Here is a 131,059-nt window from a genome sequence, read left to right as displayed (position 1 = left end):
CAATATCCTCAGGCAGAAAGCTGACCTGACCCAGAATGCAGTAAGATTCCAGAAAAGCATGCCATGCCAGGTGGTGCAGAGGAGCACTAGGCCTGGGTGATATTTTCCCTTCATGGTTATTGTGAGCAGTCTACATCCCATTGGCTGTGTGACCTAGAGGAGGTGTCTTCACCTCTCTGGACTATGTTGAATAAATATGAAGGTGGATGTTGTGAGCAGGAGCTGTAACCCCAGCAAATAAGAAGGCTAAGGCGGGAAGATATCAAATTCCCACCCAATCTGAGCCACATAGAAAGACCCACACAAAGGGACAGGAAACCTGCTGAACTAGGGCTTGGTATGTGGTCAGTGCTGCGCAAACACGAACTGCGACTCTTATTTCAGAGAGCATGACAGCTGGGTCAGAGCCAATGGCCTAGGCTGGAATCCCAGATCTGCCACTGAAGGTCACACAGAGTTAGGCAAGGAGGAGGAGGAGGAGGAGGAGGAGGAGGAGGAGGAGGAGGAGGAAAAGGAAGAAGAAGAAGAAGAAGAAGAAGAAGAAGAAGAAGAAGAAGAAGAAGAAGAAGAAGAAGAAGAAGAAGAAGAAGAAAGCCTCTTAGAGCACATCCTCGGAACAGACTCACCCATAAATCAATACAGCCCAAGGGCACATTAAACACACAACCCAAAGCCCGCCCAAATCCACAGGCACTCAACCAGAGACTGCTGCCCCCATCCCACCCATCGTAGAGCCTCGCCTCTGCACCGGCATGGTCCATCACACAGGGTGACTCCCCGCATAATTAGCTGCAGGCTCACTCTGCCCCTCCCAGCTGCAGCCTGTTCCCAGCCGTGATGTCAGCTTAGGTCTTCTGGCATGATGAGCTCATTCTGTGTCTTATTGAGGCCACCCAGGTACTGGGGGGACAGTCAAGTTAGGATAGTGGGACCCTCTCTCTACCGGAACAAAAGCCAAGGGTCTCAGCCCACCCACTCAGTACAGATCTAAGATTCAAACAATTAGCTTTTCCACCAGGGTTCCTGGCACAGGACATCTGTGTGCACAGGCCACCAATTTCCTCATCTGCAAAATGGGTTGACACTACCTAACAAAGACGGCTGCGAACATTTCCTGCCATGCCTGCAGCTTGCCACAGTGAAAGACACACAGGAGCAATCCCTCTCAGTAATTGTTATTTTGAATAAAGTACCTCCTATGAGGACGGCTTTCTATCAAAATGGTTTCTCAACCTGGGACTCAAAGTCCCCGTAAAGAAAGCAGCATTGGGACTCCAATACTCTCAAAGGGAAAATGGCAAGTCCCAAGCTATCCATCTGCTGATGATTGGAACCCCAAACCCCAGGCACCTGTAAGTTAAAATATTCTGAATTCATTTTCCTAGCAAGATGGAGGAACAGAAGTTTCTAGAAATGGCTCTTCCTGGAGCTGGGCTTTCAAAATATCCCACCTGGAGAACAGTGCATCTAGATATTTGTTATTATTCAGAATAAAGATATAAACCCAGCCTGGTGCTGCTGGTCTGTCGTCCAGCCTGCACAGGAGGCTGAAACGGGGAACTCGAAAGTTCAAGGCCAGCCTAAGCTGAGAGTGAGATCAAGGTCAGTCTAGAAAGATTCATGAGGTGCTATTTGAAAATAAATACAGAAATAAAAGAGACTGTTTACTTGCTTACATAAACCCACTTAAACACACATCATTCATCACACACACACACACACTCACATCATACATACATCAACACATGTGTACAAACACACACACATCATACATATATCAACACATGTGTACAACACACACACACACACACACACACACACACAGACACAATTATAGATTAGGATTCCCCCCATGAGGAATAGCGTAGTTGGACAACATAGTACTATTTAGAAAGAACATCAAGGGAGGGCCATATTAGGTAATGAGGAAGGACAGAGCGTAGGCAACGGACACAAGTCATAAAAGACATTAGAAAACATCTTTTTCCTAGTTTCCATCCCATCACAGATTTTTGCTGTTTGGTTCTGTGTGGTGGATCTGTAAATAAAGATGTGATTGATAGTTAAAGTGTAAAGCGCATAGGAACGCTCCAACATGGCTGTTCTGTTGTACGGGGTTCACAAAGGGGGTGGGGCTCCAGGGTGCTGTTGTTCTGTGTATGGGGCTCACAAAGTGGGGGCTCCAGGGCGTGGCTGTTCTGTGTACAGGGGTTCGCAGAGCTAGACAGCATTTGGGACCGGGCAGGTGTTCGAGTTCAACCCACTGTGTGATGTTTTTATTTGTGAATCCATCACGTTAAATGCTTTTACAGAAGGAAGAGGATTAGAGGTGCAGCTAGCTCTGTGGTGAAAAGCTTTCCGGAATGTAAAAGGCAGTCAATGCAAAGAAAAAGTTGTCTGATGACTTCTGTTAACTCTCCTGCTGAATGAGACAGTCGTAGGGCTCACGGCTATCCGAACGCGGAGGGGCAGGGTTCCACCGGCTAATGTTTATGAAGCACTTAAGAGCAAACATGCAACCGATAAACTGAAAGTTGAAAGCTTGAAAGCACAGACTCCCCTGCGAAGTTTATAACGTCATGCATTCCTGATGACAGGTGCAGAGCAGGCTCCTCTCCTGCCCCATTCCATAGGTGGAAAACCGGCAGCTCAGGCATGCCTTGGAAACTCTCATAGAAACTCTCATAGAAACGGCAGGCATGCCGCTCATAGAAACGCTCCCCTTGACCAAACTTCAGGCAGACTCCTCCTCGGAGGCCCAGGGGTGCGTTCTCTTCACCCAGTTCTAACTAGAACAAGTCAGTTTAGCCACAGCCCCCATCATTCCATGTATGATCAACCCCTCCCATGCCTGTCGGCTGCTTGTCCTCCCATGGCTTTCAAAGCAAGGTCTGATCACCCCAGTCTATCCGTACAGGAATCCAGTTAGATCAGTTTATCTGGATTTCCCTCTGGTCCCTGGATCCCCCTCGGTCATTTCCCACCCGTTGACCCCCATTCTGCCTCCAGGCTGTAAATTCCCAGTGGCTCAGGCTGTACTGGGAGTTGTGCCCGACCTGTTTTCTTACCCCAAGTCCTACCTATCCCAATAGATTCTGCCTGGCAACGTCCCTCTCTTCATAACTTCAACTGCCATTTTTAACAAAATCATTCTCAGAAGTCTGAGGCTGTAAGATTTGGGCCCTACTGTAAGTGGGATTCCGTGTGCTTCTCAATCCAATGAGAGGCTTGTCTCTCTTCTGCGAGTCCCTACAGCGGGAGGCAAGACAGAACACGCTCTGAGGATGGTATTTCCAGAGTGTGACCTGAGCCCTCAGCCAGGCAGAGGGTTATTAATAGTCTGGCTTTAGTGCCCTGTGGGGCACTGGTGCCTGGAGTGGACTCTGCGGGAGGCAGAGGGAGGGCGGGGCGGAGCAGAGCAGGAGGAGGAGGAGGAGGAGGAGGAGGAGGAGGAGGAGGAGGAGGAGGAGTGCCTGACAGGCTGTCTGGATTCGGAGGCCACGGCCACTCCCAGCTCCCCACCCGCTCCCTGGGCCCAGTTGTTCTCTCAGAGGATTCTCAGGGGCGGGTTCATCACCTTCGAATACTCCGGTGACCAGAGGCACTCGCAAAACCCGCCCCCAGCCCCCAGCAGCAAATAAATAGAAGGCTCCCAGCCCAGAAGCCCGGAGAAGTTTCTAGGCGCGAGCCTCCCGAGCTTTATTAAACTCCTCGCTGCGCTCGCTCAAGACCTCAGCAGGCTTTGGCTGGGAGCCGCCCGGGGCAGCCTGGGAGGAGGGCAGCCAGTGGTTTGCCTGGTGAGGTGGGACTGAGAGAGGCCCTCCGGGATTCTGCTGGGCCCGCTTAGGGGAGTCACCCTTGGGAGCCAGGACCCACCTGACTGCCTCCAAGTGTGGTCTAAATGTCACAAATCTAACAACACCCCATTAATCTTTGCAGATCACAGCTCATATTATCCAGGAGATTTGTGTTTTCTGGAGAGAGATAATGACCACCAAGCCTGAGCATGGACAGTGATCTCTAGCCTGGTCTCTAGAGTCCTTCCTTGCATGGGAAGTTTATAGCTGTGAAGCCCTACATGACTGTATAGTTATAAATTTCACTTTTTCATGGAAAAGACAAATTTTTAGCCTGAATGTTAAGAATCCTAATTACAATCTCAAAATTAATCCAGAATTAGTTCTCCTGTGATCTGAATCTGGAGGCTCAGAGATACAAGTTTCTGACCTGGATCTTGGCATGGAGATTTTGAAGCATAGTTTCTGTGAATTCCAGAAGATTAAGACAAGGAGATCTCCGAGTTTAAGATCATTTGGAATTAAAGTCACAGTAGCACATGGCTTTAATCTGGGCCACGCCCCCTGCTGGAGACTGACAGCCTTTAATCTGGGCCACGCCCCCTACTGGAGACTGACAGCCTTTAATCTGGGCCACGCCCCCTGCTGGAGACTGACAGCCTTAAATCTAGTCCAAGCCCCCTGCTGGAGACTGACAGACTTTAATCTTGGCACTCCCTCTCCTGGAGACTGACAGCCTTAAATCTGGGCCACACCCTCTCCTGGAGACCTACATAAGGACATTGGAAGGAGGCAGACACTCTTTTCTGCCTGCTTGCATCATGGGACTGAGAAACTGCTAGATCCTTGGACGTCCATCTAGAGCTACTTCTGACCATGGTTGGGGAGTTGGACTGCAGACTGTGAGTGCTCAAGAAACTCCCTAAATATATAGAGACTCCCCATGTGTTCTGTGACTCAGAAAAACCCTGACTAATAAAAGCATTGTGATGGGACAGTGGGGCACTGTGATGGGACAGTGGGGCACTGTGATGGGACAGTGGGGCACTGTGATGGGACAGTGGGGCATTGTGATGGGACAGTGGGGCACTGTGATGGGACAGTGGGGTATTGTGATGGGAGAGTGGGGCATTGTGATGGGACAGTGGGGCACTGTGATGGGACAGTGGGGCACTGTGATGGGACAGTGGGGTATTGTGATGGGAGAGTGGGGCATTGTGATGGGACAGTGGGGCACTGTGATGGGACAGTGGGGCACTGTGATGGGACAGTGGGGCCCTTTGTGGTACAATGGGGCATTGTGATGGGACAATAGGACACTGTGATGGGACAACGGGGCATTGTGATGGGAGAGTGGGGCATTGTGATGGGACAATGGGGAATTGTGATGGACAAGTGAGACATCGTGATGGGACAATGGGGCATTATGATGTGACAATGTGTCATTGTGATGGGACAATGGGGCATTATGATGTGACAATGTGTCATTGTGATCGGACAGTGGGAAATTGTGATGGGACAGTGGGGCACTGTGATGGGACAGTGGGGCATTGTGATGGGATAGTGGGGCACTATGATCAGAGAGTGGGACATTGTGATGAGACAGTGGGGCACTGTGATTGGACAGTGGGACACTGTGATGGGACAGTGGAACATTGTGATAGGACAAAATAACAGTATGCCAACACGGAACACAACAAAAGTGTTTACAAATGTGTAATGTTTCCAAACTATGAAGACCCCTTGTGTATGGCTCTTGCCTTAATAGCCTTCTGTTTCTCTGCATTCACAGCTGTGGTACTCTGTGTCTTTGTCAAGCACCATGACATTCCTATTGTGAGGGCCAATAACAGAATCCTCAGCTCCATATTACTCATTTCCCTCATGTTCTGTTTTCTGTGCTCCTTTTCCTTCACTGGCCATCCTAAAAAAGCAACCTGTATCTTGGGGCAAATTACATTTGGAATTGTGTTCACGGTGGCTGTTTCCATAGTTCTGGCCAAAACAGTCACTGTGGTTCTGGCTTTCAAAGTCACAGACCCCGGAAGAAGGTTGAGAAAATTCCTTGTATCTGGAACATCCAACTACATTATTCCCATATGATCCCTATTCCAATGTATTCTGTGTGCAATAAGGCTAGCAGTTTCTCCTCCCTTTGTTGATATTGATGAACACTCTGAGCATGGCCACATCATCATTGTGTGCAACAAGGGCTCAGTTACTACATTCTACTGTGTCCTTGGATACTTGGCCTGCCTGGCACTTGGAAGCTTCACTGTTGCTTTCTTTGCAAGGAATCTGCCTGACACATTCAATGAAGCCAAGTACTTGACCTTCAGCCTGCTAGTGTTCTGCAGTGTCTGGGTCACCTTCCTCCCTGTCTACTATAGCACCAAAGGCAAGGTCATGGTTGCTGTGGAGATCTTCTCCATCTTAGCATCCAGTGCAGGGCTGCTTGGATGCATCTTTGTACTCAGGATCTACATCATTTTAATAAGACCAGACAGAAATTCTATCCAAAATGTCAGGGAGAAATCATATTTTTGAATAAATAATTCAGGAACTATTGGATTATAGTGCATGTATCTACTTTTGAAATCACTCTCACTGGCTCCTCTATTGATGACTAGAAGTATCATATCTGACAATCTTGTGTACATTCTCCATAAAATCTTTACCCCTTTACTTGCTTTGTTTACTCTGGAAGAAATAAAATTCTCAAATCCTTATTACAAATTTATTCATCATATTGCTTTTGCGGATATTTCCCCCCTTATAACTTCTAATAAAATTTGATAAGGCAGTTGAATCTATGCCCTTATATAGGAAGTGAGTTCCAGAACAGACATGTCTATAAGTAGAAACCATCTATCAAGTCAAATAAACAAATTAACTAAATAATTTACAAAGGTGAAATCAGATCACATTTTCTTACTTCCAGTAGGACCACATATATGATAGTGCACTGCCTATTTTTTCACCTAGTCTTCAATTTATTGGCCAGTAGTCTGAGGCAGAAAATTTCTTTTTCTTCTCACAAGTACAAAATATTATATTGAACAATGGATAGAAGCTGTGGAACCCAGTGGTTGAATTATGGAATAGCTGGAATAGGCTGACGAATAGGGTGACCCATAGGAAGACCAACAATCTCAAACACCCCAGATAGCCAAGATCTCTCTCACATTATACCACTAACCACGCAGCATAAACCAGCTGACATGAGGCCCTCACATATATGATATAGGATGGCCTGGTTTGGCCTCAGAAGGAGAAAACACATTGACCCCCTGAGAATTGTTAGGACCCAGGAATGGTTAAGGTCTGAGAGTTGTGAGTTGTGGATATCCTCTTGGAGATGGGAGAGGTGGTATGAGAAGAGGAAGTGTCAGGGGGTAAAACAAGGAGGGGGGATAACAACATAAGTTAAAATAATAAAGACTGAAGAATTAAAATATACAGAATGAAACAAAGAAGATTGTAGATATGTGAACATGCTATTATAATGTAAGTATGGAAGAGATTGTTAAAACTACTGATATAGGCATGTAGCTATTTTTTTTCTCAGAGCATGCCCTTGGTGTGCAGTTCTGACTGAGGTCCTTAACTCAGAAAATTCTGGGAGGATGGAATGGGAGCCACCTGCTCCCAAGACAGTGATATTCCCAAAAAGACAATTGAGTGTTTGTGATTGTATTAAATCCATAACGTTCATCAACTCTGTTCTCATAATGGGATGAAGAATGGATCTAAAATGCATCAACATTAACAAATATTATCACTTTTCTAAGTAAGTCTTCATGCAAATATGCAAATATGATCATTAACAATGTCCCTTTAAGACCCATTCTTCAGTAACATCCACATTGTATTCATTGAAAATTCACGGAAGATGTCACTTCAAAAAGAAATATATATATATATATATATATATATATATATTCAAACTGGAGTTTAAAGGAAGTCTACACAACTTTATTATAATAACTGATCTCCTCTGAAATTACATTTATATTCCAACCTTGAATTTTAATAACATTTACTTATTTTTTTCATATTTAATTTTGTGTCCCTAAATATTTTCTAGTCACCACATAAGTGCAGGAGATGGTGGAGAAGGGAAATTGGCAACAGGTCAACTGGACTGTAGTAGTTGGATGGTGGTATTCAAGATTCAATGTCTCTGTGTGATTAATGAAGAGGACAAATGATTACTTGTAACATTAAAAATAAACTGATAACGAAATGACTAAAGATTTTATTCATGAGCTAGATCCCACATTTTAAAAATTCACATGATTTTATATCTATGAAGTTGTGGATAATTTTTGACTCATGATTTATAGAATGTGAAGAATCTTATATTTTATATTTTAATACACATACAGTTGCTGCAATGTTATGAGGTAAAATGTTATTGCACAGTTAGTCAAAATTATTAAAATTATGTTGTCAACTACAGAACCAGTAGTACTCAAAAGATTATTTGTTTACAAAAATTGCTCCCTACATAAAAAAAGGGAGATTGGTAGATTTAGCTTGTAATCATTTACAAAGAAATCAATGTCTTTAAAGGACACCTGTGGCCAGCCATGGCTAAGCAGCTATATCCATTAACACTAAATATGATAAAGTGAACCCATCACCAGGATTATATAATAAGTGAGATTACATAACCCTAGGAGGTGTCTGCTGAAATCCATACATTTTCACATAATACTTGCTCAAAATTATTATGAAATGAATTATAAAATTATTTCTAATAAAATGAGTCATAATCAACCCATTTAGAACAATAAATTTAACAAAATTTCAACAAAATGTTTATATTATTTTACTTATGTGTATGTGTGTGCTATAGGTACACAGGTGCTTGTAAGTGCATACAAGTGTAGCTGCAAGTGAGAGGCATTCATTGACCCTTGAGTTAGACACAGAGACAGCTCTGAAAAACCTGACATGGATAGAGGAACAGAACTCAGATGTTCAGAATGGGCAGTACATTCTCTGCACAGTTGAACTGAATGCCCAGGCACATAAAAACATTAACCTATAATTGCTTTCCAAAAATGCATTTCATAGAGAAAAATAAACAACACGATGGAAGCACATCTTCACTCTCTGCACATATCCCAAGATTCAGTCCAATTGAAATAATGCTTCTCTTTTTTCCTGTTTTAATTTTCTTACTTTAATCCTTTGTTTTATAGGCCAGATTTTATTTCCCCTCGCGGCCTACCTTCTGACTGTTCCACATCCAATAACTTCTCCCCTTCTCCACAAGGTGGCGCCACCCCACCCACATCCCTCACCCTACCAAACCTCCCCACTTCCTGGGGCCTCCAGTCTCTTGAGGAATAGGTGTGCCTTCTCTGACTGAGTCAGACCTGTTAGTCCTCTGCTGTATATGTGTTGTGGGCCTCATATCAGCTGGCGTGTACTGCCTGGTTGATGTTCCAGTGTCTGAGAGATCTAGGCGTTCCAGTTTACTTGAGACTGCTGGTCCTGGAAAATAATACACATGAAATTAAAGACATATTAACGATTTCTAAATTAATTGATTGGTAAGTAGAAGTTTTCTGGTAAAATTGAATAGTTCCATGGAAAATATTTCTGATTAAATTAAAGAAATATATAGAAAAAAACTAAACTACACGGCAGTGGTAAGTAGAAATAATTTCAAATTGTCAATTTTAAAACATTTTCTCAGGATATTTCTTCAATTTTATCAGAATTATTTTACATGTACCTTTCATTTTATCAGAAAATGTGTGTCCTTCCTCCTTCAAATTATTTAGAAATGTGTTTTAAATAAACGAATTTTTCCCTATTATTATCCATGAAAATGGTCACTTTTAACACTTAAAAATACTTTCCCTGTTAACCTTCAATTTTTTCATATAATGATTTTTCTTTCTTTTTCAATTAATTTAGTAAAATATTTATGCCTACATTTTTATCAGTATAATTTTCCAAGAAAATTGACAATTTTAACAGGATTTTCTACATATTTCTTCCATTTTATCAGACACACTCTCCATGGAAATGTTGCATTTTGATATAAAATGTTTATTATTTCACTTTCAATCAATTTACTAATGCTTTTTGTCTACAATTTAATCTGCATAATTTTTCATGAAAATCTTTAAGTTTATCATAATTTTTTTCTTTTTTGAATTAATTTAGCAATGATTTTTATTTTTACCATTTTATATGTATACTTTTCCTTGAATTCAGAAATTTTAACGTGTTTTTGATATATTTCATCAAATTTATCTGAAATATTTTCCATGTAAATCTCTACCTGTGTCAGTAAATATTTATAATTCCACTTTCAATTAATTTAGAAATATTTTTATGCCTTTCATTTTATCTGTATAATTTTCTATGATATTCTTCTATTTTAACATGTTTTCCTATAAATGTCTTCAACTTATAAGTATTTTCTAGATAAATCTTCAATTGTATAATAAAGTGATTCTACTTCATTTATCAACTAATTTAGCAACGTTTTTTTTATGTATACCATTTTATCTGTATAATTTCCCGAGACAATAGTGTATTTTAATTTGTTTTTCGATGTATTTCATTTTTTTCTGATTTTATTTCCATCTAATTCTGTAATAGTGTCAGTAAATACTTATAAATCTACTTTCAATTAATTTAGAAATATTTTTATGCCTACCATTTTATCTGTATGATATTCCATGATAATCTTCAATTTTAATTTTTCCTGATATTTCTTCAATTTTTCTTCAGTTTTCATAAATATTTTTGATGTAACTTTTCTATTATTTTAGCCATGATTTTATGTATACCATTTTATCTGAATAATGTGCCATGAAAATCATCAGTTTTTCTGTGCATTTCTTCAATTTTATCTGAAATATTTTCCACTTAAATCATCCATTTTATCAAAAAATGTATATTTCCTCCTTCAGTTAATTTGGAAATATTTTCAATTCAACCAATATATCCATATTATTTTGCATAATAATCTTAATTTTATCAGAAAATGTTTATAATTCCACTTTCAATTAATTTAGAAATGTTTTTGATGTCAAACAATTTATTGATATTATTTTCCATGAAAATCGTCAAATTTAATACCTTTTTCTAGTTTACCAAGCATACTTTCTACATAAATAATCTATTTTTTCACAAAATATTTCTACTTCATTTCCAATTAATTTAGAAAAGTTTTTATGCCTACCATTTTATCTGAAAAAATTTCAATGAAAAACACCCATTTTAACATGTATTTCTATGTTTTTTCAATTTATTAAAAATATTATCTATGTATCTTTAGCTTTATGAGAAAACGCTTTACTTCCCCTTTCAATTATATAAGCAATGTTTTTATGTCTACCATTTATTTGCATAATTTTCCCTGAAAGTTGTGAAATTTAATGTATCTTTCTATATATTTCTTTAATTTTGTCAAAAATGTTTTCCACGTAAATCTCTAATTGTGTCAGGAAATACTTATAATTACACTTTTAGTTAATTTAGAAATATTTTATGAGTACAAATATAATTGTATAATTTTCTATGATAAGCTTCAATTTTTAACATGTTTTCCTGTGTTTTTCATCACTTTTATTTTTCATGTTTCTTCAAATCTATCAGAAAATATTTATACTTTCTTCCTCAATTATTGTCCAGATGTCAACCAATTGATCTATATTATTTTCCATTATAATCTTAAATTTCAATATTGTTCTCTATATTTCTTCAGTTTATCAGAAATGCTTCCCTTTACATTTTCAAGTTTATCAGAAAATGTTTACAATTTGCTATCAATTAACTTAGAATAGTTTATATCATCCAATTGATCTGTATTATTGTTCAAGAAAATTGCAAAACTTAACACTATTTCCTATATTTTCTTCAATTTTTTCCAGAATAATATCCATGTAAATCTTTAGTTTTGACACAAAATATTTCTAATTCCACTTTCAGTTAATTTAGTAATGTTTTATGTCTACAATTTTATGTGTATAATTTTTCATGAAAATCTTAGATTTAAATATGATTTAATATTAATTTCTTCAATTGTGTCAAATTTTCCATGTAAATCTTCTTTTTTTATCACAAAACATTCCTACTTCATTTTTCAGTTAATTTAGCCATATATTTTATGTCTACCAAATAATCTGTATAATTTTGCATGAAAATTGTCACTTTTAACATGTTTTTATATTTATTTTTTCACTTTTATCAAAAATATATGCCATGTAAATATTCAATTTTATCAAAAATGTTAATAATTCCTCTTCAAATTAATTTGGAAATGTTTCTATGCCTACCATTTTATTTGTATAGTTTTCTGTGAAAATTGTGATTTTTAATGTGATGTCTATATATTTCTTCTATTTGATCAGAACTATTTTCCATGTAAATCTCTAGTTGTGTCAGTAATATTTATAATTTGGCTCTTGATTGATTAAGAAATATTTATGTGCCTGCAATTTTATCTGTATAATTTTCCATTATTATCTTAAATTTAAAAAAATTCTATATACTTCTTCAATTTTGTCATATTTTCCATGTAAATCTTCTATTTTATTACAAAATATTTGTACTTAATTTGGCAATTAATTTAGAAATGATTTTAGGCCGACTATTTTATCTGTATAATTTTCAATGAAATTTCTCAATTTTAAAGTTTTAGAGTTTCATTAGGGGAGGGATGTGGACACTGACATGCTTCGTAGCAACAAAAGATTGGCTCATCCACTAGGATTTCTTATCTTATTTCCCAGTAAAGGGCAGAGTGGAAGTGTGGGTAAAAGTAGCAGGGGTTTGGGTTGTGGGGATCTGTGGGTTCTGCAGGTTACATCTACAAGAAAGGAACAATTTGACTTCAGAACTTAGGAACTGGCTACAAAGAGATGACAGGATATCAGGTCCAGGCAAGAACAAAACACTTCCTTTAAGCCACCATCATTTCAATCATCCTTTCCCACTCTAGGACACACGTGAGTTCCATGTCTACAGGAGTGAAACAGCCTAGGTCAGTTGTCAGATAGGATGTGGACATGGCCACTCCCTCTGCAACAGCAGCCTCTGGGGTTTGACAGTTCAGAGATGCTTGACTTAGAAGGGGCCTGGAACTCCACACACTCTGGTTGCTCAGATGAGATCTGCATACCTGGGTTCTGTAGGTGGGTAAATTATTTTGTTTTGTATTTGTTTGTATTATCTCTGTGTGTCCTTGGTTGTCCTGGCTGATTTTTCTCTAGAACCTTTTTTTAAAAAACAAAATCCCCTGGCAGGGATTGCAGCCATCATTTAAAGGGGCAGGAGCTTGCTTCCATGAAAATCCTTCTACTTGCTCATGAGAGTCCTGCCTACTTCTCTCTATGTTCTTGATGGATGACTTTCAAGATATTGCCTTGACTGTCAGAGGAGACTTTAGAACTTTGAACCTTGCAAGAGGTCCTAAAGACTGTTAGGATCACAGAAGACCGAATGCATTTTCACCACAGGATTAGCATGAATCTATCATGACCAGGGCCACAATGCAATTGATTGAAACAAAAAGCATCTAGATAGAATAATGTCTTTGAATGCTTGTATGTCCTGTCTGTCTTTCTTTGTGGAGTTCGTGGAAAGTCATGTATGAGAGACTTTGCCAGAAATAAATTAATAAATAAATAAAATAAATAAATAAGTAAATAACCCCCTTAAAGAAATGCAGGAGAACACAGGTAAACAGTGTCTGCTTTCAAAGACACCACGTGAAAAAGTTGCTCAGGTGAGGAAGGATGGAGAACTATTCTGCACATCAGGATGAGTTTTCCTTTTACTTTATAGATTGTTAGGTGCTTGATGTGGGAATGTTAGGGTGGTAGTAGCTGTGCTGGGAATGGTATCTGAGCTGCATCCCACAGGTCTGTATCTCTATGTGTAATGTGTATGTTTTGCCTGCATGAACTTATATTCACTACACACACAGGATTTCAGATGTGGGAATAGGACTGAATAAATGTTGAGTTCCACAGAGCTGGAAGGATAAGAGCCTACAGGTTGGTAGCAGGAATGAATCCTAGTGCTCTAAAAGCATAGCAAGGGCTCTAATCTGTTGGACAATCTCTATTGCCTCTAAGGTGTCCAATTTTGAGGTAGGATACACAACAGAAAGCACAGTACTCAATCGTATATGAATAGTAAATGAGTTTGCTCTATAGGCTGGCACCATCTGGACAACACAACCTAAAACACATTATGCATGTGCTTGTGTAACAAAACAGTCCTGAGGTGCTGAGTCAGAGCTACAATGCTGAGGAAACAGTTTTGACATGGAGCTGTATCCAGAGTCAATGAACCAGAAGATGCAGAATGAATTCCCTCCATAGAAGACTTCATTGCAAAAATCATGCCATTGTCTTTTTTTTTTTTTTTTTGGGTGGGGGATTTTGATTTTTTGAGACAGGGTTTCTCTCTGTTGCCCTGGATGTCCTGGAACTCACTCTGTAGACCAGGCTGGCCCCAAACTCAGAAATCCTCCTGCCTATGCCTCCCATGTGCTGGTATTAAAGGCATGCACCACCACTGCCCGGCCACGCCATTGTCTTAAAAAACACTAGTAGCCCCTTCTCCATTTTTGTCCCTGCAGTTCTTTTCTATAACTGGGGGGCTGGGGTGCAAGCCAAGGCTAGATTATAAATCAAGAAATAAAATAATATAATAATGATAATAACAACAACAATAATAGGACACTGTTAGCACATGGAGAACATCAATCCCCAGTGGGTTTGAGGCATAACAAACCTGCTTATCCTGTCTCTACCTTTCTGTGGGTGAAGTGACCTGGAAGACAGACGGCCCTCAGGAGATGGATAGAGTATGCATTCTACTTGTGTGAATAAGTTGTATTGTGGGACCACACTTTCACAGATAAAACTATTCAAATTATGGAAGAGCAAGAAGATAGACTATGGTCATAGTAAGTCTTATGATAGCCCATGTCTGGGAAAAATGATACTTTTAACAACTCCCCCACACCCCATTTCTAGAGTGTGTGTGACTTCAGGGTCTAGTGTAGGAATGACACTGAGTCCACAATCACATCATATCACATCACAAGGAAGGTTCTGGACAGATGTTGGTTTTCAAGAGCCACTCACAATTAGTTTGACAATTCTGCGTACATACCAAGGAGCCAAAGAGTGGGAAGCAAAGAGTAAAATACAATGTCTTAATTGACTTTAATGCTACCAATATGTCTTACATGATAATTTCTTTGATCATATATCATGATGTCATAGGATAATATGAACATAAACCTAAAACTGAGGTCAGTGACTCAGTAGCACATGAGAGGAGAACATTCATAAATTGGCCATATATTTACAACATGGGGAAGTCACTGGCGATTCTGTCCCGATGGGGGCACATTTAGAAACGCAGTACCGTCTTTCTGATTCTACAAGACACCTGATGTTATTATCTTATTCTTCATTTCAAGTGACCCTTGTGGTCTCCATACACAGAACACCATTTTGATTCCAATGGATTTGAAACCACAAAGTTCCGGAACCCCATGATGAACGTACTTCCTCAGATATCATGTCCTAGCATCTAGAATCAACCTCTTCTTTACCGCCAGCAACGGCAAAGTCTGGTCTTCATATCATAGATGCAGCGACTCCAACAATAACGGCAGGTTTCTGAAGCAAATGTGATTGTCTTGGGCTGCCTTCTGGCCCTGAGAATGTCCATGAGATTTTGACACAGTTGGGAAAATCTGTCCACTATAAGATAACCCTCGTGATCATAGCACTCTAGTGGGGCAGGGTACTGCTCAACAACCAGCTTGCTTTGATTGGCCATGCATTGCAGAAGGTCCTTTATTACAGCAGTGGAGAAGTCATTCTCATAGAAATTGACAGAGGTGAGCTGTGAGCACTGGCCCAGAGCAGGCAAAAGGATTTTGAGCTGAGAGTCATTCATCCTGCTGTTCTCTAACTGCAGGGTTTGCAGAGTTTCAGATTCATTCTCTAGGAGAATTCAGAGACTCTTGGAACAGGACTTGGGAAGCACTACATCATTGAAGTGCAGGTGTTTCAGTTGATAGAGCCTCTGACACACTGACGTGTGTTTCAAGTCTGACTTGGAGAGTTGGCAGACAGTCATAGACAAGGACTCCAAGGGACTCTTCAGGCATCTAGAGAAAGAACAAGAAAAATTTTCTGACTCATGGTGCTGGAGGACTCTAGTAAGATTGATACTGACACAGAGAATCCACATATGTAGAGTCAATCTATGCTTATGTTGAAGGTCTACCCTGGGGAAACAGCATGTTGGTGTCTCCTCATAGCATTGTTTACTGAAGCATATTACACTCAGGTAGGGTGGGATCAGACCGCATGTCTGCAACAACCCTTCCTCACTCTGTCAGAGAACTAGAGTTTGCACCATCATGCTAGGAGAGCACACCTAGAAAGAACTAGCACAGAAGGGTTCTGGCAATATCTTGGCCTATGTCCTGCAGACTTTATCCATGTCCCGGCAATCTCCACAGTCTTTATCCCTGATCACAGTGTTTCACCCTTGACACTGATGACCCCCACCACAGTGTCACAGATTTCCCGTCTACTTAGTCAAAACTTGTGTTCAAATCTTTATGGAGAAGTAGAGGCTGACTGACTCCAATAGAGGAACAAACGGATTCCTGTTCTCACAAATCTTTGTAGAGGGTAGTTGTGGAGCCTCCCCATATCTGTCCTGTTACCTTGAATCAGTTTTGCCTGGATCCCAAAGGGTAATATGGAAAGCACACTTACAGCATCTGACCCACACAATGGACATGCTTACAAGACAGCTTTCTCAATATTCCTTACCCCAGCCAATACTCTTCAACATAAGTGGGGACCGAATCAAGTGAGCTCCATTAAGAAGGAAACAGTCCACACATTGATAGTGTAATAAGTGCATCACTGTAACATCCTCTATGACCGTCACACCTGAGATGCCCACAAATGATTGAAGTAAAGGGAAAGGTTGTTGCTATAACAGAAACAGATCACTATCCTTCCTTACCTGAACAACAGTTTCATGTTGTCACTGGAAAAGTAGCCACCATTCATGGAGAGGTGTTGGAGATAGTTGAGTTTGGAGAACTGAGAAAGGAGTTTGGCAGCACAGTCCTTTACATCTGCAAAATGAAGCACACCACTAACTGAGATCCTCAATCTTATTTCCCTTAGATGGAATTTGTGAAGATTTCTCATCAGGCCAAAGCAAGGTGCAAAGCAACCTAGAAAGGATAGGTCCTGTTTTGTGTATATTTCCAATTCCTCAATATAGTTTGGCTGAAAAATGTTCAAGATCTCCCTGATAATCTCCACTGGGAAGTGACAAATCTTCATCTTCAGACAGCATAGCCTCAAAGAGTCTTTTCTCCGCTGGGCCCATTGTAGTAAGTATGTTTGATGTTGTTGCAGAGAGAAGTCAAGGCTCAGGTCAGTGACCACCTTCAAACGCTGCCTCAGTGCATATCTAGGAATGTGCTTTGCAACTTGTTTCTCATTCCCAGTCTTTGCTGAGCAGACTTCATCCTTTCTTCCAGCCCATACATCCCCAAAATCCTGGTGCACATCTCTGAAGTCCAGGACTTGAAGCTTCCTGCTTCTGTGAAAGATAAAGGCAAAGTTTCATAATGTAAAATGAACCAACATGGAGTTAGCCTGGATCCCACATGTCTAAGATCAGCTCCATCAAAGTACATTGCACCAAGCAGGCAAGGAGCTGCATCTGGAGACATGACCCACATCCCTTCATTCATTTGCTCTTGACTTGTGTCTATTCCATATCTAGTGCCTGTAGGAAAGGCACAGAAAGGCTCATCCTAACATGGTTCCTTGTACCCTGAGCTGTCCTGACCTATGACTATCATTTAGGTCAGTTTTCAAATTGAATAGTATTTCCACATATCCCCATGTCAATGGCATCATTATCCCCTGTGCTGTTTCCCCCATTCTTCCTGCCCTAATGTGTGTCTTACCACTATTCCCATGATTCCCCATTTAGCCTCCTTGGGCCTTGCTTACCTGGGACTAACATTCTGTGTCAGCACTATATCTATGCCATCCAGCACAGCTTGCAAGTCCTCCACATCAGGGGTTTTCATCAGCGCCCCCACAGGGAGGCAGGTAAAGGGCCAGGCTGCCACCATTGCCTTCAATATCTGTGTGTGTGTCTTCCATTGAAGGCCTCTAGGAAGAGTGGTGGGGAAAGCACAGTGGGCAGGTAGTCCAGATCAGAGGAGTTTATGGCATCTTTCCTCAGCAGCGCATCCAGTGCCAGCTACTGGAGTGTAGGAGGGTTGTAGGTGCTCATCCTGCTAGATATTCAGTCAGAAGCAACCTGGTGAAGCATTTAGGAGACATAATTTCAGGCTAAGTTTTCAGAAGTCCTATTTCTCACATATTGCATGAACCAGAAGTATAGAGCCCATGCTCTGGCAATAATGGAGAACACAGTCTGCCCAATTATACAATCCTTTGGTCTCCAAGCCACAAGTTCATCACCCTCAGCATGTGGATTCTCTTTTAAGTACCCACAGTAGAAAAAGTTATCCACTGTTGCATGGAATATCAACCCATGCTTCTCTTAATCTCATGTCTAGTATAAAGCAGAGGTTCAGACTGGACAAAGTCTTGTTTCAGGAAAAAGGACACTGAACATCTTTGCAGGCCCTGAAAAAAATATTCTGCTTATGTCGCAGATGCAACCAGGCTTATTGTCCTTGCAATAGATTGATCCCTCCAGGGAAGGGCTAAGGAGATCCTATGAGATGCCTGTATGTATGTATCACTTAACTCTTTGAAGGCCAGGGTGAGAAATCTGGGCTATATTATATTGTTTTGGGAAATGAGGTAAAATTCATAGCCACCTGGATATATAATCAGACCACATCTAAAATGTAAAACGTATGCCAGGTGGTTCTGGCACATGCCTTTAATCCCAGTACTTGGGAGGCAGAAGCAGGCAGATATCTGAGTTAGAGGCCAGCCAGGGCTACACAGAGAAACCCTGTCTCAAAAAACCAAAACAAATAAATATAAATTAATTAATTAATTAAAGAAGTAAATAAAAATAAATACATAAATACATAAAATGCAAAACCTAACTAAAACCTGCAACTTTCCCCAGAGATTTGAAAAGCCATGCTACTGAATGAGAGCGCCTGCTCATGTGAGTCTTAGAGGAGAAGCCAAGTTTACATAGGCTACAGGGAGGGGAGTTTCCCATGACAAGTTAGAGTTCAGACAAAGAAAGAGATGAGACATTATACCTATCAGTACTTCCAAATGTTTGTTTATACTTTAAAATATGTTATTGCCTAGAAAAGATGCTTCCGTTCAGTTGGCTCTCCTTCCAATCTTGAATGGAACTCATTATGTAGCCCAGGCTTACTGTCACACACTATGCTCCTGTGTGTGGTTAGCAGCCTTGGATTTTCTTTTTTTCCTCCACTATACATGCCTAGAGCCCTTTGCTTTTAGAACTCTGCGTAGATGCCAAACAAGCCTCTAAAACATAACTGAAGCCCTTTAGAGGAAGAGTTGGGAGAATTTCACACCAGTCTAATCTATAAAGTATATTTCATGCTAGTTCAGGTTCAGGAAAATCAAGTAAAGTAGGATTTTAGGGGCTGGAGAGATGGCTCAGTGGTTAAGAGCACTGCTCTTCTGGAGGTCATGAGTTCAAATCTCAGCAACCTTATGGTGGATCACAACCATCTGTAATGAGATCTGATGCCCTCTTTTGATGAGTCTGAAGACAGCTACAGAGTACTCACATATAATAAATAAATCTTTTAAAAAATAGTATTTTAAATGTCTTCATTGAAGTTATTCTGTAGTGGGGTCTGTTTCTACTACACAAATGCTCTTCCATTCAGCAAAAATTCCAGATAATCTACTTCTTTTTATTTTATTTCATGTAATGATGAGGTGTCTTCTTGTAGCCAAGTCTTGCCTGCATTGTGATATTTTGCACCCAGTACATTCATTTGGTTTTCAGGTGTGGTTGCTATATACATTTTTTTTTTACATTCCTGGATATTTACATACATACACACATACATATCTTACACAATGTCTAATCACCTGGACAACAATGAAGCAACCACATTTCCACAGCTTTAGATCCTGGGTGAGCTGTGGCTTCAGGGACACAAGCCAAAAGCCAGAATTTCCGGCTTATGTTCCTGAAACCTTCTCAAGTGTAATTTGTAAGGTCTACTTTAGAAGAAATTCTAGTTCATATACTTGCAAAACCATAATCTGTGAAACATAGTTTAAGAGACTACAGACGGATTAAATTATAAAGATGAACCTAACTGAAATTCCAGATAAAGTCTAGAAAACTGGATGAAACCAGAAGGACCAAGAGTTCCAGCCCTCCTATGGAGCTCTGAGGGATTAAACCACCAATCAAGAGCACACATGGAGGGACCCATGGCTCCAGCTGCATATACAGCAGAGGATGGCCTTGTTGGACATCAATGGGAGGAGAGGTGCTGGATCCTGTGAAGGCTCAGTGTCCCAGTGTGTGTGTGTGTGTGTGTGGGGGGGAATGACAGACCAGGGAAGCAGAAGTGAGTGGGTTGGCCAGCAGGGGGAGGGGAATGGATAGGGGACTTTCAGAGGAGAAAAGAGGAAAGGGAATAGCCTTTGAAATGTAAATAAACACCAGGCAGTGGAGGCACATGCCTTTAATCTCAGCACTTGGGAGGCAGAAGCAGTGGCAGAGGCAGGCAGATTTCTGAGTTCAAGGGCAGCCTGGTCTATAGAGTGAGCTCCAGGACAGCCAGGACTACACAGAGAAACCCTGTCTCGAAAAACCAAAATAAATTTTTAAAAAAGTAAATAAACAAAATATCTAAAATATCTTGTAATAAAAAAAGAGTTCAAGCCCAGATTCTTCAATGACATTCTATCTTTAAAACCTCAGCAATTCCCATGTAATCTGATTTCTCATTAAAACTGAAGTCTATCCTATTTAAACAATATACACTGGAAATGAAGTTATAGCTAGATCATGATAAGGCTAGGCCAGCTTGCAGGAAACCTCCTTATGGAGGTAAATTTTTTACCTGATATGGACACTGGCTCCAGGGTTCCTACTCCCAGCAGGACCAGGCAGTGATCCAAGCTTGAGGACACTGACATCTCTTTGCCTTCCTCTGAGCCTTTTATACAGTTTTCTTCTCTCACCTCCCCATAGCCCCACCTTCCTCACACAAGCTTCTTCTTTCTCATTGGTCCATTGAATCCCCACCCACTCAATCCTGTTAAAGAATTCCCCCATCCCCCACCCCAAGACAAGGTTTCCCCCTGTAGCCCTGGCTGTTCTGGAACTCACTTTGTAGACCAGGCTGGCCTCAAACTCAGAAATCTGCCTGCCTCTGCCTCACAAGTGCTGGGATTAAAGGGGTGTGCCACCACTGCCTGGCTTTTTTGTTTGTTTGTTTGTTTGTTTTTGTTAAGATTCACATTTCCTGCTGTTGGTTGATTGAATCAGAGTTTCTGATTCAGTCCTCCAAGGAGGATCTTCTTGTGTGAAATCAAAAACACAGAATTAAAAAGTCCAGATTCCACTGTCTGCTTGACTGACTTATGTTGTGTTAGTTCATATCTACACTTGTTTATATATGGATATAATTACTCTATGTGGTTTTAATGTCTCTGTTTGTGCATTTGTTTCAGTGTATTCATTACTGTGAACATGTACTTGACTGTGTAGGGAGTTGCATTTTAGCAAAAGTTTAAATACCGAGGTTTTCTCTCAAAACAACAAGACCACAACAATTAAAAGCCAAATACAAAACAAAGAAACGAAGAAACAAAACCCATATGCTCATGTTGATGATGTGAAAGTGTTGCAGTTGGTTGCATGAACCTGCAAGCCTTGCTACAGAGAAGTTTAGTTGGGATAATGTTTGGTCAAGGACTTTAGAACCATCATGATCAAGATGGGTACTTAGTTATAAGTGTGAAAACCAAGATCAAAGCATTATGAGATGGAAGTCAAAGAAATAATAAGGCTCTAACAACACAGCTGTGCAATCCCTGCACGTGGTACACACCATTGAACTCTAGCAGTAAAGGCAGGAACATGTCTATGAGTTTCAGGGCAGCCTGATCCAGACAGTGAGAACTAATTTCTTTAGCCATGGATAGAGGTACACCCCTTTAATCATAGCACTCAGAAGGCAAATGGAGGTAGATCTCTTTGAGTTCCTAGCCAGGATGCTCTAGAGAGAGAAATCAAGGACCCCCCAGAGCTGTACAAGGTGATACTATTTTAGGGATGACAGGGGCCTGGGGGCTGGCAGGCAAAGCTTTAATAAGCACCCATGCATTCTCAGTATTTGGTGCCTACCTTTGATTCTAGTAGTCCAAAAGCAAACACAGGAGGATCTCTGTGGGTTTCAGGCCAACTGGATCCACACAGTGAGAACTTGTCCAACAATATCAAATTCCAAACACAAAACAGTGGTACCTTTCTCGAAGAAAACTGTAGAAACCTCAGTTCATCAAATGGACCTTGAGAACCTATTTAACCAGTGACCCTAGACAGGTTTAGAGTTAAAAGTACTGGTTCCAAACTCGAAGACCACAGTTGTATTTCTAGATCCCAGGAAGATAACACATCTGAAAGGTTTTCTCCCACCTCCACACGTGCACCATGACAAATGGCCCAATCACCAGTAATTAGAAATCAAAACTTGCTGGGAATTTGGTACCTGCCTTTAATCCTAGAACTTGTGAGGCAGAGGCAGGCAAATCTCTATGAAATATGGATCCCCTGTGTATTATCTTGGGTTCTCTAGAGTCAGAGAATGTATGGGCAGACTCTATATAGTTAGAAAATTTGTCGATGACTTACAGTCTGTAATTCAACTCCCCCAAAATGGGCAGCAGCAGCTGTGGATGGAAGTCCAAGGATCTAGCAGTTGCTCAGTCCCACAAGGCAAGCAGGCAAGGAAGAGTGAGTAAATCTTCCTTCTTCCAATGTCCTTATATATCTGAAGTAGAGGGTATAGCCCGGATTAAAGGCTGTAGGTCTCCAACAGAGTGTGTGGACAAGATTAAAGGCATGTGGGTCTCCTGCAGACGGTGTGGCTTAGATTAAAGGCATGCACCTCTATGCCTTTAATCCCAGATGACCTTGAACTGGGAGATCTACTTGTCTTAATCTTCTGGAATTCATAGCCTGGACACCCCTTCATTGAAGGGGTTCTGCATCTGTAAACTGGCTCAAGACTGTAAATGGATTCACTGGCTGAGGTTGCCTTTTGCCATGATCCAATGCAGCCTTTCTATTATTTGAGGATTTTTCTGCTTATACAGATCAAACAGATATGCAGTAGGTTTCCTATGTATTTCATCCCTGAAAACACCATGATTGATTAGCCAGCACCAAAGGTTCAAACGACTTATATCATTATAAATTCCACCTCTCTGCCCATTACAGGGTATGTTATTATAAACATTGTTTTGTTTACGCTGTCCATTATAATAACTCCGATCACCTTGTCTCTGGCAATTCAATGCTGCCACCTGGCCCTTGTTCACTCGGGGCCAAATTAAACCCATTGAATTTAATTCATCTAATTGAGCAGCAGCATCTCCAACCCTAAGTTCTGGCACAAGGAAAAGGGCAAGAACAAAACTCTTTAAATGTGCTGGTGCCCCTCTCACCAGTTTGGGTCTTATAGGACTGGTGAAGGGCATATCTTCAGGACCTTCCCACTGTGGAGGATTGGGGTTTACACAACGTATCCACTCTAACATTGAAATTTCCCTAAGCCTTAAAATACCTTCATCAACACTAAGCCAAGGGATATCAGGCATCTCCAACTCCTTTTCAGTAGGCCATCAAACAAGCTTTTGACACCTTTTTTTTTAACTGTGCGAACTTCCATGTTAAAACTAGAATCTCCACTCAGAGGGCCCATGCCAATAAACTCAGCCTGCTCTACTTTTATGTTCCTTTCACCATTATTCCACACTCTTAAAATCCATCCCCATGCATATTACCCAGACTTCTGCTTGAATGAATTAGCAAACTCATTAAGCTCCTTTTTAGTATAGTGTATTTCCTCATGGACTACACTTTCTATCTCCCCTTTAGGGGCCTGCTTTGCCTTGAGTCTGGTTATAGGTCTAGAAGAAACTATTGGTGGGCCCTGAGAAACATCAGTATTTTCAGCAAAAGTCACTGCTAGTTTATCAGGCTCTGAGGGATTAATATCCTCAAGTGGAGAAGGCATTATTTCAAGGGGTGGGGCTGAGGGTACTACTTCTTCAGGTGGAGCAAATTCTTAAAAATCTGAAGATTCAAAGTTCTCAATTTCAACAGGGTCTTCCCACACATCCCCATCCCAAGTTATAGGATCCCATTCTTTGCCAATTAATGCCCTTACTTTAACTGCTGACACCTTCTGAGGTTGAGACTTAAATTTTCGCTGTAATTCAGCCAACCTTATAATGAGGACTTCAGTTTGATTTTCTGCTACTTGAGGTCTATGGCTGCTAGAGAGTAGATTCTTTTCAAGGGCACACTTAGCAACTTTTAGATTGTTTACTTGAGTCTGGAGTTCTTCAATTTTATCACACAACTCCTTCCTTTCCTTCATTGTTTTTTCCCCCCGAGATGCTAAGAGCAACCAGCCAGCAAAATCATTTTCTGATTTTTTTTCCCCAACTTGGAGAAAGTATTGTATATCACCAAATCACCTAATTCATCAAGATAATCAATGGCATTAGCTTCTTTAATCTTAAGATATAGTTTCATCCATGGGTCTTCAATATTCCCCGAGCTCCCAGGAGGGAGAGAATCTGGAGAAGTTTCAGTAGTTGAAGGTGATATTGGATCAACCAACCAACTCCAAAATTTTGAAACATTCATCCTTATACTTCTGCTTCTCTAGAACCACTCCCGGTACCAACTTAGTTTGGGTTCTCTAGAGTCACAGAACATATGGATAGTCTTTATATAGTTAGGGAATTTGTCAATGACTTACAGTCTATAGTCCAACTCCCCAACAATGATCAGCAGCAGCTGTGGATGGAAGTCCAAGGATCTAGCAGTTTCTCAGTCCCACGAGGCAAGCAGGTAAGGAAGAGTGAGAGAGAATCTTCTTTCTTCCAATGTCCTTATATATCTCCATCAGAGGGTGTAGTCCAGATTAAAGGCTGTAGGTCTCCAACAGAGAGTGTGGCCCAGATTATTAGCTTGTGGATCTCCAGCAGAGGGTGTGGCCCAGATTAAAGGCATGTGCATCCATACCTTTAATCCCAAATGATCTTGAACTCGGAGATCTCCTTGTCTTAGCCGCTATGCTTCAAGTTCTCCATGCCAAGATCCAGGTCAGAAACTTATATCTCTGAGCCTCCAAATTAGGTTCATAGGTGAGCCTTCCAATTCTAGTCTGTAGTTCATTCCAGATATAGTCAAGTTGACAACCAGGAATAGCCACTAAAATATCCAAGATTATTTTATAGTTTCTTATTCAACTGTACTGTAATTTAGTTAAAGGGTGGCATTGAGAGATAGAACTACGTATCAATTTACATGTATAGAAAAATTTTCATATCATATCTAGTGTCTTACATCTATGAATTCTTAAATTATATTTATCTCTAAAGATCCCTCATTAATTATGATTATTTCAAGACATTTATTTAGAAATTTAGTATGTCTCATAGTAAAAACTTTATTGCAATTGAAATTTTAAGTTTCAAATATCTCCCTTAATGATTATTATGCCTTGTTTTAGAATACCAGCAAGAAGTTATGAGCTTTTTCTGGTAATGATTTTTGCTACTGATGAGATCAACAAGAATCCTTATCTTTTACCCAATATGTCTTTGATGTTCTCCATCATTGTTGGTTTGTGCCAAGATACATTGGGAGTTCTGGATATATTATATTCACAACAAAACAATAGCATGGATTTTATTAATTATATCTGTTTAAAATATGAAATTTGTGATGTAGACATTAGAGGACCATCTTGGAAAACGCCCTTAAAACTTGCCGTTCATTCTAGGACACCAAAGGTAAGAATGTATGACACTGAATAAATCAACAACATTAAATTCCATTTAAATGTGCCAACAATAAAAATTTTAAAGCATGAATTTATGAGTGTTCTTCTACAAATACACACAGACAGACACAGACAGACACAATATATATCACTGTATAAACATATCACAATATAGATAGATAGATAGATAGATAGATAGACAGATAGTTATAAAGGAATTAAACAATCAGGTCATAAATGTACAGGACAAACAGTTGAAACTGTGTTCTAGAAAATTCAGACTTGTTAGGAACAGACTCGAATATAAATAGAATAATACATGCTATTTAGAATAAAATCATACTCTACTTGAGAGGAGTTTGGAAAGGTGTGCAACATTATTTGTATATAATTCCAAAGATTCTAATAATCATATTCCACATGCAGATATTTCATCTACTCTTTTACATCCTTTAGGTTTTCTTTGGACCATTTAATCCTAACTTAAGTGACCATGACCAGTTTCCTTATGTCCACCACGTAGCCTCCAAGGACACACATTTGTCCCTTGGCATGGTCACCTTGATGCTTCATTTTAGATGGACTTGGATAGGACTGGTCATCTCAGATGATGACCAGGGCATTCAGTTTCTCTCAGATTTAAGAGAAGAAATGCAAAGTCATGAACTCTGTTTAGCTTTTGTAAATGTGATTCCAGAAACCTTGCAGACATACCTGACAGAGTCTTTGATATATGATAAGCAAATTATGGCATCTTCAGCAAAGGTTGTTATCATTTATGGTGAAATGAACTCCACTTTAGAAGTCAGCTTTGGACGATGTGAATATTTAGGTGCTCAGAGAATCTGGATCACAACTTCACAATGGGATGTTATCACAAATAAAAAGGAATTCAGTCTTGATTTCTTCCATGGGACTGTCACTTTGGCACATCAAGGTAGTGAGATGACTAAATTTAGGAATTTTATGCAAACTGTGGATACTAACAAATACCCAATATACATTTCTGAGTCTATACTGTGTTGGAATTATTTCAATTGTTCAATCTCTAAAAACAGAAATAATATGGAACATTTCAAATTCAACAACACATTGGAATGGATAGCACTGCACAAATATGACATGGCCCTGAGTGAAGAAGGTTACAATTTATATAATGCTGTTTACACTGTGGCCCACACCTACCATGAACTAATTCTTCAACAAGTACAACACAAATACTATACAAATACAGATACCAGCAGAATACAAAGGAATATTTACTGACTGTCAGCAGGTTAAGTTTCTTATATTTCATTATGCATAGCTACGTCAATATGATCTTTAAAATGGACCCAGAGAAACACATGTACATTTGTTAGAGATTATTCTCTCAGCAGAAATATTTCTACACTACAAAACTCCCTAATTAATCTTTTACATGGATGAACATCATGCACAAGGAAAACATTTAATAGGAAACAATCTTATTTTAAGATATCAGAGAGTTCTGTGAAAACACATCTCAACATTTCATCAAATTTTTTCAAAAGTCAAAATAATACCCAAGGGTTATATAATAAAGACTTATGTGATGACTAGAGTAGAATATTTTTCTAAAGAGTGATTTCTCCAGAATCAGTACATGTGCTGTATCTAATAGTTACTCATTTAAATTAACAATGATTTACAAAGCCACAAATGATTAAGACTGTACACATTATTAAGTTTATTTTTATCTCATATTTGTTTATTGACTATACATGAAAGGTCAACAGACATTCTTTATTTTCACACATATTCAGAATTCCTGTTCATTTGCTCATTCATGGCTACATTTTTAAAAATGTATTTTTGACTAACATGGACACACACATGCACTCATACACATTCACTCACACCATGTTACTTGTTATATGGTAATCATTTTTCTAGACCATTTAAACATGGATTATTAATATGACGTATATGAATTTTCAGATATAAATGAGTTATTACTCCCGTATTTTACTACACGGGATCACTTCAATGCAGCTGTTTTTGTGAAAGTCATTAAGAAATTGGGGGAAATTCTCAATTTGGCTCTCCCTTTATTGATATGCATATGTAAACATCTAATGAAGGATTTCATTTAGGTGTCTTCCTTGCTGAAGACCAGGGTATTTGTTAACCCTGTTGGAGAATTGGTTAACATGAACCATAGGGAATATCAGTGTACAGAATATGACATTTTCATCATTTGGAATTTTCCACAAGGCTTTGGATTAAAAGTGAAAATAGGAAGCTATTATCCTTGCATCCCACAGATGCAACAACTTCATATATCTAAAGATGTGGAGTGGGCCACAGGAGAAACTTTGGTTGGTATTCTACAATTTTTAGCTTTTTTCAAGATATTTAATTTTTAAATATGAGGCAGTCAAGTAATATCTCTGTGGTTAAGACCAATTGCTACTCTTGCAAAAGAACATTCTCAGTTATAAGCATCAGAATGTGATTACTCCTAACTTCATGTAAATCTGGTGTTAGGGATCAAAGGCCTCTGGATTCCATGTTTATACCCAAATGCCAATTTACCCCTTGCCCGTCCACTGTCACTGCCCGGAGCACAGAGAGGGTTTGCACTCCATCCCCCTGCAAACTTTCCTGAGCGGTTAGCCCGTGTCTTGCCAGGCCTCTCCAAACTCACAGACTTCATCTGCGGAGACGACAAGAGGACAGAGTGGACTTACTCCAGCGCTCAAAAAAAAAAAAAAAACCAAACAACAACAACAAAAAAGCCCGCAGCATGGAGCACTATCTTCATCTGAATGCGCAAGTGAATGCGGTTCCATTCCACAATGCTCTGAGCCCGGGAAGCTCAGCAATCGCAGCAGTCGCTAAATGTGCGCACTCACCTCCTTCTCGCCTCTGCCAGACCTCTGACCAATGCGCACATTCAAACTCCCAGCCCACGTTCATTCACAAAAATTAAAGACAGGAAATGACAACAGTACAGGAGGCTGGATGCAGGGCGGGCGCTGTGGTGATGTCAGGGGTGGTGCCAGCAGTTGCTGGGTGACGGACAGGGATGCCAACATGGCGCCTGCCAGGGGCTGAGGTTCACAATCACGGGGTGGTGGCAGGGCTCGGTGGACGTCAGGGGGCATGGCCAGAGGTTGCTAGGTGACAGTCAGGGAATCCAACATGGCTGAAAAAAGCACATGAAACAAAATAAAAGAGCAAAAGGGAATGAGGGGATGAAAATATGTGTGGCCATTATGGACGAAGTATGGAGGTTCTTCATAACCTCAAAAAATAGGACTGTCCTATCCAGCTACATCAATCCTATGTATATACCCAAAAGAATCCAAAAACAGCATTACCACAAAAGGTACCTGCGCGCACAATACTTACTGCAATTCTATTCACTATTAAAGATACAAGTCAGCTTAAATGTCCATCAATAGATGAAGCCAAATAAAATGTAATTATGTTTACAAAATGGAATTTTATTCAGCTATAAAGGATACAGTGGCTTAAAGGGCAAAGTACTTGTCATACAAGACCAACAGCAATTTTAATAAGCAGAATCAACATGAAAGTGAAAGAAGAAAATCAACTTGACAAACTTGTTCTCTGACTTCTACAGGCACTCTGTAGTACAACTGTGCAAACACTTACCCATCATATGTTGAGTGAAATAAGCTAAACTAAGATAAATATTTAATGTTTTGTCTTATAAATCTCTCAAGACTTTATTATGCATGTATATGTGCACATAAGTATATTTGCATGTGTTTGTATATCATGAATATAGAAGGAATACTATTTGAGAAGTGGAAGGAAACAAGCAGTAGGGGAGAGGAAAGAGAACAATAGAAGTGGTCATAGTGCAAGTGCAAAAACCAAAACAACTTAACAATGAGCAAAGCCATAAAAAAAAGCACACATTAAGATTGTTTTCATGGGACTGGAGAGATGGCTCAGCAGTTAAGAGCATTGACTGCTCTTCCGAAGGTCCTGAGTTCAAATTCCAGCAACCACAAGGTGGTTCCCAACCATCTGTAATGAAATCTGATTCCCTCTCTTCTAGTGTGTATGAAGACAGCTATAGTGTACTTAGATATAATAAATAAATCTTTTTTTTTTAAAAAAAGATTGCTTTTATGTTAGCTCAGTGGGCTCATGCTAACTTACATAAAGGCAAAATACACATACACATAAATTTAAGCCAAAAAAAAAAAAAAAAAAACCCTCAGCTGGGAGGTAGTGATGCAAACCTCTATTTGCAGTACTTGGGAGGCAAAAACAGGCCTATATCTTGAGTTCCAGGCCAGCCTGGTCTACAGAGGGAGTACCAGGACAACCAGGGCTACACAGAGAAACGAACACTGTCTTGGGGGTAGGGGAAAGGAGATTGTTTCTATGCAAGAGAAAAGTGAAGGTGAAGATGATTTACACGTTTTCTGAAAACAAGTGGTAATTTGCGCCACAGATTTATAGACACAATCAATATGGACACTGCTGAGCACTGCATGAAGAACAGTTGTTCAGTATCTTCATAGTTCTAAAAGACAAAAGATAATTTGCAAAGCAAGCCATGAATTATTTGAGAATATTAAAAATTATACCTGGAGGCTAAGAGGATGGTTCCACACTTGACTTATAAGCACCAGAACCTAAGTTTGATCCCAGAACCCACAAAGAATTACCAGGGTTACAAAACGGCACATAGTTAGTTGTAATCCCAGTCTTGAAGAGGCCGAATCCCTGTGGCTCTCTGATCACCTATCTCAAAGGAAATAGAAAGTGTCCTGAAGACAACATGTAAGGTTGTTCTCTGGCCTTCACATGCACACATATGCACTGGTATGTTATGTGTACATACACATATACACTTTTTTTAAAATAAAAAAAAATATTTTTTGAGACAGGGTCTCTGGCTGGCCTTGAACTCAAGAGATCCACCAGCCTCTGCCTCTGAAATGTTGGGATTAAAAGGATATACCATCATCCCCAGCCTTAAGATATTTTTAAAATAATCCATAAGGGGGACTGGACAGATGGCACATTGGTCCTTGCTGCTCTTGCATAGTATACAGCACACACATGGAAGCTCACAATCACTTGTAACTCCAATTCAAGGGAACCCAATGCTCTTTTCTGGCTTTCTTAAGACACTAGACCTACACATGGTATGTATGTATACATATATACACACATACATGCAGGCAAACCCTCATTGTTAACAAATAATTCTTAATATGTAATTAACTTTTAGAAACCTACAGGTAAACACTGTAGCACAGAAAGACCTATAATTCCAGCAACTAGCAAGCCTGATGGAGAATACCTAGGCTTCAAATCCAATCTGGGCTACAGAGTGAATTCAAAGCCAGTTTTGGCGTTAGAAAAGAGGAGGAAGGAAGGAAGGAAGGAAGGAAGGAAGGAAGGAAGGAAGGAAGGAAGGAAGGAAGGAAGGAAGGAAGGAAGGAAGGAAGGAAGGAAAAGAAAAGAAAAGAGAGAGAGAGAAAGAAAGAAAGAAAGAAAGAAAGAAAGAAAGAAAGAAAGAAAGAAAGAAAGAAAGAAAGAAAGAAAGGAAGGAAGGAAGGAAGAAAGAAAGGAAGAAAGGGGAAAGACAGAATGCCCTTCTAGCTCTTGCAAACTTGCCTAGCATGTTTAAGGACATAAGTTCAACCCCTGGTACCACAAAGCAAACAAATCTACAAGAATATTTAAAGGTCAGTGATAAAGCAGTTTACACAGTTAGCACAACTGTAATAGACTTCCCAGCTAACTATAGAAAACAATTATTAAACATGAAAATATTTAAAAAATAAATTTGGGGAATCTGGAGAGATGGTTCAGCAGTTAAGAGCACTGACTGCTCTTCCAGAGGTCCTGAGTTCAATTCCCAGCAACCACAGGGTGGCTTACAATTATGTGTAATGGGATCTGATACCCTCTTCTGGTGTGTCTGAAGACAGCTACAATGTGCTCATATATTAATTAATTAGCTAATTAATTAATAAGTCTATCTTTTTTTTAAAAAGGTGAATTTGAAGTAGTGAGATGGCTCAGTAGACTGCCACCAAGTCTGATGATCTGAATTCAAGCCCTGAAACCATTACATGGTAGAAGGAAGAGTACCAATTTCCACAAGTTGTCCTCTAACCTCCACATGAGCACATTAAACACACAATAAACACATTGGGGTGGTTTAAACTAAAATGTCCCCAACAGGCTCACGTATTTGAATACTTGGTTACCAGCTGTTGTTGCCATTTTGAAGATGTTATGAAAACTTTATGAGATTTGACTTTGCTAAAAGAAGTCTATCACTAAGAGATAATTCCTATTTTGGCCATGTGCTGCTATGTTCCACAGCCCCACACCCTTGACATTATATTCTTCTGGAACCACAGTCAAAATAAATTCTTCTCTAAGTTGCATTTGGCCAAGGTATTTTATCACAGCGAAAGAAAACTAATACATGGATAAATATAACAAAAAAAATTTAAATGAATTTACAATCCCAACAAAAAATTTACAAAGTCTTCTAGTGGAAACACATGTGGAAATAAACATAGTCTAAGAATTTGAATAGGCCACCATAAACCAAGTTAGAGTAAGAAAGGAAAAAACTTGCACAACTTTTTTTAAAAAGCAAAGGACTTTCTGTGCCTCTATTCTCTTATGGGTGTAACCAAATTTCTTTGACAAACCAAACCCGTCCTCTAAGATTTTACTGTATCTCAATCCTATTCGTCCTCTACTGATCTGGACTCCTGACATTCTCACGTTGCCTCACAGTTTCTTCCATCATTAAACCCTTCCAAATTGGAGGGCAACTCTTCAAGACATGGAATGAGACAAAAGAAAGTGAAACCATAGGATTTAAGACAGGACATTTATAGAGAAGTTAAACATTGTATGCAGCAAGGACACTCCTTAAATTGTGGGAGTAAACTACTCAAAACACCTTCAAGAAGTCCTTGAAACTCATTAGATTCACTAGGCTCCTCTTTTCCCAAGCATATGCATAATGTAAAGACTGCTGAGAGTTACTCTCACACATTCTGAGTTACCTAGAAGAGGCAGACACCAGCTAAAATGAATGCCCCCAGGGGGAGGGGGACGACGACTAGAAAGGACACCCCCAAATTGCTGAACTGCTATCAGGTTATACAATGAAGCCCAGGTTTACAATTTTCATGAGCTGTCACCCGTCTGGGTGGCTTTACTGATATAGTGTCTTCTGAGTCATTTCTGCTTTATCACTGACTTTTAATTTAAATATTCTTGTAGGTTTGTTTGCTTTGTGGTCATTTTTGAGCCCCCCATAAAAAATTTTTTTTAAAGCTAGGGTGGTAGTTCATGCCTGTAATCTCAGCACTCAGGAGGCTAAGACAGAAAGATCTCCAAGCCAAAGCTGAGAGCTACAAATTAAGGTTTGGGCCAGCCTAAGCAAAGACTTTCTTTATATTTATGTGAATATATCTATGTGAGTTCCTCCTGTAGCTTCTATGGCACTTCTCCCTATGTAAAATGTTCTTTTTTTAAGATTTATTTATTTATTATATGTAAGTACACTGTAGCTGTCTTCAGAAGACACTCCAGAAGAGGGCATTGAATCCCATTACAGATGGTTGTGAACCACCATGTGGGTGCTGGTATTTGAACTCAGGGCCTCTGGAACAGCAGTCAGTGTTCTTAACCACTGAGCCATCTCACCAGTCCCAGAAAGGTTCATTTTAATCTCATTGATAAAGACATTGAAAGCAGAAATAACTTCACATGGATACAAACATTAAATTCCCCTAACTTGCAAGCCATTCTTTACAGAGTGAGGAAATCAAAGCCTCCATTAGAATAATGGTGGTTACTCTGGCTGTCCTGCTAAGAAACAAAGCTAGAGTATTACAATGCTGAGAAAACTTAGAAACACATTTTATAAATTAATTTTTAAATAAAAGTAAATAAATACATATTTTTAAGTAAACAAGTAAATTATAGGATACTCTTTCAACATATTTGGGTATCTATTAAAAGTACTTTAATACCTTGTGGGTATTGTTTAAAAGCCTTCCCTGAATTGAATGATTCAGTAAGCATGATAATGGTAAGTGTGCAGTGACCTAACAAATATTAACTAACAAAAGATACAACAATGTCTAAGATCCTGTTCTAAATTCATTGTCCTGTTCCCTGACCATAAGAGGTGCAGGTGAAAAAAACAGAAGCAAAGGAAGCTGACCTGTAAAACCTTTCTAAAGCAATCAAAACTTTTAAAGCCTATCTTCTTGACTTAGAAATGGCTATTCCTAGAAGAGAAATAACTGGAACATAAAATTATTTTCGCTGGAAAAATTCAATAATAATTCAAGTAATTTTAATTACAACTTTAAAAACTCAAAATGAAAGAAATATTATAGTACCAGGATATGAAAAAAAATTACATACCTATTTAGTATACTTTGAAAGAGTAGATGCTGGCATGAGAAAATTTAATTGTTTGAAGAATGAAATATGGCAAATATATCATCTATCTCTTTAAAAAACAGAAAGTGGGGTTGCAGAGATGGCTCAGTTGTCAAGATCACTTGCTGCTCTTGCAGAGAACCTGGGTTCAGTTCCCAGCATTGGCATAGTGGCTAACAATCATCTGTAACTTCAACTCCAGGTCATCTGACAGCCTCTTCTGACTTACTTGAACTCCAGGCACACAGGTGTACAGACATACATTCAGGCAAAGCATTCATGTATGCAAAATAACAAATCTTCAAAACATTTTAATAGCAAAACAAAAACTAAATTCTTCAAGTGTATACATATAAAAAAAAAAACCCTTTGACCTAATATTCTAGTCTATTATTCAAGAGTTCCAAAGTGCCAATATGAACCTAAGCCAATAAAAATTCTTAAATTTTTTTCAAAAACTACATAGTTTGCCCATGGTTCTGAAGGATGGAGACAGATGGAAGAACATGAACTGGTCAGCAAAGTGTAGGGAGCAAAATCCTCACAGAGGGGCTGAGGCGAAGGAGGAAGGCTAAATCTTCTGGGCAGAACCCCAGAGAGGCGCCAAGTCAGTGACCGATGAACGAGGAAGGTCAGTAGTGAGAAGTGGGACTGAAAACATCTGTCATAGCAAGAAGTCAAGAGAGAATGTCTAAAGTTGATAAACCAAAAACACAGACACTATAGACATATCATTTAGAAGCATGGAGTTAAATCCCCAGGAAATCTGAACCAAAAATATTTTATGAAAGCAGTTGTCCCTAGGGAGCAGCAACAACTCTTTAGTAGCAGTTTATTAGTAGAATTTTAGGTATTTAATTTTTAAGCTTTTATTATTTGTAATTTACATTTTATTCATTTTGTCTGAATATACAACCATAATTTTACTTATTAAGTCAGGGCTATAACTTATTTGACAGTGTTAGTCACCAACAAGATGTGGAATCAAACAAATCTACCGTAATTTGACCAGAATTACTTTCTCCTAACAGAAACAAAAAATAGTATTGTTAGTAAATGTATCGTTTCAGTTATAAACCATTTGCTTATATGTGTATACTAAAATGCTAGCCAAAATACCTTCCTGTTATTTTGTTTTGTTTATTTTATGAGACAGGGTGTCTGTGTGTATCTCTGGCTGTTCTAGAACTTGTTCTACAGACCAAGCTGACCTCAAATCCAGAGATCTGCCTATCTCTGCTTTCCCGAGTGCTGGGAAGACTTCCACTTCCACCTAGCCTACCTTACTGTTTCTATGATCAATTTAGCAGCCAGAGAAACCCCTATAAACCTAAATCGTGTTGCTGTTCATATGGAAGCTTAATCTCACTTGGTGAGGGCCTTAAAAAGTCCTTCAGAATTTACCAGTATCTCACTCCCACCTTCTGTCTCTGAGTTCAGCTACTCTATCATTTTCCTGCAACATTCTCATCTATATCCCCGTTGCAGATGCTGCACTTGTGGTACCCTTCACACATTCACATTCACTCCCTCACCAAGCATTCTTAAATGTCACCCTAACTTTAATTATGACTCCCATGTTCTTAGGAAATGTAAACTTTTCCTTTCCACTTAGTATTCTACTACATTTTATTGATTGTGTTTCACTCCTTTACTTCACCTAGAATGCTAGTTCTGAAGGAACATGAATTTTTGTTTATTAAAGCCCCAGGATCTATTATCTATGGCAATAAGTGTTTGACAAGCTAATGGTTGGTTAAAAACAAAACAAAACAAAACAAAACAAACAAACAAACAAACAAACCCCAGAAACATCACAGGAAGCAGTCACAATATTGATAATTAAGCAAAATAGTTTAGAATCCTTAAGAGATTCTGAGATGTATATTTGCACCTCAGGGGGAAGAAGACAGAGAGAAAATTAACACAAACTTGCTCATGAGAGGACCTGCTCCATTAACAAGTGAAATGGCCTTTTTTATTCAAAGTCAGAGTAATAATCTCACACATTAACAACAACTAGTCACAGTCCCATTGTCCACTACAGCCTTCAAGTCTGAATAAAGATCAGGAGCACATTGTTCACCATCTTCAGTTTCCCACCCAGAACAAACACAAAGAACAAATTGGTACTCTGGAGAAATTCTTACAAAAGAACTTTTCATTGTGGTACACATGAGTGATAGAGAATACATCAGTCATAACGTCAAAGAATTTCATCTATTCTGCATGGTAACTTACTCAATAAAAAATAACCTTTATAGACTTTTAATGACTATAAGTAAAAAGTAATTAATCATAAGTAAAAAGTAATTAATCATCCTTTATTGATACACAGAAACATACACAACAAACAGAATTCTACTATGTGCAAGCAGTTTATACATCTTCAGAAAGAATTATCATTGAGCTTTTACCAAATCTCAAGTCATTAACAAAACACAAAATCTGACACAAAGACTTAATCAAAATCATTTGTTTTTGTGTTCACAGAGAATAGATTTTGACATGGCTACTCTACAACTGTTTTGAACCCATCTTCTCAAAAACAACATAGCTTCACCTTTTGACATTACAAGTACTAAAAGCATTTGTAAATAGAAGGTAAATTGAAAATCCTGCTCACAGACATACATAACAAAACTGAATGAAGTGGTGAAGCCACTATCAAAATGAAACTAACAAACAAAACAAATCCACATTATAAGTAGTAGTCCTAATACTGAAGAGAACAAACTTAGTAAAGATTATCAAGAAAATAACATATCAGAACAGAACAAAGGAAGCATTTAGTAAATAATGAAATGGAGCCGGAAATGAAGATGGGCAATTATATAACTAATGCTTAAGAAAGAATCCCAAAAATTAAAGCATATAAGATATCTAAGAAATTTTCCTGAACCCACCAATCGAGATGGCTTACCACTAACAGGAAAAATGTAATAGAGAATCACACCAAGAGCGAGATAAAAAAGAGAGTCTAATAAAGTTACCGAACTTCAAGGATAAAGAAAGAAATCTGCCAATACTCAGGCAGAAGTAGGTCGCCTACAAAGGGAAAAAAAAAAGTCAGGCTGGTCCCAGACTTCCCTATAGTAACCCTATAGGCCAATAGATAGGGGAACAGTCTGTTGGGTTTTAAGGAAAAAGAAGTGTAGCTCCAATTCTGACTTTTAATTTAAATATTAAAATATTGTCAGACAAAACATCCTTTCACTTGAAAGCCATGAATAGTACTTCAAAGCTAAGAATGCTGAGAATATTGCCTTCATGCAACCGCTCTCAGAAAAGATACTTGATAAATATAATAGACTGAAGTGTATTAAAGCTTCGGCTTTTCAGTAACAACAGGTTACTGTACAGGTCAAGTACAAACAGGAAAGGACCATCATTCTAAAATGCACTCAATTTCACGTTTTAGCTTATTTGAAATCAGCATCCATATTACAACTGATGATGTCATGGTTTGACAACATTTATCCATGTTAGCAGTTTATTACATGTTGGCTTTATTAAAGGAAAATAAAACATTAAAACATTGATGGTATCCTAAACAAAATGAAATAAAGTATTTTTGTAAGATGAGAAGAACAATGAGAGCAAATTAAAAAGTAATTTTAAAAGATGATAAAAAACCAGGCAGAAACACAAGCAAAAACAACAAAAAATGACTAATATTACAGAAGTAAACCCACATTATGTGAACCAGTAAAAGCATTTTAAATTGGGTCCCCCCCCCAAAAAAAAACGAAAAAACAAAAAAAACTAATCCTGATCCATCTACATGGATCCATCTACAGGGTCTACATGAGACAAACCTAAAAAGGTGACTTTAAGAAGTTAAAAGTAAAGGTTAGACAAAAAAATGTATCAGGCTGATATAAACATTTTTGAAACTCATTAAAGAAAAAAAACAATGAAACATTGAGAGCCAAAAGACAGAGTTACTTTTTCTAGTGATCAAACTCCAGCCAGACATCGTGACCAACACCTCTAATCCCAGACTTCTAGAAGGTAGAAGCAAATAGATTCAGAGTTCAAGGCCAGCCAGGGATACAACATGGTAAAACTTCCAACATTTTTTAAGACCCACAATCTAAGTCCTTTCAACTGATCATAAATTAAAATTAAGTACTGAGCATTCAATTAAATGTTAGAAAATAAAAAGGCTAAAAAACAGAATAAAGGAATTTCAAGATGTCTTAAATTACTTAGAGAACAGATGCCTCCATAATTTTAACTCTCACTGGAGCTGAAGCCAGTGAGAAGTCTAGGCAGGTAAGGGTGTTTTGTTGCTAAACTTTGGGACTTGAGTTCAAAACCGAGAACTGATTTCCACTACACATGTGCCCATGGTACATATTAGCTCACATACACACAAACCTACGCAAAATAAATGTGTAATTAAAAGCAACATGTGACAGCACACACCTTGAATCCCAGTGCTCTGGAGGCATAAGTAGGTTGATCTCTTTGGGGCCATCTCAGTCTAACAAAGGAAATACCAGGCCAGCCAAGCCTACATAGTTAAGACTCAGAGTTTCAAAACAATAAAGGAGCTATATTTGATGGCTCAATATTTGGGATGGCTCAATATTTGAGAGCACTGGTTTTTCTTCCATAGGACCCAGGTTCCATTCCCAGCACCCACACGGTTGTCTGTAGTTCCAGTTTCCAGAGAATCTGACACTCTCACACAGGCATACATGCAGGGGGAAAAAATCTAGGTGAGGTGGTACACACCCTTGATCCTAGCACTCAGGAGGAAGAGACAGGTAGATCTCTGAGTTAGAAGCCAGCCTGGTCTTGAGTAAATTCCAGGACAGCCAGAACAACTCAGAGAAATCCTGTCTCAAAAAAATAAGTGTTGTTTTTTTTTTTTAAGTTAAAGTTCATCATTAGCTACATAGTGGGTTGAAAGTCAGTCTGAGCTATATGAGACCCTATTTCATATATTGATAAATAGAAAATACAAATATCAACTTATTTCCCCATCAATTTGATATTGTAAGGGTGGAGTGTTTACTGAATCATGAGAGCTAGAAGTTCAGATCATAGTCACCCACATAACAAGCCAGGTATCTTGCACACACATGTAACTTACCCCAGCTTCAAAAGAATCACTGAAGCTTACTGACTTACACCCTGGCCAAAAAAACATGAGCTCTAAGTCCAAGGCCTTTTTGGAATAAGTGTGGTCTCGTTAGAGGAGTGTGTCGCTAGGGGTTTGGCTTTGAAGTTTCAAATGCTCAAACAAGACTCAGTGTTTTTCTCTTTCTGCTGCCTGCCAATCCACATGTAGAACTCTCAACAACACTTAACACTATGTCTACATGCCTGCCTGCAAACATGCGTCCCAACATGACAATAGATTAAACAAGCTCCAATTAAATGCTTTTTTTTTTATAAATAGTTGCCATGGTAATGGTATTTCTTCACAGCAACAGAAAACTGACACAGGCATACAATGACAGACACACACGTGCGCACACACACACACCCCTCTTTAAAAATTCTGTGAGTAAACAGTGTGTAAGAGCATCTGATGCGCAAACATGAGAACCGATGTTTAAGTCCCCAACACCAACAAAAAAGCCAGGCAAGAGCCAAATGTATCTGAAACCTGAGTGTGGAGTAGAGACAGATAGGTCTAAGAAGCAAGCTGGCCAGATAGCCTAGGCAAAAGAAGAGATTTGTTGGGCTGGGTAGCACACATCTTTAATTGTAGCACGGCAAAGACAGGCAGGTAGCTATTTGTAAAAATCTAGACCAACTTGATTTGCACAGAAAGTTTCAGCTAAGTGAGGGCTACACGGTGAGAACCTGTCCCCTCCCATCATAAGAAAGAGAGAGGGTGAGGGAGGGAGGGAGGGAGGGAAGAGAACAAAAGAAAAAAAAGAGAAAGAAAAAGAAAAAGAAAAAAACCTCTTCATGCCTGTGGTACATTTTCACTTTGCTATTTGGTCCTTGTGCTGATTAAGTTTTTTAAAAAAAATATTTTAAAACTTTCTTTCTTTAAGGACTGTCTTAAAGTTTGGTTTGATACTGCAATTTTTTGAGGAAAATATTTGCTTTGATTCACACAGTTTGAAGGCATAACATCCATTAAGATTTAAAAAAAAAAGTCAGTGGCAAGAATCTAAGGTGAGGATGACACAGTGGGAAGAATCTAAGGCAACTGGTCATACATACAGTGTCTACCACAGTCAAGAAATAGAACAGAGAAACATTAATGCTATAGTTCCTACAATTCTTCAATAAAATTTTTATTCACAGTATTTCCATCTATACTTAAACTTTTTACAGTCTATGTTCCTGAGCTTTTCAAGCATGTTCTCTTCCATAATTTTATTAAAGTACATTTTATATATGTTTGTGCTTCACTTTCAACTTTTCCTTTACATAAACCATAAAATTTTTTTTTTGAGACAATGTTACTGAATACTCTTGGCTAGCTTGAACCTTGAAATGTAGACCATTTCCTTCTGCCTTTCAAGTGCTGGTTAACTTACAAACTTGTAAGAACTCATTGGGGGATTGAGATATATACGCTGCTTTGAAATTTTTTCTTTATTTGTATTTAATTTTAACTTGAACTATTTATATCCTGTACAGACAGATACTACGCTTTCCTATCTAAAAGAGCACACTGTTAACTGAAATATTGCCTACAAATGTAGTCTCCTCATTAATATTGGCATTGTAATTTTTTTGTCTTCCTTACAGCCCTTCCCTTATATTAATGTTTTTGTAGACTACAGGATCCATTTAACTCATTTACAATAAATACTGTTTTTCAAATGTTGACTATTTTTATTAACAAATGAAGTATTTTGGAAAGCATTAATTCATTAAAATAATTTAGTTCTGTGGGTATACTTAAAATACTATATTTTACTAAAGATTGTTTGCTTAAATTATTTATGTTTACTTGTGTCCACCTGTGAACATGCAACTTTGAGTGTGTGGAGGTCAGAGGACAACTTGTGGAAGTTAGTTCCCTCCTTCTACCATGAAGGTTCGAACAAGCTATGATTTAAACACTATAAGGCTTGGTGACAAGTAAGTGCCTTTATCTACTGATCCATTGGTCCCTCAAATAGCATTTCACATATCTTTAACTACTTTTAAGTTATTGGCCTTTGATTCAAATCCAATTCTTCTCTAATTGTCCTCTTTAAGTTTCCAACCTCTCTGTGGTTTTTATTTTATTTTATTTATTTATTTTTTTTTTTTTTTTGGTTTTTTTGAGACAAGGTTTCTCTGTATAGCCCTGGCTGTCCTGGAACTCATTTTGTAGACCAGGCTGGCCTTGAACTCAGAAATCCGCCTGCCTCTGCCTCCCAGAGTGCTGGGATTATAGGCGTGCGCCACCACTGCCCCGCTATTCTCTGTGTTCTAAAAAGAGGTTTTGACCCTAGATCTTCTTTACAAATCTACCTTAGACCTATCACTTCTTTCCCAATAACCCAACAGAAACCTCACTAAGATATATCTGATTCTCCTTTAACCACTATCTCTCTAAAATATGTCCTGAGCTTATACACTAAACTGATACTGAGTTTAACTTTCTACATGTTTTAAAAAAGACATTTAAAATTTTTATATGTAAGAGTGTTTTGCCTGCATGTATGTCGGAATAACACATGCTTATCTGGTACCAGAGGAGCCCAGAAAACGGTGTCAGATCCCTTGGGACCAGACTTACAGACAATTGTGAGCTATCCTGTATGTAGGTGGTACTGAGAATGAGGCTAAGTCATCTGGAAGAACAGCCAGTGCTCTGAACAACTGAGCCATCTCTCCAGTCTCTTAAAAAAAACCTTATTTTTATGATGTTTAATTATGGGAATGGAGTGAGAGGTGTAAGTGCAAGTCCCCAGAGAGTCTAGAAGAAACCATCAAATCCCCTCAATCTAGACTTACAGGCAATTATAAGCCATCTCATGTGGGTGTTGGCAAACTGAATTCCAGTCCTCTGAAATAGTAAGCACTCATAACTGCTGAGCCAAGTATCCAGTCCCTAATTTTCCAATCCTAGTTTAAAATAGGAATGAGTGCACGTATTCAAAGTCAGGGAGACTCTAGATAGACTTCCCAAGTATTTCCTGTTTCCAACTCTACAAAACGTATGTGACCTGCTCCAGCTTTACAATCAATCCTACAACTATAATTACAACTTTTTTTGTTGGTGGTGGTATTGTTTTTGTTTTTTGGACTTGGTTTTTTTGAGACAGGGTTTCTCTGTATAGCCCTGACTGTCCTGGAACTCACTCTGTAGACCAGGCTGGCCTCGAACTCAGAAATCCACCTGCCTCTGCCTCCCAGAGTGCTGGGATTACAGGCGTGCGCCACACCGCCCGGCTTATAATTAACTCAACTTATATGTAATTTCTCTACTACTTCTTTCTATTCAATACTGATAAGGAATTCAACTTTCTATTACACAGTTACAATTTCACTATAAGAACCTTTATTTAGATATTGAACACTAAACATCCTTTAAGGCCTTAAAAATCATCTGTTTCAGATTAAAACTATAAAACTCTTTGTCTTTCTGGGATATGCTTTAATAGTCTAGGTAGGTGGAACCTGTGGAGGCTAACACCTTGGGAAAGAAAAGATGACTTACCTACAAGTTTTGAACTCATTTACCTAACTTGAATGAATACCCAGTATTTCTGGAGTATTACAAGGGTGAGTAAAATAAACTAGCTATAGGAATCACAATGTAACTTCACAAGCAATACATAAAAACTTGCACAATTTAAAAACCAATTCTTACAGTTATCTCTCCAAGTGATAGCTGTAGTAACTGAAGAAATCACTAAGTAATTAATTCTGTGTTCAATAATGACTTTACAAATATTAACAAAGAGGAAGAATGGCTCAGCAGTAAAGAGCAGCAAGTGCCTTATTCTGACCCCTGTGGATGGGCAAACACACAAAAATATAAACATTTTAAAATGTATTTGTATTATTCTTATTTATGTACATGACCAAGACATGTATATGCAGGTATCCAAGGAGGAGAGAGGAAGGTGCCAGATCTCTTAGGACTGAGTTACAGACAGTTCTGAACTGCCTGGCCCTGGTGCTGGAGTGCAAAAGAAGCAAGCCTTCTTAATTATTTAGTCATCTCCCTAGCCCCATAAAAATAAATCTTGGGGGAAAAACAAATATTGACTAATTCTCATGAAAAGTCTCTATTCTTGTCCTAAACGGTTTCCACATTCTACATATTTAATCTTCCTGAGTCTCATATACTAACTACACAACCATCTTTCTTGTTTCAGATGAACTGATCATACTTTAACTGATCATAGCTAAATAAAGCTTCCAACACAGGCATTGATTAGAATCCCATCTTAAATTTTCTCAAAAGAAAAAAAAAAAAAAAAAAACACTTCCAGTTCCCTCCTGTGTCAACCATTCCTTCTCCACTAAATTCAATCTCAATATTAAATATGCTAACAATTCTGCAATTTTACCAAAACAAAAATGAAACACCCTAACTTCAGGTGCTTCCTTTTGCCCTTTGAGGTACAATTTAAACAGTTGTTTTCATTTCCTATACTCACTTTCCTTTCATTCTCCCAAGCTCAGACCAAGCTTTGGCCCACTTCACTGAAACTGCCACCCTCAAAGTAACATTCATCTCCAGTGGCAACCTCACCCTACCTTACCTGACCTCTATGTGAAACTTCCTTTGCTTTTCTGTGACTCTTAAAAAACTAGTGCACAAGGATTTAAGTTCTTTGTATCTACTACTTATTTCCTTATTGAACCATTTAGCCTCAAGAGGAGAGAGAGAGAGAGAGAGAGAGAGAGAGAGAGAGAGAGAGAGAGAGAGTAAAAGCCAACATTCACCCCACTAATACCAAGACCCCATGTGCCCCAGGCAATGTAAGTCCCTCTGCCCACTTCAGAGCTTCTGTGCTGGTTCTTCTCTCCACCAAGAAAGCTAGTCCCTCAGACAATCAACATGCTACCCCCAACCCATCCACATCACCAATCTTCTCACTCATCACTAATAGGTTAGAATTCCTAACTTAGGGCTGGAGAGATGGCTCAGTGGTTAAGAGCACTGACTGCTCTTCCAAAGGTCCTGAGTTCAAATCCCAGCAACCACATGGTGACTCACAACCACCCGTAACGAGATCTGACGCCCTCTTCTGGAGTGTTTGAAAACAGCTAGTGTACTTACATATAATAATAAATAAATCTTTAAAACAAAAGAATTTCTAACTTAATTGTCTAGCTCATTATCTCTCTTATGCTAGCAAGAATTTTATGCTGTTCATTCTTTGACTTACTTTATGTTGCTATTCTTAGAAGTATGCACTCAAATTATTTGGTAAATTTGGAATTAAATCTAAAGCTTTCATTTTATATATCAGAAGTTTAATGCTAGCAAGTCAAAATTTTACATGATCCTATGACTTAAAATATTGAGACTATAACCAGGGCAAGCCCTCTTGGCCTACATAGGAAAAAGAGATAATTTCACTACTGTTTTTCAAACTTTTATTTTTGCAGGTGGGGAGGGGGATCCCACGAGTAAATTTCTCTTCAACTGCAACAGATAGTCTTTTGTTGCTAGAGTAGCTACCTCTGGGTGGGTGGGGGGGGCAAATGATTATCAGGATTTAAAAAAAAAAACTAGGGAAAACAAATGTTAAAACTCCACTGGGTTTCTAAAATAACACTAATGCTTTAAGACGGGGCCAAGTCACTATTCAAAAGTAAAGTAGATTTGTTAATGTGAGGAATTAATAAGAAAGAACAAATATAACAAGAAACCCAATCAAGAAATATTTTCTTTTGGGGGAGTCGGTTTTTTTCAAGACAGAGTTTCTCTGTATAGCCCTGGCTGTCCTGGCACTCACTCAGTAGACCAGGCTGGCCTCGAACTCAGAAATCCACCTGCCTCTGCCTTCCAAGTGCTGGGATTGAAGGTGTGCGCCATCACCACCATATTTTCTTAATTTCTTAAATCAATTAGTGTCTCTCTGTGTGTGTGTGTGTGTGTGTGTGTGTGTGTGTGTGTGTGTGTGAGTGAGTGAATGCCACTAGAAAAGGAATTTTTTGCAGTATAAAGTGCATACTACATGAGTCCTTTTCCTTTTTCACAATTTCACAAATTGAGTTCATTCCTAACCATACATCTAAATAACCTAAGCATATGATTTTCCTTTCCTAATTTTTTGTTTTTCAAGATAGGGTTTCTCTGTGTATCCCAGTCTGTCCTAGAACTTGGCCTGTAAAGCAGGCTGTCCTTGAACTCAGAAATCTGTCTGCTTCTGCCTTACCACCACCCAGTAACAGATTTTTATTAATGTAAAAGAAAGAGAGAGAGAGAGAGCGAGCAAAACACAAAACAAAAAAAAAAAACAAAAAAACAGGGCTAGAGAAATGGCTCAGAGGTTAAGAGCACTGACTGCTCTTGCAGAGGTCCTGAGTTCAATTCCCAGCAACCACTGTGGCTCACAACCATCTGTTATGGGATCCAATGCCCCTTTCTGGTGTGTCTGAAGACAGCTACAGCGTACTTATATAAAAAACAGACATACAAACTTTTTGCTCAAATGAAGTACTTGGCAGGTCTTCTTTATGAGTTGCCAGCATCGCAGCTCTTAGTAAAGGGTTATTTGAACACAGGGATAAGGAAGCATTACAACTTAAGTGACTCCAGGCTACAGTATGAATACACCAAATAAAAGGATGGTTTGTATTATGGGTAAATAGAACAGGACAATTTGGGAGTTCATCCTAATATTCAGAAAGGTGTACAATTTAAAACTCAAAAATAGTCTTCTCTGCAATTGTCCATTAACTTTCACATATTGAGGTTTATTTCAGGTAAATGCAACATCTGAAAGCAATGTGATGCTTCAGACTATTACATGATTCAGATCTTAGTTCAGAATCCCAGCACTCAATGTAACACCCGGGTGTGCAGTATACTCCTGCAATCTCTGTACAAATAGAATCAGTAGAATCCCTGTAGTTGCTGGGCAACTTTTCTAGCTAATCATAATCAGCAAGTTCCAGGTTCAGTGGAAAATACCATCTTAAAAATAAAAAAAAAATAGTAGAAAAAAATTTTAAAAGCTGGATATAGTGGTACATGCCTTTAATCCCAGCACTTGGTTCACTGAGGCAGCTGGGACTCTTGAGTTCAAGACTAGGCTGGTTTACAACAAAGAAATGAAGGTCCAGGTCAGTAGGGGCTACAGAGAATTCCTGCCTCCTCTAAAAAAAGGAGGAGGAGGAAAAGAATCAACAAAAAAAGAAAGTGGGAGAGAAAATTAGAATTAGGAGTACTGGGTACTCTATCAGGGAACCTAGGTTGAATCCCAACACATGGCTGCTTACAACTATAATTTAATCCAGAGGATACCTTTTTTTCTGGCTCTTAGGCAGGAGGCAGAGGAGTAGTTCATAGAGGCACACAAGCAGGCAAAACACTCACACATACAGAATAAAAGTAAACAGTTAAAAAGTAAAATGAACTAAGCATAGTGGATTGCACCTTTAATGCTATCCCTCAGGAGGCCTAGAAAAGTGGATCTATCTCTGAGTTCAAAGCCAAATGGTGCTTGAACATACTGAGTTCAGGACAGTTAGGGCTACTAAGTGAGACATTGTCTTCTTCTTTTTTTTTTTTAAGTGGGGTTGGGGGTGTGCTAAATAAAGTATTAAGTGACAGATGAAGATATTTAACCTGACACTGAAATCTGCCTATACATACATGCACATAAACACGTACACCGAAACACTTGGTTCTTTACTATGCCCTCAGATAACTTGATTCTAAAACATCTTTAGAGATGTTTAAGGGTGTTGTGCTGTTAATAACTTTATTGTTATGTTAATAATAAGTCATTGTGCTTCAAATCCCAGGAATTATTCTTTCATCTGCCCATATTGTCTCAGTATAATCTGCCCAATATGAAGTCTTTCAAGCTACCAGTACAGTGATGGTTAATTATTTGCTTGCTTTTACTATGACAAGGTGTTCTAAATATTTCCAGCCCTGGACTTATAGTCATTGCTCTAGGTAGTACTGTTTTTTTCAGTGGGGAAAAAAATCAATATATTGTTGTACTTTGTAACCTATTCTCTTGAAATTGTTTTTTTTTTCTTTTTTGGGGGAGGGTGGGGAAGAAGGGGGAGGAAGGGTATGTGTATTGGGTGTTTTGCCTGCTTTTGTGTCTGTTCACCAAAAGCCTGCATTGCCCATAGAGGGCAGAAGAGGACATCAGATCCTCTGAAATTGGAGTCACACAATTGTTATATCCTATGTAGGTGCTGGGAACCAAAACCAGGTTCTCTGCAAGAGTAACAAGTGCTCTTAACCACTAAACCATTTCTCCAGCAAATTTATTTCTTCTCTTTATTCCAGTCAATATAAAACACCCAGCTAACTAATAAGACAGCTTTGCACAAAACTAATCTACCCCATTCTAATAAAGACTATCCCAGATTAAGGAGGTAGAAAAATAAAAGGCAAAACTCAGAAGAAAATACTTTAACTTGGAAAGACAAAGTAAAGCTTCTTTTCTTCCTGAAGCCATCATGCCATCCAGACTAAGGAAGATCCAAAAATTACCACAATTTAAAACTCAGATAAGCGTTGTTAGGTGCACTTAATATGGATACTAAAGATCAAGCTTCAACTTGCAAACATGCGCATTAAAAAATTGAATCAGTTAACAAACAAATTATTTCATTATTAAAGTGGCATGAGACATTTGGTGTTCTCCCAAAGAACCTAGGTTCTGTTCCCAGCACCCATTTCAAGGTTGTTCACAACAGTCTGTAACTCCAGCTCCAGAGAATCTGACACCATCTTTTTTGGCATGTAAGACATCTGCACCCATGTGGTGTACATAGACATAACCAAAAATAAATCTTTCCCAAAAAATGTCTTATGCAATCTGACACAATCCAGGTATCCAGAGGGGACAGGTAAAGTGACAATACTAAACAGCCAGACACAAATACAATAAAGTGCCAGATTTAATGGTATATGCCTTTAATTCCAGCCCTTGAGACACAGAGACAGAGGCAGACAAAGGCTGATGATGTCTATGTGTTCCAGACCAGCCACTTAAGGATAGTTAAACCCTGTTTTAAATTTAAAAAAAAAAAAAGGAAAAAAATTAAATCCTGGCCCCCAAGAGTATTTAGTATCCATTCCTTTATTATTTTCCTTACATTTCTTTAACTGTATAGTTCGCTGAAGTATATAAACACTGTGTCTGGTTAATCTTATTATATAATTTTTAAATTTTATTTGCAATATTTTATCATACAAATCATGTACTATAATAAAATCATAAAATTAAAAAATAGTTGGGCATATCATTATATATACATGCCATAATATTCAGTAAAGATGCCATTTAAAATAAATATAAAGAATGAACGTTTTCAATCTAAGTCTTGACCAAAGTCTAGTGGCCTAAAAGTTTAAGGGTTGCTTAACTTGGATTTTAATTCTATTCAACTGTCATTTTATAATAAGAGATATAGTAGGGTTTTTTTTTATTTGTTTTGGTTTTTGAGACAGGGTCTCTTTATATAGCCATGGCTGTCATGAAACTCCCTATGTCAATCAGGCTGGCCTCAAACTCAGAGATCCTTCTGCCTCTGCCTGTCAAGTGCTGGAATTAAAGAAAGGCATGTGCCACCATCCCTGGCCCTCTTTTTTAAAGAGTTATTTATTTTACACACACACACACACACACACACACACACACACACACACACACACAGTTGCTGTCTTCAGACATACCAGAAGAGGGCATCAAGATCCCTATTACAGATGGTTGTGAGCCACAATGTAGTTGTTGGGAATTGAACTCAGGACCTCTGGAAGAGCAGTCAGTGCTCTTAACTGCTGAGCCATTTCTCCAGCCCTCTCTTGGACACTTAAAAAGAGATTTAAAGAATTAAGTAGGCAGGTCTAGGACAGAGTACTTGCCTAGGAAGCACAAAGTCTTCTGTAACAATGCACAATAAATACATAGTAAATAACAGTTTCTTCAGTCATAGCACCAACAAGCATTTGGTATTACATTGCTAGTGCTTGGAAAAACAAACAAACAAACAAACAAACATCTCCAGATTTACCAAGACTTGTTTATGCCTCTAATAGTCACCTATTATACAACTCTCATCTTACAGGGGAATATCTCTTGCTGATCTTCAAAGCATGACAGCAGAGATGGCTTCAGTATGTTGACACACAAGTAAAAATAGAACAGATTTCAGGGACTCAAAATGAAAAAGGCAGAGGAAGAATATAACAAAACCACAAAATGGAGATGACTCTTCACATAATTTGCATTTAAAGTGCTGAATAACTCAACTGTACCTTTTAAATAAGTTTTACTAAAAGTAACACCTATTACTGATATTTCAACAATATAGAGTTCAGAATTGCTTGTCAATACAACTTTTACTTTTACTTTTAATTACATTATTTTTATGTGTGCTTGTACATGTGCAGCATACCACAGTCAGAGGACAACTTGCAGGAATAGTCTCTCCTCCTATCATCAAGTAGGTTCAGGGGATCAAACTCAAATCATCAGATATAGTTACAAATGCCTTTACCTGCTAAGTCATCTCATTAGTTCAACACAATTTAGTTTTTATAAATTGATTTTATACGATTAATCTGAAGACTAATTTTAACTCTCATGGATGCTTTCTACTTTCTCAAAGGCTTTACATGAATTTTTTATACTAATTCAATAAACACTAAATATTAATAATGCTAGTTCACAATAAGTATATATACTAAATACATGAATTAGACAGCCAATCATGCTCAGGTCCCACTGTTCATCATAGATGAATTGCTGCAGTAAGTTTTCATATGTAAAGCTTGCAGTTTTGACAAGAACCAAAGTGAATACAATGAGGAAGATAAGGAAGCAGAGGTGAAGGAGAAGGAGAAACAAAAATGTCTGAGGGAGGGCTGGAGAGATGGCTCAGCAGTTAAGAGCACCGACTACTCTTCCACAGGTCCTGAGCTCAATTCCCAGCAACCACATGGTGGTTCACAACCATCTGTAATGAAATCTGATGCCCTTTTCTGGTGTGTCTGAAGAGAGTGACAGTGTACTCACATACATAAAATAAATAAATCTTTAAAAAAGAAGATTTAAAAAAGAATGTTTGAGGAAAAAAAAACACTGAGAATGCTAATTTGACTAGAAATTCTATTATCCAAACGATTGCTTAGGTGGTGGAGAGATGGTTCAGTGTTAATAGCACTAACTGACCTTTCAAATAACCACAATTCAATTCCCAGCACCCATAACTAGCTATGTAATTCCAGTACCAGAGAATCTGATGACCACTTTTGGACTCCAAGAGTGAATATAAAACTTATTTACAATATAATGTGCCAGTAGCCCAAAACAAGTATTCCTTTTCTAACATCCCCAAAAGAGATTAAAATTAAACGGATTCTTTTAAATGACATTTTGTTCTGTTTTGTTTTGTTTTGTTTTGTTTTGTTTTTCAAGACAGGGTTTCTCTGTACCTGAAACTGGAAATCCACCTGCCTCTACCTCCCAAGTGCTAGGATTAAAGGCATGCACCACCACTGTCAAGCAAAATTAAACAGATTCTTATCACTACAATTCATTTAGCAAATATTTACTTAGTATCTACAATATGCCAAGTTCTACAAATACATTGTAATAAAATGTAGTAGTTATTAATGCTGCTGTTAACAGCTAAGGTTATCTTACTGGGCCTCAACATAATTGTGACTAGGTGTGTGGCTAACATAACACTGTGACTAGATGGAATTAACACCGTAAAACTCACAATGCATCAAAATCATTTGTAGTCAAGAGTATTTAAATTACTGTGCAGGAGCTTCCAGAAAGCTCTACCAACATTTCAGATGATGGTTACTCTGTTACTCAGTAATATCATGGATTAGAGATGCTTGCCAACTTTAACAAATAAAGAATCCCCTGTGTTTGAAGCCATTGAGATCTTAAGGTTATTTGAGGTTTCTCAAAACTTTTGGTTTTTTGTTTGTTTGTTTGTTTTTTGTTTTTTTGTTTTTATTTTTTGTTTTTTTGAGATAGGTTTTTTCCGTGTAGCCCTGGCTGTCCTGAAACTCTGTAGACCAGGCTGGCCAGGAACTCAGAAATCTGCCTGCCTCTGCCTCCCAAGTGCTGGGATTAAAGGTGTGCACCACCACAACCACCACCACCACCACCACCACCACCACCACCACCACCACCACCCAGCTTGCCTTTTTGATTTTTAAAGTTTGTAAGTCCCACACCCTTTCCTGAGCATTTATAAGTAGTTACCAATTGCTGGAGGAGGGTTTCATGAAGTTCCACCCCCTCTCTGAGGATTCATAGGCAGTTAGTGGTTGCTGGAGAATGGTGAGACATTTTCTTCAGTGGTGTAACCACTGGTAAGATATCTATGCTCCTGTAAGTAACACTGGTACATACATACAAATATACATACATACATACATACATACATACATACATACATACAGATAATACAAGGTGCTGAAGAGATGACTCTGCAGTTAAAAATGCAGGCTGTTCTTCCAAAGGATCCTGGTTCAATTCCCAGAACTTCCGAGGCAGCTCACAATTGTCTGTAACTTCAGTTCCAGGGTACCCAACACCCCCACAGAGACATATATGCAGTAAAAGTACAATGCAAGGCAGAAGCAGGTGAATCTCTTTAGTTTGAGGACAGTCTGGTCTACAAGAGCGAGTTCCATGACAGCCACAGATACACCTAGTGTCAGTTAATTAACTAATTAATTAATTTTAAGAAGGCTCAACACAAGGCTATGTGAAAGTTACAAGGTTACCTATGACTAGGTATCTGACTTCTGACTGGTTAAGACACCCTAATACATCATTCTATTTAATTTTTAGAAAATGGTCATTCAGCTGGGCAGTGGTGGCACAAGCCTTGAATCACAGCACTTGGGAGGCAGAGGCAGGTAGATTTCTCAGTTCGAGGCCAGCCTGGTCTACACAGTTAGTTCCAGGACAGCCAGGGCTACACAGAGAAACCCTATCTCGAAAAAAACAAAAAGAAAGAAAGAAGGAAAATGATCATTCAAACCCACAGAAAACTTTCTAAATTCTGTTCAATGAACTTAGTGATTGATTATTCCCTTCCTGTTCTTGGTACAACCTTATTATATATAGCAATGTCATATTTTTTAAAGCAAAGTCTTAAAGTAATTCCAAGTACTTTGAAAGTAAATAAACCCAAGTTAAGGGACATAGATACAAAGCTACAAATACAATCTTTTGGGAGTGGTGGCTCATGTCTGAAATCCTAGAACTGGAGAGGGTAAGGCAGACAGGAAGATAGGAAAGACTTCAAGAACAATCTAGGCTACATGGTGTTTTTTTTGTTTGTTTGTTTGTTTGTTTTTGGTTTTTTGTTTGTTTGTTTTTTTGAAACAACAAACAGGGTTTCTCTGTATAGCCCTGGCTGTCCTGGAGCTTACTCTGTAGACCAGGCTGGCCTTGATCTCAGAAATCCGCCTGCCTCTGCCTCCCAGAGAACTGGAATTACAGGCGTGCGCTGCTGCCACCACCACCACAGGGCTCTACATAGTGTTTCTAAAGGTCACTTTTATAGGTGGGAAATTTTGCTCAGTTGTTAAAGAGTACTAGCTGCTCTTGCAGAGGACCCAGGTTCTGTTCCTACCACCCACATGGGCTGCACACAATCATTTAATGCAAGCAAACCAAACACTTGTAAATATCAAGTAAATTTTTAAAGGGTTCTGGGGGCTGGAAAAGTAGTTCATCAATTAAGAGTCCAGGCTACTCCTCCTGAGGACCCAGGTTTGATTGCCAGCACCCACTTGACAGTTCAGAACCATCTCCAATCCCAGACGATCTGAGCCTTCTTCAGGCCTCAGCAGCACCAGACATGCCTATGGTACACGTACATGCAGGCACCCACACACCAGAGCATAATTTTGTTTCGACACCTTTTGCTTTGTTTCAAGACAGGATGTCTCTGTGTAGCCCTGGCATTCCTAATACTCACTCTGTAGATCAAGCTGGCTTCAAACTCAGATTTTCCTGCCTCTGCCTTCTGAGTGCTAGGATTAAGACATGTGCCACAACCACCCAATTTATTCTGGTCCTTATGGCAGGTTAGGTATACAGCTTTCTGTCTTCTGGGGAAGTGGGGAGTTTAAGAGACTCCAAAACATGATACTTAAATTGTTGCCACAAGAGAGAAATAACAGGAAAGCAATAAGCAAGTGGTTTTCAAAAACTATCTTTTGGTCTCTCCACCAAAAGCATGTGGACTGTGATTGTTTCGAACAGATATTTATGCTAAACTAATAGAAATTCATGAAGCTTTCCATATTTTTACGGATTTGTATTCAGCTATAATGAAAAATGAAATTATGGATTTCACAGGAAAAATAGAGAAAATTAAAGTATATTGAGTTAACCCAGACACAGAAAGATAAATAGTACACTTTCATATGTAAATCTTAGTTTCTAGTTGTTAAATATGTGAATTTAAATGAAAGCAAGATGAGAGGCAATAGGAAACAGATATGAAAGCAGATGGACTGATGGGAATAGACAGGTTGATAGAGATATGGGTAAGAATCAGCCAAAACTAAGTATATATTAAAAATGCTGTAAGGAAACCTATTACTTTAGGAGCTAATTTTTAAATTAATACTTTTAAAACAGTATGTCACAGATCATATTGGTGCCAGTAGAGCCCAGAAGAGGGCATCAGGTCTCTTTGAACAGGAGTTACAGACAGTTGTAAGCCTCCCTCCCCTACCATGGGTACTGGAAATGTGGAGTCCTCTATGTAAGTACCTTTAACTATTGAGTCATTTCTCCCATCCTTTTTAAGTAATATTTTCTTAAACATGTGGACAATATTGATAAAAGTAAATGGTTTTCAGACTGCAGTTTTTATCCAAACACATCCACATATCTCTAGACTACAAAAAATAATTGGTTTACAAGAATATGGATTAGTTTAAGCCTTTGGCCAATTCTTTGGGGGGGGGGAAGTGGGGGAGGAAAAGAGGGAGGGATGGAGGGATAAAAAGAAAAGAAAAGCTAAACTCATCTTGGCAAAGCTGAATATGGCAGCAAATCTCAAACTGGGGTAGTGGTGGTGCACGCCTGTAATCCCAGCACTCTGGGAGGCAGAGGCAGGCAGATTTCTGAGTTTGAGGCCAGTCTGGTCTACAGAGTGAGTTCCAGGACAGCCAGGGCTATACAGAGAAGAAACCCTGTCACAAAAAAACCAAAACTAAAACAAAACAAAACAAAAAACAAAAAACAAAAAAACAAAACCAAAACCAAAAACAAAAAAGAAAAGAACGAAATCTCAAACTGCATTTACTGCCAAGGATCTATAAAGCAGTTATATATTATCTAACTGACCTACTTAAAGTAAACTTAGGGTAAACATCTTCTTGAAATGAAGTCTTAGGATACTTAGGTATCACTTAGTAACAAAGGATACTTTCAAGAGCTTAGTGTTCTGCATTGGCTGGTGATCCATCTCCACAACCTAAGTGTGCTAGACCACTTTTAAGTATCCCCAAGCAAGGGTTGGGACAGGATTTTGCTTTTATTCTCCTGGAAAAAAATAAAAACAAACCCCTGCCCAACTCGCACTTGTGTGTATGTGTGTGTGTGTGTGTGTGTGTGTGTGTGTGTGTAGCAGAGAAAAACAAAACATCCAGCTGATGTTCCTTTTCAACTAGTGTCCCAAAAGGAAAAACTTTCTCCTCCACACTGTCTTAAATACCCTTCAACGCAAAGACCCTCCTTCCTGCTTACTTATGTTCACTGTCTGTGGGCTGATTACTTGCTCACTGCCTCTTGACCTCGCACTGACTTTGGTTCTTGGAGTAAAGGAGTGTGATAGTGCTGAGATACACCACCACAAAGTCTTTTCAGTAAATATCAAAGTCTTTGGGGATTCACAGTATGATCAAATATCCTGCAACGCTCAAGTGCTGTGGGCCATTTCAACTTTACTGTTTTGTCTCACCCCTAGATGCCACAGCAATAGTTTACCCAACTCTCTCTACTATACTATTTTATAGCAATTACAAAGATTGACTGCCTTCTTTACTAAACAAAAGCATTTTTACTAGTGTCTAATAAACCCAATATTTAAAGACAATTCAAATAAGAAAACTACTTTGAAAAAGAACTAATTCTTAGGACAATTTTCTAATTGTCATTCTAGTAATAAAGGACAGATAGGCAAGTAGACAGATGTTCAATATAATATAAAGATAACTAATTTAGAAAACTCTCAATGGAGTTAAATTTTACCTAAAAGTAGGCTGGAAAAAAGGCTCAGTGGTTAAGAGTACATGCTGCTCTTCGAGAACCTGTGTTTAGTTCCCAGCACCCTTGTAAGGTGGTAATTCCACCAATTTCAGCTAAAGAGGATCAGACACTCTCTTCTGGCCTCTGCAGGTATGTATACCAGGCAAACACATATATATGAGTACACATAAATACATTTTATACACATACACACAAATAAAAACAGCTGGAGGGAGGATGTGGGGGTGGCATACTCCTTTAATCCCAGTGATAGGGAAGCAGAGTCAGATGCATTTCTGTGACTTAAGGCCAGTCTGGTGTACAGAGATAGCTCCTGGACAGTCAGGTTTACACAAACAAACCCTGTCTTGAAAAAAACAAAAACAAAAACAGTAATAGCTAGAAGTGGTGGCATACACCTTTAATCCTGACAATTGGGAAGAAGCCGGATCTCTGACTTTGAGGTCAGCATGGTCTACAAAAGAAAGTTCCAGGACAGCCAGGCTACACAGAAACCCTGTCTTGAAAACCAAAATAGATAAAAATATGAAAAAGCTGGAGATGCTTTAGCTGTTGGCAGCACTTGCTGTTTTTACAAAGGAACCCAGACTGGTTCCCAGGACTAACATGGTGGCTTTTAGGACATCTGCAACTTCAGTTCTAAGGGATCCAATGCCTTCTGACCTCTGCTAGCACCAGGTATGAATGTAGCACATAAAACATATGTGGAGCCGGGCAGTAGTGGCGCACGTCTTTAATCCCAGCACTTGGGAGGCAGAGGCAGACGGATTTTTGGGCCAGCCTGGTCTACAGAGTGAGTTCCAGGACAGCCAGGGCTACACAGAGAAACCCTGCCTCAGAAAAAAAAAAACAAAAAACAAAAAACAAAAACAAAAAACCCATACATGGAGGCAAAACCACCCATTAACACTCACACACATTGGGCTGGGGAGATGGCTAAGATTTAAGAGCACTGTCTGCTCTTCCACAGGACCTGACTTCAATTCCCAGTACCCACAAGGCAGTTTGAAACTGTCTATAACTCCAGTTCCAAGGATCCAACACCCTCACACAAACATACATGCAGGCAAAACATCAACACACATAAAATAAAAAATAAACACACATTAAACAAACAAATCAAAAACATTATAATAAAAATAAATCTTCTTTGAAAATTTTATCTATAACATTTTGAAGTAATAAAGGATTCATAGAATATTTCACTTTGGGCATTGTTAATTCTCCAATTTAAACTATTTATAAAAATATGCACCCAGGGACTGAAGAAACCATTTAATTAAATTAGAGGATCAATGTTATCTACTCAAACCACTATAAAATAACCACATTATCTTCAGAGTATTGTCTTACCCTTCCTACAGAAAAAAAATAACTTTTTATCTAGCTCATTTTAAAAATGAAATTATGAAAGAACCATTTTAAAGGAAACCAGTCAGAATACCTCCCTTTTTGCTCCAATGTTATTTATTACTTGACCCATAGGGTCTATACTGTAATTTAAAAAAGACAATAGTCTCCAAGGGCCCCCTGGAATGATACACACTGTACGTGAAAAGTATTCTAGTTGGAGGAAGGCTGAGAAGAAAAGGGAGTATACCAATCAAGACGGAGATGGGTAGGGCATATGTTTCAGGTATTTTGGCTTTTGATTGTTGTTGTTTCCCCTGTTTTCATTTTTATACAGAGTTTCCTAGCTGTCCTAACATGCCATATGTGCCTGGCAGAGTTTGATCTCTAGACCCATAGTAGAAGAAATGAACACATGTAAGCTTATATGTAAGCGTATGTGTATGTGCCCTTACACACACATTCATACCCACACCATATACACAATAAACAAAACTTTTAATAAGAAATTAGAAATGAGGACTGGGGTGATTGCAGAGTATGTAAAAGTGCTTTTTTTCTGCCAACTCAAGGACCTAAGTGCAATAAATTAAAAAAAAAAAGCAGGGCATGGCCATGTATGCTTGTAACCCACACATAGAGAAAAGACAGAAACAAGCACATATTAATGGAGCTCACTAGCCTAGCTGAGACCTTAATCTTCAGGTTTAGTAAGAGACCCTGTCTCAAGGGCTGATACATAAACCAGACAGCGATAAAGAAAATGCCTGATGAGTCTCCTATGCTGCACGGGCCTGTACCTCCATGCACATATTACATATGCAAGTACAGGCATACAAATGAGTGGTAGGGATGGGGAGGGGGGAGGGAGACAAAAGGAAAGGGGAAGGGAAAAAAGAAAAAGGGAAGAAAGCAAATTTAAAACGATTGCCAAAATGAAAAATTAAATGGTCAGTCTAAATAATAAAACAGGCATAGATGAAAACCAAGCTACTAATCTGGAAAATAAAGGGGAGGATGAAGTGGAAATATCTGGTTTCTTTAACAACTCAGTTGTGTCGTGTTTTTTTTTTTTTTCTGCAAGCTGTCGTGTGAGAGAACATGCATGTGCTGTTTTGCTGAAAACAGACACTTCAGAGGGTACATGATGTTTAGAAAGGTCATAAATAGAACCCCACAATGAGGACACTCTTGCACTGCTACACGCCCGCAATGCTTTCTCGGTCTTAGAAACACACAAAAGAACTTCTCGTGGTATTCCAGCTCATTCTGGCCACTTTCCTGACTTGTGCCATTCGGCAGAGTCTTGCTGTTTCTGCTGGATCATGCTGCCACTACTGATTCATGTTTGGTACCTGCTATTGAAATGGACTGCTGATATCCTAACATCGAAGAATGGAATCGTCACAAGGAATTACTTCTGAACAGTCCACAACACCCTTTCCTATTATCCTATTTTCCCCATCCCCTGGTTGATGGGTTAGAAGAAAGGATGAAACATTTAAGAACCCTAGATAAAGTAGATTTTGAAAAATCTAAGCCTTCAGAAGGAAGTCTATATGGGTAAAAAGAGCAACATTTAAATTTTGTCAAGCCTTCACAATCATGTGACCCAACTCTTCAATCCCTGGAAAACTGTCAACACACAGTTTATCCCAAAGTATAAAATAAAATATCAGGCTGTGAGGTAGTCACACCTGCCTTTAATCCCAGCACTCAGGAGGCAGAGACAGGCAGATCTCTGTGAGTTTGAGAACAGCTTGGCCTACAGCAAGGCTGTTACAAAAACTCTGTCTTGAGATAGATAGATAGATAGATAGATAGATAGATAGATAGATAGATAGATAGATAGATAGATAGACAGACAGAGAGACAGACAGAAATATACAAACTCAGAATATAAGTATGTATATTCCACTTAGTTCCAACTAAGTGGAAGAAAAGATAGAACTCTTCCCTTATAAAATTCTAGGAGTTAGCAGATATCCCTCTTCCCAAGTGGAGCTTCATAGTGTTTCCAGTATGTGAGTACAGAGAAAACTGAGTGGGACAAGGTGACACAGAGCTATAGTCTCAGCAGTTGGATGGCTGGGGCAGAAATAGCACAAGTTTTGAAGGCAACATGGAATATAAACAAGTCCCAGATCAGGATTGCCTATATAGACAGACCCATTTCAAAAATCAAAGAAGGCAACATGATGGTGGTGGCACACACACCTTTAATACCAGCACTTAGGAGGCAGAGGTAGGCTGATCTCAAAGTCAGTCTGATCTACAGGGCAATTCCAAAACAGCCAGGGTTACACAGAGAAACCCTGTCACAAAAACAAAACAAAAGATCAAAACTTTAAATTCAGTCTCTTTAAAATATCCAAAACTCCCTCTAAAACTTCAAAATGCCTCAACTGTAGGCTCACATAAAAATAAAAAAATAAGTTACATACTTTAAGAGGTCAGAATCAGGGCAGTTACAAATCAAATCAAAGTTCAAACGTATAAAGAGTCACTGCCTAATGTCTGGGACCCACTGAGGATCCACTACGCTTTAAGGGTCCTTGGCAGCAGCATTTATCCAGCTCTGTCTTCCTCAGGACATGCAGCTTTTCTTGTAGGCTCAGACTGGCTCCACTTCATAGCTGCTGCTATCCTGGTCATCTCACAGTACAGGCATCTCCAAAATGTTGGCATGTCCACTACAACTGTGCTGCACTGTCACCAATACCCTCATAGTTTTTTTCTTCAGGGACTCGAACCCTGCAACATAGTGTGAAACCTCAATTTCTCTCCATGATCTATCTCTACAATCCTAGGTATTCTGAGGATGTATCTAGCTCCCACTACGACTGAGTGCCAGATCTGCCAGCAGCAGAAACAAACACTAAGTCCAATGTGACACTATTCCCCTGGGTGACCAGCCAGCAACTAAGTGGCAGGTTGACTACACTGCACCATTTACATTGTGGAAAGGGCAATGTTTTGTCCTTGCTGAAATACAACATATTCTGGTTTTCAATTTGCCTTCCTGCATATAAAACTTCTGCCAAAACTAAACCCACGGAATTATAGAATATTTTATCCAACACTATGATATTCCACATAGCATTACTTCTGACCAAGAAGCTCACTTCACAGCCAGAGAGGTGCAGGCCATCTCATATAATTCACTGCTTCTTACTATGTTTGTCACTATCCTGAACAGCTAGACTGTTAAAAAAAAATGGGATGGCCTCTTAAAGACATGCCTATAGGACCAGAGTTCTCCTGAAGGTGATATATGCTTTGACTATATGCATAGTTTTTCTTAAAGTTAGGATTCATGGGTCTAAAATTAAAGTGTAAACCTGTGATGATTCATCTTGGTTATCAACTGATTACATCTGAAATAAAAACACAAATAGCTGGACATGCCTGTGAGGAATTTTTCGTGATCATTTTAAGTGGGAAGATCCACCTTAAATCTTATGCCCCACATAAAAGGACACATAAGGAGTGTTTGTTTTCTGCTTTTTGTCTGCTTGACTTCATTGAACTTCATCTAACCTGTTTTAGACCCATTCTTTCATTGGAATTAAAATACATTCTTCAGGATTCCAACAAAGACTAAAGACCAGCCACTCTCTTGGAATCCTATACTCCAGTACCAGGTTGGAACTGCTGTGACATCTAGTCTCATAAACTGAATAACTACTAGGATTTCTGGCCTTTCCATTAGGAATCAGCCACTGTTGAACTATTTGAATGAATCACCACCTGTAAGCCAGTCTTCCTTTTTTTTCCCCTCCAGGGATTAAACATGAGTATTTGCCTCAGCCACTTGAGGATGAAGCAGGAGTAGGTGGCACTAATACCAGGCCAGCTGTGCTTAAAAGGCATATAGGTATTGGAGAACTCACACAAGTAGTGGCATGTCAGCTCTGTTTAATTTCCATCTGGTTGAAGGTATAAGCCCACCATGCTGCATACCATCTGGTAGGATGATCATGTTCCTCAGGTAGATCTTCACCACCTCAGGCTTCTCCATGGGTAGCACCTCCTACATGGTCTTTCTCAAATGCTTGAATAATGTAAGTACTGCTTCCACTGCCTCTAGAAAGCACTGTACAACTGCATCTGCTACTCATAGAACATGCCCAGTAATTGGTCCAGATCCATACCACGGCAGGCGAATTTGCAGAAGATCCACTTCTCCATTTCAGCCATCTTGGTGGCTGCTCAGAAACACTGGCTGCATCTGTACTGTTATCTTGAACTTCCTGTAAGCTATTCTTAATAACAAATGTTAACTACATTCTAGTAGATGATATAGATCATGGAAGAACCTATTTATTCCTAAGAAAGGAAGCATATTGCAAATAGTATCTGCTGTTCAGCTTTACTGAAAACTTATACTCTTCAAAAATAAATAAAGCTGCCAGGCAGGGGTGGCACACGCCTGTAATCCCAGCACTTGGGAGGCAGAGGCAGGCGGATTTCTGAGGTCGAGGCCAGCCTGGTCTACAGAGTGAGTTCCAGGACAGCCAGGGCTATACAGATAAACCCTGTCTTGAAAAAACCAAAAATATAAATAAATGAATGAATAAATAAAGCTAATAAAAATTAAGACAGGACTTGCTGATGTGGTGCACATCTTTAATCCCAGCAATCAAGAAGCAGAGAGACAGGTAGATTTCTTTCCTGATATACATGGTGAGCTGTAGGCCAGCTAAGGCTATATAGTGAGGACCTGTCCCAAAAAATAATAAAGCAACCATATATGTGGGTACAGACAAAAAAGAAATGAAAGAAGAGTCTTAAAATTTTTGCATATATATTAACAGCTGCACTAATCACAAGAAAAGAAGTGGAAAGAAGCCAGGGCATAATAGCACATGTCTTTAATCCCAGCACTCAGGAGACAGAGGCAGGTGAGTCTGTAAGTTCAAGGCCAGCCGGATTACAAAGCAAGTTCCAAAACAGTCAAGGCTACACAGAGAAAGCCTGTTTGGAAAAGGCCAAAAACAAAAACAGGAAACAAAATGTAGACTAGGAGCCAGCTAGATGGCTAAATGGACATCAGTTTGATACTAAAGACTAGCATAGTAGGAGAAAAGAGACTCCATCCAGCAAATTGCCCCTCTGACCCCCACAAGCATACCATGACATATGTGCCCAAACACACACAAACAAAAATTTAATTTAAAATTAAAGGTTTAAAATGGCTACAATAAGAGGCTGGGGAGATGGCTCAGAGGTTAAGAGCACTGACTACTCTTCCAGAGCTCCTGAGTTCAATTCCCAGCAACCACATGGTGGCTCACAACCATTTGTATATGGGATCCCAAGCCCTCTTCTAGTGTCTGAAGCCAGGGACAGTATACTCATAAACATGAATTTAAATGGCTACAAGAATAAACATGTTTTGACAATCAAAGAAACAAAAATATCTTCTGTGTAGTAGCACAAGCCTATAACCCTAGCACATGGGAAGCAGAAACAGGAGGATCAGAGGTTCAAGGTCATCCTTGGCTACCATAGACTGGGAAGGAGAGAAAGAAAAGAACTACAAAAGATTTTCTATGATTGCACCACTCCATATTCCCACCAATAATATATAAAAGATTTTCTTAGTATCTTTGCCAACAACTGGTGACTATGTCTACTCACATCTTATTTTTAGCTATTCTAATAGTTAACATAGTAATATATTATTGTGCTTTCAATTTGTATTTTCCCTAATGTCTACTGACTAATGACTACTGATACCAAACATCTTTTCATTTGCTTATGTGCCATCTGTGTATCCATCCTTCTTTAGTGAAAGGTCTGTCTTTTGTTTGTTTCCTAAGTGACTGGTTTTTACTGTATAGTTCAGTTTCTTACACATTGGCTTTTGCCAAACATATCTTACAAAGACAGTGGTTCTCAACCTTCTTAATGCTGTGACCCTTTAATACAGTTCCTCCTATTGTAACCTCCAACCATAAAATTATTTTCATTGCCACTTCATAACTGTAATTTTGCTACTGTTATACTATGCTTTCTGGTGGTCTTCAGTGACCCTGTGAAAGGGTAGCTTGAGCCACCCAACCCCCAAAAGTTGAGAACTGATACTCTAGGACTACAGAGGATCACTGGATAAAAACATTTGTCATATAAGCCTGATGACCTAAGTGTGATATCTGAATCCAACACAAAGATGGAAAGGAAAACAAAGACTCTAAAAAGTTGTCCATTGTCCTTTAACTCTCATATACATGACTTGGCATGCATGAACCCACAAACACATATCAAATATAATAAAAAAGTCATTCCAATTCATAACTAGTGTTTGTGTATATGTAGTATTATCTGTAGGTGGTGGTTATGTGACTAAAATGCATGAGGGTTTGTGGACTCATACCTTCACATGCTTAGGGTACAAAAGGATGCCAAGAGCCTTTCTCTTGAGACTGGGTCTCTCACTGAACCTCAACTAAAGCTCCCTGTTTTCACCTGGCTAGAAGGGCTAGCCAAGGAACTCCAGGGATCCAGATATAAGCTTGTCTTCATCCACATCTATGCTTGTATTAACAGACATTTGCAGCTATAGGCTCTTGCATGGGTGCTAGGAGCTTGAACTCATACCTAAACATCAAGCATTCTTACTGAGAGCCATCTTTCTCAACCTTGTAGTCTATCTTCTCATCTCCCTAAAAGTTTTCATACACCCAAAGGTTTTAGTTTTGATAATGTCTAATGTATCAATATTTTCTTCTATGGATTATGCTTTCATTCTAGTAATAATTTAGGGATCCTTAATTCACAAACATGTGGAAATATCACAAAATATAATATGTATTATTTTAAGTAAGCAACATATAGAACTATTAGTATTGCTTTATAGTAAATATATTAATGTGCTAATAATTATCTAAAAGCCACAGTTTAGTTCTACACTTAAACATATCAACCAGTATTTAAGATTTAGAACAGGTTATATAAGTATGGTGGCATATGCCTTTAATTTAAGTCCAGCACTCTGAAGGTACAGGCAAGTGTTTCTCTGTAAGTTTGAGTACCTCTATACAACAAGCATCAAGCTAGCCAAACCTACATAGTAAGACCCTGTCTCAAAAACCAAAAAGAAAGAAATAGAAGTGAGGTCATCCATTTTAAAGACTAATGCAGAAAGTATACTTTGTTCTATAATATTTTATTTACATTTAAAAAAATTAAATTGTTATTTATAAATACCTAAATTTCCTATTATTGAAACGATTCACTATGTAACTATTGCTTAAAAACTGTTTTAGTCCTTAACACTAAGAAAGCTCACTTATAGCCCGTGGTGCACGCCTTTACTCCTAGTTCTTGGGAGGCAGAGGCAGGCGGATTTCTGAGTTCAAGGCCAGCCTGGTCTACAGAGTGAGTTCCGGGACAGCCAGGGCTACACAGAGAAATCTTGTCTCAAGGAAAAAAAAAAAAGGAAGAAAGTTAGTTCACTCATGGACAGAAAATGGCTCTTAAACTAGGTCATACTAGCCACTCAAGAAAACACACACAGTATAACACATCTGCCATACAAACTGCACGCCGTAAGAAGTTCATTAAAAGAACACACAACAAGGGACTGATTATCATGAAAACAAATGTAATACATGAGGCTGAAATATAATACAGCAATGGGGTATTACTGCACACCCATGCCAAGATGTGCTCTTGAGAAATTACTACATGCAAGAGGTCAGGTGTGAGGAGGTTTACTGGGAGACGGCAGAGGGGTGAGGACCTGCAGACTGGGTAGAGGCAGACAAGAGCAGAGCCATGAGGGCAGATAAGGGAAGAGGGGGCCAGAGGACAGAAAACACTGGCAGAACTAAACTGTACCATACAACACCAGGATTACCAAACGCTGACACGTCTCTAGCTTCAGTTTTAGGGACTAACTAGTAAGCTCATTATTAGATTAAAAGAGGCACAAAGACAAATTTTTCTAGCCACAACTTAGGCTATCACTGCATTATATTTCATAAATTAATACAATATTTACAGTGCTTTCGGTAATTATGCATGTTTATATCAAAGATTATTATATGAAGTATTAAATACCCTATCAAAGTCAAATTAGCTTTTGTAAGATTTATAAGAATCTTTTACACTTAAAACATATTTTATCCACACACATGACTCTTTAGTTTTTGAAATGACCTTTGATTTGGTTTCTCTTTCTGAAATTTGTATTAATGACATATTATATACATGAAATATGGCTAAAGACACACAGAAGTTGTCAGCTAAGTCATAGGAGTAAAAAAGAAAATTTAAATGTTTTAGGGGCATATGGAAAAGGCCCTGAGAATAAATTACTAATTCTGTGAACAGAAGAGTTTTGCTTTCAAATTTGCTCCAGGCAGGTGTGAGGGTTTTCAATGGTGTATTCATTACAAGCCCAGAACTGCCATGTTTCTCTTAAATTCTCCTTAAGTAGCTTATTTGCCAGTCCTGAAGACTTTATCACTTAAGAGTCAGAGAAATTCTTATTAGAAAATTACTGTTTCCAAGAAACTCTGAATCTATACACCTACTTTTAAAAGCAAATGACTTGAGAATTCTGCTAATGTGTATGTCACAGTCATTAATGTAACTGAATAAGAATGTCCCCACAGACTCAGATATTTGGACACTTAGCTGGTGGTACTCCTTGGAAGGGATTAACAGATGCGGCCTTGCTGGAGGAAGTGAGTCCCCAGAGGTCAGTTTTGAGAGGTTAAAGACTGTTGCCATATTCAGTCTGCTTTCTCTGCTTCACACTTTGTGCCTGCAGATGTGAGCTCTCTGCATTCTACTCCAGCTGCCACGCCTGCTGCTTGCTGCATTGCTGCCCATCATGATGTCTATTAAACTATAAGCAAAGTTACTTTCTCATGGGAAGGGGAGCAGGAAGGTCGCTTCCTCAGGTTTGCAGCTTGCTTGGGAGAACATCAGGTTCTCTGCATGAGGAAGTGTCTCCTCTGTCTTGGTTGGCTGAGAATGACAAAGACCCTAGGTTGCCTGGAAACTAGCAAGCTGGGACCAATCTCCTCATGCCATTTCTCTACAGATAATAAAATATATCTTCAAATTTGAAGCCAGGGATGGGGTATTACACCTATAATTTCAGTGTCTGGGAGGTAGAATGAGGAGAATCAGGAGTTCAAGGACAGCTTCATTTGCATAATGAGCTCAGGACCAGGCTAGACTACAGAAACAGTATCTGTTCTGAATGAATACATACATACATACATACATACATATATACATAAAAAATTAAAAATAGTAATTCATTTGATTGCTCATTTAAGAGCACCTATGCTCACCAAGGTTTCTGCTGTGAAAAGCCAGTGAGAAAATCCTTATTGATGGTGTAATAAGGAGGGTAGACAGGTCTGATACTCAGATAGATGCTTAGACTATAGATATGGATCAGGAGTGCAGTACTTGCCTGTCTTTCAAGAGGCTGTGAGCTTGGTGTCTATATTGAAGGAAAAACAACACCAAGCAAAGCCCACAAGAAACTAAAACTGTTTTCTATACAAAATTGTCCCAACCAAAGACACCTCCCAAGTAATGGAAATTAGTCAAGTATCAGAAGAGAACAAAATTTACAAAGATCTGCTACTTCTCCCCAAATGGGGTTCTTTCCACTCTGAGACCAATCTGTCAACACCAGAGGAGTGGCTGAAAAGTAGCCATGTTTTTAACAAACACCATACTAAAAGAATGAGGACTGCAGTCTACAAATCTTCCAAATATTCTGATCTCTATATAAGGGGTTAGTATCTCAGAAATAAGAACAAACTAGAAGTAAACAAATCAAGTTTCCAGAAATTAAACCCCACCTCACTTTAGTTTATCTGTGAAGTGGACTGAAGTAACTGGCAAGAAGCAACTGGCAAGACCAACTATATTCCATGTAGTAGCTATCCCTGGTGGTCAACTTGACTATATCTGGAATGAACTCTGACCTGGATCTTGGCTTAGAGATCTTGAGACACAGTGCCTATGAATCCCAGAAGATTTTGACAGGGAAATCTCTAAGTTCAAAGTCATCAGGGAGCAGGGCAGTGGTGGTACACACCTGTAATCCCAGCACTCTGGGAGGCAGAGGCAGGCGGATTTCTGAGTTTGAGGCCAGCCTGGTCTACAGAGTGAGTTCCAGTACAGCCAGGGCTACACAGAGAAACCCTGTCTCAAACAACCAAAAAAAAAAAAAAAAAGGAAAAAGGAAAAAGAGTTGAACCTAACCAACTCTACAGTCTACTATCATTCTATACACTTAAAGAAAACAACACACACAGATACACACAAACACATTCACAAACACACACACACAAATCCCTTCATGGGCTAGAGAAATGTCCCACTGGCTCCACAATTTAGAGTACTGAATGAATGTTTAAAAAAAAAAAAAGGATTTGTATCTAGTACCTTTATAGGGGCTCACAATCACTACATATGAACAGATACCATAGGCAAAATGCCTACCCTATTCTTTATTTTTACCTTCCCTAGTATAGAGGATCAAATTCCTGTAATCTTTTTTTTTTTTTTGAATTTTCAAGACAGAGTTTCTCTGTATAGCCCTGGCTGTCCTGGAACTCACTCTGTAGACCAGGCTGGCCTCAAACTCAGACATCCGCCTGCCTCTGCCTCCCAGAGTGCTGGGATTACAGGAGTGCGCCACCACCGCCCGGCTCTACAAATGTGTTCTTGATATTGAATTAACAAAACTTCCTTTAAGAATAGAGGATTTTCCCAGCACTCTGGGAGGCAGAGGCAGGCAGATTTCTGAGTTCGAGGCCAACCTGGTCTACAGAGTGAGTTCCAGGATAGCCAGGGCTACACAGAGAAACCCAGTGTCAAAAAACCAAATCCAAAAAAAAAAAAAAAAAAAACACACATTTGTAAAATGTTAACATCTGATGTTGGGTATTGGTTCTAATGCTTATTTCAGCTCCAGAAAAGCTGCACTGCCAGATCTGAGGGTCCCTGCCCCCCTCCCCTGATTCGAATGAGTAATAAAAAGTTGCCATACAGCCAAGGGCTGGGCAGAAAGACAGGGGCAGACTTAAATTTCAAGTGCAAGGGAAGGAGAGGGGGGGAGGAAGAGAAGGATCAGATTTAAGAGCTGAAAGAGGGAAAGCATCCTACACTGTAGGTGGAAAGTGAATGCAACCCTATGGGGAGGGGGCGCAGAAGATGACAGGCAGCAAAGATACAACATAGATTTAAAATGCATTAAACCAGGGATACTGGAGGGAAATGTGTGCTACCCATCAGCAGGATTACAAATGTCCAGCTATTGAGCTTAGTTAAGACATATCAAATGTGTGTGTGTGTGTGTGTGTGTGTGTGTGTGTGTGTGTGTGTGTGTGTGTGTGTCTGGTGTGTCTTTGATTTACCAATCAAGAGAACTCTTGGGCAGGTGCAGTGACTGCACTACATGTCAGAAGCCAAAGCAGTTTAATTAATTCAGTCTAGTGCATTGAGGTCCCAAGAGAGTTTCACATTACCCTGGACACAGGGGGTACAGAGCCCAGTCAGCCAATACACAGTTTAGTCAAAGTTTCAACTTTTTTTTAAAGACAAAGCAGAATAAGATTTTCCCACATTTTCTAGTTCTCACCAGCTGCTGTTTCCTTAGCAATAGCATATCTCGGTTCAAAGTGACCCAAACCTCCTTGCAGACTGAGAAATCTGTCAGCAGTCCAACTCTGAGATGTGTTAGATGTGTTGTCTAATTAAGCTATAAACAACGTTACTTTCTCATGAAAAAAAAATGAGCATGAAGCCACTTCCTCAGTTCTGTAGCTTGCTTGGCAGAACACCAGGATCCTCTGCTTGAGGAAGTGCACCTCCTCGATATCTCAGTATGCTGAGAGTGACAGAACCATCCTAGGGTGCCTTGCAGCTAGCAAGGTAGGAGCATTATCATGCCATTTCTCCACAGTAAAGTAAAATACTTTCTACTGTGATCCCTAGAGATTGGCCTGTGGTCCTGAATAGCCAGAGAAATGTTGCCCTCTGTGGATTAGCTGCCTACGTTTGGACTACAACAGGCAAAAGTCTCAACATTGTTTGTATTGCATCCACAATCTTTTTCAGCAACCTAGCCTGTACCCTAATAAACTTAAGAACACTTAATAATTTTAGTATTAGTAATTTATTCTCCACTTCGGCTACATAATTCAGACTGTGCCTAAAAGGGGAAAATGAAACAAAGTATATTCTTAGAATTATCATATGTAAGAATGATGGAGTTTAGAGAATTATACAACCCTTGCTGTATAACTAAACCTTCAAGAAGTTTCTGTTAAATCTTGAGTGTGATCAAGCAAGACTAAGTCAGAAAGCAACATTCTGCTTCCCTTTTATACTAGGCTCAAGTACAATCATATACAACACACATATCAATCACAGACATTTTTTGTCCTCCTGCTCTCATGGAAAGCCTTGAGTCAGATACTCAGTCCAAACATAAGAAGCAATTACAATAATAATAATAACAACAATAATAAAATCTGGTTTGGTGGCACACACTTGTGCCAGGGAGACAGAGACTCCATGTCCTCCCTAGCCAGCCATCTGAGCCTACCTATCCAATTCAAAGCCAATCAAAAATCCTGTTTTACAAAAAACAGTGGATGGCACCTGAAGAATGACATCCAAGGTTGTCCTCTGGTCTCCACACACAAGCTTACATGTGCAGGGCCACAGGACCAAACTATCCTGTAAAAGGATTTTCATCCGCTGCTGTAAGAGAGCTCAATGGGTAAAGGTTCTTGCAGGCAAGTCTGATATAACCTGTCCAATACCTGGGACCTCTATTGATGAGGTTTGGTCTGTTGTATGTATTGTCCCAGAGACAAGAAAGTGCACAGGTAGATCCAAGTGAGGCTATGTGACCTTGCCTCCAAATTATTTCTGATTGGTGAATAGAGATGACAACAGTCAATAGCTGGGCAGAAGAAACCCATGCAGGCAGGGTTTAGCATTCCAGGACTTCCAGCATCAGAGAAGAACCACAAGGGGGAAGACACCATGTGTTAGGTGAGTCGTAAAATAAAGACCATGTGGGTTGGCTACCTGTAAATAAGAGCCGTCCAAATGAAACATGGCACATTCTATCGTGGGATTAGTAGTGGGAAATAGACAACAGCGAGAGGTGCACAATCTGCCCAGCTATTGTGCTGATTAAGGCTAATTGTACATAGAAAGGTTGTGTGTGTCTTTTATCTGAGAACTAAGTGGTTAAAGGCAGGGTAAAAACCTGAGTTGGGATTAAATAATTTCTACAACATCCACATATACAACTCCTGCCCACCCCCACATACACAAATAATAAATGTAATTTCAAAGGGGGTTAAAGCACTTGTTAGTAAACATGAGGATCCACGTTTAATCACCAGAACCCATGTGGTAGGACGATAACCTGCCCAGTCACTATCCTCTGGCCTCCATAAATGCACACTAACACACACATACGAACACAGAATAAATTAATGTAGTTATTAATTAATTAACTAATTAAAGGTTTTTCACATCATCTCTTGTTGGCACAGACTCACTTCTGTCTTTGGTTTACATAGCTCGCTTCCCCACATCTACCTCTCCTTATCTCATGCCTATCATGCTTGCATGTGTTTCTCCTCCCTAATCTCCATGTTTAAATCTATATTAAACTCTTTATAAACTACTGTTCTGGGGACTAGACCGATGGTCCCCAGGTTAAAAGAACTTATTGTGCAATCATGAGGCCTGGAGTCCAAATTCCAGCATCCTGTACACACCCATGAGTATAGCTTCCAGGAAACAGACATTGTCTTAGGAAGAAATAATGAAAAACTGCCAGTGATTTGGAGGAAAAAACACTTACAAATGTATGGCAAAAATACAAAACTCTGTTCTTTTAAAATATAGCCCACAAAAGAGTTAGGACCTGGGTTATGAATGAAAGGGAAGTAAGTGAAAATCCCGGTTCCTTTCCTACCATGTAACCCAACCAAGTACCATTATTATCTCTACAAATCTGTTTCTTGCTGAGTGTGCCAAATTTATATGCTGCTTCTCAATATCAAAAGGGAAGCCACTTAGCAAAGAGTCCTGGAACATAGTCCATACAGAGTAATTTACTAATTATTAAATTTTGGAACAAATGTTAAAAAGACAAGTAGTGTTTCATGTTTATTTTTAACTGTCAGGCACAAGGCTTAGAATCCTGACTTAAAGTTGAGACTGAGATATAAAAGGAATTACAAAAAGCCATTTTGCCAAGGACAAATTCTAAGTAAAAATATCTAGTACTATGGAAATATAATTGACATAGGCACAATCATAAGTTTATTAGAATAATTTGATGCATCACCTCAAAGTTTTCATTTTTACAAAGATATGGTTTCATTTTCATAAACAATAAAGGGAAAAACAACACATTAAAAAAAGAGAGCAAAGGTAGGAATGAAGAATATTACTAGGCTGCTTTACTTTCCAACTTAAGAACGAAAATACAACACAGGAAAAACTCCTCATACAAAAATGGTAGAAAACATCACACTAAAGATAATAAAACACCTCTCGTTCCTGAACACTTCAAGAAACAGACTTCCCTGAGATCTTCAAGTTTTCCTGTCTGGAAACAAGAAGCCCCAGTAAGTTATTTCATCACCACAATCCTATTTCCAACATCAAAGCAAAACCTAGGAAAGCCACTCTGGTGGCTTTCTCATTCTCAGAAATTTATTTTTATTTTATTCTAGACATACAGAGAAACTACTTAAAAAGTCAAATAAATTCTGATAGGCAGCAAAATTTCACTCAAAAAAAAAACAAAATATAAAAACTAATTCTATTTTGTCTTATGACAACAATAAAAAATGTTGTCAGAAGACAGGCAATGGTAACACACCGTTTATTCCAGCACTGTGGAGACAGAAGAAAGTAGCCAGATCACTTGACTTGGAAACCAGCCTGATATATACGCTACTTGGGAAAAGCCAGGGTTTCCTGAAGTGCCTGCTCTGCAAGCATGAAGACCTAAGTACAAATCCTTATGCACATAAAATCTGGTGCAGGGCTGCACATTTCTTTCTAACTCCAACTCTTTGTCTCACAAGAGACAGGTCCTGGGAGTCTGCCAGGCCAGCTGAAATACAAGCTCCAGGTTCAGTGAGAAATTAAGGTAGAGACAACTGGAAGACACTGACCTCAGACCTCTGACCTCTACACAAAGCATGGGAAACTCAGGCCTCTGATCTTTAACATGGATTAACTCAGTTACTCACTGTAGAGCTACAGAGTAGGTAATACTATAGTCATCACACACAGCTGAATAAAATGAAGCCCCAGAAGTCACTAACCGGTCCATGGCCATGCAGTCAGTCAACGGGAGCAGGCAGGATCTGAACTGAAGATGTCAAGTGTTCGAATCATCTACAGCATTCATTTAGTTAGCAATTTTTACAAAGAGCCTCTCAGGTGCCAGACACAGTTCTAAGTACTAGGGATAAAATTATGAATAAATCTAATGAGATCTTTGCCCTGTAATTAGGAAGAGAGAGCCAACAATTCTAATGGGAATAATTAACAAGTGTAAAGTGTATCTAATAATAAAAAGGAATGAGAAAGGGAAAATAATGTTTAATTTAATGCTAAACAAAAGAGTCAAATGACAAAGAGAGGGAGACTTGCTTCTATGTTAGGAACCAGGAGAAGTTCTCTCAAGTAAAGAACAGCAATAGAAGTCAAGAACAACTGCCACCAGCCAGAGATGGTATCCCGTACATCTGCCAGGGTAGCATCCTAAAGCCCTAGTGAGAGTGAGAGTCATGGGGTAAGGCTGAGGTTAGGTTGGAAGCTGCCCTAGTGGCAGGGAGAAGCAGCTTAGATTCAGTTCTGTGTGTAACCCAGGGCTTTTGGAGGATTTGAGCACAAGCAGTTCAATCCAAGTTCTTTTTAAAAACACCATTCTTACTGTTATGTGAGGAACAGCAAGCTGGAGAACTGCATCTGGGGTGCGGGTAGACTGGGGGAGGAGAGGAAGGGAGCCCTGCCAAGATCTGCAAAAGCCTGAGGAGCGACCAAGCACAGAACTATCAGGGAATGAATGGCCAGGACTGACCTGCGCTGGAGGAAGGAGGCATCTCCAGCGGCGGAACTCCGAAGCAGATCCGTGGGCGCACAAGTCAGCGAACCACACAGCGCGGGTGGCAGGGCCGGGGTGGCCTTACAGTCGCGGCGGAGGGGGAACCGGAGGTCACGGGTTACACAATTCTGCAGCCTGAGCTGCAAGAGCAGCGCAGGGGATCGAGGTCTCCAGGGTCAGCGCCATTCCCCGGCCCCCCGGCCCGGGGGTCGCCGCCGCAAAACACTGCACCTGGGCCTCGGCAGCACCGCAGCCACTCAGTGACCTCGCCCCAGCCAGGAGGAAGGCCGGAGAAGGTAGCAGGTCCGCAGGCCTCCTAGGGGCACCGAGCCGCACCCCTAGCTCCCTTGGTCAGCTCAGCCTCTGGCTTCACAATGGCTCCGCCCCGCTCCTCGCCTCCCCCACATCCCTCTAGCGCGCCCCGCCCCCATCCTGCCTGTGACCCGCCTGCTGGGTGAGAGCTGACACTTTCAGTAGACACAGTGCATGCGAGCTGCTAGCACAGAGAGCAAAGAGACCTAGTCAAGGTCCTTCTCCCGAGCTGGGGGTGACATAGCCTCGGTGGTAAATTGCTGGCTGGCAAAGGAGGCCTCTGTGATATCAGACCTGAGACTCCATTGTTATGACAATAGTCCTTACTGTTGAAATATTCAAACTCCTCTCCCAACCAACTCCTTTCCCAAAGTTCAACACTTTCTTTCCTCCACCTTAGAGACTTGAAAGTGTTTGCAATCACTTAAACAATCAGTACTGTTTTCAAAACTGACTTTGCAAACCTGAGGTGTTTTCCCCCAGAAAAAACAGGAGATACTCAAAGAAAATCGCTCTCATTCTCCCTCCTTCATAAATTCAACTTCAATATTCCATCCCTATCCCTAAAAAGCAGCATGGTTCTCTGGACCCACAACTGAAAATATAGAAACAGCTTAATTTCAGGAGTAACAGACAGAGCTCCTAGCTGCCTTACCAGCAGGTCATGTCCTGAAATGTAACAGTGAAGAAAAAAAAGAAAATGAAGATTTGGGGGAATGATATTTTAAAAATTGTCTCTACACAGCTGTTATTTCCACTAAGAAAAATGAAAAAACTGTATTTTTAAGGCTGAGAAAAGCATGTTCCACCACAGTTCACAAAAATTCATTCTAACCAATAGTTAGTCACAGCATACATTCTGTCCACCACTCACTTTACCACATCTTTTGTGCCAATGGACAAACAGGTCGATTCCCAGTGTTTAAAACACATTTAGTGTGGTGAGAGAGGCAACAGCTGCAGGATAAGTTCAGAGCTACATCTGAGGGAAAGCTTTGGGGGGCACAGCTAGAAAATGTCAATAAAGTCATAATATGAACTGAATGATTAGTTCTATTAGGTAGAAAAAATCCAGAGCAGCATGTGCATGGGCAGAGGATGGAGGACAGCGTGTATTCTAGGAACTGTGAAGCATGAAGCAGAGAGTGGCATAGGCTGCAGAGTATCCAGACAGAGGAAGCTAGGGAGGCAAATGGAGGACTGAGAATGAAGGTCCTGCAGGGTTTGGAGACCTGGTGAGCCTATACTCCAGAGGAGGAATCAATGAAAGAGTTAAACAGTAAAAGTAACTTTAGTAATTCACCCTGGCTGCAGCCATGAGAGAGGACAAATAAAATGGAGGACAAAGTCATTTTAAAGGAGATGTTCAAAGATATGAAAGTTCAGGACAGAGATGGTTCATCTCTATATATATTAAAGTCATCAGATATCAGGGCTTGGGGGAAGGCTTAGTGGGTCAAGAATTTGCTACACAACTGTGAGGAACTGAGTTCAGATCTGTAGCACCCACATAAATGCAGGGCAGGGGTGGGTGCTTGCCTATACTCCCAACTCTCATGAAGCAGAGACAGGATTTCCAGAGGAGCTGAACAGTCAAATTGCTAAATAAGTGAATTCCAGGACTGGAGACAATGACTCAAGAAATCATTTTGAATCAAGTCATAATTATGAATATCATCTAACGTGCTAAGTTCTAATACAGTGATTACCCTACACACTGGGGTTCACAAACTCATTCTGTCCCTAGCAATTATGGCTCAATAATTTTTAAAATATTATCCATAAGCCAAAATAAATATGTAACTCTGTGATTACAAATAAATGAGGCCACATAACTTAAGTATTTGTAACTTAACAGGTTGGTAATTCGTCAGGCAAAAAAGTAATATACTTAAGTCAAAAACAAAACTACGAATTTTATTTACTAATGGGACATCTGTAGCCACTGGGGAATGTGCCACTTCTCAAACTTGGGACTATGGGACAATATCACTATTGTTCCCCACTCTACATTGGCAGGAAACGGTCAGGCACACTGCTCTACACTTAATATTCTATCATAGTGAAAGGGACAGGTTCCTCACTACAAATAGAATACAAAATAGAACCGCCTGGTTGAGTGGTAACAGCCAAATTTTTTTTCCTTACTAAAATATAAAAATACATTTTCCTCTATATTGGCCATTAACTTGACAATGCTTTTATCAGCCTTAAGTTCTCACCAACAACTTGACATCTAATGTTTCAGCCTCTATTGATAAATTTGGTCTCAGTCAACTATTTTATTGAGTTGCAAAGGATGCTTTTCCAAATACATATTCCTTCTGTGGTTGTTGGCTGCCATTCCTCTTTAATGAGCTATCATGGTGGAGCACACCTTTAATGTCAGCACTCTGAAGGCAGATTGTTGTAGAAGTTTTTAATCCCGACCCAGGTTTCTAACCCACCTTCCAACCTTTAGCTCCCCGATAAAAGATACATACAGCCTTTATTTTTGCAATAAGCCTTAAATGGCACAAAAGCTAGGATTAGAATCCTCTTTGGTATTAAAATCTACTTTCCTATTGATAACCCCAAATTATTACTTACTATTTTCTCTGTTTCTTCTGGGCTGCTCATAGCTCTAATTTGCCAGCCCGCGGAGCCATGTGATTATGGCTCACCTAACCTGTGGCAGCTTCTCCTTCTCCCTCATGCACCTCCTTCTCCTTCTCGTGGTTCTCCTTGGACCCCAAGCCTGAGAAACCTAACACCCATCTATGTCTCCTCTGCCTAACTATTGGCTGTTTCTGTCTTTATTTATCAATCAGAAATAACTTGGGGGTAGGGTCACAGGTCTATATGCAGATTCCAGGGCTTGGGGACCCGCACTTAGCATTACAATAGACAGAAAGACCAAACCTCCTTTTCTCTCAAATATGCATTGAATCCAATTACAACAATTATGAAAATTATAGTCACACGATCTTTAATAATGAAATAGCCGGGTGGTGGTGGCACCCGCCTGTAATCCCAGCACTCTGGGAGGCAGAGGCAGTCGGATTTCTGAGTTCGAGGCCAGCCTGGTCTGCAGAGTGAGCTCCAGGACAGCCAGGGCTATGCAGAGAAACCCTGTCTCGAAAAAAAAACCAAATCCAAAAAACAAAACAAAACAAAAAAAAAGAAATAACTTTCGATGCCATGTTCTGTGGATCACTGATGCTTTTGAAGCTATCTACATATAGCATGACTGAATTGCTAATCATTAATTTTTTTAATTATTTACTATTTGAATAACCTTGAAAACATGTTATTATAATTAACTAAATGAGAATCTAATATGACCATGAGTTTGACTGTCTATCCTAAACAGTTTGTAATAGCAGCAATTAAAAGGACTGGGTTTAAACCTAGTATTCTTAAGTGACTTGCATCAGCACAACACCCCAGCAGCTGTAGGACCACAGAACCACAGTGGACCCTTGGAGACAACCTGGTCCATGGGTATCACCTTAGCCTCAGGGGGTCGTGCAAACCACTCCCATCAATATGGCCCCCAGAGTCAGCAGAGCCACTGATGTCAGCATGGTTTCAGGCTGCAGCCATGGACAACCACAAGTCCTTGGTGTTATAAGGGGCCACAGGCCCTACTGAGACCTGATCAAGATACCATCATGGACTCAAGGAGCAGCACCCCCCACAGAATCCACTTGGTCTGAGACCACAGCACAGACTATGGACATCGTCACAGCCCCCAGCTATGGAAGAAGCAGACCTGGCTGTCAGCAGCATCAGGACCAAGACATCACCCTTAGAGCAGGGCTTGCCTCCCAGATCAGTGTGGCCTCCAGTGGTAGCTGGGCCCTCCTACATCAACAAGGCTTTAGGTGGCAGCACAGGCCATCCACATCAGCCTGAGCCTCACTGCCATCACATCTCCAGTGTAGCCCCTCTCCACAATATACAAACCTCTCCACCTCTCTGTCTCTGCCATCTCTCTACCACATACTTGTTTATGGTAGTGGCACCCTCTTGCCTGAAACTCAAAGAGACAGGTTGTCCTGTGTGCTTACACATGTTTTCCAATTTCTTTCTTGGGAGTTGGAGAGAAAACCTGGGATCTTCCTGGACTTTGTTGTCAATCTGTGTAATGGCTATGAACTTGGGCCCTCACCATGCCAAGTACCTTATCACTGAATGACCTAAGCCTGGCAGTATTGTTTGTAACCTCTGAGAAGATTACATGCTGCCTGGTTGGTTTCGTGGGGTTTTGTCCTTTTTTTGGGGGGGGGGTGTTTTCAAGACAAGGTTTCTCTGTGGGGTCCTGGCTGTCCTGGAACTCACTCTGTTGAACAGGCTGGCCTCGAACTCAGAAATCTGCCTGCCTCTGCTTCCCAAGTGCTACGATTACAGGCGTGCACCACCACTGCCTGGCTTGTTTTTTCTTAACAAAGCCTCATCCACAGAGTGACAGTGGAGACCCTCACTTTTAGACATAGGCTAAGATGGCTGGAAGCTCCGAATTTTGATGTCCCCATTGTTGGAAGTAGCCAGGCCCATTACTGTATTTGATCAAACGTATTTTCTAACCAAGGTGATGGCACCCACATATCATCACAGCACTTGGGAGGCTGAGGCAGGAGATTCTCCTGCAACTAGGAATGTGAGGCCAGATTGGGCAACACAGTCAGGTGCAATTTCCATATCCATATGCAGCCACAAGCCAAGCATTCGGACATATCCAGTCCTGGGAGACATCAACATGGCACACCAGAAACAAAGGGAGGCCGTGGGTGCTCTGAAGAGGCAGCTGTAGCTGAAGAGGCAGGGCAAAAAAACGAAGAAACAGGTGCTCATTAGCCGAGAGGGGATGTTCCCAGGGTTGACCAAAGAAGCTGAGGCCTAGGAGGCTTGAGACTGTTCCTAAATAGGAAACCAACTCCTCTGAGTAGCTCAAGATGTCTTCGGGAAAATGTGCAAATATGCCACACCAACTCCAGTGTCGTCTGTGCGACAGGACAGTACATCATTAAGGCAGACGAGAGATAAATGCCCCTTGGGGCTAGGCTCCCTGGAGGTCTCTGGCAGAGTGCCCACCTCTGGCCTTGAAAAGGGCCTCGATGTTCTCCACAGATACTGTGCTTTCTATGTTATGGGTTCTGCACTGTGTCTTTCTTCTTCCTATTCTTAATTCTTTATATCGCACGATCCAAGCCTACAAGCTGGTTAATTGATAAAGGAGGATTTGATGTTCTGGTAGAAGGAAAAGAGGATGTGGCAGTTATGCCTACTGCTCCCAGTCTTGAACTCAATGAACTCATGTTGAACCTTACTGAAAGAAGGTCTTGGATTGTTTCTCATCAGGGCCCCTCTTTATTATTAGCCTTAGCAAAAGTAGTGACCAAAGAATATGAGATATTAGGGAATGTTATGGATAGTTTGTAGCAGGAAGAACACAGTAGGAGAAAATATAGGACTACTGATGAGCCATTGCCTTATACAAGTGCTTATGGTAAAGAAGGTTACAGATGGGTAATAGCATTGAAGGGCAGAGGTCCTGTAGTATTCTTTAAATTTAGAGATATATTAGCTTGAGCCAGATCACCTTGGGGTTTGCTTTCCAGGGCAGTACAGAGGACTCTTGTAATGAACATTGCTCATTCTTAAAGCATTTTGACTTTTGGTGGCAGAAGAAGGCTTATATCATACAAATTGGCCTGAAAGCCCAGGTTCTCCTATTGATTATTAACACAACTTTAAGTAACCAAAAATTAGACTCAAATGCCACATGTCTAAAGTTCATGGCCTAAGTCTGCTTTTGACCATGGTTTACAGAGCAATAGTTCCTGTGGGCACCATGTCATGTCTACTTACTCTTCTAATTAAGATGGAATTCTACCTTGTTTAGAAACTGTATGAGTGTTTCTGGAGGTGTTCCAACCTCGACCTGTTCCTCAATATACTAAAAATATGCCTGACTGAAAAATTAAAGTTTCAGCAGATTCAAACCGCTCTCTTGTGTGTCTGTCTGTCATTACCTCGCCACACCTATGCCTTCCTGAGTACCAAAGCCCTGGTTTTCCCATGGTCATGACTTCCCCGGCTGGGTCAGTCCATGGCACAAATACAAGTGGCTGGTCCCATAAGCTCATAATGCTGTGAGTATCATAGAGTCTGGGCCAGGATCAGAACTCAGATCAGCTCCATGTTATCTCTTTGAGGTCAGGTGGTTTCTTCATTCAGAATTCCTGTCTGTTGCTTTACTTCCTAGCCATCATGTATGCAAGGACTGCTTAATCCCTTTCCCCTTGTAACCAAGAAAATTTTATACAACCTCTGACTTACAGGAATACAAAACAAGCAATTCAAACATTCCTTTATAAGTTGGAAGCAAATTTATCTTAAGGCCATTTATTTCTTTTGACAGGAAGACTTAATTCTTGGCTCAATTTTTTTATATGGAAGGACAAGGGCCACCTTCACCACGTTAACAACTGATTAACATTCAGATTTCATAGGTTCCCCCCCTTCTTGCTCCAGCCCCACTCACTAAGGCCCAAAGATTTATTTATTTATTATATGTAAGTATACTGTTTCTGTCTTTAGACACACCAGAAAAGGGCATCAGATCATATTACAGATGGTTGTGAGCCACCATGTGGTTACTGGGATTTGAACTCAGGACCTCCGGAAGAACAAATCAGTGCTCTTAACCACTAAACCATCTCTCCAGCCCAATTTCATAGTTTTTTTCATAATTTTTAATACAGAAAAATATGGTACAAAATGGAGGAACTACATGTAAGGCCAAATCTGAAGTTGCTGGATTCTGTCTTACTCTGCAGCTGTACTGGATGGTTTTGTGTGTCAACTTGACACAGGCTGGACTTATCACAGAGAAAGGAGTTTCAGTTGGGGAAGTGCCTCCGTGAGTTCTAGCTATGGGGCATTTTCTCAATTAGTGATCAAGGGGTAGGGCCCCTTGTGGGTGGTACCACCTCTGGGCTGGTATTCTTGGGTTCTATAAGACAGCAGGCTGAGCAAGCCAGGGGAAGCAAGCCAGTAAGTAACATCCCTTCATGGCCTCCCGCATCAGCTCCTGCTTCCTGACTTGCTCAAGTTCCAGTCCTGACTTCCTTGGATGATAAACAGCAATGCGGAAGTATAAGTTCAATAAGCCCTTTCCTCCCCAACTTGCTTATTGGTCATGATGTTTGTGCAGGAATAGAAACCCTGGCTAAGACACCAGCCAAGATTCATTGACTGATTTCTTTTTTGCATGAAATGCAAAACAGTAACTTAAACAAATTTAAAATCTTAAACATAACCAAAAGATTCACTACTTTGATGTGTGCTGAGGAATGATGGTAGGCAAATATGAATTCTCAGTTTTCTGTTACATTGCTCTAGAGTCAGGAAACCATGCGTGTTCTGTGGAAACAACAGCTTGAGTCTGAGCAGAGGAGCTCCTAACAGTGTTTGCTGGTGCTGCACAGAGTGATGGCATGCACGGTACAAAAAGAATTCAGACCCACAGCTTCTGGGAAGCTGAGAGCTGCCACACAGTTATGACTGCTTCTGCAGACACCTGAGATCCAACATAAATGTGACCTTGAATTAACTTCCTTAGGCAGCACCACAGTGTGCCATCTTCAAGCACTGCAGGATGCCAGCTCTACACCCAGCAGCCAGCTAGGAAGAGGCAGCCTGCACAGGTTGAGTCTGGCCTTGCAGAGTGAAGGATCCAGTCCGGAGGCCTCTGGCAAGAACCTTCTGGTCTCTGCCTCTGGATTGGGAACAGCCTCGGCCACAGCACGCCATCTCTAAGCAGTGCAGGAAGCCAACTCTAAACGAAGCAGCCAGTGAAGAGGAGACAGCCAGCACAGCCTGCATTCAGAGCTGATCGGGGCCACAGAGGTACATACCCAAATACAACTACAAGAGAGTAGGTCTCGGCTGTCATCTTTGCTTCTGTGACTGTGCAACAGATTGGTAGGCAGGCTTCACCAGAGTAGAGGATCACTTGGGACATACCACACCAGGACTCCATCTGTACCCAAGAACTCTGCAGCATCACAGCAATTTGTGCCAGGAGAAAGCAGCTCACCCAAGGTTGCTGAGATAGACCTACAGGCACACACACAGGAGGGGCAAGCTCTTGCCAGTGACAGCAGGCCCAGCTAAGACCAGAGATTACCAGATGGCAAAAGGCAAAGGTGGGAACGTTGCTAACAGAAATGAAGGCAATATGGCACCATCCGAACCCAATTCTCCCACAATAGCAAGTCCTGGATACCCCAACACACCAGGAAAGCAAGATTTGGATTTAAAATCACAGGTCATGATGCTGATGGAGGGCGTCATGAAGAGCGTCATGAAGGACATAAATAATTGCCTTAAAGAAATACAAGAGAACACAAGTAAACAGCAAGAAGCCCTTGAAGAACTAAGGGAAAACACAAAACAGGTGAGGGAATTAAACAAAGCCATCCAGGATCTAAAGAAGAGGTAGAAACAATAATGAAATCACAAAGGGAGACAACTCGGGACATAGAAAACCTAGGAAAGAAGTCAGGGGTCATGGATCCAAGCATCAACAACAGAATACAAGAGATGGAAGAGAGAATCTCAGATGCAGAAGATACATAGAAATATATATCTATGTATATAACATACAAATATATGTATAATAACATATAGAAGATATATGATACAATAGTCAAAGAAAATGAAAAATGCAAAAAGCTCCTGACCCAAAATATCCAGGAAATCCAGGACAAAATGAGAAGACCAAACCTAAGGATTATAGGCCTAGAAGAGAGTGAAGATCTCCAACTGAAAGGGCCAGCAAATATCTTCAACAAAATTATAGAAGAAAACTTCCCTAACCTAAAGAAAGAGATGCCCATGAACATACAAGAAGCCTACAGAACTCCAAATAGATTCAACCAGAAAGGAAATTCATCCCGTCATATAATAAATAAAACACCAAATGTACTAAACAAAGAAAGAATATTAAAAGCAGTAAGGGAAAAAGGTCAAGTAACATATAAAGGTAGACCTATCAGAATTACACCAGACTTCTCACCAGAGACTATGAAAGCCAGAAGAGCCTGGGCAGATGTCATGCAGACCCTAAGGAAACACCAATACCAACCCAAACTGCGATATCCAGCAAATCCCTCAATTACCATAAATGGAGAAACCAAGATTTTTCATGACAAAAACAAATTTACACAGTATCTTTCCACAAATCCAGACCTCCAAGATATACAAAGAACTCAAGAAGGTAGACTCCAGAGAGCCAAATAAACCCCTTAAAAATGGGGTACAGAGCTAAACAAAGAATTTTCACCTAAGGAATATTGAATGGCTGAGAAGCACCTAAAGAAATGTTCAACATCCTTACTCACCAGGGAAATGCAGATCAAAACAGCCCTGAGATTTCACCTCACACCAGTCAGAATGGCTAAGATCAAAAACTCAGGAGACAACAGGTGCTGGTGAGGATCTGGAGAAAGCATAAAACTCATCTACTGCTAGTGGGTTTGCAAGCTGGTACTACCATTCTGGAAGTCAGTCTGGCAGTTCCTCAGAAACCTGGGAATGATACTTCCAGAGGACTGTGCTATACCACTCCTGGGCATATACCCAGAGGATTCTCCACATGTAATAAGGATACATGCTCTACTATGTTCATAGCAGCCCTATTTATAATAGCCAGAAGCTGGGAAGAACCCACATGTCCCTCAACGGAAGAATGGATACAGAAAATGTGGTATATACACAATGGTGTACTATTGAGCCATTAGAAACAATGAATTCATGAAATTCTTAGACAAATGTATGGAACTGAAGAACATCATCCTAAGTGAGGTAACCCAGTCTCAAAAGAACACTCATGGTATGCAGTCACTGATAAATGGATATTAGCCCAGAAGCTTGGAGTACCCAAGACGCAATGCCCATATCAAATGATGTCCAAGAAGAAGGAAGGAGTGGCCCCTGGTCCTGGAAAAGCTCAGTGCAGCAGTGTCAGGGAATAGCAGGACAGGGAAGTGTGAAGGGGTCGATTGGGGAACAGGGTGGGGGAGGACTTACGGGACTTTCAGGGAGGGGGAATCCAGGAAAGGGTAAATCACTTGAAATGTAAATAAAGAATATATTGAATTAAAAAAAAAACCTTCCTTAGGCAGGAATCTTCTGCTATTGCCTCTTGTGCTTTCAGGTATATTTTGGTATCATCAACTTTTCTACCACACTCATGTTTGGTTGCCATATGTGGTTGAACACACAGTTGAAGAATCTGGACTCTAAATGATGTTGGATTCAGGTGACAAATGGACTCATGCTGTAATGAAATGGAAGGACAGAGAAAAATGAAGGCAATCCATGACAATAAAGGTGAATGAGAAGCCAAATTTCCTTTCCTCCAAGGGAAAGTAAGTCTCACTTTATGGACATAGCCTCAAGGCAACTCCTGGATGTTTAGCAAGCAAACTTACATACTAAAATAACAACTGTGAAAAAAAGTTCAAGGGAACTGGAGAGATGGCACAGTGGTTGAGAGCACTGACTGCTCTTCTGAAGGCCCCGAGTTCAAATCCTAGCAACCACATGGTGGCTCACAACCTTCTGTAATGGGATCTGATGCCCTCTTCTGGCATGTCACAGTGTACTCATGTATATTAAATAATAAATCTTTAAAACGAAAGTTCATTTCAAGAGTTATCATACAATAGAACTGGGAAGAAAGAATATAAGCTATTTTGGGAACCATTACTAATTCCTACAGGAGCAGAAAAGCGAGTATATGATACTAAATTGTTGGATGGACAGTACAGCAACCACTATCCTTCACTTAGCACAATTTTCTCGAAGTTATATGGTCTATGTTAGCATATTTTTAATGTACAACTCTTTCATTTATGAAGAATTCTTGCTAACATTATCTTTTGGGAAATCAATGTTAACATAAGCAACACACTGATGGTGAAAAGAGAAATTTGTGAGTAGGCTTATAACAAAATTCAGTGTTGTGAACTTGATTCCATCCAGATGTCATCCACCAAATGCCTGTTCTTTGCTAGCGATATGTTGAGTATTACAGGATCCCAACACCTGACCTCAAGCAGGTAACAATGTACTCTGAAGTCAAAGTCACTGGACATCAAAGGAAGGATGCATTTGAAATTGCCCTAGTGCTGGGCGGTGGTGTAAGTTCCAGGACAGCCAGGGATATCCAGAGAAACCCTGTCTCAAAAAAAAAAAAAAAAACAAATACAAACACCGAAAGAAAGAGAGGGAGAGAGAGAGAGAGAGAGAGAGAGAGAGAGAGAGAGAGAGAGAGAGAGAGAGAGAGAGAGAGAGAGAGAGAGAGAGAGAAAGAAAGAAAGAAAGAAAGAAAGAAAGAAAGAAAGAAAGAAAGAAAGAAAGAAAGAAAGAAAGAAAGAAATTGCTCTAGGAAAAAATACAGTGTTGTGTTTAGTTCTGCACTTCCTCCCTTTGTTCCAGGAAGTGGCCACACCACCCACTCCCACCAGGCTTCCCTTAAATTTGCAGATAAAAGACACATAGACAGTTGTTCCTTTGCAACTTGCCTTTGAACACTATTGCTGGCTCTACTATCTCTTGCCTGGAAAATGTACCCTTATTATTACCCTTAGCTCTGTTCCTCCCATCTGCCCTAAACTTCAGTAGCTAGTTCCATTTAGCCCCTGCCAACATCCCTTACCATCCTCCTGTAGTAGTGGCCAGAGGCCCTGGCTCCTCCCAGTGCTCACATGCCTGCTGGATTCTTTACCCTCCAAAGCATTGTAAATCTCCTTCTCCATCCTTTTGTCTACCTGCTTATCTCCAGAGACCTGGAGGTCTCACTATGGCTTCCTTTACTAACAAATCAAGAACCAACTGGGAAACAGGAACTTAGCATCAAAAACGACCCCTACACTTCACCTTTTCTATCCAAAAAAAAATCTCTTCTCCCAGACATAAATTGAACAAAACCATAACAATCATGTAAATTACACAGTATGGTATACAAATAACATTCAATCCATCATATTTGTCAATTAGAAAAAGTAATTCTACCATCATTTCTAACTGAAAGAACTATGCATCTCTTTTTTTTCAAGAGAGGGTTTCTGTGTAATCCTGGCTGTCCTGGAACTCACTCTGTAGACCAGGCTGGCCTCGAACTCAGAAATCCACCTGCCTCTGCCTCCCAAGTGCTAGGATTATAGGCATGTGCCACCACACCCGGCAAGAATTATGATCCTATCCCTTGATTATGTTTAGATTTTAGCCTGTTATGCCATCTGAAAACCATGCCCTCCACTCTATAACCTCTCTCTCAATGTTAAAAACTTGAGATTGATTACAAGACTAAAACTAGTCTTCAACCCAGTCAGAAATCTGAAAATGACTCAAAGGTTTCCTGTTTATATAAGAAGCACCAAACGTAGCTTCTCAAAGTTAAACAACTGTAGAGACAGCTGACTTACCTGGACAGCAACCCCAATTCCTCAAAAACATTGATGCATCAGTCTTCAGCCTTCTGGCCCAGGATCATCTGTCAGACCTTTATAGAGTAGAATTATTAAGGACTGTTTACCCTATATTGGCAGAGCTAACACTTTATACTATTCTGTATAATGTATCCTTTTCCTGGACAGCATCCTGCCTGCAGATGATATAGGCAAATTCTGCCCAGTGGCCACCCTGCCATGATAAGCAACCTTGCCTGGAGGTGAAGATGCTTGATATCTTCTTTGAACCAAGAAAGGTATGCTCTCAGGAGCAGATATCTCTCATTGTTAAATGATTAAATAACATTAAATGTCACATTCTCTAGGTTTCTGGTGTTTTTGAGGATATATATATATATATATATATATATATATATATATATACTGTTAAACATTGACTATTTAGCTATTTCTAATTGAAATATATGAAAAACATGCTTTTATAATTAAATCGGAATCTAACATAAACATGAAGCTGTTACCTGGCCCTTAACTTGTAGCGATTAATCCTCTAAGAACAGTCTATAATTGCAGTTATTAGGAGGACTGGGTCTAAGCTTTTTATTCTTAGAGGAATTGCATGGCACAATGTCTATCTAAGAGTAACAATATCAATCTCAAATTTTGTATCAATAAAAGAAATCCATACTAATGAAAACCTTACATCTCTGTAACTGCAAGGGAAGCTGGAGATGTATGGGAAAGAGGCAAAAAGAGAACGAGAACAAGACAGCAGTTGCTGTTCAAGGTCTCAAGGTTTAATGGAGGACTCCAAATACATAGGCAGGGGAGAACCTTCCCCCAAAGGCTGGGAACTTTCCACAGAAGCTGTTCGGTTGCTCAGCAGGAGGCTAGTGTATCTCAGGAAACTGCAGGTCCTGGAAGAACAATGGGCTTCACCTTGGTCTGAGCGGTCCACCCTAAGTGGAGGGGATTATGGCTAACACAAGAGTTCCAGCTCAAAGGCTAGGAGAGGAACTTCACCTTGGTTGATGTCAAGTTCCTGCCAGGTGGCATGGCACCCCAATAAGTCTCTCTACAAATCTCTATCAAAATAAATTCTATATAAATGTAATAACTTATAACTTCAACCTTGCATCAATATGAAGATTTCTACCAAATAAGATTATCGCTACACAAACCATCCCATCTATTTCCAAAATTATGACCATTGCTAAATTATCCCTTAAAATGACAACTCTATAATTTGTAAAATAACTATTATCAGACACTCAAATCCAGGGAATTGGTCTTAAAACTCTCTGTAGCTTCTTCCAGCTGAACAGGGCCAATGGAAAATTGAAGGGCTGGGGAGAAGTAGAAAATTTTGTTAGACTTCAGAAAGCAATGCTTTAGCAACCGTTATCCAGTCTCTGTACACTTAGAAAGCTCAGGGCTTGACTGAAGTTCTGACTAGATCCATCTGAAAGGTTGAATGAGGCAAGACAACCCGGAATCCATAACACATGGGGTCTAAGCAGGTCAGTTCAGCGTGTCTGAGGATGAATCTCACCAAAGCTGTACATTCTGTCATATATAAATCTCACAACCAAAAATTTAGTACCATTAAGACATCCATATAGACTGTGCAGAGTGGACAGATTAGTGAAGGATGACATTGTGTTCCTTGTTTGAGCACGTGAAAGACAGCTGTCTTTTGTAATATGAGTTAATTTTATTAATAATCAATTATAATCAGGTTTTATCCCTGCCACATGAAGGATGGCACTGTGACTCTTTACCTGTCCTTTTTGATTCTCTTGAATATCTCTACTTCTTCAGGGGTCTTCCCCTGTCATATTGGATGAATATCACTCTGGAAGGGATCTAGAGCCTGTTCTCCTTTCCTGTCAACACAAATGTAGAGCCTTTCTCCAAAAATAGCAACTCTTTGGTCCAGCAACCGGAAATCATTAAATGTTTAGCTTGACCTCTCTCCCAGAGGAAATCTAATACAACCACCAAACTTAAAATCACACTCATTTTGATAATTAAAATAACTATTTTATAGTTATTTGATAATTAAAATAATTCAAAGCAAATAAAGCAATCTAAACAAATACTACATTTTGAGACAGTGCTTGTACTGTCCCCTGCCCCAACCTTCCTGAGATTAAGGTCTAAATTATTTATTTAATAACTCTATCTGCTTACTGTATGAGCCTATTTCCAGCCTCTCTTTTGATATAATTCTCAAGGCCTATGTTTCTACTGTCTGAGATAGGCTAGGCACTCTATTCCCTGCCTTCATTCTAATTTTTTAAGATTGAGTGCCTCAATATTCTAATATCTATAAATTCCCTTCTGTTTACTGAATAAGTCATTTCTTAGGCTTCTAATCTGTCATGCCAGAAATCAATTCCAGAATTCCCATGAAGTCCACTTTTAAAGAATTTGAGTTTTTGATCTTAGCTATTCTGACTGGTGTGAAGTGAAATCTCAGGGTTGTTTTGATTTGCATTTCCCTTATGACTAAAAATGTTGAACATTTTTTTAGGTGTTTATCTGCCATTCGACATTCCTCAGGTGAAAAATCTTTGTTTAGCTCTGTAGCCCATTTTTAATAGGGTTGTTTGGCTCTCTGGAGTCTAACTTCTTGAGTTCTTTGTATATCTTGGATATTAGCTCTCTGTCAGATATAGGGTTGGTAAAGATCTTTTCCCAATTTGTGGGTTCCTGTTTTGTCCTTTTGACAATGGCCTTTGTCTTACAGAAACTTTGTAAATTTATGAGGTCCCATTTGTCAATTCTTGATGTTAGAGCATAAGCTATTGGTGTTCTGTTGAGGAAATTTTCTCCTGTGCCCATGTGCTCAAGGCTCTCCCCAGTTTCTTTTCTAGTAGTTTCAGTAGGATGTGGCGAAAGAGGAACACTCCTCCACTACTGGTGGGATTGAAAGCTGGCACAACCACTCTGGAAATCAGTCTGGCAGTTCCTCAGAAAACTGGGCATGATACTGCCAGAGGGCCCCACTATACCACTCCTGGGCATATACTGTACTGGCTAGTTTTGTGTGTCAACTTGACACAGGCTGGGGTTATCACAGAGAAAGGAGCTTCAGTTGGGAAAGTGCCTCCATGAGATCCAGCTGTGGGGCATTCTCTCAATTAGTGATCAAGTGGGGAGGGCCCCTTATGGGTGGTTCCACCTTTGGGCTGGTGCTCTTGGGTTCTATAAGAGAGCAGGCTGAGCAAGCCAGGGGAAGCAAGCCAGTAAGAAACATCCCTCCATGGCCTCTGCATTAGCTTCTGCTTCTTGACCTGCTTGAGTTCCAGTCCTGACTTCCTTTAGTGATGAACTGCAACATGGAAGTGTAAGCTCAATAAACCCTTTCCCCCCAAACTTGCTTCTTGGTCATGATGTTTGTGCAGGAATAGAAACCCTGACTAAGATATATACTCAGAGGATTCCACAGCATATAATAAGGATACATACTCCACTATGCTCATAGCAGCCCTATTTATAATAGCCAGAAGCTGGAAAGAACCCAGATGTCCCTCAATGGAGGAATGGATACAGAAAATGTAGTATATTTGCACTATGAAATACTACTCAGCTATTAAAAACAATGAATTCATGAAATTCTTAGGCAAGTGGGTGGAACTGGAGAATGTCATCCTGAGTGAAGTGACCCAATCACAAAAGAACACACATGGTATGCATTCACTGATAAGTGGATATTAGCCCAGAAGCTCGGAATATCCAAGACACAATTCACATATCAAATGATGCCCAAGAAGGAAGGAAGGAGAGGCCATTGATTTTGGAAAGGCTCAGGGCAGCAGTGTAGGGGAATACCAGGATAGGGAAGTGGGAAGGAGTTTATTGGGGAAAAGGGGCAGGGAAGAGGACTTATGGGACTTTCGGGGAGGGGAGATCCAAGAAAGGAGAAATCATTTGATATTTAAGTAAAGAATATATCGAAATTTTAAAAAAAGAATTTAAAAAGAAAATAAAAAAGAAATATCCAGGCAAGACCTTTTTATATCACTTCTAAAGCATTTTTTTCACTCAGTCTCTCTTCTGTGGGAGCTTAATATCTCTGTATACTTAAACAATTACCATTATAATCCCTTCTGTCCCTAAAAACAATTAAATCCAATTTCCTTGTCTCTATCCTCTGTCTGCTTTTTGGAGGCCAGCAGCCTTTTACTGTCTGCCTCTGCCTTCCTCCAAACAGCCTATCTTTGCACAGCAAGGAATACCAGCACCCATGAGCAGCTCTTTCTAATCCTTCCAAACTGTAGGAAGAATTGAAGAATTCCTCTCGTGGCTCCAGCAAAATCTATATTCCCTTCTAGCTTTAAGAACAATTAAACCAAACTTTAGAACCCTATCCTTTGATTGCCTGTTTGTAAGAAGCAGGCAGCTTTAGCTTTACTATCTCTGCCTCAGAGCAATCATCCAGTCTCATGTCACAGCAGGGGACCCAGGGGAGCTGAGCCTGTCCCTGTGTTCCTTTGTCTCAGTTTCCTGTAAGCTGGAGCCACCACTTCACTCCTTGCTGAGAGAACAATTTTTCCATGTCTGAGATTTATATCACTCTGTGTACGTGATCAATCCAAGAATTTCTAAATTAATAGTGGATTCTTGTCTTTTTATTTATTTTTTTTTAATTTTCATTCAACATATTTTGATCAGGTTTTCCCCTTCCCCAATTCCTCCCAAAATGGAGTCTTGATGAGACTGACCTATACTTGAGAAGGTGAGGAGTCCTTTAGTGGGCAACTCTAGGCTTGAGAGCTAACCTAAATAACAGCAACTCAGTTCAATGCACAGGAAACATCAGAAAAAGACAGGCTGGAACTACAGTACCAACTAATATTGAAGCCTGAAACCTGAGGATGGGATCAGAAGTCTGAGACCATGTGACATACTCAAGTCAGGTATCCATGGCTGATGGAGCCATAGACCCAGACCCCAGTGCAGGTGAACAGAACACAGACTCCTGTGCGAGCCTCTCCACTCTTTCTGTACCTGCTCCATCCAAGGATGCTGCCTGTGGGGTGGACATTCCACTCCTTCCTGAGCCATGTTCCAGTTGCTTCTGGAAATCCCCTCACAGATTCATGGGGAATAGTTCAAGTGTGTTTCAAACTAATTAAAGAGACAAACAGGTTTAACCATCACAAGGTGTATCATCCCAGAACAAGCTTCTAAGATAACACATTTGGTTAGCTGGGGTTTAAGCAGATGACAGGGTTTCTTTCTATTTCGAAAACAAGAGAATAGAGTTAAAAATTAGAAAAAATAGGGGAGATGTTTTGTGCACACTGTATGTAGTTATTTCTCTGAACAACTCAGTTTCCATCCAGCTCTAAACCACTGCACTCAGCCAGCTTTATTATCAGATACAAACAGCCTCTTTATAAAACTGTAACATATATAAACAGTTTGGTCACACTATCAACAAACCCTTCAATCACAGCAGTAACAGATTTAGAAGAAGCTTATCATGCCAAACAGCAGTTCCCACGGAGACAACACAGATGTAGGAACTTGTTTCATGTCACATGCTCTCGTGAGTTCACACTGCTGGGCTCCCCTGGAAAAAATCCGAAAACTCTACAGCTTTACCCTGTGGACCTTGGCAGAGGTGTAATTTGGCATCCACATGTACATAGGTGTGACAAGTAGTTATTTGAGAAGTTCTGAAGAGTCACACCTAATAAATTAGTATGTCTTATCTGATTGTTACAGAATAATAAAAAATATAAAATTACACATGTGCTATCTATTGGATCGCATCAGGGAAGAATTTACACAGAACAGACATTATAAAACTTGGTCTTTGTTGATTGAAAAATGGAAAGTCTGAAAACTGAATATTTAACCTCTTACTTACCTCAAATGGAAGCAAATGCAAACCAGACCACAGGATAAAAGATGTCTGTGATGTCATCACCTGCACATAAATCAGCTTTTTGAAGTCTGGAGCACAACCTGCAGTCCAGAATACATACTGAGACCATGTGACATCCCAAGAGAATGCCTCAGCCTCCCTAACAATATCTCTGAAGATATTTTCCAAAATACACAAACATGGGCTTCAACTTACTGGCAGGTGGGAAAGAGAAAAGTGAATTCATGAGGTGGGGGGCCCAGTGTGTAGTGCCTCCTAACTTGCTGTGTGACACATATCTGATCTTTCTAATCTTTCATTTACAAACTAAACAAAAGAAAACTGTGTACTTGAAGTTTGCAAAGGCAGGCTCCCTGGAGAGTGGCCACTACTTACTCCATATGTAGCAGTACTGGAATGAGGCAGGCATCCCTTCTGTTCTGTGGTTAACATTCTATACCCAAAAACAGTGCATTCTTATTCTCCGATCTGTATAATGATGCTCTATTTCAGTCTTGCACATGTTTGCTTAGGATGGAGTCGCCAATAACTAAGCCTGGGCTTGGATTTATTATACAGCTGAGTATGTCCTTGAACTTCTGAGCCTCCTGATTCTAATTCCCAATGATATGAACAAGCACTCCAAATTTTTGCAAACCTAGAGTTGAAACTTGTCAGACCAACACTCTATTATGGAACTATATATCCAGAGTCTCGCAGGTGATAGGAAAATGGGGATACCTAAAATGATGGATCTGATTCTTTAGTCTTGGAGTTGGTGGCAGTCATCATCATCATGTGATAAACTGAAGTACAACATCAGGAGGAAGGAGTTCTAAGCAGCAACAACAGACTAATAGTGTCCCTCAACACATATGGCAAAAACATCCAAGTAGCTGCCTAGGCTTGGAACTAGACAAGGCTGTCTATTGTAGAATCTTTGTAACAAAACCTGTCCTACACATTCGGGGTTCAGTGTACACAATGAGAGACATTAACTAGAACTTTTAGCAGTCTTACATCTCCCAAGGAGTTCTACATGACTAACAAAGCAAGCGTCTGTCATAAGCCAGCAGCACCTGCTAGCTTTCTCCTCCCCAGAGCAGCTATGTGGCCCTGACATTACTGGCAGATGGTGACATGAACGGCAAGGAATACACCAGGCCTTGCACTGGGAAAAGTGTGTGCTCAATGCAATGATAACTGTCCTTTATTCATTTAAGAAAGATAAGCCAAATAGTCCTGAGAGGAATGAAATATACCTGTAAAACACAGAGTTGGAGAGTTGTTCATAAAATGGTGGCCACCTGAACTGTCATTTATTTTTAAATCACATTTTCTGTTGGAAAATAAGAGATGGGAAAATATTACTTCTACTCTTATTCACTTCATCCCCAAGTGAAGAAAGCACAAAATTGCCCAGTGGTTATACATGGTCTGTAATCTCAACTACTGGGGAGGGCTCAGAGGAAGGAAAATCAAGAGTTCAAGGTCATCTTTGGTTACTTAGCCTGTTGTCCAGGATACAAAAGAACCTGACTGTGCTGTTCCATGTCTCATCACCAGCTCCAAGAAGTCATGGTCTTGGTCGACTCAACTTGCTGTGAATGGGAATCTCAGGCAGATTTTCTACTACATTGGGCAAATAGAAAATGAGGAGTTCAGCTAGTCACAAACACATTTAAAGAATAAAAACATTTTCAGAACATAACAAGATTGAGGTAATCCTTTCAGATGCTCTTGATGCCTAGAGCTGCCAACTGTGGCATCCTGCAACCTTACAGAGCCAATTTACATTGTAGGCTTGAGATTTACATTTGTTTACACAAATAAAATATAAACAAACAAAAAACAACTATTAAAATCAATAGCTCACCTCTGTTGTGAACAGCCTTAAGAATTAATATTATGAAAATACTTTAAACCTAAAATTTTTCAAGGTCCCATTAGCAGACGAGGTAGAGGATTAAAAACGCAAACAAAAGAAAAACAAAAATGACGTGTGCTTTAGGGAAATTCAACTTAATTGTAAGCAATAGTTAGAAAAAAATTGAAATAGTACATATACGCCATAATGAAAACTCACATTTTTATAATGATTTAATACAGAGGTGAAAATCAGATTAAAGAATGACAGGCTTTTCAGTGTCAAAAAATAATAGATTGTTATTCAAGATTTGTTGAAATACATCTTAAATACATACAATGAACTCTCTAGAATCCTCCTTGTCAAACATGCTTCTAAGTTCAGGAAAGTGTTCTTGAAGGTTGAGAGATGCAATTAGTACAGCACTTACCTGGCCTGTGTAAGACTCTGGCTTCTACCTGCACTGCCAGAGAGCTAAACAACCATCTATATTCTTGACCTACCTTGTCCTTTTTGTATTCCTAAGAACCTCATTAATTCAAAGATACCTTCCAAATTGTATTAACACCTTATATTTGAGAGACTCCAGGGTAGAACTGAAGTTTTTGCTTGACACCCTCGAGGATTTTCTACAGTAGACCAGACTTTGCCCTAGAGAAGGGAGTGTGCAATGGCTAGGGCCCAGCCTTAGAAGACAGGGTACGGAAACTCCATGATGATGAGCGGTCAGCTTGAGCTGGACCTGTGCAGCTTCTTAGGCATAGTGTATCCACATCAATACCTCAGAGGCTGATCCTTCTGCAGAAACACTCTTGAGCCAGTAGCTAAATGTTCCTTGAAAAGAAGAGCCCAAAGATGTCAGAAGCCTCTAATTCTTATGTTACAGGGGTTTGGGGGTGTGAGTAGTTTGGCTAGGACACTGCAGAGTTAGTTGTGTGGGAATGACGATTAATTATATGTCTTGTAAAAAAAAAAAAAACAATGTGGAGAAAAGGAAAGCAACAGACTAGGGAATGCAAATGGAACTCCACAGTTCCACACTGGGCAGAAGAAACAAAGCCACAGCTGCAGAGAAAGCAGCAGCTTCACACTGGGAGAGTGCAGAGATACTCAGCCTGCTCTGCAGAACACAGTCTAGCTCAGTCTTCCTGGGAGTGGCCTGTCTCCCTACCTTTCCTGAATCTCTCCCCTACCCCCTCTAAGGTCTCAATTACCACCAAACACCCACAGAATGGTTTCTTCCAGCAGGTTTTTAGCACTCTGTAACAGTTGCAAAATTCAGAGCAGAGGGCTGGGGGTGATGGTGGTGGAATGAGGGAAAGGGTACTTGACCACAGGAAACAATCCTTGAGATGTAGCCTCTTAGAGGCCACTGCTTTCTTGATCTCTACCTAAATTCCAGGACCTTTCCTGGAATTTCACTTCACTTAGACACTAATAATGCAACAATTCAGTACTGAATTGTTAGGTAGGGCAGTCCTCCTCCTGCATTCCTCACCTCAGGAATGACAGATCCTCCACTCCAGATTGCTCCACAACTTCACTGACTTGGCAATCCTCTTCACAAGGCTTGCTTCCTTGCAGAGCACAGCAAAAACTGCATCCTGTCATCCACTCTGATGGAGTTCCTCAAAGCAGGCTACATATCCCTGCCAGCTGCTTCTCCCATGGAAAAAAAAGAAGCTTATGGTGATAAGGAGAGAGAGAGAGACAGACAGAGACAGAGACAGAGACAGAGATGGAGGAGAGATAGAGACAGATAGAGGAGCGACAGAGACAGAGACAGAGGCAGCGAGAGAAAGAGAGAAAATGTGAATTCACATACTGAGACTGAAAGTCCTGGTCAAGAAATGTTTGGTAAGATTCTACCATATACTTTTCCCTCTTAAACAAACATCTTTCAATAACACTCCGGATGCTAAATTTGTCCTTTGTCTCAAGTGTTGCCTCTCATGCTCTCTATAGCTTAAAAGTTTCCTAACAACTTGCCTAGCAAAGGCTTAAAGTGTTGTTGAAGTATGACTGCTCCTAAACCTGAAAATGCTACAATGTTGAATTTCAAGTGTTGTTGTTCTTCAGTCAGACAGTGTTGTTCAATTCCCTATCTAAGAGTTTTTAACATGACCAAAAAGCAAGTTGAGGAGGAAAGGGTTTATTTTGTTTATACTTCCTTATTGCTGGTCATCATTTAAGGAAGTCAGGATAAGAATTCAAACAGGGCAGGAACCTATAGGCAGGAGATGATGGAAGTCATGGAGGGATGCTGCTTACTGGCTTTCTCCCCATGGTTGGCATGGTCTGCTTTCTTACAGAACCCAGGACCACCAGCCCAGAGATGGCATCACCCACAATGGGTTGGGCCTACCCTCATCAACAACTCAGTAAGAAAAGGACTTAGAGCTGGATATTATGGATACATTTTCTCAATGAGTTTCCCTTCTTTCAGGTAACTCTAGCCTGTGTCAAGTTGACACAAGTCTAGGAAGATACCTCCTTTAAAGTTGAAAATCTGAAAAGGAATTTTTTACTTGGGGGAGATTTCCCAGCTTGTGGCTTCTATTAGGGGGTCTACTGTTCTAGAACTACAAGCTGGCCATCTTCATGTAGAGTAACCTCTCAGCTGCTGGTGAAGATGTGCTTCCTACTCCATGTACTCAACACCCAGCATGACAGTAGATGAATCTACAAGATACCTGAAATCTTAATTAATTTCCTAGAAGATTCTGCTACTAATTAACTTTCGAAATAGCTGCATAATGAATGGTGAACTTCTTTCTAATCTATGCAAAATTGTAAACTGAATTTTCACAGTATAGTTGGCACCTGCACTTTGGATTTCAGGAAAGACACACAGCTATGTAACCACAGGAGGTAGCAGAATTCAATTAATCACTCAAATTGATCCGGGCGTCAACAGTACATTCTTCAATTTTTGTGTAATTTTGCGGACCCAGATTAACATAGTCCAAGCAGCATTAGACCAATCCCCATTTCCTGCTTTTTTTTCCAGTTAAAAAGTCTCTTTTTTTCACATATAAATCAAGTATAATTATAATAATTATGTAAATTATAAGGTATGATATCTACTCATAGACTAGATGTTATCTAGTCTATCAATATTGTACATTTAGATATAGTATTCTATCATCTATCTTAATTAAGAATTTATATTTTAGCTGGGTGGTGGTGGCGCTCGCCTGTAATCCCAGCACTCTGGGAGGCAGGGGCAGGCTGATTTCTGAGTTCGAGGCCAGCCTGGTCTACAGAGTGAGTTCCAGGACAGCCAGGGCTACACAGAGAAACCCTGTCTTGAAAAAAATACCAAATCCAAAAAAAACCAAACAAAAAAACAAACAAAAAAATGTATATTTTATATTTGAATTATATTTTGACTTTAACTTGTAAATCACCTAAAAACCATCTATTTAAATCTAGATGGTCTTAATGTTACATAACTTAAGTTTGATTATGAGATTATAACTAGTCTTCAACCCCATCAGAGATCTAAGAACAGATTAAATATTACCGGAATATATAGGAAGTGCAAAAACATATATGATTAACCTGGACTGATTTGCTGGTGTCTCATCAAGAAGTAGCATTTAAGACTTTTGCAGCCTTGGTTCCAAATGGATAGACCATCATTTGTGCTCAATTATGCCCGTTCACTGAAATAAACTTTATGCATAGCACCAACAGACCTGGAGAAACTGATTGCTTTTTTGATGTGGAGATCTGTGGCAGAGTTACAATTGCCAACTTATGGTTATAAGAAGAAGGAAAGGTTGGTTGATGGTTTGCCACTTTTTCCTCACCAACCTTCACTCTTCTTTCCTGAAGAGTCTCAAGGATTTCCTTTCGGTTTTGAGTCACTGTTTCTAAGACTACCATTAACCAGGATCATTTGGGCTTGATAATCTTTCTAACACCTCAGCTTCACGGCTTCTTAATTTTTACCAAAGCCCTTCTCTTCTGGACCATATTGGCACTTGCTATTTCACCATTCCCTGGATTCTGTACACTATCTTTAGCATTGGCCTAGCAAAGAGGAGCAGATCTTCCATAGTCCTCCCCAAGTGTAATTTTCTTGCTCTCATAATTAGGGGACTCTTGCTTTTCAGGGCCATTCATACTTCTCAGATGTTAGTCCTTTCATAGCCAAAACTTCTCAATTAATAGCTAAAGTTTTAGACATAGATGGGAAACTTCATTGTGCATATAAACATCCGAGTTTGGGCAGGTAGAAAAACAAAAAACAAAACAAACACCGGACACTGAAGGAAACTCTACCAAAAACTTTTGTTAGAGTCCAGAAAAGGATGCACAGATGTCCTTCCTTTGCTTTGATTTGGGTCCATTATACCTCACATAGGGAGGTATTGTCTTCCCTATGACATTATGGTTGAAAGACCTTTCTCATTGTTTCCCAAGTTCTGATACCAACAGTTGGCAGAACTCTCTAATCATTCCTTTCTCAAGAAGTAAAAGTCATCCAGTCCTCCAAAGAAACTATTTATTGGACTATTCAAGTGACCTGGCCAACTTCTGAGTCCACTATTACTTTTCCCTTGTTCAAGTAGAGTGATCCTATCTGGGTCAAATGCATAACTGAAGGAGAAATTAAGCAAACTTGTAAATAAAATCCCTGCACAATCATTCTCTCCATTCCTATGGCTGTGAATGTAGCTTGGCATTACACCATGGGTCTACCACACCCAAGTCAAGGAAGTAAAAGCCACAGATGCTGCCAAATAGACTGTCTCCGGATTATGAGCCATTAAAATTAAGGTTTTTATAGAGACCCCAGATCCTTCTGCTACCTGCCTCTCTACCTTCTTTTGAGACTTGTGTTTGGTATGAATAAAGGTTTCAATCCCCACTGTCCTCAGTCTTGGATATGGCAACTGAGGAAAACAGATAGGGAAGGTATTAGCTAATGTGAATACAGACCAGCAACCCATATTCACTTTGACCTTTGCTCCCTGATGTGTACTCTAAATGTCTGGTTGTACTGAAGAAAGGAAAGATATGGGATTTCATCTTTGTGATAGGAATACAAAATTTACAATTCTATGAATGCCCTATATCTGAGCTACCCTAGCTGCCAGAAATAAGAAGTTTCTATTGTTAAGGTGGGGTTGTAGAACAATGATTTCCTAAAAAACACACAGGTATATAGCAAGAGAGTCTCCTCCAAAAAAATACAAATAAGAAAATATAATCCAATGGCTGTTTTCCCCTGCTGATGACTTCTTGTGGCACTTCATACTGCACTTCACTGCCTCTCACGTCAATGTTAGCTAATGGTGTAAGGTGATGTCTGGTCAGTATTAGTGTTTTGCAGAGCTGCTTCATTCAGGCCTACTCAATTTTTTTAAAGGGAACTTTGGTTAATCAAATGATAATTTAAGGGTCATAAATATGAATTAGGAAAATGTAGAAAAAGTAACTTACCATTTCTGGACATTTTAATGTTTTAAGGTCAGTCTCATAATTATGTGCTTATAGAAAAATACATCTATATACATGTATTATCCAGCAATTTAGCAAAATACATTTGCTATTGTACTTTTAAAAGGAAACTTAAATTATGTGAATTCTGGTTTTAATGAAACCAAAGCCTAGAATAGTATTTCAGAATACATAAGAATAAAGGGAATTGACACATCACAGATCAAATGAATGAAAGTTTATTGAAAATTTAAGCAACCAAATTTATACCAAAGACCCATATTGTATACAACATACATTTTTTTTAAAAAAGGGAATATAGATGCTTTAAGAGGACTAACTTAGAATGATGCTGTTTTATACTAAACTTCATTAAGTATTCTGAATGAATAGAACAGGGAACAATGAGCTTCCTAATATTGAACACATAGCTTTTAAGGCCAAGTAACATTTGGCTCTCTGAGGTGAAGTTTTAATGGTCATAATCATGTTGTTTTCAATGCCACAAAATAAATTGAGCGGTTAATTACCAGGTCTTCTTCCTAACAGTATGTTATTCTCTTCACAAAGTATTACATAAAGACATTATCTAAAGCATGAATATTCCTTCTGGGGTACTTGTTAAAGCCGAATTTATTTTGCTTCCCTATTGCCTCCTTCCAGTTGTAAGTGCTACAGACTTGACAGCAGCTCCATATACTTTCATGTCACTGCCTCGTCATCAGAAATCTTAATGACAGCTTAAAAGATACCTTTTGTATAGTGAAGTGAGTGTTGACTGAAGCAAAGTGACACTGGCTGGCCCTCTATCTTTTGAAGCTGTATAAATGTGTGGCATCACTTTTATACATCCTGATACATACCTGAACACATCTCTCTGATTTCTATATTCCCTTGTATATGCTAGGCTGGAGTAGGATTCGCTGTGATTGTGAACAACTTTCAAGCCTCCTGAACACTGTCTTATCACATCACCAATTAATGGCAATAAATGTCCTGAAAAACAAAGTGTTGCAGAACATCCCTCAAGGGTCATACTTCAGCTTCCAAGTCTGGTCTGCTGCCCTGATCTTCCAGTAGCAGTTTGATGACAATCATATTTTGTTAGCTGCCTAGACCTGATATTTGAGTTATGTTGGATTTAAGCAGGTCCCACAAGACTGCAAGGCCTCATCTCACCAGCCGCTTGCCTATGTGCCTCTTGTTTTACATCCTATTTCTTTATCATAGGATTTCTCTGTAGGACTGGCACCATTCATCCTGCTGGTCTCACCCTTGTTTTCTTGAGTCCCATTCTTTAGGATATGGGATTGAATCAGGATTCCCATTTACACACTGCGTACTATGCTACCTCCCCCTGAGCCTTTTCTGTGTGTTTGTTGCTGGGGATTGGAAATAGAGAATGCATACTAAGGAAATGCTCTGTCATGAGCCCAGTCCCCATGTAACATGAGTGTTAAGACTGAGCACAGCTGCCTAGATGTCCAGGTTCTTCCTAGAAGCAACCAAAGAATGAATATCCAGTGGCACAAGCAATATAGGACATGGCAAATGAGCTTTCTAGAGTTGGTCCACTTCTTTGAATGGCCTATTATGGGGGAGCTCTGAGAGGCATGGGTGTCAGATACTTTATCCAAGAATTCCTTCTCGAATGATATGCCTTTCCTGATGGTCTTACATATCCTAACGATTCCTGAGCATCAGTCTACCCTATTGGACAAATTTCCTGCAGATCAACATGAAGAAGAACTTTCATTGAAATAACACTATTTAGATGAATTACTGATTTTATAGAATTCCTGATTTTGTTCAAATATTATTAGAAAGAATGTTTAAGGAGATGGTTTTAGTTTTTTTTTCTCAGAATCATATAATAAAGTTAGAATCAAGAATAGAATGTGTCCGCTCCACACAGAATAGTAAGTAAAGGTTGAGTAATAAGAAATAGAATCAGCTTTCATAAACTGCACTAAGAAGAGAAATAGGATTGGAACAAATTAATGATCGTGGAAAATCAATAATTCCAGGTCAGGTGTGCATTAGAATAAAATAAGGTCATATGGGGGCTGGAGAGGTGACTCAGTGATTAAGAGCACTGACTGCTATTCTAGAGGTTCTGAGTTCAATTCCCAGCAGTCACATCGTGGCGACTCACAACCATCTATAATGAAGACACTGACAGTGTACTCACATATATAAGATAAAATCTTAAAAAAATAAGGCTATATGAAACTGTTCTTTGAACTTATGAGCATAGAGAATGAAATCTTGCTTTGAACTACCAACAGCTTTCTGTAACTCCCTTTTGTGTAACATTATATCTGTGAGGTAATTTTATAAAAATAACTTTTGTCTAACAAGTTTTAAAAAGGCTGATTCTAAAAATAAAGGATGCCTGTTAGGACTCTGCTCCATCCATCAAATGTGTATATATGCATATATGTCTGTCTGTACAGAATGTATGGATACCTATCTATATATCTACATATTTACATATGTGTCTATGTGGTCTACTTCCCTGTCCCTTTCTTTCATTTAGTCTGTGCTTTGACTGTAGAATTGAGGACCCTGATATTTACATTTGATATGCATGTGTAAGCAGGGTCAATCCTGTCACTGATTTTTGATGTTTTCTTCTTAGTGTACTTTATTCTTTAATAATGAAGACTTTCCACATTATGACTTCAGGGAGAAGAGAATGCTGAATCCTCTTTTCAGGGAGAAATAATGATTCCTATATTTCCCTTAGGTTTTAGTTTCTTGAATATAATTTGTTTAAGCTGTTTATGTCATGGAAAATTATGCACGCTCCTTAAATCATCACAGTTTTGCTGAATATATTATTTTAGGTTTGCTGTTATAGTCTTTAAGAACTGTATGTATTGCGACAGCCTCTGGGCGATTTCAGTTTTCACTGAAAAATCAGCTGTTAGTTTTCTCTTACAGCTTTCAATATGCATTCTTTCAGTTTTTTTCTTAATTTTATTCGATATATTTTTTATTTACATTTCAAATGATTTCCCCTTTTCTGGTTCCCCATTCCCTGAAAGTCACATAAGTCCACTTCCTTCCCTCTGTTCTACCACCCATCCCTTCCCACTTCCCTGTTCTGGTTTTGTCTTATCCTGCTACACTGGATCTTTCCAGAACTAGGGGCCACTCCTCCGTTCTTCTTGTACCTCATTTGAAGTGTGGATTATGTTTTGCATATTCCAGTTTTCCAAGCTAATATCCACTTATTAGTGAGTGCATACCATGATTGATCTTTTGAGACTGGGTTACCTTACTTAGTATGATGTTCTCCAGCTCCATCCATTTGCCTAAGAATTTCATGAATTCATTGTTTCTAATGGCTGAATAGTACTCCATTGTGTAGATATACCACATTTTTTGCATCCATTCTTCTGTTGAGGGACACCTGGATTCTTTCCAGCTTCTGGCTATTATAAATAGGACTGCTATGAACATAGTGGAACATGTATCCTTATTACATGCTGGGGAATCCTCTGGGAATCCATGCAGTTTTTAACACTATTGCACGGTAATATTGCTTGAGGTCAGGGATACTGATTCCCCCAGAATTTCTTTTGTTGTTGAGAATAGTTTTAGCTATCCTGGGTTTTTTGTTATTCCAGATGAATTTGAGAATTGCTCTTTCTAACTCTATGAAGAATTGAGTTGGGATTTTGATGGGTATTGTGTTGCATCTGTATATTGCTTTTGGCAAAATGGCCATTTTAACTATATTAATACTGCCAATCTATGAGCATGGGAGGTTTTTCCATTTTTTGAGGTCTTCCTCTATTTCCTTCTTCAGAGTCTTGAAGTTCTTGTCATATAGAACTTTCACATGTTTGGTAAGAGTCACCCCAAGGTACTTTATACTGTTTGTGGCTATTGTGAAGGGTGTCATTTCCCTAATTTCTTTCTCAGCCTGCTTATCCTTTGAGTATAGGAAGGCTACTGATTTGCTTGAGTTGATTTTATAACCTGCCACTTTGCTGAAGTTGTTTATCAGCTGTAGGAGTTCTCTAGTGGAGTTTTTTAGGTCACTTAGGTAGACTATCATATCATCTGCAAATAATGATAGTTTGACTTCTTCCTTTCCAATTTGTATCCCTTTGACCTCCTTATGTTGTCTAATTGCCTGAGCTAGTACCTCAAGTACAATATTGAAAAGATAAGGAGAGCGTGGCCAGCCCTGTCTAGTCCCTGATTTTAGTGGAATTGCTTCAAGTGTCTCTCCATTTAGTTTGATGTTGGCTACCGGTTTGCTGTATATTGCTTTTACTATGTTTAGGTATGGGCCTTGAATTCCTGTTCTTTCCAAGACTTTAAGCATGAAAGGATGCTGAATTTTGTCAAATGCTTTTTCAGCATCCAATGAAATGACCATGTGCTTTTTTTCTTTGAGTTTGTTTATGTAGTGGATTACATTGATGGATTTCCGTATATTGAACCAACCCTGCATCCCTGGGATAAAGCCTGCTTGATCATGGTGGATGATCATTTTTATGTGTTCTTGGATTCGGGTGGCAAGAATTTTATTGAGTATTTTTGCATCGGTGTTCATAAGGGAAATTGGTCTGAAGTTCTCTTTCTTTGTTGGATCTTTGTGTGGTTTTGGTATCAGCGTAATTGTGGCTTCATAGAAGGAATTGGGTAGTTTCCTTCTGTTTATATTTTGTGGAATAGTTTGAAGAGTATTGGTGTTAGGTCTTCTTTGAAGGTCTGATAGAATTCTGCACTTAAGCCATCTGGTCCTGGGCTTTTTTTGGTTGGAAGGCTTTCTATGACCCCTTCTATTTCTTTAGGGGTTATGGGACTGTTTAGATGATCTATTTGGTCCTGATTTAATTTTTGTATTTGGTATCTGTCTAGGAAATGGATTCGTTGTTATATATATTTAAGTGTTTTAATAATGCTCAAAGGATTTTCCTTCCTTGTCTTGTTTATTTGTTGTTCTTTGGGGGGTTGTTATGCATAGAGGAGCCTTGTTCAGACATTCTATATATGAGCATGCTGAAGATATCCATGCCATTGACTTGGTGTCTCTTTTATATATCTTAATAATTAAATGTTTGTGTATTTGATGGTGTTCCACATGTCTTATGACTTCCTTTCGTGTGTGTGTGTGTGTGTGTGTGTGTGTGTGTGTGTGAGAGAGAGAGAGAGAGAGAGAGAGAGAGAGAGAGAGAGAGAGAGAAAGAGAGAGAGAGAGAGATGTTTGCATGTACTTTTGTGTTTCTGCCTTAATTTCTCTTAATGCTGGACTGCAAATTTAAGCTGAAATAAACCTTTTAATTCTTAAGATGGTTTTGACCATAGTCTTTCATTCAAACAGAAGAAAACTAGTAAGAAAAACATGAAGCTACAGAGACTATTCTATGATTTGAATTTGTACAAGTTTAAAACACAAATGCACAAGTATTATACAAAATGTTAACATCTCTAAGTGTCATCAGGCCAGCTATTAAAACTGAAAACTTATTCTAACTTTTACAGATTATTCATCAAATATAATTGACAGGAACTTTAATGAACAATTAGAATCACATAACTTTAGATGACTGTGAGATGCATAGATAAAATTTTCATAAAATATGCTTAAGAAAGTCTGAATCCTTTCCTCTGGGATATGATGTTCATCCCTGTCCTATGGAGAACTGATCAATTATGTCAGGAGAAAACTGCAGTTAATTTAGTGAATATGGAAACAAAATGAGGTTCCTTAAATAGCCATTTAAGTGTTATATTATTTTTCTTGAATAATGTAAAGTGCATTTTAAATTATCAGCCTTCAAAACCTGGAATTTGCTGTAGATTATGTTGATTTTTATTAAGAATAACTCACTCTGTTCATTTTTAAAATATTGTATTGAAGAGATTTACTATTGTAATGTTTTGTATATAAGGGGACATACCATGCTTAGATGCGCTAGTGAGAATTCTTTATCCTTTTACATTAACCATACGTATTTATAGCAAATATTTCTTGATTTGAGCTTCTGTAAGTTTAATTATGCCTATGTCTACAAGATCCTATTTGTATTTGTTCTTGTAAATCACCCAAGGTCCAGAATTCTTCAGAGTTTTGAGAATTTCATTTTGTTTTTGCTCCAATAACTGATTTTTTTCTTCACTTTACATCAAAATAACACACCACATCCCCTACTCTCTTACCAGTCCTACCCTTGCAAGTCTTTCCCCCAACTTCCCCCTCTCTTTCTCAGAAAAAGGAGAGTACTCCTTGGATAGACCCTACTTAGAGACATCTAGTCCCAGCAAGATTAGGCACATTCTCCTGCACTGAGGCCCAACCAGGCCATTCAGGTAGGGGGAAGGGCATTCAATGACAGAGAACAAAGACAGAGACAGCCCCTGTTCCACTTGTTAGTACCCATACCAAGAAGCACATATTCTACAAATATGTATAGTCCCTAGGTCAAGCCCCTATATGCTCCCTGGTTGGTGACCAAGGCTCAGTAAGCCTGCAGGGTCCCAAGTTACTTGACTCTTTTTAGGGTTGGCCTGTTGCTATGTATTGTAATGCTAAGTGCAAACTCCAAGACTTAGTTGCCCCAGAGCAAGAGTCCTCAAGTAGACCAAAGGGATACAATGTGACCTTGACCCCAAGTTACTTCTTTTCTTTCTTTCTTTCTTTCTTTTTCTTTCTTTCTTTTCTTTTCTTTCTTTCTTTTTCTTTCTTTCTTTTCTTTTCTTTCTTTCTTTCTTTCTTCTTTCTTTCTTTCTTCTTTCTTTCTTTCTTTCTTTCTTCTTTCTTTCTTTCTTTTTTTTTTTTTTTGGTTTTTTTTTTTGGATTTTGGTTTGTTGTTGTTGTTTTGTTTTGTTTTTTTTGGATTTTGGTTTGTTGTTGTTGTTGTTGTTTTTTTTTTTTGAGACAGAGTTTCTCTGTATATAGCCCTGGCTGTTCTGGAACTCACTCTGTAGACCAGGCTGGCCTTGAACTCAGAAATCCGCCTGCCTCTGCCTCCCAGAGTGCTGGAGTTACAGTGCATGCACCACTGACACCCAACTCCCAAGTTATTTCTAACTGTTGAATACAGCCTATAGCTTGGCAGAATTGACATAGGCTTGGTGTTCTGGGGTTGGGGTCAAAGGAGGCCTAAAGGGGAGGGAGAAGAAGGTGGAGAGAGGAGAAAAGCACCATTGGTTAGGAGTCAAGAAAGCATGGCTCTGAGGTATGGCCAATTGTAGTTAAGAGCAGCCCAGATAAAACATTGTAAGTAATAACTTGGGGTTATTGACAGGAAAGTAGATTCTAACAGTATAGATGTTAGATATCTGGCCAACTCTAGCGCTGATTTAAGCTTATTGTAAATAATAAAAGTTGTGTGTTTTTGATCCAGGTACTAAATGATCAAAGCAGGGAACAAGCCCCAAATGGGATTAAATATTTTCTACAACATACTCTGTAGGTCTTCTTGTGGTGTCCTTGACCCCTCCAGTTTGCTTGAGAATTTTATTTCAATAACGAAGGAGTGTACAACACACCAACATTGAATAAGCTTTTGCATCACTGCAATTGTTGTCCAATTTGGAATAACTAAATTATTCCCGAAACCTGTTCAATTCTTCTAAATTGTTCAATTCTTTTCAGCTATCTTTCCAATGCATTCAGCAAGTATCTAAAGCTGAAGACAATTATGTTATTGTTAGTGATGTTATGTTGTTTTTGTTAACACATATACCTAGAGCCAAATAATAAGTCTTTGCTTGTTTGATTGTTTGTTGTAGTTTGGCTTTCAAGACAGGAAATCTCTTTATAGCCTTGGCTATCCTGCTAATCTATCTGTGGATCATGCTGCTCTTGAACTCACAGAGAGTCTGCCTGCCTCTGCCTCCCAAGTACTGTGATTAAAGGCATGCTCCACTACCACCTGGCCCATAAATGACTTTTTTTATTATATTGTCTGGTTGATCATATATTGCATCTTACAGGGAGCTCCTAAATTTATTTTAGATTGGAACTGGGCACAGTAATCTTTGACCAATGGGACATTAGTAAACACTGACCTCTCCAGCTTCTGAAAACTCTTCTTCTACCATGTAAAGCAGGCTAGACTAGCTAGCCATAAATGTAGAAGAAATCACTACCCAGTTCAAATGACAGACATGATAGCAAACCCCAGTTGATCAGATAAAATGCTGATCTGATCATCGTACAAAGAATTAACGTGAGTCATGAATAAAACAGGACTCTTCAGGCATGAAATTATGGGATATTTATTATTACAATAAAGAATATGTGCAATATAAATTTATATACTATACTTTATAGAATTTTAATCAATTAAGACAGAAAAATTGTCAAATCAATTAAGACAAGTTCTAACAAATCCTGCTAGCATTTTGAAAAGGAGTTGTGGAAAGAATACTCAAACAAAGAAGAATGAAGAAATGTGTGGCTATAGGGATTTTAGTCTCTAATAAATGAAAAAATAATTATGTACAGCTAGCTAATTGGGCAGATCCAGAAGAGACCTCAGACAGCTACTACAATTGTCCCTCCTGCTGAACAGTATGGCATTTAATGGCCTTGTGCCAACAGGTTGCTCCATATTTACTGCTGATGTTACAATATCCTCTCAGACACTAGACTCACCTCAGTTCTTGTTGAAATTGATTCTAAAGATTTCCTCAAACAATTAGACAAATATCAAGTGAAAACATATCCGGAATCTGAAGATGAAAGGCATAAAGATATGTAACTTCACATTCTGAAACACATCTCCATTCTAGACAGTGAATTATGAACTGCTCATTCACTATAAATCCTGGGCTTTTATGATGCTAACTGCTGACTGCTAAGAAAACTTTACGATAATAATTCTATTATTTCAGAAATTCATTTTGTAATATTTATTTAAGCCTTACTATTTATTATTTATTTATTTATTTATTTATTTATTTATTATTTATTTAAGCCTTACTATTTATTATTTATTAAGCCTTACTAACGTAAGGCTAAATTTTGACATACATTTAACCCGGTTTGTAAAGATAATTTTTTAGTATTTTATCTGCATCGAGATGAAGTGTGACAGAACCTTTTGAAAGTAACAGCACAGATAATAGATGAATAGTGACACAGAGCTTTGTTCATTGGAGCTTGATATTTTAATCAAGTAATTGTTTTCTCTAAGATCCTGGTACTTTCATACATTTCAAAGAACTGTGCCATCTTGTGTAGTCCCATGGGCTAGTAGGAAGTGAATAGACAGGTAAGACATGAGCTTGAGTACAGTGAATACCTCACACAGGATTCAAATGCGAATATTGATCATGCACAAACTCCTGGAAAGTCCATACTCCTGGAAAATTACTTAGTTTTGGTTAAACAGGTGCTAAATGGAAAAAAATGGTATTTTGTGATCCTTCTAAAAGGAGATTAGCATCTATCTAGATTTATGTATGGCCTCTTACACTGCTTTTAAATCTAATTATGTAGGAAACCTTCTCTCCCCTGTGAGTCAAGCCTTGTAACTAGGCACAGAAGTTCACAGAAGTGGTCCATTATTCCACTTGGTATGTGTCCTTTCACTAGCACAGCCAAAGTGAGCATATGGGGTAGCATTCACATCAAAATCGATGAAGTTATTGAAAGTATCCAAAATCCCCTTAGTGTTACTACACATCACCAAACTTTTGCCCAAAAAATGTATTGATGTTTTCTCCAAGTATTTTCAAGTAGTTCTCAATGAGATATTGTATGAGAGAAATACGAAACAAAGGGCAAATAGGTCATGATGTCATTTGACAGAGTTGTAAATCACATTTGACACAGAGTTTTAGAGCTTAGAAAAATGTAAAATTCAGAATCTAGAGGAAAAACTTCATTGCTAGAAAATATATGAGCGTGCTGGAGAGATGGCTCAATGGTTAAGAGTGCTGATTGCTCTTCCAGAGGTCCTGAGTTCAATGTTCAATTCCCACCAATCACATGGTAGCTCACAACCATCTGGAATGGGATCCAGTGCCCTCTTCTGGTGTGCCTGAAGACAGCTACAGTGTAGTCATATAAATAAAATAAATCTTTATATACATATAAACACACACACATATATATACATACACACACACACACACACACATTCCACATCGATCCCAATAAAATCTGTGTGAGAAGTTCCACAGACGACTGAGGCATTAGACTTCAAAAGAAGGAGGTCTCCTGGAACTGGTTGTGGAACCCTCACCAGAAGCAAACATATTGAGCTGTAGTTCTCATGGCAACAAATTTTCATTCCTTTTATTAGTTACAGGTTTGGGTACAAAACCATCCCTAGAAATGGGGTCACTAACATGACCTTATCTCTGGGAAAACCAATGCTTTTCTTTTCAAATCGTTTACAAAATTATTATGATAGATAAAAGCTTTCCCAACAATAAGATTTCATATGGCTACATGTGTGTCATTAGATGTAGGTTTCAGTATATGCTAAAGAAAGCCTTAATCAAAATAGTTTAAATTTTGTGTATTATAAAGATTTATAAAAAATCAGGCATTAGATGTTAAATAATAATTAACCATATGGGGCTGGAAAATTAGCCCAATGGTTAAGAGCACTGACTATAAAGATTTATTAGCCTGTTCTTGAGAATATGCTACTAGCCTTGGATGACCGCTCTATTGAATACATTCTTATAGAATTGTTATATTTTGATAACTTATATTATTAATAATAATGATACCTGTTCTGCTTGTGATTTACTGAACATGTAGTTTCAGAGTTGTAGATGATTTTTGTATTTTACTGTGCCAAATGATTTTTGTTGGTGTTCATGATAGTTTTGTTGAATAAGGTTTCTAAGAGATGATATGTTTGATTTTTAATGTATAAAATCCCCTGCTTGGGAGTTGCAAAATACACTCAGATTCAGACTGCTGTGTTGGTTTCTGTTTGTCACTGACAAATCCTTACCCACCTGGACTTCAAAGACCCTCATCCCAGGGATGCCCATACCTGACTGGGGTGGTCTGTACCATATACTAGTGTATGTATACATATATATATGTATATACATATATATATGTGTATATATACACATATACATACTCATATATATACATACATATACATATATATGCATGTATATATATAAGTGTGTGTGTGTGTATGTGTGTGTGTGTGTGTGTGTGAGCAACTTTCCTCTTTAAAAAATTATATTTACAAAATTACACTGGACAGAAATTGTAAGATACCACCAAACAGTCAATCAAACACAATAAGCTAATGGTCAAATTAAGTAATATGGTGACTTATCGTCATTGCATCTTTGAATAGATTTGGAATGGCCTAGAAGATTGGTTTGGTTATCGATATGATGGCCTAGAGAGTTTTAACTCAGAGCAGAAGACTTATGCTGCATGTGGAAGTACAATCTTTTGACTGTAATGTTTAGCTGAATAAAAATGTGATAACTCAGGAAGCAAAGTGAGCACCCACTTTCATTGTTCTTTGTTTCTTGACTGAATACGCTACTAGAGCACTTCATGCTCCTGATATTATTACATACTATGAGCTGGATAACCCCAAACCATGAGCTAACATAAAGTCGTCTTTCTTCAGATTTTGTCAGGTATTTTGTCAATACAATAAGCAAAAGAACTAACATACATACATACATACATACATACATTCATACATACATACATACATACATACATACATACATACATACAGCATTTGTGGTTTTGGTGTTTATAATTATAAGCTACTCTAAGTAGTCAGAATTGCTATAATTGAGGTTTTACATAAAGTATATAATATTTGGGAAGCAGTATCTGCCATTGTAGTCATGACTATCCATTAATGGTGAAGTGACCCAGTCTGGCTTTTAACTCTTGGTAAAGAAATACTCTCAGCCTGTAAAGTGTTGAGATTGCAGGTATGTGCCATCATGCAGGACTTAGGATGTAGTTCTTTATTCAAAACACTATTCAGGTCGGGTAGTGGTGACTCATGCCTGTAATCCCAGCACTCTGGGAGGCAGAGGCAGGTGGATTTCTGAGTTCGAGGCCAGCCTGGTCTACAGAGTGAACTCCAGGACAGCCAGGGCTATACAGAGAAACCCTGTCTCAATAAAACCAAATCCCCCCCCCCCCCAAAAAAAACCCCAAAACACTATTCACATGTAGAAGCAAATAAAATGTGTCATTTTTTTTGCCACAATTTTAGCTCTAAGAATATAAAACCTTAAAGTTTGTTGTGCAACGAACAAATAGTGCCTCATTACCTCTGTGGATATGACAAAGGAAATCCTTATATGTATTTTAAGAAATTGCTGTTTGTATAGAAAACAATTACAGAGAAATATTCAACTGAAGAATTCACCTTAGCCCCCAACCCTTCACGGATCCCTACATGAGTCCCACACAGAACATTGCCTGAACTCTACTGTCTGGCACAGTAAGAATAGAAGTTTGGATTTACTGCACTGGGACTAGAAACCTAAGAACAGAGTTTTGGAGTTTTGGAAATGAAGATGAATCTCTTTTAAGAATAAAAATTCTCTAAAATATATTTGAGAAAAATAGCCCTTGTATATAGATTTCAAATGAGACAAATGTTTGCTTATAATGTCAAATTTTTGTAATTTTTCTCTTAATTCAAAATGTATAGCTTTTGAATGATACATTCATGAGAAAGACAGTACTGAACTCAAATACAGGATTCTGAGTTTTGACAAGTGTTCTGCAGGACAAGTTTGTACTTTAAAGAGTATCTCATTAATAATTTTGATATTATTGTGCCTATACTTTTTTTAAAATGTATTTTTCAATTTTTGATTTTTCGATACAGGCTTTCTCTGTATAACCCTAACTGTCCTGGAACTTACTCTGTAGACCAGGCTGACCTCAAAATCAGAAATATGCCTGCCTCTGCCTATCTAATGTGCTGGGATTAAAGGCACATTAATTAAAGGCACTGCCTGACTAATGCTTGTACTTTTCAATGATGATGTTAAGAAGGTGGCTTGAGATTACAAACAAGTAAGACCTGATATGTACAGCATTTAGTCTCAAACATAACTTCTCTAAATTGAAGCCTTGTGATCAATTCTTCAGGCCTTCAAATGTTTTATCTCCATACCCTTAATCATCAGCTAATAGCAATGTTTTGTGATGTTGCTCAGCCTTGCTGAAGGAGGGTTCCCACTGAATGCACGCTTGCAGACTTCATTGGCATGCTTGACTTCCAGTGCCTCTCTATTTTGTGCTTGCCATTGAAGACATGATTCCCTCAGTACATCAAGCCTATTCTTAGCCATGTGTCAGTGCCACAGGCTGCCACAGTATCCCATTGGAACTGTAAGCCATTATAGATTGTCTTCTAAAATGGCCTTGGTCATGGTACTTTATCAGAGCACCCAGAAGATACATAATGATTCATAATGAAGTTTCCTTCATTATGATCCTTATGATACTAAAATTTCCCTAACCTTTACAGCAGATGCCACAACATGCAGAATCCCTGAGTATGTATGCTTCTTCTCCTACGTCCAGCTTCTCTTTGAGGGCCTGGCATGATCTTGTATTGGTCAACTCTCTGAATATCAATTTTGTGTCTTTATCACTGATAAGAGAGAGCATACCTGGGCTGGAGAGACAGCTCGGCAGTTAAGAGCTCTGATTGGTCTTCTAGAGGTCCTGAGTTCAATTCCCAGCAACCACATGGTGGCTTACAACCATCTGTAATGGGATCCGATTCCCTCTCCTGGTGTGTCTGAAGACAGCTACAATATACTCATACTTAAGATAAATACAATCTTTAAGAGAGAGAGAGAGGGGAGGGAAGCATACCCTATATGGGAGAAAGCCAAGTACCTGCCATTGCAGATCCACCCTTTCAGACCTACAGTGTGAGCCTTACTATAGTACTCACTGTATCATTATACAGGACTGCAGAGTTAGAGCTGGAAAGTGGGAACTTTGAATTGTACCTGATCCTCCACACACATTTTCTTCCATGTGATGATACATTAATATTGAAATACCTCCTACATTCTAAGAGACTGGAACTTTTGCTCACTTTTGGACTTCAGTGGCAAGTTAAAAATATACCTTGAGGTTATTTAAGATTTAAGACCTATAATCTGCAGTATGCTCAACCTGTTTGTTTATTCTACCTTGAGGAGAATAGTCTATCACCCAGCCTTATTTGCCTTGGACTTCCCATGAAATCAACTTTACAACTTCAACTAAAATACAGGATTAATTTTTAATCTTAGCCATTCTGACTGGTGTAAGGTGAAATCTCAGGGTTGTTTTGATTTGCATTTCCCTAATGACTAATGAAGTTGAGCATGTTTTAAGATGCTTCTCCGCCATCCGAAGTTCTTCAGGTGAGAATTCTTTGTTTAACTCTGTACCCCATTTTTTAATAGGGTTGTTTGTTTTTCTGGAGTCTAACTTCTTGAGTTCTTTATATATATTGGATATTAGCCCTCTATCTGATGTAGGATTGGTGAAGATCTTTTCCCAATTTGTTGGTTGCCAATTTGTCCTCTTGATGGTATCCTTTGCCTTACAGAAACTTTGTAATTTTATGAGGTCCCATTTGTCAATTCTTGATCTTAGAGCATACACTATTGGTGTTCTGTTCAGAAACTTTCTCCCTGTACTGATGTCCTCAAGGGTCTTCCCCAGTTTCTTTTCTATTAGCTTCAGAGTGTCTGGCTTTATGTGGAGGTCCTTGATCCATTTGGATTTGAGCTTAGTACAAGGAGACAAGGATGGGTCAATTCGCATTCTTCTGCATGCTGACCTCCACTTGAACCAGCACCATTTGTTGAAAAGGCTATCTTTTTTCCATTGGATGTTTTCAGCCTCTTTGTCGAGGATCAAGTGGCCATAGGTGTGTGGGTTCATTTCTGGATCTTCAATCCTGTTCCATTGATCCTCCTGCCTGTCACTGTACCAATACCATGCAGTTTTTAACACTATTGCTCTGTAGTGTTGCTTGAGGTCAGGGATATTGATTCCCCCAGACTTTCTTTTGTTGCTGAGAATAGTTTTAGCTATCCTGGGTTTTTTGTTATTCCAGATGAATTTGATAATTGCTCTTTCTAACTCTGTGAAGAATTGAGTTGGAATTTTGATGGGTATTGCATTGAATCTGTAGATTGCTTTTGGCAAAATGGCCATTTTAACTATATTGATTCTACCGATCCATGAGCATGGGAGGTTTTCCCATTTTTTGAGGTCTTCTCCCATTTCCTTCTTCAGAGTCTTGAAGTTCTTGTCATACAGATCTTTCACATGTTTGGTAAGAGTCACCCCAAGATACTTTATACTGTTTGTGGCTATTGTGAAGGGGGTCATTTCCCTAATTTCTTTCTCAGTCTGCTTATCCTTTGAGTATAGGAAGGCCACTGATTTGCTTGAGTTGATTTTATAACCTGCCACTTTGCTGAAGTTGTTTATCAGCTGTAGGAGTTCTCTAGTGGAGTTTTTTGGGTCACTTAGGTAGACTATCATGTCATCTGCAAATAATGATTCAGGAGATAGCAGGTGTTGGAGAGGGTGTGGAGAAAGAGGATCAGTCCTCCACTGCTGGTGGGGTTGCAAATTGGTACAACCACTCTGGAAACAGTCTGGCTGTTCCTCCGAAAACTGGGAACCTCACTTCCAGAAGATCCTGCTTTACCACTCCTGGGCATATACCCAGAGGATTCCCCACCATGTAATAAGGATACATGCTCTACTATGTTCATAGAAGCCCTATTTATAATTGCCAGATGCTGGAAAGAACCCAGGTATCCCTCAACAGAAGAGTGGATGCAAAAAATGTGGTATATCTACACAATGGAGTACTATTCAGCCATTAGAAACAATGAATTCATGAAATTCTTAGGCAACTGGATGGAGCTAGAGAACATCATACTAAGTGAGGTAACCCAGACTCAAAAGGTGAATCATGGTATGCACTCACTAATAAGTGGATATTAACCTAGAAAACTAGAATATCCAAAACATAATCTACACATCAAATGAGGTACAAGAAGAAAGGAAGAGTGGCCCCTTGTTCTGGAAAGTCTCAGTGAAACCAGAACGGGGAAGTGGGAAGGGGTGGGTGGTAGGTCAGGGGGAGAGAAGGGGGCTTACGGGACTTTCAGGGAGTCGGGGGGCTAGAAAAGGGGAAATCATTTGAAAAATAAATAAAAATATATCGAATAAAAAAATTTAAAAAAATAATAAAAAATACAGCATTAATATTAAATTACAAAAGCTGGCATGACTCTGAACCAAGAGGGGTATGTGTGAGTATGTGTGTGTGTCTGTGTGTGTATGTGTGTGTGTGTGTGAAAGAGAGAGAGAGAGAGAGAGAGAGAGGGAGAGAGAAAGTGAGAGTGAGAGATGGTAATCTTTAATCCAGAAAACAGGTTGATAGCAGTCCTAATAAGAAATATCTACTATGAATACTGTATGCAGCTTATAAATACTGCTTGATAGTACATTGCTTAATATACTCTTTCATTTATTATCTGGATCAATGAGTGCCCGAGCCAGCCCCAGCAGAGGTGTTTCTTTCTTCTTGGTTCTTCTTGAGGCAGCAGAAGGGGGAAGAGCATCTGCAGGGGTAAGACTTTGTCTTACAAAATTCTGGGGTAAGACTTTGTTTTATGTAAAATTTAGGGTTGCTGTATAATAAAAGGGTTACTTATCTAAGTCTAAGTTACTATGCTAATGTAGCTGACCTGCCTTCTGTGTTCCTTTGAAGCCAGAGACTGCAGTTTCAGGCACTTAGCACTTCACCCTAAAACAGCAGGAGATTAAGGAAAGGATTAGTTGCTAGAGCCTTTTTCCCATTGTCCAGATGCCTCTTGCTTGTCAGTCTAGGGTGAAGTTAGGAGCAATAAACTTCTATTGAACCAGGAGAAGAGAATAACACTTGCAGAAAGAAAAACTTCTACATAAGTGAATATGCATAATCTTACATAAATTAATACACAGCTTCAAACATACAAATTTCCATGCAAAGTCAGCAAGACAAAGCTTGCATGCATTCTCACAATTTCATACTTACACACACACATGCATACATTCTCACAATCACATACTTATACACACATCCATACTTACATATGCATATGGAGCAAAAGACTAACACCAGTGCAGAAAGAACTCACTCATTCTGGATGAAAAATGGACTCCAATATTTATTGCATTGAGAAAGAAAAAGTTCCCACCCCTTTAATGCTAAATGAATTAAATCCATGTTTGTAAGGAAAAAAAAGCTTTGTTTCTTTTAATAAGACTTAACCTGTCTTGTCCTTACCATGGGACCTGTCCCGCCCCATGGTAAGGAGAAGCCTGCCTGCTCCTTCTGTTCTCTGCAACATCTTTTTTCCCCTCTTTGCCTCTGCATCCTGCACATTGCTCTCTTAGTAATTTTATGTTACCTATAGTTTCTAAGTTATTCCACTCTGCATTCTCTTTCTAATCTTGTTCTCTTATGACTAAAAACTTCTCCTCAGTTCAGTTCTTCTCTCAGCTCGGTTCCACTCACCTAAATTCTCCTGGTCTCTCTTATCTTTGTCCTCAGTCCTTAAACATCTTTCAGAATACATGATCACAAGTTACAAAGTTCATCACAAGTTCACACAAAATACAAAGTCATAAATTGAAATCAAAGTTTACAACAGAATGTTGACATGCATATCCATTAGGAGTAATTATCTAGCTAGACATTTATCATTTGTCTTCTCTACAGGTTCACAGAAAATTTAAAACCATAACTAAGTTATAAGTGAAGTTTTGTATAGATAAACCCATTCAATATTTTATCTTCTGTCCTAACACCTATAGTAAATCCTAGTTCCCCTTTTTATGACCTTTGGTTAACTGCCTTCCAACCTTGTAGAATGTGCTGAGTAGGAGAATGTCTGATTGCCATCTAAGAGCAATTAACTGGTGACATTTGGGAGACTGGCAGAGTTCCCTTTATAGTTGTGACTATCAGAAAAGGACCTAATAGAAGTTCCACTATTAAAGAGCTTAATAATCACAGATATAATTTTAGGAATTCTTATAGGATCATTAACAAAACTTGTCATCTATTGTCTACATAGCATCACTATAAGACAGTACATCTTTATGGATCTGCAGAGATTTGCTCCAAAGGGATGTGCTATTCCTTATTGATTATTTTATATGTTTAATAATAACAGAAAAAGCATATTAATAGCAGGAAACTTTTGTAAAATTAGTACCACACAGCCTTGCTGAATTATATAATAATTCATAGCAGGACATTTTAGGATGGTCAGCTGCTAGTATATAAGCTTGTCCCATTATGGATCCCAACAAATGAGGCTACTTAGAGTCAGTAAGATTCATCCTTTCTAAAACTTAAAGATTTCTGTGAAGTATCTCCTGTTCTTTCCAAATGTGATGATTTCTGATCTGTTCAATAAAAATCATCGCTTTTTATTAGGATTTCAACCACAGGGAGAAACAAACAAGAAAGAACTCAACAGGTACATATTCAGACATATACCATGGACAGACAGACAGACAGACAGACAGTACTTAGACAGAAGACACAGAAAGCAGGGTAGAACATGCAATTCTGGGTATGCTCTTCCTTAAACTACCCTAAAGAGAAATAATTTGATTGCCTTTCCTAATGCGACACCAACACAGTTTTGGGATTCTGAGGTTATTACTAATGGGTTGAAACTCAAGTATTTTCTCCTCAAAGAACTCTAAATTTTAACCCTGGAAACAGAAAATGTGTTTAGATCACAGGTTTATCTTCAGGGAGCTGACTACATTAAATCAGACTTCTCTGCCTCCAAGCCCCTGGAAATTTTGCTCTCAATTTTGCTGTTCTTTCATAGGTAAACCCTTCCACAGTCTGTCATTCTGTTCTCTTTAGTTTGTCCTTATTTAGCTGACTGCATAAGACCCCATTCAGCCTTCCTGTATGTCTGCACTCTTTTAAAATGCAGCTTATATATGGATTCTCAAGGTTTTATTGATGAAACATCTGTTGAATCACTCATTTCTCTATACTCTAAGTGTTTATAGCTCTCAGTGTAGAAAGATGCTATCAGAGTAACAAACCTACAGAAACTACAATCTATCCAATTGTCATTGATTTATTCTGTGTCCTTGTGGACTCCATAAAACCTTACTGAAGATATTCTTAGTTTTCAGAGGTACGATTATAGCAGCTGTGGCTACTGCTATATTTATAAAACATGTAAGTTTTATAAACTTATTGTAGTACAATCTTTTATCTAAAACGTTAAGCTTATTTCCATGTAACATAAACTTCCCTACATTGAGAATAGTGCTTGTAGGGATGTTGGAAATTCAAAAAATGTTTCCAGCAATTATTTAGTAACTCATTTCAAATGAAGCAGGACAAAATATGGAACTTTTAAATATATTTGTTCCTAATAAAGGATTGATGCTTACCACATGTACAATTTTCATGTTGAACCACTTGAAATGTAAATGAACGCATGGCAAATATTTCACATCATAAGAATGACACTTCTCAAATGCAATCAGTGTCCATGAAATAAGATCTCAGACTAATGAGGATTTCAAGGAAGAAGCTGACAGAGGGATGTGAGGCCGAGGTGAGCTCACTGGTGCCTCCACTCTCATCCATAAGGGAAAGTCTTTGCTTGTGAGAAACTATACAGAAAGTCAAGTAAATTTTGGTGACCACAAAATTTCATTCAAAAATCTAAATATAAAAACTAATTCTGGGCTGGATAGAAGGCTCAGTGTTTAAGAGCACTGACTTCTCTCCCAGAGGTTCTTAGTTCAATTCCCAGAAACCACATGGTAGCCCACAACCGTCTGTAATAGAATTCAACACCCTCTTCCCATGTGTTAGACATGTATAGACAGCTATAGTATACTCATATACATAAAATAAATAAATAAATCCTAAAACAATAAAAAATAAAAACTAATTCTATTTTAAGTTAGGACCACAATAAAAAATATGTTGTCAGAAGACAGGCAATGGTAATCCCAGCACTCTGGAGACAGAGGTGGATAGATCTCTTGTGTTCGAGGCCAGCCTAATCTACAGACTATTCCAGGAAAACCAGGGCTACACAGAGAAACCTTGCATCTAAAAGAAGAAGGAGAAGAGGGAGAAGAAAGAGAAGAAGGAGGAGAAAGAGGAGATAGAGAAGAGGAGGAGGAGGAGAGGAGGGGAAGGAGAGGATGAGGAGGAGATGAGGAGGAAGAGGAGAAGAAGATGAAGAGGAAAAGAGGAGGAGGAGGAGTTTGGTTGATTTGCTATTAAGGGTTAGGAGATGCTAAATAAATAAAGTGCCTGCTCTGCAAGCATGGGAACCTAAGCTTAGACCCTTAGAAAATGAATAAAATGAAGCCCCAGAAGTCATTAACCGGTCCACAGTCATGCAATCAGTAAGTGGGAGCAGGCACAATCTGGAATGAAGATGTCAAATGTTCAAATCAACTACAGGATTCATTTAGTTAACAATTTTTACCAAGAGCCTATTAGGTACCAGGCATAGTTCTAAGTACTAGGGATAAAATTATGAATAAATCTAATGCAATCTCTACCCCGTAGTTAGGAAGAGAAAGCCAACAAGTCTAATGGGAATAATTAACAAGTGAAAAGTGTATCTGATAATAAATAAGAACAAGAAAAAGAAAAAATATTTAACTTAATGCCAAACAAAAGAGTCAAACAACAGGAAGAGACTTGCTTCTATGTTAGGAACCAGGAGAAGTTCTCTCAAGTAAAGAACAGCAATAGAAGTCAAGAACAACTGCCACCAGCCAGAAATGGTGCCCGGTACATCTGCCAGGGTAGCATCCTAAAGCCCTAGTGAGATTGAGAGTCATGGGGTAAGGCTGAGGTTAGGTTGGAAGCTGCCCTAGTGGCAGGGAGAAGCAGCGTAGATTCAATTCTGTATGTAACCCAGAGCTTTTGGAGGATTTGAGCACAAATAGTTCAATCCAAGTTCTTTTTAAAAACACCATTCTTACTGTTATGTGAGGAACAGCAAGCAAAATAAGGACAGCAGTGAGGGTGCTAACCCAGCAATCTAAGGAAGATAACGCTGGAACTTAAGACTTGAATCTGTCATGGTTTAAAAGGAGATGAGATACTAAAAGAACCCGCAACGTCTATTTGAATTATGCATATTATACTCTCAAGTTCTGTTCAAAGAAAATTACATTTTTAGATATCTATTAATATCCACATTAATAATGCTTCAGTTGGCATTATTGTTACTAGAAAATAAATAAAAAAATATTTTTGATTGTTTGTGTTTCAATATTCTGTTTAATTTACCCTTTGATTGATGTTGGTCTTTATTTATGATGGGGTCTAACTATGCAAGCCCTAATTGGTCTATATCTCACTATGTAGATCAGGTTGTTTTCAAACTACCAGAGATCCCCCTGCCTCTACCTACTTAGTGCTGAGATTAACCAAGGCCAGTTTATACTATGATTTACAATCCCTTACATTCTAATAAATCACTAAGGACCATACCAGATTTCAGGATCTGTTCACTTGTAGACAGCAGGTACCTAAGGTCTCCTCTGACTAGTTTCTTCTCATGGTCTTTTCTCCAGCATATCTGGCTATATTTAGTACATAGCTATTAGTGTGTTCCATAGAAAACACTTACCTAGAACCTGCAAATTCAGTCTTAAGAAATACCTTCCTTTTAAAAACTAAAGGAAATTTTTGTATTCAAAAAAGAATGAAAAGCTTAGCCAAGGTCATACAGCCAGAATCAAACCCATATCTAAAGTTTTGACCTTTCAACTTCAAAAGCCATTGCAGATTGTATGTTTGACTTTATAGGTATAAGTAATCATTGAAACTTGATTGGTTGTGGAGAAGAGATTTTTTTTCCTATGTAGTTTATTAGTTTTCGATTGGTGTTAAAGGAATGGAGTTACATATTTAAACACATTAACTCTGAAAATTTTTGTTTTTCTTCCTGAGACAACATAGAAATTAATCTTCAAAAGTAAACCCCACCATTTAAAAAAATGAACAAATACGCATTAGTTAACATATAAAGGAGTAAAGTTTCACAACAATATAAACAAAGTAATACTAAGTGACCTAAAGACACAAATAAGAAAACATAGTAATTCAGGAAAATGGCAAATAACTAGACTAAGCAGTAAGCTGAGTGCTCTCTAGCAGACTGAATTCCTGGATGGAGAGCTTCAGGTAAGCTCTAACAAGCACAGGCAGCACTGGAAGGGCAGAAAGGGCAGATTCTAGCAGCATTTCCCTGGGCTAAGCCCTGTCAATGTGAGAAAGCAGACTCATAAAATCATAATTCTACATTATACCTGGCCCAAGAAAACCAGCGAAATCCTAGATTTGTATCACCTCTACTGTTTTGTAAACAGTTAAGGAACTTCCTACTTGATGGTCTGGACTTTCTGAACCAGCCACAAGACAAAGTGCTTCCAAACTGGGACAAGTGCCCCCTTCTCAGTCTACCTGGGCTGGGAGCACCTGTAGAGTCACATAGGGAAAGGGGCACTGTATATGAAGGGAAAAATAAGTAACAAGTAAAAAGGAGTATGGGAGACATTGTGTCCCGATACTGAGGGCAAGACAGAGGGAAAGGCGGGGGATGAGCCTCAGCGGGAGGAAACTAATGAACTGTGGTGTGAGCCCCAGGCGTCGCTGCCAGGAATGCAAAAGCCTGAGCAGACCTCCAACTCAGAGGGAAGGAATGGCCAGGATGTACCGGCGCTGGAGGAAGGAGGGACTTTATGATGCAGATCCGTGGGCGGCGCATTGCTTGTAGGCTACGGAGGCCTCTGTAAAATCTAATCTGAGACTGCATTGTTGTTAGGATAGTCTTCATTGTTGGAATGCTCATAGAACCAAACAAATCCTAGCCCAAATTCCACTTGTTTTTTGACACCATTCTGCCTGCAGATAAAATTATGGCATTTCCAGTGGCTAGCTTAACAGAATCAAAGCAACTCCCCATGTAGGTAGTGATGTTTATCCCCTTCTTTGAAGTGGAATGTGGGTACTGTTCACAGTCCTTCTAAGCGCCACAACTCAAGTTACCTGGCAAGAGCCTGGTATGCCTGGCTCAATATGAAAGGGGCTGTTTGCCCACCTCCTCACTCTCTTACTCCCTTCCCTTACCCCACTTCCCTCTCTGTCCTCTCCACATTCAGCTCCCCCCCTCTCTCCATGTATTCATGGCCAACCTCTACCACTCTTCTCTTCTCTCTTTCTGTCTTTGCTGTTTCTCATCCTCCCTCACCCTCCCTACCTCTCTCTCTGCCTTTCTCTGTCTCTACTCCCTCAACTCCCCTCCCCATACACTAAATAAACTCTACTCCATACTATATCCTTCATATGACTGGTACCTCTGTGAAAGGGTTGTCGCAGCATGGGCCCACAGAGGCACCCCTTCTTCCTCTACCAAACACACTTCTGGTTCTCTCTTTCTTTTTTTATGAAACACCCAACAGGCACTGTCAGGAGCACACGGGTCTTGTAGTCACAAGATCTTTTAATAATGAAGTAACTTTAAATGCCATATTTGGTGGATCTCTGACACTTTTCAAGTGTGCTATCTATATATATAGCATGCTGAATTTGTTAAAACTGAACAGTCTTAACTTACTAGGGACCCTTGAGTGAACCACGTGGAGATGGAATCACTGCAAAACGCACGAGGAACGTTATTAAAAAATACTACCATGCTAGGGTCACTCTGTATATAAAGATGGAATGACCCCCCACCATCCACACCAAGGACTTTTTATACAGACCCCAGGGCAGATTCCATTAGGCACAATGTGATTGGCAGAACAGTAATATCCTTAAACAGATTGGTCCACTAGGGGATGAGGTAAATGGCAAATGGTCAGTATGGTCAGTCTTTGGAATGCATCCTTACCCCTAGGTTGGTCTCTCCCTCCCCCTTGTGGTCTGAGGAATGCAACCCAGCCCCTGACTCTTTTTAAGTTTCTGAGTTAACTCTTTCAAATTGTTAAACATTGATTATTTTTAACTATTTACTATTTAAAAAACCTTGAAAGCATATTACTGTAATTAACTAAATGAGAGTCTAATATAATTATCAGTTTGACAGTCTATTAACTTGCATTACTTAATTATCCTAAACAGTATGTAATAGCAGTTATTAAAAAGACTGGGATGAAACTTTGTATTCTAAATGAGTTGCATAGGCACAATGCCTATCTAAGAATAACAAGAAATTTAAGTTTTGTATTAATATACAAAGATTTATACCAATGAAAACCTTAAGTTTGTATCAATATATAAATTCTGTACCAATGTAAGAAAATATAAAACAATTCTGCATCAAAATATAAAGATTTCTACTAGTGTCAGATTACAGCTATAAAATGCTTTATAAAAATGTAAATCTAGTAATTCATCCAATATATTTAATTTCTTATAATATTATGCTATCTCCCTTTTATCTTTTCGACCCCCTTCCCTTTACCTAAGAAAGAAGGAAGAGAAAAGGAAAGGAACGCTATTTAGTTTCATCCTTGTCCAAAACTATAATTATTTGTAAATCATTCCTTAAAATGACAACATATCTATAATTCATTAAATGACTAAAACTTAAAGAATTAGGACAACTGTCTTCTTATGATTGCTTCCTGATCATTTGGGTAAAGAATTTCTTTTGGGGGGGGGCAAGAAAGACATTGGAAAAATGGTTAATTCAAAATAAAAGCAACAGGTAATATTTGTTTTAGCAGTCCTTCCTGAAGATGTTCTCAAAGCAAATCTCTGGAAACAGCATCAGTTTGAGTCAAGATCAGGCAAGGAGCTGTAACAGCAGGTCAATTCAGGATCCATGACTGTGAACTTATCCGAGATGCCCTCTTGGTATATCATTCTGTAATATAAAATGTGACAAACAATATTTAGTTCCATAAAGATATTTGCATGGAATGTGCAAGGTGCACAGATCAGTTAAGTATGAATTTTTGTTTCCTGTTTGAGCAGGTAAAAGACAACTCTTTTTTTTATGAGTTCCCTTGATCAATAACCAAATGGTAATATATCTTCAGTCATGCCATATCAAAGGATGGCAGAGATGAATTTTGAGGAATTTGTAGCCAACAAGATTTATAAGCTATGTATAGCTGCGTTCTGGCTAAAGACAGCACATTATTTTTAAAGTCATTGTGATAGCTGGTTTTGTGTGTCAACATGACATAGGCTGGAGTTGCCACAGATCTTCAGTTGAGGAAATAAATCCATGAGATCCAGCTATAAGGCATTTTCTCAATTAGTGATGAAGGGTGGGAGAGGGCCCATTGTGGGCGGTGCCATCCCTGGGCTGGTAGTCTTTGGTTCTATAAGAAAGCAAGGTGAGCAAGCCAGGGGAAGCAAGCCAGTAAGTAACATCCCTACATGGCTTCTGCATCAGGTCCTGCTTTCTGACCTGCTTGAGTTCCAGTCTTGACATCCTTTGGTGGTGAACAGCAGTGTGGAAGTGTAAGTTGAATAAACCCTTTCCTCCCCAACTTGCTTCTTGGTCATCAAGGTTTGTACAGGAATAAAAACTTTGACTAAGACAGTCACATAGATGTTAGTAGAAGTTAATAGTCAAAAAGATAATGGGTGAATAACAGAGAAAAAAGACCTGATGACTGAAATTTGAAGCACTCTGTTTAGATGCTGTCAAGATGATGAAGGACCAGCTAAGTAGACTTAGAAGGATGAATTGTTAGAGAAGTAGAAAACGGGAAAAGAAACACAATTCTACAAAAGGAGGTAATGTTTCAAGGATGAAAGGCCAAGAGAGTCACGTGCTACAATTAACTCAATGTAAGGACTAGAAGTGATCAAAGCACTTGACAATAGAGAGGGAACTATCTGGATAGATCACATAAAGAAGTAGGTCAAATTCTGGATTGAAACAACAGAAAGCAAAAACATAGAAGTAAACCCAGGTGATTATATTAAGCCTTCTTCAGGGCAGGCCCCATTCCCAAGAGCAGCTGGACAACACAAAACTAACTCAAGGATTTTTTTGTAGACTTTTTGGTCTCATTTTGATTTGTTGGGCATCATTGCTATTGTATCTCCAGTCCAGCCTCCCTCTAAAGCTTTGAACCTCTCCACTTCTCTTTCTCTTCCATCTCTCTACCACATACTTGTAAATGGTAATGGCACCCTCTTCCCTGAAACTCAAGGAGACAGGTGGGCTTGAGTGTTTACATTGTTTTCTGGTTGCTTCCTTGGGAGTTGGAGAGAAAACCCGAGATCTTCCTGGATTTTGTTTTCCTTCCCATGTCCAGTTCTTAAGAGAATCTGCCATGCTCCTCCTGCTTCCTTGCCCAAGTCCTTAATGTGCAGCTTCTCCTACCAGGCATCATGTTATAGACGGCCTCCTGAGTTCCAGCTTCTAAACGTTTGTTAACTGTTCTCATCTGCATCTTTTTTCCCTTGTGCATTTAAGTTTTCTTTAATTAAGAAGACTCAGGACTTGAGGGAAGGCTCAATGGTTAAGGATTAGCGCTTTTATGGAGGATTAACATTCATTTTCTAGCACGCATACTGAGTGGTTCACAACCCCTATAACCCTGTTTTCCACAGGCACATGAAAGCACAGGCACAAACCCACACTAAGACACACATGCATACAATTAGAAGTAAGAAAATATTTTTTAAAAAGAATCCACTTTGCTAGGCAGTAGTGGTACATGCCTTTATTCCCAGTAGCAGGAGGCAGAGGCCAGTAGATATTTGTGAATTTGAGTCCAATGTTGTTTACAGATCGATTTCCAGGACAACCACAGTTAGACAGAGAAATTCTGTCTTGAAAAAATAAACAACCAGCAGTGCTACCAGCTAGGGACCAAGTGTTCAAACACATAAGCCTAAAAGGCACATTTCACACTCCAACAATAGGAACAGCTAGACATCTTTATAAATAAATAAACAAATAGCATGTTGGATCTATCTGTAGCAGTGGTTCTCAACCTGTGCATTGTGATCCCTTTGGCAAACCTCTGTCTCCAAAACCATTTACATTATGAGTGTCAGGAGAGAGGATGGGGAGAGGGAGCTCTACTGGTGATGGTCAGTCACTAATGAGTTCCTACACCGTCACAAACTACCACATCTAGGAGCATAGTAGGTGCATAGTCGTGTTTTGGAAAGTACAGTGTGTAGCAATTAGAAGTAAGCAGTAACTACCAGAGAAAGGGTGGAACGCAGCTTGGAGTTCAGAGTAAGGCTTGGCCGCTGATTCAGCATTGAAGACACCACATTACTGACAAGCATTATTTCTACAAGGGACTGGCATTAATTTGTTGTTGACATTTACCAATCAGAAATAACTTGGGAACAAGATCACATAGCGCCCCTTGGGTCTATGTACCGACTCCAAAACTTGGGGACCTACACTTAGCATTACAATACACAGCAAGACCAAACCTCAACACCTATTAAAGGCTCTCCTTACTGAGTAAGTTGAGCAGTTCTCAAGCTGTGGGTCAAGACCCCTTTGTGGTTGAATGAGCTTTCCAACAGGGTTGTCTAAGACTATCGGAAAACACAGATATTTACATTAGAATTCATAACTGTACCATATTCACATTTATGAAGTAGCATTGAAATATAATCTTATAAGTTGGGATTCACCACTACAGGAGGAGTTATATTAAAGTATTGGAGCATTAGAAAAGTTGAGAATTACTGTATTTCTCAGTCATAAGTGTAACACATTGCTTTTCTGCTTTCTCTGCTTTTCACTGAACTTTCATGTCCCATGGGTCCACTAGAATTCGTATAAATTATCATAGTGCTCACAAGGACTGAAACACTCACCAGTTTTCAAACATGGCAACGAGGACTATTGCCATGACTATCAGATATGTGTCCTGCTCATAGACAAAACTCTTTTGTCCTCCTGTATTTTACTTACAAGTTTAAAGAGTGTTAAGAATTTCAAAATAGAGCCTGGAGAGATGGCTCAGTGATTAAGAGCACTCACTGACTGCTCTTTCAGAGGTCCTGAGTTCAATTCCCAGCAACCACATGGTGACTCACAACCATCTATAATGAAATCTGATCCTTCTTCTGTTGTGTCTGAAGATAGCTACAGTGTACTCACATTAATTAATTAATTAAAAAAAAGAATGTCAAAATAATGATAATGGGGCCCATAAGCAAGTGTTAGGGATCCTCTGGGTGAGGAACCCAGCCCAGCATTTGGACACATATGTCAACAGTGCTGAGGCTGAGATGTCCTGCTCCCTGAGATGTCTCTCTTCTAGTTTTGGTATTGTGCATGTCCAGCTGGTAATCAGTGCCCCAAATTTTTATCTGATGAGGATCACATTTATTTAGGTCTTGGATTTTTATCATATTTTCAACCCATGATCATATTAAGTTATTGTCAAAGGAAGTTTTGAAGATGTGATTAAAAATAATAGTGACTTGATGTTGAGATAATCCAAAGGGAGGTCATGCAATTGGGCTCAGTCTCATTACATTCCTTTAAAAGCAGAGAATTCTTTATGGCTGGTGACAGATAGAGAGAGGTCGGAGAAATTTGAAGCTTGGGACTGATTTAGACTGCCCTTGCTGACTTTGAAGATGATGAGCTGTGAAGAAGGGCTTGAGAGAAGGCTTTTCATGCTGAGTGTGAGCTCTGATCAATAGTCAGCAAGGCTTCTGCCCTATAGCTGCATGAAAAAGTTCCCTCACTCTACAACCAGAAACAATTTACAAGTGGCATTCTCCCCAGCCCTCCCATACTGGCACTAGATTTCAGATCATAAGTAGAGAACCCTATCATCTGTATGGACTTCTGACTCACAGAACCATAAGATGATACAGGGGTGCTATTTTTAACCCTTCTGCTTATAGTAATTCTTTGGCTAAAATTAGCAAACTAATATAGCCCACTGAAGTGTCAGCTATTAACTCCTTAAGTGTTTCTGAATTATAAACCCTGGAAGTGGATGATCCCAAACATGAAAATATATGCCGGTATGTGAGGTATCTATCTGGTGTAGAAGAAAATGACTTGGCTTAGAGTATATGGTTAGCACTGCTTTCTGACAGTTTCAGGAGAGATGTGATGCCTCTTATACATACATACTAAAAAAAAAAGCAAGGGACTTTTTAAAAAAAATGTTATGATCACTGTTGAGGTTTTAAAAGTTCATCTTTACCCTTTTCTTTTTGCTTTATGCTTCAAGTTCTAGGAATTCTCCACACTCAATTTGAAACATGAAAAAATTCAAAAGCTGTAAAGGGTTTTGTTAAGAGGCATCCATAATTCTCATATGTAAAGGGGCTTGTATATGAGAAAGATGCAGAAAGATGTAAATTAAAAAATTGTTCTGAGCTACCTAATGACCCTCTAAGTGACAAAACACTACACTAGAAGCTGAGTAAACTCAATCTGAAATTCATATTTTAATAGAGGCATCTGAACATGTTGACTCTATCAACCAACAGGGAAATAAAACATGCATTGTGGGCTGAAGTTACCTTGGACAATAACCATTCTGCTAAAATTCAAGAATATTTACAAAACAGCTGTGATAGTATAGGATGGTATATTCATTCACAATGCCCTGTAAGTGAGTCTGTCTTCAGGCAAGAACAACAATACTATTATCTACGTGGTCTGAGGCAATACTACAAGGGGAAAGATAAGAAGGTAGAGAGAAGAGAAGAGATCATGGGTAGGAATCTTGAAAACATGGCCATGAGGCCTGGCCAGTTGGAGTAAGAGCAGCCTAGATGAATATGACAAATCATATTGTGGGATTATTGGCAGGGAAGTCGACGTAACAGCAGAGAGGGTAGATATCTGCCCAGCTCTAGTGCTCACTAAACCTTTTTATTAATATGAAAATGTTAGGTCTCTCATCTAGGAATTGAATGGTCAAAGGAGTTGTAGAAACCTTCAGCTGAGGAGCCCCGGGGACTACTGTCACGGAGAACCACTTGAGTAGTGGCTCTGAGGCTCCTGACACCTCATAAGTTGCCACATAGCAGTCTGTGGATTCGAGGGGGAAATCAGTGGTCAGCCTAATACACATCCTCACCCATGAGATTTGCTGTTCCCAAAGTTCTGTTGGCTGCCACCATCGCCCCCCACACCCAAACCCACTGGCAGGTTCCTTGAGTCAGCCCTCACTTACCATCCTACTCACAATCCACAGTTCTGTGTTAGGAGGTTTGGCAGCAGCTCTGGCCACAACCACTACACAGGGAGTTAGGATGCAGGCGAGGACTCCTGTGAAGCTCATAGCTGGAGGTGGCATCCTGAAGCACCAGATGTGGGCATGCTCCCCATCCTGAAAGGCTCCAGGACAAGTGGGAGTGCTCCTCTTTGTAAGTCTGTGGGAGGAGAGCAAAACTTTACTGGGGTGAGCAATGGGGGTGAGCAATGGGGAAATCATGTGGCCTCACACCTGTACCTGAACCCCAAGCCACCCCACCTGCTGTGGTCCCTCGCTCCCATGCTGCTACAGAGCTCCCAGCAGTCAAGTGGATTCTCCCTAAGTTTTATTTTGTGCTTTGACCCCAAACTCTGGTAAAAGTAAGGCAAATTGCATTATGTTTTAGGTCCATTTTATACTTAAACACTCTCAGTAGATTTTCTAGGATGCTTTTGCAGTGCTTAAGCAGGCCTTGAGAGACTACCAGAAGAATGTATCATTGTATTCTTTTCCCAGTCCACAGGAGTAGCCTTCCTGCCAAGAATAAACAAGTCCTAATTCTGCAGACTCCTACACAACTAGGTAGGAAACTATAACTGAACTGTGCTTTCAGCTTCACTAAAATTATGTCAAAGAACAGGAACAAGTGTAGAGCGAGGGGGGGGGGGAAGACACCTGTTCTCTCAGAAGCCAGGATCCCCAGCAAGCTTCCTCAGGCACAGCTAGGGAAGATGGAGCAGGCTGCAGTCTATGGGCACCAGCGTTCCATTCCTGTGCACAGCCAGTCAACAGTTCCTCACACATAAACACAAACAACCCCCGACCCAGAGAAAAAAGAAAAAAATATCATCTTAACAAGGAATGAACACTAATCTCAAAACTGGCTGCCCCAGGGGATTTAGAGATCTGGTGGGATGGAGCAGGGGTGTGGTGAGGGTGTTAGGCACATCCTTGTGGAGACCGGGTTGGGGGGAGGAGGTATGTGAAGTGGAACAGTCAGAGTGCAGATGATGAGAATAAAATCTGGAGTGCAAAAATAGATAGATATTCTATTTTCTTAGGAGCCACCAGGCTGATTTCCAGAGTGGTTGTAGCAGCTTGCAACCCCACCAGCAGTGGAGGAGTGTTCCTCTTTCTCCACATCCTTGCCAACACCTGTTGTCTCCTGAGTTTTTAATCTTAGCCATTCTGACTGGTGTGAGGTGAAATCTCAGGGTTGTTTTGATTTACATTTCCATAATGACTAATGCTGTTGAACATTTCTTAAGGTGCTTCTCAGCCATTCAAAGTTCTTCAGGTAAACATTCTTTGTTAAGCTCTGTACCCCATTTTAATAGGGTTATTTGGCTCTCTGGAGTCTAGCTTCTTGAGTTCTTTGTATATATTGGATATTAGCCCTCTGGGCTCAAAGCCAGGGCTTGAGCAAAGAAACAGGAACAAAGAAATGCATTACATTGCCACCAGAGAATCTTTAGAGTGAGGACCCAGCTGTAGTTTTCCTCCTCCCAAGTGCAAAATGTGTAAAGTGTAAACAGAAAATAAACCTGCAGTTTTAATTGAATCATCCTCCTGCCCCCCAGTGTCCAGGGATAGACAAGTGTAGAGACAATCCTGGCTTTTCTATTGCCTACCTGCTTGTTCAACATAAGGAATGGGGTGAATCAAGAAGGGACCAG

The 131,059-nt window shown here is 39.3% G+C and overlaps 1 long non-coding RNA gene and 2 pseudogenes across 2 annotated transcripts; all 3 read right to left on the bottom strand.

The window, feature by feature from the left end:
- Window positions 1-14,986: 14,986 nt before the first annotated feature.
- LOC127666577 (PRAME family member 7-like) lies at window positions 14,987-18,167 on the bottom strand (annotated as a pseudogene).
- Window positions 18,168-24,990: 6,823 nt separating this feature from the next.
- Window positions 24,991-73,590, bottom strand: LOC127666582 (uncharacterized). Of its 2 annotated transcripts, XR_007973683.1 has the most exons (4): window positions 73,171-73,590; window positions 28,749-29,041; window positions 26,587-26,794; window positions 24,991-25,298 (listed from the first exon to the last, which is right to left on the bottom strand). It is a non-coding gene; the product is annotated as an uncharacterized LOC127666582 (long non-coding RNA). The 2 variants fall into 2 exon arrangements; XR_007973684.1 differs by lacking the exons at window positions 24,991-25,298; window positions 26,587-26,794 and adding an exon at window positions 26,801-26,920 and having other exon boundaries at window positions 73,171-73,588.
- On the bottom strand, window positions 59,830-64,356 carry LOC127666580 (40S ribosomal protein S15-like; annotated as a pseudogene).
- Window positions 73,591-131,059: the final 57,469 nt, after the last annotated feature.

Source organism: Apodemus sylvaticus, chromosome 16 (genome assembly GCF_947179515.1).
Source record: "Apodemus sylvaticus chromosome 16, mApoSyl1.1, whole genome shotgun sequence".
Taxonomy (NCBI): Eukaryota; Metazoa; Chordata; class Mammalia; order Rodentia; family Muridae; genus Apodemus; species Apodemus sylvaticus.
Note: the sequence above shows the minus strand (reverse complement) of the source record. Positions and strands in the feature narration are given on the sequence as shown.